The sequence below is a fragment of the Peromyscus eremicus genome, chromosome 1 (genome assembly GCF_949786415.1).
Source record: "Peromyscus eremicus chromosome 1, PerEre_H2_v1, whole genome shotgun sequence".
Lineage (NCBI taxonomy): Eukaryota > Metazoa > Chordata > Mammalia > Rodentia > Cricetidae > Peromyscus > Peromyscus eremicus.
Genome location: NC_081416.1, coordinates 2,638,447 through 2,782,625, shown reverse-complemented (window position 1 = coordinate 2,782,625; position 144,179 = coordinate 2,638,447). Strand labels below are relative to the sequence as shown.

Here is a 144,179-nt window from a genome sequence, read left to right as displayed (position 1 = left end):
CAGAGGGTGCATTGATCCTTTCAGCCCCTCTACAAGAGGCCTGTGCTTGACTCTTGTGAGCTCACGGAGTGAAAAGAGATTGAGGAAAGCTAGTCTTTAAATGAGACAGCCCCTGGGCCAATGAGGAGAAAATTAGGAAACCAAATACTTTTTTAATCGAGTCACCATGCAAACAGCTTCTTCATAGCACCCCACTCCTCTCAAATCACAGGTAACTAAGCTCATCCACATTGTGCAAAGGTTTGAAGGCTGACATTTTGCTATGAAGAGTTAGAGTGGTTTTTTTTTTTTTTTGCTTTGTTTTGTTTTTGAGACAAAGGTCTCCTGTAGACCAGCTAGCCTTGAACTTGCTGTATAGGATGAAGATGACCTTGAAATCGCAGGAATTGGAATTGCAGGCCTGCATCATACCAGGCCAGGCTTATGAAGTGCTGGCCACTCTAACAGCATACCTGAGCCCCCAAAGTGTTGTGGGCTATTTGTACACTGTGTGAAGATGTATTACTGTGATTGGTGTAATAAAAAGCTGAACAGCTATAGCTAGACAGGAGGTATAGGCTGGACTTCTGGGCAGAGAGAGAATTCTGGGAAGAAGAAAGATGGAGTCACCAGCCAATGCCAGGGACACACTGAAGAGGTAAGACATACAATATAGAGCAGAGGTAACTGAACCATGAGACAAAATGTAGATTAATAGAAACAGGTTAATTTAAGTTATAAGAGCTAATTGGGGAAAAGCCTAAGCTAAGGCCAAGCTTTCATAATTAATAATAAGTCTCTGTGTCATTATTTGTGGGCTGCTAGTCCTGAAAAGAAAGTACTACTACACAAAAGTTTCATTATTTTAAAGTAATAACTAAAATGCAGGGCATGACAAGGTGTGTACTTATAGGATTTCCTGAGATCTGGCCCATATGCTGTTGTATGAATTTGGCCAACTTATTTGTACGAAGGGAAAAGTAATCTCTGAATAGTAAACCAATCTCTTCCCCAAGGGAGTGAACAGGCACTGGTGATCATGTAGGGGATTGCCCAGCATACTCTGGGGGACCAATCATGGGAAAAGACAAAAGACCATGATGTGGGGAGGTCAAAAGCAACAGCTTGCTGAAGTTAGCTAACAGCCACCTTCAGGATGGTAGGAGCTCACTAAACAGACTCTGGGTGTTTTGTAGGCCATCTGGTCCTTCCCTTTACCCTACTGGCCCCTCTCAGATATCCACCCAAGTGCCTTTCCCTCCCTCACAATGCCTTTTTGGAGCAAGAAGTGCTGTCTTAGGGAGCTCACTCTCATTTCCCTATCTACCTTTGTCCCTTTATCTCTCCATCTCAGAAGGAAGCATCAAAGATAAATGTGGTGTGGTGCAATAAACTTCTGCAAGTCAAAAATTCCCTCACACTGTAGATGTAACCAACTGTCTTATTAAATAAGATACACAGAGCCGATTCAGAGAAGAAAGCCAAGAGGTCAGAGCTAAGAGCCTCACCCTTCCTGCTTCAGTGATCCTCTTCAGTCAAGAGAGCTCTCCGAAAGGGGCCTACTTCCTGGGTGTATGTCTTTATATAGTCTAGCTGTTCTGCCTTCTCATTGGTTGTAAACCTAAACACGTGACTGCCTTGTCACTGCCAGTATGTACTGCCCTCCAGGTCCTTAAAGGCGTGCACCACCACTGCCACGCACTTGCTATGGCTCTACTAGCTCTGACCCCCAGGGAACTTTATTTATTAACATACAATTAAAATCACATTTCAGTACAAGTAAAATACCACCACATTTCCCCTTTTCTATTTTAATAAAAAGGAAAAAAAAAGAAAAAGGTTATAACTAACAAAAGAAAAACTATATACAAAAGTACAATAACTATATACAATATATACAAATAATAAATGTCTAAACAATGTCTAGTCCATTTGTATTTGACAAATTCAGAGATAATAATTTCATTATCCTATTTTGTTAAGTCCAAAATGTATCTAATTCACTTTCTATCCTAATTAATCTTCAACTATAACTAACTAACCTTCAACTATAACTAACTAATCTTCAACTCCCTCAGAGACCCAAGAAGGAAATAATATTAGCTAACAAAAATAAAAACAGAAAGTGCATGCAAGCAACTTCCAAAAAATTTGTGAGTTGACAGAAACAGCCAGCTGCCTGGACAGTCACCTGAGGTTTCTCCGCAATGCTGGGGCATCATCTTCAGTCTATAGGCTTAGCATATCTGACAGACTCATTTGTGAAGTAGGATGTACACAATGTCAACAGTTCAACCTCACATTGGGTGAGAGCAGTCCATGCACCAGAAACACCTGAATTCCGCTAGTGTCATGTCATGATTCAGGATTTTAAATTCTGGAAATTGTTGATGGTTTTTTAATTCAGCTGTCCATTCTTCTTGGCTGTGTACATATGGCTTCATCTCAGCATCCCGTTCTTCTCCACATCCCTCTATCAAATGCCAGTCTACTATTGAGAGGCATGAGCTTAGTTACTCTTCAAGAATAACTGTTTCAGCTGCTGTTCCATTGCACATCAGAAGCCATCAGCCCACTGCCTGTTCAGCTGCCTTCAAAGAAAAGGGCACTGTACCTTTTCCGAGTTGCGAAGGCCACGTCAGGGATGGTGCCATATTGTCCTGGCCTCAGAAGATGCCTTTTGATAAAGCCATAACCACGCTTGTTTAGGCAAGAATCAGTAGTCCTTTGTTTCATGTCCTGTCTGTCCATTTTGTCAGCAGTTGATTCGAGGATACTTTGTTGTCCAGTGGCTAACTTTTGCCGCAATGAAAGCTAACTCCATACGCAGTTTCTTCAATGCCCATATTTTCTCTGAAGTAGATTGGTACTGCCAGGAGCCGACATGTCTCATAGTCATAACAAAAAAGAAAAATTTTCTAAGTTATTAAAACATTTTAAATGCCATATTCTGTAGTTCTCTGAAGGGTTTGAAGATGACCTATCTAAAATATATCTGCTCAATTTTTAAAACATATCTAATATGACTACAAGTTCTATTGTAATGTCTAACTACTAACTATCATTTCTTTATATTCTAATAGTTGGTAATAATAACATTCAAGGATAAGAAAATTGCATTGTTAAATGAACGGTATAAGTACAATTAGAAATATACATATAGCATTTTCTAACAATATCAATTTCAATATATATAATTTGTATACAATATAAAACAATCCAATCCAATGTAAAGTATTTAAAACTAGTAATTGTCTTTTTCTTCTTCTTTCTTTCTCTTTTTTTTTAAACAAGAACCTTAAATCCAATCTGCTTAGCCTTTTTCCTAACCCTTGACAACAACTTGTAACCAACCCCCCTAAACAATGAAAATTATCCTAGACCCCAAACCCATTAAAAAGACCAAAAAACCACCCGCCCCATACCACCTCTTTGGGAATGTGGGCGTCGTATTCTTAAAATTGCTTCCTGCTGGGTATGGGCGAAGTTATCTTTATCCTGAAAGAAAAATTTTAGGTCTCATAGCAGAAGATGGCTCTTTTATTCTGGCATGATACAGGGAGTTTGCATTTTCCTTTTAACAACATGCTTGAGTTTAAAGAAGGAGAGAGCCAGTCTCCAACTCCAAAGTCAGCTTTAAATTTTAATTGGACTAGGACTATTGGAAGACCAATAGTGGCACTCGGGAGGCAGAGCCAGGCGGATCTCTGTGAGTTCGAGGCCAGCCTGGGCTACCAAGTGAGTTCCAGGAAAGGCGCAAAGCTACACAGAGAAACCCTGTCTTGAAAAACCAAAAAAAAAAAAAAAAAAAAGAAGACCAATAGTGTTAAATCTTTAGAGAAAAGCAGAAACAAACATTTAGGAAGACATAAAATTTTTTAGATAATATATACCCATACGCCGTTTCACGCTTCCTGGGAGAGATGATTTGTCCCTTTTCTTCAGTTGTCTCATTTGTCCAGTGTTCTTCAGATTCCTTAACCTTCATTCTCCTAAAAGACAAAAACAAAAACCTTTCCCCAAGACTAATTTTGGGGATGTTCCTTTTTGGCAAGTTATTATCTGATTAAATGAAAAGACATGTGTTACTGGTATAAGTTAGTTTAAATTGGATGTTCATGTTGGTTGATGAGCTATCACCTCCTCTAATTAAGAGGTTTCTCTTGTTCAAATCGAACCTTTATCAATTTTGATGGTACCCACAGCTTATCTTCTCCTGTAGAAACAAAAGCAAAACCTCATCCCCAATGTAACACATACCCTGGTTTCCATTCTGAGGTCAGCACATCCTTAAAGTATATAGGCTGATTTAATTCTGTAGTTTTTTCTATTATCCAATGTCTCTCTGCAGCTGTTGTTCCTTTCTCATTGGCATTAAGAAAATTCAAAGTTAATAGAGCATTATGCAGTCTATTTCTGGGGGTTTTTGTTACCCCTTTCTGTTTATTTAGCATATCCTTTAGAGTTCTGTTTGATCTTTCTATAACTGCTTGACCTGTAGGATTATGTGGTATGCCTGTAATATGCTTTATATTGTAATAAGCAAAAAACTGTTTCATTTTAACAGAGACATATGATGGAGCATTGTCAGTTTTGATTTGTGCAGGTATACCCATGATGGCCATAACTTCTAGCAAATGAGTGATTAGAGAATCAGCTTTTTCAGAACTCAAAGCAGTTGCCCACTGAAATCCTGAATAAGTATCGATAGTGTGGTGTACATATTTCAGTTTTCCAAATTCTGCAAGTGAAACACGTCCATCTGCCAGATTTCATTCCTTTGAGTACCCTTTGGGATACATCCTGCTGGTAATGGCTTTTGATTGTAGAAGGAACAAGTAGGACATTTCTTTACTATTTCTTTGGCTTGTTGCCAGGTTATGGAAAAATCCTTTTTTAAACCTTTACTATTGACATGATGTTTTTTATGAAATTCTGAGGCCTCCAGCACATTTCCTATCAATAATTTATCAATCTCATCATTGCTTTGTGCTAGAGGGCCTGGCAGACCAGTATGGGATCGGATATGAGTTATATATAAAGGATGACTCCTTTTCCTGATTGTATCTTGTAATTGAATAAATAGTGAAGTTAATTCTGAAGCATCAGGGATAAATTCTGCAGTCTCAATATGTAATACTACTCTTTCACCATACTGAGAGTCAGTTACTATGTTGAGAGGTTCTGAAAAATCCATTAATACCAACAGAATAGCACACAATTCTGATTTTTGAATTGAATTATAAGGACTTTGAACCACTTTACTTAAATTTTCTGATTTGTAACTTGCCTTTCCTTGTTTGTTGGCATCTGTATAAAATGTACGAACTCCAGATATGGGTTTTTCCCATACAATTCGAGGCAAAATCCAATCAGCTCTCTTTATAAGATCAATTCTATCGCTTTTGGGATATTTGCTGTTAATTTCTCCCAAAAAATTACTGCAAACTCTTTGCCAAGGTTCACTTTCTGTCCATAATTTTTCAATGTCCTCCTTAGTTAAAGGTACGACAATTTCTGCTGGGTTATTCCTGCTAATTGACGAAGTCTCAATTTTCCTTTCCAAATCAAGTCAGAGATTTTTTCCACATAAGTTTTTAATTTTTTATTTGGTTTATTTGGTAAAAATATCCATTCTAATATAATATCTTCCCTCTGCATTAATATTCCTGTAGGAGAATGCCTAGAAGGTAAAATAACCAAAATGCAATCCAGCTTTGGATCAAAACGATCCACGTGCCCTTCATGTACTTTCTTTTCTACCAAGGCCAATTCTTTCTCAGCTTCAGGTGATAATTCTCTTGGGCTATTTAAGTCCTTGTCACCTTCTAAGGTTTTGAACAAATTATGCAGTTCATCATTTTTTACCCCAACAATAGTTTGTAGATGAGAAATATCTCCAAATAATCTTTGAAAGTCATTAAGAGTCTGTAGTCTATCTCTCCCAATTTGCACCTTTTGGGGTCTAATTTTTTGTAGCTCTATTTTATATCCTGAATAATTAATAGAATCTCCTCTTTGTATCTTTTCAGGAGCAATTTGTAATCCCCAGCAAGGCAAAATTTTCCTGCCTGGCCCACAGTCAGGACAAATTTCTCTCACCTGCCAGTCCCACAGACGCTCAGACCCGACCAAGTAAACACAGAGACTTATATTGGTTACAAACTGTATGGCCGTGGCAGGCTTCTTGCTAACTGTTCTTATAGCTTAAATTAATCCATTTCTATAAATCTATACCTTGCCATGTGGCTAGTGGCTTATCGGCATCTTCACATGCTATTTGTCATCGTGGTGGCTGGCAGTGTCTCCCTCACCCAGCTTCCTGTTTTCTCAATTCTCCTCTCTATTAGTCCTGCCTATACTTCCTGCCTGGCCACTGGCCAATCAGTGATTTATTTATTGACCAATCAGCAACACATTTGACATACAGACCATCCCACAGCACTTTCCCTTTTCTTTTCTTAAAAAGGAAGGTTTTAACCTTTACGCATCTCCAAAGTCAGCTTGGTATATTTGGGAATTTGGGCGTAGCTTCTCTTACTACTTCCTGCTGGAGGGGGGCACTGTATCTTATGGGGACACAAAGAAAATTTTAGGATTATGGAATAGTCCATGAGGCTGTATTGTCTGAGCCAGTTGCCTTCAAACCATTCTGGATGTTGGATCATCTGGGCCATGGTGTCATCAGAGACCTTTCAGGGGATCTTGGCTGGTCAAACCTGATGTATCTTAATCTGTAACAAATCCATAGCCTCTGGCTTTCTGTGGGAACAAAAGCAGAGTCTCCTTTCCAAAATAACATATCCTTACATCCAAATTTTGAAGTCAAGGTACCTTTAAAATATACGTATTGGTTTAACTCAACAGCTTTTACAATCAAATGTTTTTCTGCAGTTAAAAATCCCAAAGACAACACAATCCAGATTCTCTGTGTAATATTCATCTTTACGTGGCTTATTTTTTTATATTAGCTTGAACCTATTGCTTTAAACTGCAGTCTTCTAAGCCTGAAACAGCGCTGGCGCTATGGCTGCTGGCCCCGCCCACTTCAGCTTCCCAACATGGCGGTGGTACGTTTTCTGCCAGCTCTGGGAGCCATCAACTCTCAGAAATAGTGGGTCTATGCTTCTATCAAAGCAGCGTGTAGCCCAGAAACCTCTTTTTTTTTTTTTATACTAGCAAAGGCTAAATCCACCACACAGCTTAATGTGCTACTTGCAGAGGCCTCATTCCCGCCATACTGCAGGTCGAGCATGCACGCCAGGAACCCGCCATAGTAGCTCAAACACGCAGGCTGCCACTAGCTTGAAAGAGACAAATAGGAGCTGTTTTTAGCTCCATTTTAGAATCTTTTTACTCAGGTTTTAGGTGGAAACTCTTGCCCCACGTTGGGCGCCAAATGTAGATGTAACCAACCGTCTTATTAAATAAAATACACAGAGCTGATTCAGAGAAGAAAGCCAAGAGGTCAGAGCTAAGAGCCTCACCCTTCCTGCTTCAGTGATCCTCTTCAGTCAAGAGAGCTCCCCGAAAGGGGCCTACTTCCTGGGTGTATGTCTTTATATAGTCTAGCTGTTCTGCCTTCTCATTGGTTGTAAACCTAAACACGTGACTGCCTTGTCACTGCCTGTATGTACCGCCCTCCAGGTCCTTAAAGGCATGCACCACCACCGCCATGCACTTGCTATGGCTCTAATAGCTCTGACCCCCAGGCAACTTTATTTATTAACATACAATTAAAATCACATTTCAGTACAAGTAAAATACCACCACATCACACAGTCCCAAGGGGGATGCGGGCATCAGTCTGGTACTTCCTGTGCCTGCAGTTTTAGTCCAGATTAACACACACCCAGCTGTTGACTGGTTTTGATTTACTAGAAATGAAAGCACCCAGGATGCAATCTTTGGGATGAGTTGATCTAACACCAATTAGGCACTGTTTCTACTCTGTCCAGGTGTGTTAGAGAAAATCAGTCAAATCTACGTACTGTAATTAACCCTTTCTCTTCTGTAAGATGCCTATGACTTCAAACAAACAAACTTTGGATACCAGAGTCCAAGTATTCTGCTAGTGACTATACGCTTTTGTAAAACTTCTCACAATTATTCTGATATACTACTTGAGATTGGTATACCAAATTGAAGAAATGTACACAAATACCTTCTTCTCCCTATTCTACTTTGTGACGTTCTAGCAGCTTTAATGATGTTCAGAAGCTTGAGTCCCTGAAGCTTGTCAGACTGCCACTTGGAGGCTTTCATGGGGCCTCTCTGATTGTAGCTGTTCTCATGATAAGAATAAATAAGGCTTTTGTACTAAATTCCCTCTCCAATATAGTTTTTTTTTTTCCTTGATGTCAAACCGGACTAGTCAGTGTTTGAGGCCCCCGTGGGACCTGACAGAGTTGGAATGAAGAGGCATCTGGATTTGTTTAGATAGATGACAGTTAACATTTCTATGTGGACTGCATTGTTTAGCAGGAAAGTGCTTCAGAAACTCTGAATAAAATCGATTTTATTTCCTACCTCAGCAAATCCCACTTCTGGTTTTTGCTGTCTTGGTAGGAATGCTATAATCAGAATACAGGGGAGAGCTCAGTGGTCCAACGCTCCACTTGAAAGCCATGAGGGTTTGGACCCAGCCTTACCAAGTTCCTTGACCTGTTGGTGTTTACCCCGTTAGGTCCTACCACGGTGGCCAGCCTGTCTTGGCCACCGACCGTCAGGTGCCTTTCCACCATCAGCTATGTGACGCGTACATTCCTTAGAAGTGTCCCTCAGCCACAGTCCTGTCCTTGTTCTCTTGCCTCTTGTTTCTCTCTGTCTGTCTGTCTGTCGCCTGCCTCTTCCATGTCCCCACTCTGAGATGGCCTGTCACTCGCCCCCCCCCAGGAAACCTCTTATACTAACTCTTGTGCATGGTGTTCTCTTAGCAGCACGCCTTGCCTGCTGTCTGACACAGACTCAGCATTGAAGGTGAGGAGGGAGCAGATAGTGACCTGAGCATCCCTGACCTGAGTTCTAACACCTACCTCACAGTGTTATGGAGCCAAAGGAGTTACTCTGAAGAGTGCTTAGAATAGTGCCCAGCACATAGTAGGCATGTTAGTGTTATAGTAACTGCAGAGATAATGAGGCCTTTGATCTTCAGTTTTCCTAGTGTAAGAAGCATTAAATATGTTTATTTCCTACCCAACACTATACAACTTGTGGTTACCATAAGGAATTCAAATGTTTCTATCCCCCTACCCTGTATGCAGGTACTTTAATCTTCCCAACACAAAGGCCCTGATATTTTCTTGGGTTAAAGTGGCTGACCCCTTCCCCCTTAGTTTCCTTTAGTGGATTATTTTAACAATAGCCAACTGCAAAGATAGGACTCCAGCCAATGAGGCACAGAGACCATCTGAGTTGGAATAAAAACCAGCTGTCCTCCTGCCTGGGTGTGCTTGTTCTTCCTAACACACAGTCTTGATCAAAAGTAAAGTTTTGCTTCGCTGAGACACTTCTGTTGGAGTGGTTGTTATTTATTTGTGGCACTATTTACCATGTGAGAGAAGCCAGGAGGTACAATGAAACACACTGCGTAAGTTTTATTAGGGGAGGGTAAAGAGAGGGTGTGTGATAGGCCTACTGGAAGCAAATGGTGTGGAAGAAAGGGGGACAGGGAAACAGGTGGAATCTGCTTTTAATATGGGTTTTTACATAGCTACGCTACACATGCACATAGATTACGTGATCACGCGGCTCACAGATTACTTGAATGTATGGTGCATGTATTATGTAGGATGTAAGGCCCTGGAATGACTAATTGTTCCTCATGACTGATGGACAGCTTATGCATGACCATGTAGTTAGGGAGTGGCTAGGGATTCTAACAGTGACTCTGGGAACATTAGAAAGGTAAACACATCTTTGCCACTTGTTGAAATTTAAATTACCACATGAAAAGGTGTAGGGATCTATGTTTTGTTGGATCTCATTAAGGCAAAGCTACTTCCTCATGGTCAAAAGAGTTAAATTTAAGTTCTACCTCTAGCCTTGGGTAGAGTTCCAAAAATTGCATATTATTGTCCCCTAATTTTAAGAGTTAATCCAGATATGGCCTGACCATAACCTGGACAGGATTCTATCCCCCAAGATGCCCAAGTCACCTCAAGACATGCTGCTAATCCCACAGATGTAAGGAGAAAGACTGCTGACCCAAATCATGGCCAAAGTAATTAAAGGGTTTTTTTGTTTTTTTAAATAGGGGCACACATGTTGTTTTCCCACAAGGCAGAGTTCAAGAGATCAGCACTGGATATGGGGAAAATAAGGGTTTTTATAGCTCAGGAGTAGGTAGCTTCAAATGGGGGCATTTGGCAGGTAAATAGGCCAAGCCACAGAAGCAGAACATAAGCCTAACAAAATGGCCCTAAGAACCTTTTGAAACAAAGACATAATTGCAAGGTGGGTCATAACAAGGTAGTCATAACAACAGTGGTCAAATAACATTTTGAAGCAAAGGCATGGTTGCCGTTTCCTGGAATAGGCAGTACAGAACCATCTGTAGTTAAGGTTACAGGTGGGACATAGCCCAATCCTTGAGAAACAGATTTCATCATAAACAGGAACGAACCTAGATTGTCTTGACTGTAAGATGGTTTTCAAGTTCAAGATGGCGGCAGGCTGATTAATCAATGCTACAGAGAGAAGGTCAATTATCACAATACGCATGCTTTCCAGAAGCCCTTCCCTTAGTGCAGCCACCGCAGAGCCTCCGTTAGTCAGCATGTAACACCCACACCTGTTTTTCTGAGATAAGCATTTCCCCCCTTCTTTTCCATCTTTTTCTTGCAGACACTGGCCCTTGCCCGGGCATGCATTCTCTCACATTCTGATCCTTGTTCATCGTTCACTGATGCTCTGCCCACCCTACTCCCTTGTGCTTTGCCACTGCTTGCCAGCCTCCATTGCTGCCCAGAAGTCACAGCCCCTCTTCTCTACCTTGGCCATGTCTCCATAGTTTCTTGCCCTATTGTTTTCTTCACTAACACAAGGAAATTCTTCTTGAGGTTTCTTCCAAGTATGTTTCTAATTTCTTTTAATAACAACACTAAGAATGCAGTTAAGCAGTTGATCAACTGCTTAATACTATTAGCATAGGTTGCACAACCCAAACCAGGCTATCAGGCACACTGGGGTAGGGAGCAAGCACAACAGGGTGGTGGTAAGCAAATCCATGAGAGTCTCTTAAAGGGTATCAAGGATTTATTAAGATATAAAATGGGGACAAATACACTCACAGATACAGAACAAAGTAAACAGCCATCACCCTCCATTCTACCTGGGGGAATGAATGGAATCAGCCATCTGGTGTGCAACCACCCTGAGAGAGCGAGCATGGGTGCCCCCTCCTCAGTTTTAAGCAGTCATGTACCCAGGAAAACCATGCCTCCATCAGGCCAGATACCCCAAGGTCTTCGGCAAAGCAAATTCCTACAACATGTCTGTGAGTTTACTCTGTTTTTTTTTGTTTTTGTTTTTGTTTTGGGGGGGGGTTAAGACAGGGTTTCTCTGTGTAGCTTTGTGCCTTTCCTGGAACTAGCTCTGTAGACCAGGCTGGCCTTGAACTCACAGAGATCTGCCTGGCTCTGCCTCCCAAGTGCTGGGATTAAAGGCGTGCTCTGGTGGCGCCGCCGCCGCCGCCGCCCAGTTGAGTTTACTCTGCTTTTATCTACCTTAAGTGGTGACTCTCTTCTCTCCTTTGGGGCCCAACTTCACAGTCTTTTGCAATTGACCACTTTTAAAAGAGTCAGCTCATGGAAAATAAAGGGCAGGATGAGGTGAAGAGGCCAGCAAGTTCCTGGGAATGCAGTTGGCCTTTGTGGAAACAAAAGTTTTATCAGACAGGGAGATTAAAAGATCTGAATTTGCTAGGGGATGTCTTTCTGTATGCTGTGAATATATGTTGTTCCCATTGGTTAATAAATAAGCTGCTTTGGCCCATGACAAGGCAGCTTAGAGGCAGGTGGGAAATCCAAGGAGAGAGACAGGAAAGAGAAAGACAGAGTCTAGAGAGACCTGAGCCAGCTACAGAAGGAGCAACATGTAATGGGATACAGGTAGAGCCACAGAACACATGGTGATACATAGATTAATAGTTATGGGTTAAGTTATAAGAGCTAGCTAGCAAGAAGCCTGCCATAGGCCATACAGTTGATAATTAATTTTAGCCTCTGAATGATTATTTTATAAGTGGCTGTGGGACCAGAGAAACCATCGGACTACATGAATTCCTTTGCATAAAAGTTTCCAAGGTTGGGGAGACTTATGGAATATTGGCCACAGAAGCTAGCCACTTTTGGTAGAAAATAATATCCCACATTAAAAGGCTTTTTGAATTTCCTCAGAATTTAAATGTGTCCTTCCTTAACTTTTGGAATTTACTGTTGTTCAAATTATTTGTTGATAATTTTTCCCCAATAGAAATGCCTATATTTGCACATTTTACTTTTTGTTTTAACAACAAAACCTACAGTCTATAGGAGCACATGCCTGTGATCTTGGAGCTCTGGAGGCTGAGGCAGGAATTGTGAGTTTGAAGACAGTCTGGGCTAATAAAAGAACCCCCCCACCACACATACACACATCACACACATACACACACACACTCCATAGTCTTCTGGAGGTTTTGAGTTTGGTTATAAAAACAACTCAATAAAACATAAGAGGTACAAAATAATACTTGATATAATTAATAAGGCAGAAAAAAGTTCCTCTCAAGAGACTAGAACTTCTGGCCTGAGAGGAGATCAGATGTCTCAGTTGAGCTGGGTCAATCACTTAGGCTAAGACAACCTGTAAGAAGGTGAGCTAATCTTAAAACAGGATGATTAATTAGTACTTTAATGAGATATTGTACATAATCGATACCTTTATTGCAGTAGCTTCTGAGGCCTCAGGGCTGTGACCCCACAGTTGTGTAGCTTGGAAGTCTCCTCACTATTTGAATTATTCAGAAAAGTAACTTTTTCTCTTTCTTTCATATCTTTTCTAAGCATGCCTTCAGGCTTCCCTAACATTTTAGGCTTTCTAATTTTTTACCTAAACAAAGCCTCTCTCTCTACCATGGGCAGCTTGTCATCCAAATGTCTGACCTCCATGCTAGCTTAAACAGCGTAACATTTTTTCCTTCTCTCCTCCAGGCAATTGTTGAGGATTTCAGCTTGCCTGCCCTGGAGTTCTTCTCTTAACCTCTGGTAGAAATGTACTAGAGCTCCATTTGAGTCCATTATTAATTATCTTATTAATGAGACTGAGAACCCCAAGAGGGACCCCAGCTCCCCCGTATAATAATCTTATAAAATTACCCTTAGCGTGGTATTACACTTTATGTCATGAGATTCCAACCTCTATTTTTCACTCCTAAAGCAAGTTGCAGACACTATTTATGCCATTTTTGTAACATGTGTCTAAGCCTCAGATAATTTTAATGAATCTCATTGACAAAAGAACTCCGTAAGATTTACTGAAACTGATTTGACCTTCCTAGCACTGACTTGTACATATTACTTAGAAAAAAACCAAAACTTTCTCCCCAGTTTTAAAAAGATATTTACATAATACATTTTACAGCACATTAATAAATTTGGTACTTTTATGATATGTAGCAGTAACTATTTTAGTATAACATATATATTAGGAAGGTTTAAAAAAATCAAATCAAGGAAAAAGAATTTTGAGCAGCCCCATATTTAATAAGGAAATTAAGCCAAGCAATTTTGAGGAGTTTTGGGATAATTCTATTGAATGTTAAATTGTTTTCATTTATGATTTATACCTACACCTCTTCCCTTTGGAAATAGATCAGAGTAGTTACTCATTCAGTAAGCAGCTCTCCCCTTTTATAGTAGGCAAACTCAACTATGTCAAAATCCTGGGTAAAAACAACAAACAGCAGAGACAGTTCTGTGCAGGCTTTGACTGTACAGCTATAGCACTTTATGTTTACCTTGAATGTATGCTGGCAAGTATCATACACAGGGCTGGTGAGAGGGCCCAACTAGTAAAGGTGCTTGCCACCAAGCCTGTGGTATGGTTTAAATGAGAAATGCTTCCGCGCCCCCAGGCTCAGATATTTGAACAGTTGTTTCCTGGTTGGTGGTACTGTTTGGGGACATTATGGAAACTTAGGGAGGGGGAGACTTGATGGAGGAACTGTATCACTTGTGGGGGGAGCAGGCTTTGAGGATTTATAGCTGTTGCAGAGAATTGTTCACACTACAACTCTGCTGTGCCAATAAAGCCACCTTGAATCAAAGGATGGAATCAGCGATTGGCTGACTGGAATTAGTCATAGAGATGTTGGAGGACTGAGGAAGTCAGATGGAAAGGGACAGGAAGAGAGAAGGAGGGGTTTGGGTAGATTTCTTGGGCTTTTTAGATTGGGAAAACGTGGAGAGTAGGGTCAGCTGGTCATCCCTCTGCTGTTCCTTGGATTTATGAGATTTTTATCTCAGTTTCTAACTACCAAATTTTTATTAATATCACAACAATTAAGGTAAATGCTTTTGGCATCCAATGCATGGTGAGGTCACATGGCAGCTTTTAAAGCTGCCACTTTCCTGCCACCGCGGGTCACCAGCATGGGCTTTTCATCTCTCTTCAACAGCATCTCTGCCCCCAAACATGCAACTGCAGCTGCCTGCCACCTCTGCAGCTGACTGAGTCAGCCGCTCATCACTGGCTCTGTCATTCAGGCCAGGTGCCCTCCCATGCTGCATTCTAGCCCTGCCTGCCTCTCCTCCTGTTTTCTCCTTGTGTCTGCTTCTCGGGCCCCTCCCTCCCCTTCCAGGAGTAGCTGTCACAAGCACCTGGGCTCAGCAGAGCAAGCCTGCCACTCCCCTCCCAGGGCCATCCTACATGGCCCAGCACAAGAGCCTAGACCAAGTGGAGCTAATCCAGCTACCTGGAAACCCCCCCCACACACACACACACCAAAAATTGACCACAGCACCACAGCTGGCTACCATCTCATAGCTTTGCCTTTACCATAGTCATCAGCAGATCTGGTGAGACACCAGGGAATTCTTAAGGTAGAAATTAGGTTTACATTTAAAACAAATAAAAAACAAACCAAAATCCATATATGTATATATATATATAAAGTTTCATCTTAAGAATGATGGATATTATGATGCAGGGAGTTAGGTCTCTGTATGATTCTACAATAGATGGTTTGAAAATGGAAAAATAAATGAGGATAATCAACTTAGCTGGGATTGACATGTCAATTGTAATCATTATCAGTTTGATAATTCATGTTTTATCCTTTAAAAAGCAGTTTGATATTGGTGTCAAATATGAAAAGTTGACTGATAAGATACAATCCTTAGAAAGACATACTCATGAAACTAAGAAAAATATTGACACATAGAGTTTAGAGCAGAACCTACCACACCATTGCATTATGAAACAAAAGAGGTGCAGGCCAAAGTTATTAGAAAACCAACTTTAATTTACCCAATTACCATTCAAGAATGACCACCAGATGATAGAAACCCCCAAGACTATGCAGAAATTAACTGGGATCCTATAGAAATGTTAGATTTGAAGAGATATAAGGAAGCAGTTGTTTCACATGGTATGCATTCATTTTTTGTGAAACAGATGTTAAATTCATGGGCAACTCAGAACAGAGTTATTCCATGAGACTGGAAAGATTTACTTACAGCAGTATTGGAAGCTGCTCCTCAGTTACAATGGAGAACATGGTGGAGAGAGGAAGCTAGGGTCATAGAACAACAAAATAGGGCTAGAGGCATGGAAATTTCCCAAGACCAGCCTCTCAGTGAAGGTCAGTATGCTGGTTTGCAAAGACAGTTTAGATTTGATGATCACACCTTGGCCCTATGCTGTATAGCAGCTTTGAATGCTTGGGATAGGGTTAAAAAATCAGGAAAGAGGACTGAGTCATTTACTAAAATTATACAAGGCCCAAAAGAAGCCTTCACTGGTTTTTGAGTAAGATTCACTTCAGCTGTAACAGAATGACATCAGATTCAGAAGTTCGAAAAATATTAATTGAATCTTTGGTCTTTGAAAATGTTAATTCAGAATGAAAAGGGGTAATTAGGCCTGTAAAGGCAAGATCAGCACTGATACATGACTGGATCCGAAATACAGCTGATACTGGATCTCACACTTATAATGATACTTGGATAGGAGAAGTGATTTCTAAAAATTAAAAAAAAAAATCAACAGATCAGATGTTTTAATTGTAGTAAACAAGTTCATCTGAAAAGGGATTGTAGGCAAGGCATTCCTAGGAACAATGTTTTTTCTTGAGATAATCCAAACAGAAGAACCAGCCTTCTGGAATATGGAGAAGGTGTCACAAACTCTAGCATTGAAGTAATGAACACAGATCAACAAGGGACAGGCAAGATGACCCTTTGACATCAGGAAACACCTTTGGGTGCCTCTCACAGGCCCCAGTGTCAAATTCATTCAATCATTCCCTGTTAGCATTGGAAAAACTCTTCCATAGATCAAATGCAAGACTTAATACCTGTTGTTAAAAAACCACACTGCTCTGGATGACATAACAGCTTCATTAGATAAAACAAAAATATCAGGAGAGACCATAAAACAAGTATTTTGGCAAACTTCTATAAATGATCAAAAACCAAAGCTAAAAATACAAATAAATGACATTGTAATTGAAGGTATACTAGACATAGGCACAGATGTAACAAAAATTTCACCACAATCTTGACATTCAGATTGACCTCCATGGGAGGTAAATATTTAGCTTCTAGGGATTGGAACTTTTTCTCAGATGAAACAAAGCACAAGGTAGATGAAGTGTAGAGGGCCAGAAGAACAGGTAGGGAATTAAAGTTGTATGTGGCAAACATAGCAATGAATTTATGGGTACATGATTTGTTACAGCAATGAAAAACCCAGATTAACAACCCTCCAGTCTCAGAAACAAACTATAAACTAAATAAGGACTTAAATAGTGCAAGAAAATTATCAGCTGAGGCTGATAGAGAATTGGCTTTGGTAGAAAAGAAATTACAGGATACACATGTGGATCATTTGGTCCTGAGCTTGATTGTATTCTGGTTGTTTTACCTTCTACATATTTTCCTACATGAATTGTTATGCATTTAGAAGATAATATTTTAGAATGGATATTTTTGGTACACAAACAGAATAAAAAATTAAAGACCTATGTAGAAAATGTTTCTGAATTGATTATAAAAGGAAAATTAACACTTTGTCAATTAGCAGGAATAGACCCAACAGAAATTGTGGTACCTTTTACTAATGCTCAAGTTGCCTCATTGTGGACAGAATGAGCATTGGAAAGAAGCTTGCAGTCACTTTTTAGGAGAGATTAGCAACAAATATCCCTAAAGCAAGTGACTTCAGTTTGTAAAAAGAACTAATTGGACTCTTCTTTACGTTGTACAAGAAACACCAATTTCTGGAGCCCCTACATTCTATACTGTTGCAAAAAAATCAGTAAATGCAGGTTATAAGTCAGGAGATTTAAGTAAAATGGCTCAAAGCTCTATGATTCTGTTCGAAAGTCAGACTTATATGCTATTCTCATGGTATTAGATTTTCCCTAACCCCTTAATATAGTTACTGGCTCTCAATATGCAGAAAGAGTTATTTTACAAATTGAAACTGCTGAACTTATTCCAGATGATTCAGAATTAACTTTGTTATTTATTCAATTACAAGAAATAATCAGAAATATAAATCATCCCTTGTATATAACACATATCAGATCCCATACGGTCTACCAGGCCCGCTAGCACAAAGTAATGACAAACTTGATCAGCTATTGGTAGGGAACATGCTAGAAGCCTCAGAGTTTCATAGAAACACCATGTTAATAGCAAATATTTGAAGAAAGGTTTTTCTAACACTTGTCAACAAGACAAGGAAATTATAAGAAAATGCCCTACTTGTTCTTTGTTATAACCAAATTCTATTACCTGCAAGAAACAACCCAAAAGGTATTCAAAGAAATTAAATTTGGCAAATGGATATGTTTTATTTTGCAGTTTGTAAAATTAAAGTATATGTACCATACCATAGATACATATTCAGGATTTCAATGGGAAACTGCTTTGAATTCTGAAAAGGCTGATTCTGGAATCACACATTTATTAGAACTTATGGCCATTATGTTAATGCCTGAAAAAATTAAGACTGACAATACTTCAGCATATGTCTCTAGTAAAATGAAATAATTTTTTGCATATGACAACATAAAACATATAACAGGTGTACCACACAATTCTACAGGACAAGCAGTTATAGAAAAAAATCTAATCATCCTTTAAAAAGATATGCTTAATAAGCAGAAAGGGTTAGTAAAGACCTCCAGAGATAGATTACACAATGCTTTGTTAACTTTAAAATTTTAAAATGCTAATGAAAAAGGAGTAACAGCTTTGGAGAGACATTGGGTAGTAGAAAAAAACTGCTGAATTAAATCAGCCTGTATACTTTAAGGATGCATTAACCTCAGAGTGGAAACCAGGATATGTGTTACATTGGGGAAGAGGTTTTGCTTTTGTTTACACAAGAGAACAACAGTTATGGATACAATAAAATTGATAAAAATTAGATTCAAACAGGACAGACCTCTTGATTAGGAAAGGTAATAGTTCATCAAATAGTGTGGCCCTTCAATCTAAACTAACATAATACTAGCAAATAATTTTCATTTGATCAGATATAACCTGCCAAAAAGGAAAATTCCCCCAAAGTTTGGGTTTTGTTTTTATTTTTCCAGGAGAATAAAATCACCCAAACTAAGAAATCTAAAGATCACTGATAAATGAGACATCTAAAGAAGAAGGGAGAATCATCCAGAGAAAATGTCCCAAGAAAAGGAATAAATTGGTTTAAGTGTATGCACACTTCCAATAGGATAAAATCTCATAAATCTTCCTAGATGTTTGTATCTGATGTTCTTTACAGACATATAAGGCAAATGGTCTTCTGTAGTCCTAATTCAACTAAAAATTAAAGCTGGCTTTGGAGTTGGAGTGTGGCTCTCTCCTTCTCTAAACCCAAGCATTCTTGTTGAAGAAAAAAATCCAAAATCTCTGTCTCATGTCATAAGAGCCACCTAGTATGGGACAGAAGTAAACCAAAATTGAGGGACTTTTCTATTGCCACTAATCTCATAATCCTTTGGTTTTATTTTGACTCTTTAAAACTTTTCCTAATGTATAAATATTATCTCAAAATTTATGATACATATTTACACTTTCTGTTGTGATATTAATGGTCATATAGAGTACTAACCACTTCTAGAAATAGGCTTCATCTAGTTTCCTGTACATGATTTTTGAGCTTGAGTCTGAAGCAGATAACTAGGAACTAAATTTGTGTACCCTGGATGTACTTAATAGATTGTGGTCCTTTAACCTCTCTGAGTTCTGCTGCATATGACATTTAAAATGTTTAAGTTTTCTTCAGGGAACCATGATCATTCCTAATACCAATCTTTGAAGTTTCCAAAAAGATGATGGGGCCATCTGGATTATGGTAATGCAACTAAACTGAAAAACACCACCCAAAGATCAGCTTTGGACTACAAACTTCTCAGGACAATTTCAAGGCAGTTAGTTAAGATGTTCCAGGCTCATAGACTACCTTAGCCAGGACTTCAGGTAAGTCCTGCACTTTCCCATCACACCAAGAGTGGACAACAGCTAGCTCTCCCAGGACTTGACAACTAACTCAATTTTCTCAGGGTCCCCCAAAGGTGCTGTTGTCCCCAGACAACAGGAAGTAATTTTAAGAACATGGTGCCTAAATTTCCAAAAGATGTGTGTGTGTGTGTGTGTGTGTGTGTGTGTGTGTGTGTGTGTGTGTGTAGGGGGGGTTCTGGTTGTTTAGTGGATGTTTATCATTGTTTAGGGTGTTTGGTTACAAGTTGTTGTTGTTCATGGTCAGGGAGGAAACCAAGCAAAAGAAAGTATATTCAGGCATCTTGTTTTGAAAAGAAAAAAGGGATATAGAAATGCTGTGGGTGTTGTTCTGTATGCTGTGAATGTGTGTGCCTCTAATTGGTTGATAAATAAAATGCTGTTTGGCCAGTAGCCAGACAGGAAGTATAGACAGGACAAGCAGACAAGAAGAATTCTGGGAAGAGGAAGGCTGACTCAAGAGTTGCGAGCCAGACACAGAGGAATCAAGATGACAAGGCAGAACTGAGAAAAGGTACCAATCCACATGGCTAAATATAGATAAGAATTATGGGTTAAATTAAGTATAAGAGTGTAGCTAGAGTTTTCCTGCCTGGCCCACAGTCAGGACAAATCTCCCTCACCTGCCAGTCCCACAGCCTCAGACCCAACCAAGTAAACACAGAGAGTTATATTGGTTACAAACTGTATGGCCGTGGCAGGCTTCTTGCTAACTGTTCTTACAGCTTAAATTAATCCATTTCTATTAATCTATACCTTGCCACATGGCTCGTGGCTTACCGGCATCTTCACATGCTGTTTGTCATCAAGGCGGCTGGCAGTGTCTCTCTGACTCAGCCTTCCACTTCCCAGCTTTATTCTCCTCCTTGTCCCGCCTACACTTCCTCCTGCCTGACTACTGGCCAATCAGTGTTTTATTTACCAACCAATCAGAGCAACACATTTGCCATACAGAATATCCCACAGCACTTCCCCCCCCCTTTTTTTTTTCAAAAAGGAAGGTTTTAACCTTAACAAAGTAAAATTACATATAATTTGGGAATTTGGGCGTAGCTTCTCTTACTACTTCCTGCTGGAGGAGGGCGCTGTATTTTATGGAGACACAAAGAAAATTTTAGGATTATGGAATAGTCCATGAGGCTGTATTGTCTGAGCCAGTTGCCTTCAAACCATTCTGGATGTTGGATCATCTGGGCCATGGTGTCATCAGAGACCTTTCAGGGGGTCTTGGCTGGTCAAACCTGATGTATCTTAATCTGGAACAAATCCATAGCCTTTGGCTTTCTGTGGGAACAAAAGCAGAGTCTCCTTTCCAAAGCAACATATCCTTATATCCAAATTTTGAAGTCAAGGTACCTTTAAAATGTACATTTTGGCATAACTCAACAGCTTTTACAATCAAATGTTTGTCTGCAGTTAAAAATCCCAAAGACAACACAATCCAGATTCTCTGTGTAATATTCATCTTTATGTGGCTTATTTTTTTATATTAATTTTACTGTCTCTTTAAAGACTTTATTTTTTTAAACTATGTATTTATTTATATAACTGTATATATCACCTTTTTTTGTCTCTTTCAAGCCTACGTATATTTTACACACATTGCAAACTATTACATCTGGATCTGTCTTATTGTGAATCTATTGCTTTAAACTGCAGCAGCTGTGGCTGCTGGCTCCGCCCACCTCAGCTTCCCAACATGGCGGTGGTATGCTTACCGCCAGCTATGGGAGCTATCGTGGGTCTCTATGCTTTTATCCAAGCAGCGTGTAGCCCAGAAACCTCTTTTTTTGTTTTGTACTAGCAAAGGCTAAATCCACCATGCAGCTTAATGTGCCACTTGCAGAGGCCTCATTCCCACCATACTGCAGGTCGAGCATGCATGCCAGGAACGTACCAGTAGCTCAAACCAGCAGCTGCCACTCATTTGAGAGAGACAATTAGGAAGCTGTTTTTAGCTCCATTTTAGAATCTTTTCTCTTATTAAATAAGAGACACAGAACCAATGCAAAGAGAAAGCCAAGAGGTCAGAGCTAAGAGCTAAAACCTTACCTTCCTCCTGCAGTGGTCCTACCTCTCCAAACCAGCACTACCCCTGTGTTAAAGTCTTTATAGAGTGTCCCTGTTCTGCCTTCTCATTGGTTGTAAACCCAACCACATGACTGCCTCGTCATGGCCTGTCTGTATAGGCCTCCAGGTTTTCCATGCTTGGTATTGAGATTAAAGGCATGTGTATCCAATAATGGCTGTATCCCTGAACACACAGAGACTTACAAAGCTCTGCCTATCAAGTGCTGGGATTACAAGTGTACGCCACCACTGCCCTGCTTTCCTATGGCTTGCTAATAGCTCTGACCCCCGGGCAACTTTATTTATTAACATACAAATAACATTTTAATACAAATAAAATATCACCATATAAGAGCTAGTCAGTAATAAGCCTGAGCTAATGGCCAAGCAGTTAAAATTAATATAAGCCTCTGTGTGTTTATTTGGGTCTGAGCAACTGTGGAACTGGGAGGGACACAGGAAAACTTCCAACTACATAGAAATGACAGGATAAAAGGGTAGATTATGGTATCCATTTTCAAACTAAAAGAGCAACTACTCATCTCTAATATTTTACATTGATATGGGTTTTTGTATATTGATACAAATTTAAGCTTATTTTGTTATACTGTATATGTTTCTATTCTTGTTTAAGATATTGTACTTTGCAGATCATTTGAAAATTTAATGTAAAGTTCTAGTCCTTGAAAGCTATTTAGAATAATAAAGAAATACAGGTTAGTAATTTAGTCTTCTATAACAATCAAACTTATAGTCATATTAGGTATGTTTTCAAGGTCAAATAGAGATATATTTCAAATAGATGATCTTTAAACACTTTAGAGACCTACAGAATATTTAAGATGTTTCAATAACATAAGGCTTTTCATGACAGTGAGACATGTCTCCTCCTGGTAGGACCAATTTACTTCGAAAGAAGAAGATGATGGGCATTGAAGAATGTCCATATGGAATTTGTTTCTTTGTGGCAAATTTTTCCACTGGGCAAGAAACTGCCCTTGCAGTGTGCTGACTAAATTGGAGAAGCAGGACACAAAAGAAAGTGATTGTTGACTGTTTGCCAAAAAAAAATCCTGCTTCACAAAAATTCTGTCAGATATTCATAGGCCTGTAGACCAAAGGTGGATAACCCAATGATGCATAGGAACCTTGGGGTGGGGTGTCCAGGCAGCCAGGTGTGACTGTTGTTTCTATAATTTTGGAATTTGCTTGCTCTGCACTTCCTGTTTACTCAGGTAATATTTCCTTCTTGGGTCTCTAACAGAGTTGAAGATTAGATAGTCAGTTATAGTTTTCCTTCATTATGACCAAAAGTGCTATGAAGAAAAGGTCAGGTGGTACAGGAAGAATGCCAAGGGCCTTGGAGGGTGTTTCGGCACCACTCACATGGGGCAGTCTGGCATCTGGGAACCACATTCTCAAAGATGTGCCTGCACCTCATCTACTCTGCCTGCTCTGCCAGGGGAGGCTGAGGTGCAAGGAGGTCTTGGTGGAAGATGGCTGCAATGAGGTCTCTTACTTGAAGAAAAATATGGCTGTCAGTTTCTCCATTGATCCTAGGGTCTGGGCAGTGAGACCTAAGACAGGTAAAGAAGTGCTAAACTTTTTGTTGCCTAGAACAGCTTACAGGCCCAAGATGAAGAGTGAGAGAAAGATTGGAGTAAAAGGAGGAGACAGTTTGTAGTAAAGCAGACCTGGAGCTCCCTGGGAATTCAATTGCCTCCATTTTCCTACAATGTCATGATTCTATTGTGTTGTGAATTGGGTTTTCTTTACCCCTGTGGCTGGTTCTGTATCTGGAATTATAGTCCTTAAAGTATACACTGAGGAGTGGTATAGCAACATAAATTGAGAGTCCGTTGACCCCAGCCAAGGGCTATCATCAAGGAAACAAGCAACAACAAATACTGGTAAGGAGGTGGGAAAGAAGAGCCTTCATACACTGTTGGTGAGAATATTACCTGCTTCAACCACTGTGGGAATTACTATGGAATTCAGAGGTTCCACAAAAAGCTAAAGTAGAATTACAACATGGCCCAGCTCCAGCACTTCTAGGTATATACTTAGAGGACTCTAATGCAGCATACTTCAGGTACTTGCATGTCAATGTTTATTGCTGCAGTATCCACAAAGGCCAAAATATGGAACTAATGTATTTTGTCCATCAATAGGTGAGTGAAGGGAGAAACTGTGTCTATTGTGTATATAAGTACAGCAATACAATATACCATATATATATATGTATACTACTGTACATATATACATATATATGCACAATAGAATTATATTCACCTGTAAAGAAGAAAAAATGATATCATTCACAAGAAAATGGATGGGATGGAACTAGAAGTTATTATGTTAAGTGAAATAAGCCAGAGCCAGAAAGACAGATATGATGTTTTCTCTCCTTTGTGGAATATATATATATATTACACATGTGTGCATGTGTGGACATGAAAGCTGAAAGGAGGCTATAGGAGGAGAGGGAGAGGTACAAAGAAAGGTAAAGGGGGAACAAGAAAGGATAATGGAATATATACGTGTGTGTGTGTGTGTGTGTGTGTGTGTGTATGTGTGTGTGTATGCCATGAAAATAGAAGGGACTACTTGAGAGGAGGAGGGACCAGCAATGGCAGGAGAGGAGAGAGAAGTACAGTAATGGTAGTGACACATACATACATATGTATTTAATGCAACTATATGCATATATATATATATATATATGTGTGAAACTGTAACAGTGAAACCAATTTTGTATGATAGCACAAATTTAATAGATGCTTTGTTTGATCTCCACTTGACCCCATATGGGGACTGCACTCTTCCCCATGATTCTTGGCCACTGCTGGTGACTTTTATGGCAGGACTAGAACAGCTTCCCAACCCATCATGGTGTTTTCATTTCCTGAAGTCCCACCAATGTTTCATAGATCTTTTGTAAATCATCACTTATCCATAACATTCTTTTTTATTGTGGTAAAATGTCTTTCAAATTAAATCAGCCTGCAACAGCTGTAAGTGTTAGGTTCAGTCAGTGGATACGTTTATGATGTTATGCAGCTGTCAATCTTCAGAGCTTCACTATTGTTCCACACTGAAACTCTGTCCCCATTGAGCACTGACTCCTTCCTTATCTGCCCTCTTCCCTGAGGAGGCTCCCTTCCTACTCTCTCTGAATTTTTATACTTAGGAGTCTTTTATAAGTGGAATTATACAGTTATTGTCTGTGCCTGGCTTATTTCACTTATCATAATGTCCTCAGAGTTCATCTATGTTTTAGCAGTATGTTAGAAATTGTCCTTTTGCTCAATCCCAGTGGACTTCCACCACTCAGGAGCAGGCCACATCAGCCAGAACCAGTGATGACCTGCTTGCCAGGGGGAACCAAATCCTTCCCTAGATTCTGTCCCCTGGGTCCCTTCCTGAGGCCCATGTAGTCCCAGCTTATGGCCCCAGTACTGGGCCCTGGCCCTAACCCCAGCAGACTTCTACAACTCAGGAGCAGGCTACACTAGACAGAACTGATATAAGCCTCATCCATCAGAACAGGAGCAAGCCACACCAGCTTGAACAGACTTCAGCTGCTCAGATGCAGATCAGACCAATCAGAAGAACAGAGACCCCCTGCTGCTCCAAAGGCCAAAGGCCAAGCTAACCACCAGAAAGCCAACTCCCAACTTGGACAGAGGATATACATCAGCTGCCAGAAATCCAGGCCACAAAGACTAGAAAATCAAAGAGGCTAATAGAATGGATATGAAACAGGATCCATCCTTCTGCTGCATCAAAGACACACACTTCAACATCAAAGATAGACATTACCTCAGAGTAAATGGTTAGAAAAATATTTTCCAATCAAAGCAGACAAAGAAATAAGCTGGTGCAGCTATCCTAATATCTAACAAAATATATTTCAAGCTAAAATTACTCAAAAAAGATAGTGAAAGACATTTCATATTCATTACAGAAAAAAAATCCATCAAGGTGAAGTCCCAATTCTGAACATTTATGCCCAAATACAAGGGCACCACATTTGTAAAAGAAACATTACTAAAGCTTAAATCACAATTAAACCCCACACACTAATAGTGAAAGACTTCAGCACCCCCCTCTCACCAATGAACAGCTCGTCCAGACAGAAACTAAACAGAGAAATAATAGAACTAACAGATGTTATGACTCAAATGGACTTAACAGATATCTATAGAACATTTCACCCAAACACAAAAGAATATACCTTGTTCTTGTCACCTTATGGAACCTTCTCCAAAATTGACCATATACTTGGCAACAAAGCAAATCTCAACAGATACAAGAAAACTGAAATAGCACCTGTATCCTGTCAGACCACCATGGGTTAAGCTCTAGAAATAAAAAGAAGCAGACACACCTAGGAGGAGTAGATTGCAGGAAATAAACTCAGGGCTAAAATCAATAAAATAGAAACAAAGAGAACGATACAAAAAATCAATGAAACAAAGAGTTGGTTCTTTGAGAAAATCAACATGATAGACAAACCCTTATCCAAATTTACTAAAAGGCAGAGGGAGAGAGAGAGAGAGAGAGAGAGAGAGAGAGAGAGAGAGAGAGAATCTAAATTAACAAAATCAGAAATTAAAAAGGGGACATAACAATAGACACCAAGGATATCTGAAGAATCATTAGGTCATTCTTCAAAAACATGTACTCCACAAAATTGGAAAATCTAAAATAATGGACAATTTTCTTGACAGATACCACTTATGAAAGTTAAATCAAGATCAGATAAATAATTTAAATTGGCTCATAACCCCCAAGGAAATAGAAGCAGTCATTAAGTCTCCCAAACAAAAAAGTCCAGGGCCAGATGGTTTTAGTGCAGAATTCTACCAGATCTCCAAAGAAGAGCTAATTCCAATACTCCTCAAATTATTCAACAAAGTAGAAACACAAGGAACATTACCAAATTTATTTTATGAGGCCATGTCACCCTGATACCCAAACCACACAAAGACCCAACAAAGAAAGAGAATTACAGACCAATTTCCCCCATGAACATAGTTGCAAAAATACTCAATAAAATACTCACAAACTGAATCCAAGAACACATCAAACAGATCATCCACCATGATCAAATGAGTTTCATCATAAAGATGCAAGGATGGTTCAACATAAGAAAATCTATCAATGTAATCCACCCTATGAACAAACTGAAAGAAAAAATGCATGATAACTCATTAAACATCAAAAGAGACTTTGACAAAATCCAGCATCCCTTCATGATAAAAGTCTTAGAAAGATCAGGGATACAAAGGACATATCTAAACGTAATAAAGGCAATTTTCAGTAAGCTGGCAGCCAACATCAAATTAAATGGAAACAAACTCAAAACAATTCCACTAAAATCAGGAACAAGACAAGACTGTCCACTCTCTCCATATCTATTCAATATAGTACTTGAAGTTCTAGCTAGATCAATAAGACAACTAAAGAAGATCAGGGGATACAAATTGGAAAGGAAGAAGTTAAAGTATTTTATTTGCAGATGATATAATAGTATACATAAGCAGCCCCAAAAATTCTACTAGAGAATTCCTACAGCTGATAAACACTTTCAGTGAAGTGGCTGGATACAAGATTAACTCAAAAATATTCCTACTATATACAAATGATAAACTGGCTAAGAAAGAAATCAGGGAAACCACCCTTCACAATAACTACAAATAATATAAAATATCTTGGGGTAACTCTAACAAAGCAAGTAAAAGACTTGTATAACAAGAACTTCAAGTCTTTGAAGAAAGAAATTGGAGAAGTTGTCAGAAGATAGATCTCCTGTTAACAGTAAAAATGGCCATCCTACCAAAAGCAATTTATAGATTCAACACAATCTCCATCTTTACAGATCTCAAAAGGACAATACTCAACTTCATATGGAAAAACAAAAACCCAGGAAAGTTAAAACAATCTTGAACAATAAAAGAACTTCCAGGGTTAACACCATCCCTGATATCAAACTGTACTACAGAGCTAAAGTTATAAAAACCCCATGTTGGCATAAAAACAGACATGTTGATCAATGGAATTCAATTGAAGACCCTGACATAAATCCACACAACTATGGACACCTGATTTTTGATAAAGAAGCCAGGAATACACAGTGGGAAAAAATAAAGCATCTTCAACAAATGGTGCTGGTCTAACTGGATACCTGCATATAGAAGAATGCAAATAGGTATGTATTTATCACCCTGCACAAAACTCAAGTCCGAGTGGATCGAAGACTTTAACATAAAACCAGATACACTGACCCTGAAAGAAGAGAAAGTAGGGAATAGCCTTGAACACATTGGCACAGGAAACAACATCCTAAGCAGAACACCAAAAGGCACTAAGGTTGACAATAAATAAGACCTCAAGAAACTGAAAAGCTTCCGTAAGGCAAATGACACTGTCAATAGGACAAAAAGGCAGCCCAAAGAATGGGAAAAGATTTTCATCAACTCCACATCTGTTAGAGGGCTAATCTCCAAAATATATAAAACCCAAGATTCTAGACACCAACAAACTAAATAATATAATTTAAAAAATGAGGTTCAGATCTAAACAGAGAATTTTCACCAGAAGAATCTTAAATGGCCAAGAAACAAAGAAATGTTCAACTTCCTTAGCCATCAAGGAAATGCAAATCAAAACTACTTTGAGATTCCATCTTACACCTGTCAGAATAACTAAGATCAAAAACACAAATGAGAGCTCATGATGGAGAGGATGTGGAACACGGGGAACACTCCTCTATTGCTAGTGGGAGTGCAAACTTGTATAGCCACTTTGGAAATCAATATGGTGGTATCTCAGAAAATTGGGAATTGATCTACCTCAAGACACAGCTATAACTCTCTTGGGCATATACCCAAAGGATACTCTATCATACCACAAGGGCACTTGCTCAACTATATTCATAGCAGCTTTATTTGTAATAGCCAGAACCTAGAAACAACCTGCATATCCCTCAACTGAAGAATGGATAAAGAAAATGTGGTACATTTACACAATGGAGTATTACTTAACTGTTAAAAACAATGACATCAGGAAATTTGCTGGCAAATGGATAGAACTAGAAAAGATAGTCCCAAGTGAGGTGACCCAGACACAGAAAGACAAACATGGTATGTGCTCACTCACAAGTGCATATTATATGTAAAGTAAAAGAGGGCCACTGTTGCTTGGTCTTTATGGCTCTGGGTGTGGGAGTGGGGTGGGGAGAAGGTGCAGCATCAACAACACAGACACAGGGAGTCAGTTGAAGGCAAACAGCAGACTCATTTATTCAATAATGGGGAAGGCCTTATACACCCTCCTCCCAGCACCCAAGCTGTGTCCCAATCTGGTGGCATTGCATGGTCATCCTTCATTGGCTGGGCATGATCAAGAACTCTGACAGTGCCTGTTGCTAGGCCCTCAGGCAAACTCCAGGTTGGCTCTTAAGAAAATATGTTATGTGCATGCCTTGGCAACTGGTTTGAGCCAATTTCCTCAACTCTGTGTGCCTGTCCTACTACAGACTATGTTACAACCCATAGACCCAGAGTGACTAAGTAACAAGGAGGATGTGCAAATCTCACTGTGAAGCAGAAATAGAATGGACATTGCCAGTGGACAGAGGAGAGGCCTGGAAGGGGGAATTGGGATGGGAACAGGAGGGACCAAGTGTGGGGAGAATGAGGGGAGAGAGTAATGGGAGATACAACTGGAATCTGAGGGCATCTCTGGGATGAGCTAGAAACCTAGAGCAATGGAAACTCCCAGGAATCTATGAGGGTTACACTAGCTAAGACTCCTAGAAATTGGGGATATGGATACTGAACTAGCCATCTCCCATAACCAGCAAGACTTCCAGTGGAGGGACTGGGACATCAACCCAGCCACAAATTCTTCAACCTACAATTTCTCCAGCCTACAAGATGTGCTGGGGTAAAGATGGCACAGAAATTGTGGAAGTGGCCAACTGGTGACTGGCATAGCTGGAGACCCATACCCTGAGAGGGAGCTCCCCAATGAAGGCCAGGACACAGAGGTGGGATGCCCCAGAGACCTCGAATAGAACCAAACATGAACGGCAAAAAAATGTCAATGAAATGACTTCTAATGATATTCTGCTATATTCATAGATTGGTGCCTAGCCCAATTGTCATCAGAGAGCCTTCACCCAGCAACTGATGGAAACAGATACAGAGACCTACAGCCAAACATTAGAAAGAGCTCAGGGAATCCTGCAGAAGAGAAGGAGAAATGATTGTAGGACTCAGTAGTGTCAACACCACCATAAGAAAACCCACAGAACCAACTAACCTGGGCTCACAGAAACTGAACCAACAACCAGGTGCTGTGAGATGTTCTGTATGGCAAATGTGTTGCTCTGATTGGTCAATAAATAAAACACTGTTTGGCCATTGGCTAGGCAGGAAGTATAGGCGGGACAAGGAGGAGAATAAAGCTGGGAAGTGGAAGGCTGAGTCAGAGAGACACTGCCAGCTGCCATGATGACAAACAGCATGTGAAGATGCCGGTAAGCCACGAGCTATGTGGCAAGGTATAGATTTATAGAAATGGATTAATTTAAGCTGTAAGAACAGTTAGCAAGAAGCCTGCCACGGCCATACAGTTTGTAACCAATATAAGTCTCTGTGTTTACTTTGTTGGGTCTGAGTGGCTGTGGGACTGGCAGGTGAGAGAGATTTGTCCTGACTTTGGGCCAGGCAGGAAAACTCTAGCAACAACCAGGAATCCTGAATGGGACTGACTTAGGCACTGTGTATATACATTATAGTTGTGTAGCTTGGTCTTCATGTGGGACTCCTAGCAGTGAGAGTGGGGAATGTCTCTGACTCTGTTGCCTGATTTTGTGACCCATTCCTCCTGCCAGATTGCCTCATTCATCCTTGGTGGAGGAGGGGGTGCCTGGTCTCACTATAGCTTGATATAGCTTGATATATCATGGGTGGTTGATATCTACGGGATACCTGCCTGTATCTGAAGAGAAATGGTGGAAGAGGAGTGGATGTGGGGCAGTCCGGGCTGGGGGTGGGGCTGGGGAGAGGTGAGGTGGGGGAAGCTTCGGTTAGGATGTAAAAACAAGGGAAAAAAGAAATTGTCCTTCTTTAATGGTGAATATTATTCCATTTTGTATATCCATTCTTCTGGTGATGGACTTTTGGGGTGTTTCCAGATTTTTTAAAATTTATAATGATGCTGTGAACGTGGATATATAAATATTTCTTCAAGTTTTTAATTTGAATTCTCTTGTGTATACCCTTTGATAAGTTTGCTGAATCAAATGATAATTCTATTTTTTTGAAGACTTGCATGTTTTCCAAAATGATTGTGCTATTTCCATGCCTACCAATAATACATAGGAGTTCAAATTCCCCATCTTTGCCAATATTTGTTGCTTTAAAAGACAAAACAAAGTGAAAACAAATAAAAAAATGGTCTAATGAAAAAATATTGACAAATAAATAAAAACTCAGATGGAGACTCTGCAGGTACTCAAATGAAAACAAAAGACATTTCTATTGTCAACTTGACACAAACCTAGAGTCACCTGGGAAGCTGGAACCCCCAGTAAGATTGGCCTGTGGGCATGTTTGTGGGGCATTTTTTTTGATCACTTGTTGATGTGGGAGGAGCCATTCCCCTGTGGGTGGTGCCATCCATAGGAAGGTGGGCCTGTGCTATATAGGAAAGTTAGCTGAGCAAACCCCAGGGAACAGACCAGTAAACAGCACTCCTCCTCCGTGGTCTCTGCTTCAGTTCCTGCCTTGAACTCCTGTCATAGCTTCCCTCAGTGACTGCTGTGAGCTAGAAGAAAACTAAACCTTTCCTCCCCAACTTGGTTCTGGTCAGTGTTTTATCACAGCAACAAAAGGCATAACTAGAATGTGCAAAAATAGCTTACTATAAAACATTTTTTCATGTGTTTTCATATTGTGGCTTAAACCCCTTTCAGTTAGGGTCAAATATCAAGCATAAGACTTCTCTACATAATTATGTTAAGAAGTAGACACAGATATTTAAAGTTCTGTAAACGATTAATTCAAGTAACACATTTATCATGAGCTATCCTTAGATGTTACAGGATTTCCTGCTTCACCAGATTAAAAGCATGTCAGTCATTCACACCTAGTCTTCAGGCAAGTTTTAAGACTTCAGGATATTCTGTTTTACATATTCATTACTAAGAAATCACTGCTTTACAAAATGAACAGTTCACTATATGGTACCAAATCATCCCGTCAAGTCACATATATACACATGCCTAATATAAGAGAAATCCCTGGCGAGATGGCTCAGTGGTCAGGAGTACTTTGCTCCTCTTCCAGAGGACCTGAGTTTGGATCCACACACCCATGTCAGGTGGCTCACAACATACAGTCTAGGAGATCTGACGCCTGCTTCTGACCTTTACTAGCACCTATACTCACATGGTATATACGTATATACACACAAATAAAATAAAATAATGAATATTAAATATAGAGAAATCCATAGTTAAGAAAAGAACATACCAGTTAGTGTGTGTGTGTGTGTTTTACCACATTGCATTTCTGAACCATACTGCCCCACTTGTGTATTGATTGTTGGCTTAAAACAATTGATTTAATGCCTGTGGTTCTGTATTCAACATTCTGGCCGACTTAGATCCGTTGGAGTCATTTATGTGGTTCAGAAATTTGGGAGCTAGTGTGTGGGTGGGAGGGGCCAAGATGGTTGTCCATCTGGATCCTGGGCTGATCTCTTAGGTAATCTATTCGCTCTCATTTCTCTCACTGTATAGTACAGATTGGCATTGAACTCACAGTAATCCTGCCTCAGCTTCCCAAGTGCTGGTATTATAGGTATAAGTCACCACTACTGGCTAATCTGGATTTCTTTACATGGTGGCAACTGCTTCTTTTTAAATTATTTTTATTTATGTGTGTGTACATGTGCATGTGTGTGTACGTGTGCGTGTGCGTGTGCGTGTGTGTGTGTGTGTGTGTGTGTGTGTGAATTTTTGCTACTTGTGACCCTAGGTCATAAGAGGGTCCCAAACCCCTTGGAGCTGGAGTTACAGGCAGTTGTAAGCCACCTGATATGGGTACTGGGAACCAAACTCTACTCTTAACCTCTGAGCCATCTCTCCAGTCAGTAACAACTGGATGAGAGAAAGAAAGAGAGGGAGAGAGGAAGAGGGAGAGAATGGATGTACAAAGCCTGGGATCAGGGAGATGGCAAAGTAGGTAAAGTGTTTGCCCTACCAGTATAAGGAATTGAATTAAAATTCCAGAGCTCATATAAAAGAAAAAAAAAGGTAGTGCATGACGGATGCATGCAGAGGAGGCGGATCTCAGAGGCTGCAGGACATCCAGTCCAGCTTACTTTGTAAACTCCAAGTCAGTGAGAAATCCTGTCTCCAAACACTCAAAGTTGCCTTCTGACTTCCACATGAATGCACACTAAACAGGCACCAACACACACACACACACACACACACACACACACACACACATGCACACACACCAACACACACACAAAGGCATATGCACACTCCTCTCACTCATACACTCAGTCACACATGCACACACACACATGTGCACACACATTCATACACACAGGCACATGTACACACACTCACATTCACATGCACCCTCACACACACTCACACATACACACACATATGCACATATACATTCACCTACACACACAGGCACATGTACACACACACATTCACATGTACATTCATACACACTCACATATGCACATACACACACACACATTCACATGTACATTCATACACACTCACATATGCACATACACACACACACACTCACATGTACATTCATACACACTCACATATGCACATACACACACACACACACACACACACACACACACACACACCTTAGAACTTGCACAGTGCTGTCCCTTCTAGTACCTTTGATTAAAGCAAGTCACACGATCAGGCTTTCATCCAGGAGGGTACAAAGCAGGTCCCTCCTCTTGTCAGGGGAACATGGTAATATGATGTTGCAGAAGAGTGAGGACCAAAGGAAGGATTCACTGCTGGCCCTTATTAAACAATAATGTCCTCCTACATAAACTAAACCTAAATCTGGCTTCTCAAAGCTCCTCAGCCACCTGATGAAGTCCACATCACTCAGTAAAATGTTGCTATGTACAATAAAGTGGGCTTGAATGTGTAGAATACTAGGCTAACCTTAGCTTGCACAGATGTCATTAGGTCCATCATATCATCAATTTCAACTATTGGTCCTGCTTGATAATGTCAAACTAATTTGCCTTCAGCATTCATACATTGTAATACTGGAATATACTCAACACTTGTTCATGTTTTGTGACTGAGTGGCCAGGGAGGTGGGGTGGAGTGAACAGAGACATGGGGCACTAATGGTATGTGTGCACAGGAAGTGCTGTGTGCACAGGAGTGCATGTGTCAGACACTCCAGGAAGCGTTTGGGGACACAAATGCCAAAGCACAAAGTCATCTGCATGTGGTTTTGTTTATTTATCTGGCATAAAAATCTCAGAGTCTTGGGACTGAGAAACTGACATGTATTATTGATTAATGTGCAGTATCCAAGCCTAGACACAGAGGTCTGGCCCCAAGTCAAAAACTACAATTTAAGGTTGTGCAGTGGTTTAGTACTTGGTGTTCTTGCAGAGGCCAGAGCTTGGTTCTCAGCATCCACGCCATGTGTTCACAACTACCTGTGACTCCAGCTCCAGGGGATCTGACATCCTCTTCTGGCCTCTGTGGGTATTCATATACATATGCACATACATAAATACAAATAAAATATTTTTTAAAAAATTTTTATTTATTTTTGTATGTGTGTGAATGTGCATGAATATATGTGTACCATGTGTGTGGAGGAGCCTGCAGAAGCCGGAGATGGAGTTGGACCCCCTGGAGCTGGCACTGCAAGCAGTTCTGAGCTGCCCTGTGGGGGCAGGGAATTGAACCAGGGTTTTCTGCAAAAGTAGTAAGTGCTCCTAACCATGGAGTCATCTCTACAGGCCCCAAAAGAAAATCTTTCAAAATAAATAAACAAATAAATAAATAAATATGTTTCTAAGAAAAGGCTGGTACTCTCAGTAAACAGTTAATTTCTAATAATTACTTGGCAATTACTGTCACAGAAATGACTTCGTCCTTGAATGGAAGTGTGTCAAGAAATCATTGGTTCTGTGCAGAAGGCATCTCCCATCTGATGATGCTTCTACTGCTCCTGTTTGTGGGTCCTACAAATGTTAAAGCAGCGCAGAAGCATTTTTTCTGGGGAATTTAATCAGAAAGTAATTTCTTTGAAACATGATCAGCCAGTTAAAAATCAGGGCCATGAGCATTTGGCAAAAAAAAAAAAAAAAAAAAAGCAAGCACCTGCCATTCTGGGAAATTATAGATTATTTCTGTTTTGAGCCCTGAACAGTAGCTAGGATTGCTGAAGGGCTACAACAACTAAACCAGCTCTTTGTATTCCATTGTTTCAGCTCTTTTGAACATTATATCCAAATTTGCTTTTTGGTAGAATTTGTTATGCAGTAATTAGATGCTATTGTGTAGCAGGCATAAGTCCAGGGGAAATTTTTTTTGTTTAGTATTTTAAATGCCATCCTCAAAAAGGCCTTGAGAAGGCTGAACCAATCAATAAGCTGCAACCAAACATATTACTATGTACTTGGGACATGAAAATTATTTTATTAAAATTTAATTATTTATATGGAGCAGAACGAAGTCACAGGTAGCTCATGAGATTTTCATAGAGATCAATATGTGACAGAATACTAAATCTGATTTTGTTGGATTCATAAAGCACTTGGTGTCAGATCTGAGCTAAATGCATTTTTCATTTGGTTATCACTATGAAAAGGAGAAAGAAAATCTATTTTATAGTAGAGAGTGAGAAAGGTTTTCATTTTTGAGCTGCAGGGACTTAATCCTGTTTGGTAAGGTAGAAAACACAGGCTTTGCCACTGACGTGGGCTGTAATAGTGCTTTGAGGTTCATGTAAAGGTGCATGGGAAAACTTTCCTGTCCCAGACTGTGGCAAGTCCTTGCTCTAGGGCTGTTTTCTGTCCTGGTAAACCGCCAAAAACCCAACACCAGCATTTCTTCCCACATAGCCTCCCCTTCCATCGCTCCCTTTCTCTGCCACAGACACTGCCTCGCGTGGCTCAGGGAGGCTAGTATTTACCATCCTGAAGGTGTGTGGAAGGAAACAAGGTCTCAGAGTAAGAGGGCTAGCCCACTGAACCAGTGTTCCGGCTTGTTTATGAAACGTGTTTGACCATCTCCATCTTATAGTACTGTTTTTTGGAAGGTTGTGGGACCTTTGGGAGATGTTGTTTCACTAGAGAAAGTGGATCTGGGGCCGGGAGTGGGGGTGGAGCTTGAGTTTTCTACCCCCACTTCCTCTCCTTTCTGTGTTTCCTGGTCTAGAGAGATGAGAACAAGTAGACTCATGTTCCTGTCGCCATGTCCTGGCTACTATAACGGACTGTACTCACAAACTCTGAGCCAAATCAGTTCTTATTCCTTCAGAAGCTTGGTGTAAGGTTTTGGGTCACAGCTCCATGAACAGTTTCTTGACCATCTCTCCAGACCCATATTTTAAATCCCGTTAACAGTATTTAAATCTTTATGTAGTTTGGTATTTTCAACAAGCATAAAAATGAACACTCTTTGAGGAAAATTATTCAAGAAATCAACATTGTTATTCACAAAAGCATTTAGGAAATCATAGCTTATTAAATTAGAAGGTCTACTGCTGTGACCCTCAAGTTGACTTCCTCTCCTTTCCCCTTACGATGTTCAGATCAACCCTCTATACTCAGGACACTGTGGACCAGTCCTGCCCAGATGCTGAGATGGTGCTGATCCCAGATACAATCATGTTCACTTAGCAGCAGCTGTGGGAAAAGAACCCCCATCTTCTCAGATCAGCTGCGGCCCTTATAAAAATGGAACAGAAAAGTCACAGTTGGTTGTTGTTTCTGTATAGAATGTCTTTCTCATCAATAAACTTCTATATGTACCTCAGAAGCAGACCATGACCCGGGACTCAGTCCAGGCCTGTGATGAATGGGAGTTGAGATATCAGGGACAGGACAGAGCTGTGCAGGAATTTCCCTGAAGAAGAGGCAGTGATTTAGAAGAATGGGGATGGAAACCCACTGAGCCAAAGGGGCCCTTCCGTCTGGCTGGGGTTTGAAGCACATTTAGAGTATTTCCTGGTTGAAAAATGTCATTGTTCTAAAATGACTTAAGCATATTTATTATGTTATTAAATATTGAGAGATGATTTATGGCCACAGTTAGTGACAGGTTATGCTTTATGGGTTGACGTGTCTACCTGTTAATAATGGCAATCAATGAGAGTATACTTGTGTTTCCCAGGGAATTGTCAGCCATCAGGGTGTGCCTGAAGCAGATTTGGACCTTATGATCACCCTACAGTGTGAATCTCTGCAACCTCCTCTAACACAGATCCTAACGTCTGCATAGCAAGGGACCCTACCCACTAAGCCATCTCCCCAGGAAGCTTACAAGTACATGCTGATGTACACATGGTAAGAATAGCATTTGATCCCTAGTGTGGGGAACCAGGACAGTAGGGCAGCTGAGCTTGCTGGTCCCCTGCCTAACTCCACGTTCAGTGAGAGGCCCTGATCAGTAAGCAGGGGGTGATACGGCATGATGGCTGGCCTGGAATCCTCCAAAGACCTCTGCATAAGCACACTGAAGCAGATACCATACACACACATAAATAAATAATAAGCTTAAGAGCATCTCAAATTTTAACAACTTATTCTTTATTGTTTTATATTCAGATTTTATTTCAAGCAAGAAAGCCTTTTGGCAGTTAGTTTATTTAAGTTCAGATCTAGGCTAAGTCTACACAAGGCACTTGATTGTCCTGGCCTAGGTCACAGTTAACTTGTGATAGTTAACTCTCCCTCTTCCACATCTGTTGTTAAATAAACCTTCTCGCTTGCCCTGTGAAAGCATTCACATCCAGCAGATGGATTCCTCCATTAGGTCGAAAGACTTGAGACCCTCTTCCCACAGTGTGGCAGTGGCCATACTTTGCTTAACAACTGTCAAGTTAGCTGTTGTGTTTTTCTTTAAGGGATTATGTTTGTGTCCCTCTTAGGGTCCTTCTTGTTAGCTACCTTCTCTGGAGCTGTGGGTTGCAGTCTGGTTATCCTTTGCTTTACTTCTAGTATCCACTTATGAGTAGGTACATACCATGTTTGTTCTTCCGAGTCTGGTTACTTCACTCAGGATGATATTTTCTAGTTCTATCCATTTGCCTGCAAATTTCATATTATTGTTTTTCACTGCTGAGTAGTACTCCATTGTGTATATGTACCACATTTTCTTTATCCATTCTTCAGTTGAGGGGCATCTAGGTTGTTTCCAGGTTCTGGCTACTATGAATAATGCTGCTATGAACATAATTAAGCATGAGTCCTTGTGGTATGATTGAGCATTCCTTGGGTATATGCCCAAGAGTGGTACAGCTGTGTCTTGAGGTAGATTGATTCCCAATTTTCTGAGAAACTGCCGTACTGATTTCCAAAGTGGCTGTACCAGTTTGCACTCCCACCAACAGTGGAGGAGTGCCCAGCGAAGGAGATATAGATGAGATCCACATGAGCAAACTGGGGGTAAGGAGGGGTAATGGAGGGCAAGGGGTGGGGGATGAGAACATAAGGGAATGGGAAGTTCAGGCTGGAACAGGGACAGAGTGGAAGAGCAAGGAAAGAGATACCATGATAAATGAAGACATCATGGGAACAGGGAGAAACAGGGTGTTAGGGAAGTTCCCAGGAATCCACAAGGATGACTGTAGCTAGAGTTTTCCTGCCTGGCCCACAGTCAGGGCAAATCTCTGTCACCCGCCAGTCCCACAGCCACTCAGACCCAACCAAGTAAACACAGAGACTTATATTAGTTACAAACTGTATGGCTGTGGCAGGCTTCTTACTAACTGTTCTTACAGCTTAAATTAATCCATTTCCATTAATCTATACCTTGCCACATGGCTCGTGGCTTACTGGCATCTTCATATGCTGTTTCTCATTGTGGCGGCTGGCAGTGTCTCTCTGACTCAGCCTTCTACTTCCCAGCTTTATTCTCCTCCTTGCCCCGCCTATACTTCCTGCCTAGCCAACGGCCAATCAGTGTTTTATTGATTAATCAGCAACACATTTGCCATACATCCCACAGCACTTTCCCCCCTTTTTTTTTTTTCAAAAAGGAAGGTTTTAACCTTAACAAAGTAAAATTACATATAATTTGGGAATTTGGGCGTAGCTTCTCTTACTACTTCCTGCTGGAGGGGGGCGCTGTATCTTATGGGGAAACAAAGAAAATTTTAGAATTATGGAATAGTCCATGAGGCTGTATCATCTGAGCCAGATGCCTTCAAACCATTCTGGATGTTAGATCATCTGGGCCATGGTGTCATCGGAGACCTTTCAGGGGGTCTTGGCTGGTCAAACCTGATGTATCTTAATCTTGAACAAATCCATAGCCTCTGGCTTTCTGTGGGAACAAAAACAGAGTCTCCTTTCCAAAGTAACATATCCTTACATCCAAATTTTGAAGTCAAGGTATCTTTAAAATATACATTTTGGCATAACTCAACAGCTTTTACAATCAAATGTTTTTCTGCAGTTAAAAATCCCAAAGACAACACAATCCAGATTCTCTGTGTAATATTCATCTTCACGTGGCTTATTTTTTATATTAATTTTACTGTCTCTTTAAAGACTTTATTTTTTAAAACTATGTATTTGTTTCTATAACTGTATATATCACCTTTTTTGTCTCTTTCAAGCCTATGTATCTTTTACACACATTGTAAACTATTACATCTGAATCTGTCTTATTGTGAATCTATTGCCTTAAACTGCAGCAGCTGTGGCTGCTGGCTCCGCCCACCTCAGCTTCCCAACATGGCTATGTTTACCGCCAGCTCTGGGAGCTATCATGGGTCTATGCTTTTATCCAAGCAGCGTGTAGCCCCAAAACCTCTTTTTTTGTTTTGTACCTGCAAAGGCTAAATCCACCACGCAGCTTAATGTGCCACTTGCAGAGGCCTGATTCCCGCCATACTGCAGGTTGAGCACGCACGCCAGTAACCCACCAGTAGCTGAAACCAGCAGCTGCCGCTCATTTGAGAGAGACAATTAGGAACTGTTTTTAGCTCCGTTTTAGAATCTTTTTTCTCAGTTTTTAGGTGGAAACTCTTGCCACCATGTTGGACGCCATTTGTAGCTAGAGTTTTCCTGCCTGGCCCACAGTCAGGGCAAATCTCTGTCACCCACCAGTCCCACAGCCACTCAGACCCAACCAAGTAAACACAGAGACTTATATTAGTTACAAACTGTATGGCTGTGGCAGGCTTCTTACTAACTGTTCTTACAGCTTAAATTAATCCATTTCCATTAATCTATACCTTGCCACATGGCTCGTGGCTTACCGGCATCTTCATATGCTGTTTCTCATTGTGGTGGCTGGCAGTGTCTCTCTGACTCAGCCTTCTACTTCCCAGCTTTATTCTCCTCCTTGCCCTGCCTATACTTCCTGCCTAGCCAACGGCCAATCAGTGTTTTATTGATTAATCAGCAACACATTTGCCATACATCCCACAGCAGATGACCCCACCTTAGACTCCTAGCCATAGTGGAGAGGGTGCCTGAACTGGCTTAGTCCAGTAATCAGATTAGTGAATACCCTAACAGTCATCATAGAGCCTTCATCCAGTAACTGATAGAAACAGATGCAGAGATCCACGGCCAGGCACCAGGCTGAGCTCCAGGAGTCCAATCGATGAGAGAGAGGAGGGATTCTGTAATCAAGGGACATCGAGAGCATGATGGGAAAATGTACAGAGATGGCCAGCCAAACTAGTGGAAACTCATGAACTGTGGACCAATAGCTGTGGAGCCCCCATGGGACTAGACTAGGCCCTCTGGATGGGGGGGGGCAGTTGTTTAGCTTGAACTATTTAGGGGGACCCCAGGCAGTGGGATCTGTCCCTGGTGCATGAGTGGGCTCTTTGGAGCCCATTACCTGTGGTGTGACACCTTGCACAGCCTTGGTGCAGTGGGGAGGGGCTTGGACACCTCTCAACTGAATGTACCGGGCTCTATTGACTCCCCATGGGAGACTTTGCCTTGGAGGAGGTGGGAATGGGGGATGGGTTGGGAGGGGAGAATGGAGGGTGGGAAGAGGGAGGATTGTGATTGGTATGTAAAATGAACAGAAAATTTCTTAATAGTAAAAATAAAGGATTATGTATATAATAATATCTTATGAGTTTTTAAGGGCTATCCCACTTAGAATCACAGATAAAATAGAATATTGGCTAGTGTGAAATCTGCCTGCTAAAATGGCAGATTAGGAGGAGCACTCCTGGAAGGAGGTTCACGAGCCTCTGCTCTGGGAGGACTTCAGCAGCTAGTATGGAGATCCAGTTATGGGGGAAGCATCAATTCCTGCACTGCTCTCCCGGCGGCGGAGGGAATATAGAGCAGCCTCCCTGTGCAAAGGAAAGGAAGAGCCACTCCAGACACAGCTGGGGCTTCATAGTCCTTCCCCAGGCTCCTCAGGGTGGAGTGAATAATAGATCCCTTAGCGAAGAGGAGTCCCAGGTTTGTGGAATCTGCAACCCTCCCAGAAGAAGGCGGGGGGCAGAAACAGAAAACGAATTTATGCCAAGTTATTGTTTTACAGATTTTTAAAACATGGGCTCATGTTAGATCAAGGTTAAAAACAAAATCTCCCATCCCATTTGAGAGCTTCATTTGTTGACTTGGGAGAAATTCACTTCTTTCTCAGAGACCCTCTGGCCAAGAGATTTTGTAAATCTTTCCTTCCTGGAGATTGTGTAATAAAAATGACAGGTATGGTTTTTGTCATGCCATATTGTGTCTTTCTCCCCAAATTCATGCTTATATTAAAATCCCAGATGGGTTCTTTATTTTATGCATGCTTTTCATGTTACACTCTTGAGGGTATATTCAGCATTCACTTCTAGATTTTATTCCAATAAAGGATGATCAAAGTCTGTACAGACTGAGCCAAACACTTTAGGCAATTTTTTTCTTTACGTAGTTGGAGTTTTGCATTTCGCCTTCACATAGTGATCTATTTGTCTTTTCTTTTGCAAGCTTTAATACATCTATTCATCTAATAAGCAGTGCCAAGCATGCTAAGTAATGAGGTTATATGAAAACAAGATACAGGCCCTATGCTTGAGATGGAAACAAGATGGAAACAAAAGGGATCCTCTCAGTGGATGAGAGCTGGAATGGAGGCAGACATAGGGTAAGGGTAGCATCAAGAAAAACTGACTATTTCACTATTCTTAAGACCTTCATCCCTAGCTCATTGATCTCCTGAGGATGCTATGAATGAAGACAGGGAAACAAATATGTTTTCATTTACCAGTTCTTGGCTGCCACACATATCTTGTCATGAGCAATTGCATTTTAGAATTCAGCTTTTTGTTTTGCCAGTAAGCTCAGTCCTAGAGGAATAGAATCAGCATTTCATTCAGCCATACACAGGAGTGTCTATCCATCAAGGTTGCATTGACTGTCATCATGGCTGGAGAGGCAGTCATTTCTTGAGAGTCTTAGACCAATGGAGCGAAGACCATGCTCAATAGATTGAGGGGGAAGCTAACCAAAGCATGACCTTGGGCTCCTCTCTGGCGTTCCAATGGCTCCTACTGAACCACCTGCAGAGCGATGAGCATGAGTATAGATGCAATTGCCAAACTTTAATTCTTCGTTTAGGAACAAGCACAGCAAACTTAGCATTGCATAGGAAGGCTAGAGAGGTGAGTGTGTAGAGAAAAATAATGTCACTTAAATAGTCTAGAAAACATTTTTCTTTCCTGATTCACTCAAAAAATGTGTGGGCAGCAGATTGTGCCTCTGGACATTGTTCATCCGTGCAAGGTGAGATGCTCAAGTTCTTTGTTTCCTTTTTCTAGTTTCATAGGTGCATATTGTATGTACATGTGTGTATGCACATTTTTGCATATGTGTGGGCACACATGTGTAGGAGTATGTTTGCATATGTGTGTGCATGCATGTAAAGGCACAAGGCCAATGTTGGGAACACTCTTTTATCACTCTTCCACCTCATTCATTTCTCAGCCAAATCCAGAACCTGTCTCGCCAGCCAGCTTGCTTTGGGCATCTCCTCTTTGCCCTCTGAGGCTGGAGCTACAGGGGGATCCCCACATTCACCTGGCATCTTTGTGGGGTTTGAGGATTTGAACTCTAGTCCTCAAGCTTGTGAGGCAAGTGCTTTGACCACTGAGCCACCTCCCCAGCATCAGCACTTTGTTTAATTAAGAATTATATCTGAGTAACCCCACCTCACCTAAGTGTGAGATGAGGAGTCAGGCTGGCAGCCTCTGGCTTAATGCAGACTGTGACATCGATGTCTCAAGTCCAGGTGTTCTAGTCTCTAGAAGCAGCTTTTACAGCACTGTTTTTTTGTGCATGGTGCCATCTTGCTTTTACCCCAAAGCTGCAGCGGGGGAAGTACAACCTTTTTTCTGTGTTATTTATAGAAATTTCGCTCACCAGCAATTATAAAGGCCTGTGGATATTCAAGGCCAAGAACTAAAATTCTATTTTTTGTCACAGCGAGAAGCTGCAAACATGAGGCTCGATACATAGACTCTAGATAAAGAAAAGTATAAAATAATAGTAATAATAATAATTAATAATAGGACACGAGGAATGTACACAATTGTGTAAAACAATGCAAATGATGGTCTTTGAACTCTCAGAAGCTGGGGTTTCTTTCTTCATTTCCACAGTATCTTAAAATGCAGTGCAGTGAGTTGGAACCTGAGATGTCATCAGGGATCTGGGGTCTGGTTCTTACTCCAGCACTGTTAGTGAAGTGGGCTTGGGAAATCCAATTTCCTCCCAGTGTCAGTGTCCGTAGCGAAACCAAGGTAGTATTCACGTTTCACTCTGAAGCCCGTTGCTGGAATTAAGGGCATGTGTAGGGCTCTGTCAATCAATCAATACAAAATGAGCATCATGTTTATTCTTTGGTCCCAAACAAGACATGGCTCTAGTGATATGAGTTTTTTTTAAAAAAATCTTTATTATTTTATTTATGTTTTCCACAAGTTTATCTTTTTACTGTAGACAGCATTAAGTTTGACGTGTTAGGGAGCCCTCTAGTGCACAAATAGGTTCATTGCGCTGCCCAGTGACTAAGACCTCAAACACTATACTTCATGCACTGAAGTGCTGGTTAGGCATAAATGTAAAATTAGCATCCAAAATAATTTCTGTTTGTTTGTGTATGTGTGGGGATGAGGGATTGACACTCGGTATTGTCCTACATTGCTCTCCACTTTATTCCTTGACTGGGTCTCTCACTGCGCATGGACTGCGTCAGTTCAGCTAGACTAGCCAGCCAGTGAGTTTCTGAGATCCTCCTGTCCCTGTCCCTCGATACTGGGATTACAAACTGACCTCCACATCTGTCCTCCATGTGGGTGTTGAGAATCTGAACTCAGGTCCTCATGTTTTCCGGGAAAGCACTCTTCCAACCGAGTAATCGCCCCAGCCCTGATGGTGGCTCCTGATCATCACTCTTGGAACAATTTGAATTGAGAGGCACAAAACACAGAAGATGTTTTACTGTGTTCACTAAGCACACAGATTGCTTTTGGCAAGGAAAGGATGGCTCTGGGGTTCAGAATCCTTTCCTGCTTTCTGTGTATGTTCCCAGTACATGCTCAGGACGGGCAGTACCTGTATGACGGAGAAGGGGAACACTGGACTCTAGCAGAGTTACACTTTTCTCACAAAGTGAGCAGGTATGGGGGCAGAGAAGGTACAACTGGAGATCGGTCACCAGTTATGTGGGACATGCCATCACACTCAAATGTTTCCCCAGGCTTTCTGCTGGCATGGCAATCAATAAAGATATTTCTCTACAGACTGATCATTACCCTCGAATGAATAGAAACTAAAGGCATATGAGGACGGCACTCAGGTTACATCTTCAAGCCAATTTAACAGTATTAACTGGTCAATTTTATTTTAAAAAGGCAACAAAAACATCTTAGTTAAACAACAATGCTGACTTTTGGAAACAAAATCTCACCCATAATTGATTGCAATTTTAACACATCAATACACTAATCTATCAAATACATCACATCAGTGTGCACACAAAACATGTTATGGAATGAACAGGGAACTGGAAAGGGATGTTGGCAACTCAAATCCCTTAGGGTGACTAACGACTCTGATTAATACTTTATAGGACAGCATGGAAACAGCAGGTTTTTTTAAGGTTTATTTTTGTTTATATGTGTGCATGTATATGCCACATGGGTGCAGAGGTGGAGTGAAAGCCTGTAAAGCTAGAGTTATAGGTGGTGGCAAGCTGCCCAGTGGGACCTGGGAACTGAACTCAGGTCCTCTCAGAGAGCAGCAAATGTTCTTAACACTGAGCCACCACTCTAATTCCCTAATGGAGTAAGTTTCTGTAACTCTTCAAAATAAATTAGGCCACCTCTCATAGCAAAAGTGCCATGGAAAGTTCTAGGACAACTGTGTTAATAGATTTTTTTTCATTTTAATTTTACTTCTAATTGACATGTAGTTGGGCATATTTATGGGTTACATGTGACATTTTAGTATATATTTATGCTGTACAATGATTAATTCAGGTTAGTTAGCAGACCTCATCATCTCAAATATTTATCATTTCTTTGTTTTGAGACTATTCAAAATTTTCTCTGCTGGCTATCGGGTATTTTAATCCCAGCATTCAGGAAGCAGAGGCAGGTGGGTTTCTGCTAGTTTGAGACCAACCTGGTCTACATAGCAAGCTTCAGGCCAACCAGGGCTTTATAACAAGACCCTGTCTCAAACAAAATAAACACATTTTTAAAAAGAGTAATTATTTCTCCTATCCAGGTGTACCCCGAGCCCATTAGCTACCATCTATCCATTCCTAGTATCTTTCCCAGCCTCAGGTAACTGGGAACTGTTTCCTACTCTTTACTAGGAAGTCAACTTTTGGGGCTGAGGATGTAGTTCTGTGGTAGAGTCCTCGTAGGTTCAAGGTCTAAAGCACTGGGTTCAATCTGCACCTGAACCATACCTTTCAAAAGCTTGCCATGAAAGTGAGAACATGCACAGTTGTTTCACTGTGCCTGACTTACTTAACATGATTTCCTCTAGGCTCATCTATGCTGCCATAGATCAGGTGTGATTCATTGTTCAGATTTTTTTGCTCTTTTAATTGTGTGTATGCATATGTGTGTTGTATGTGTGCATGCAGCATATGCGTGTGTGTGTGTGTGTGTGTGTGTGTGTGTGTGTGTGTGTGTGTAGGGGGTTCTGCATGTACCCTTGGAGGCCAAAAGAAGTTGTTGGATCCATTGGAGCTACAATATCAGTAATGCCTGATATGGTGCTGGGAACTGAACCTGGGTCCTCTGGAAGAGCAATACATGCTCTGAACCACTGAGCCAGCTCTCTAGCTCCATGATTCATGATTTATTCTTTTTATGGCTAAATAATCACCTCTCAATCTCATATCTCTCTTAGCTATTCAACTATCTCTGAATACTTACTATTCAGTTGTGTCTATATAACACACGTTCTTTATAGTTATCAGTTGATGGATTCTTGGATTGTTTCCACACCTTGGCATTTGTGGGTAAGGCTGCAATAATTATGGGAGTGTGGATGTCTTTTAGACATGTTGATTTCAGTTTTTTTGGCAATATACCTTATGGTGGAATTGTTGGATCATATGGTTGCTCTATTTCTAGTTCTTTGAGAAGCTTCCATATTGTCTCCATAATGGTTATATGTAGCAGGAATCTTAAAAGTTCTTATTAATAAAATCAAACCTGAGGCCAGTTATTGGGGTGAATGCTGGAAGATCAGAGAGACAGAACAAGCCACAGCTAACCTCACCTGGCCAACTTCTCAGCTGATCTTGTTTCCTCAGATGGGAAGCCTCTGTGTCCTCATCCCAATGGCTCTCAGCTGAACTGCTGCTAGAAGCCTGAACGCTTAACCAGCCAAATGCTTAACCAGCCAAATGCTTCTAGTTTCTGCCTCACGCCTTATATACCTTTCTGCTATCTGCCATCACTCCCTGGTATTAAAGGCTCTGTTTCTGAGATTAAAGGCGTGAGTCACCATGCTTGGCTGTATCCTTGAACAGATGGATTTCTGCCTCTGGAATGCTAGGATTAAAGGCATGTGCTACCTTAAGTATCTAGTGGCTTTTCTGTTCTCTGACCTCAGATAAGTTTATTAGGGTACACAATATTTTGGAAAACACAATATCACCACAGTTATAGTAATTTAGATTCTCTCCAACAGTGGAAGAGTGGATTCCCCTCTCCTTTCATCCATGACAGTATTTGTCATTTTTTTTTAATTATAACCACTTAACTGGGTTGATTTATAATTTCTTGACTACTGATGGTCAGCTTTCTTTTTTCCTTTATCTTGACTCTTTTCATATACTCACTACTCATTTGTGTATCTTTGAGAATTATATAATTACATCATTTGCCCATTTAATTAATTGCTTTTTGCCACACACACATGTACACACACATACACATGGGAAAGAGGCTGTTGTTATGTCTCATGCCATTTACAACTTTTCCTATCATCCAGCTTTCATCCACCCTGCCTTATAGTAGGATGCTTTTTTCCCACCTGTCTTCCAGTTCACTAATCTTTTATCCTGTTTCTGATAGGCTGTTGAACCTGTCAATCTGCCCCATAATTTCAGTTATTGTAGTTTCTATACTTGACTTTTTTGCTTGGTTCTTTATAAATTCCAAATTTCTCCCTTCTTAAAAGCCATAATTATAATTACTTTAAATACTAATTTTATAATTATCTCAATTACATTGTTGCTTACTAATCACCCAGTACAGTTGAAATATGTTTTTATATGACTGTCTAGAAAAAGCCTATTTTAAGAAAGCTTCTCTTTTAAACAGAACCAGCTTGAAAATTTCCCTTGTTTGGAATCCTGTGTCTGAATTTGCACAGAAGTAAAAATTGTTATTTATATAAATAATAAACATAATTAACTTACATTTAGTATAGAATTATTTCATATCATATCAAAATGAAGTATTAACTGTGTGACTTTTAAAAATAATTTAAAACTGAAGCTTTGCAATATTTTAATTTAATCAGTCAACTGCTGGGTTATTTGTTGAATTGGTGGTATTGATCAGATCAGTTGCATCAGAGTTACTGATTTTAGTCAGTAGAAGTAAAATGGATTTCTTTAGGAAATTTAAGAAAGGTAAAATAGGCTGACACTACCTCACACAGAAGTAATTTTAATCAGAAGTTAGCAGAATAGTAGGGAAAAATAAAAATATATCAAGTTCACATTATATGCCAGTTAATTCCAGAAAGATTTATAGACTTCCTGGTCCAGTTTTCATGACAGGCTTAGACAGCCTTACATACTATTATAGTAGTCTTGGAGGCCAGTGGAACTTTGGATCCCACCCCTGTTTCTCTGGTAATACTAGAAACAAATAATACACCAGACCCTGGGTGGAGACATCACAATCTGACCTGCTTCAAATATCAGAACATTTCATTCTGTTGTCTCCTCCCTCAGGAGTTAATTGCATTTATCATCAGCCTTCTGGCCAGAAGACACACCTCAGGGAGCCTGTGGAGGAGATGGGAGAATAATTATCCCTAACAAGAGAATTGTATATTTCCCCAGGCCTGGCCCCTAACGCTGTAGAGCCACAGCCCCGCAGTCCTGCAATGTCTGCTTGCTCTCTTTCTTTCCAGTTCCTTCATAACCACACTTTTCCTAACACTTGTTTTTCCTGACTCTTGCTGTGCTGGCTCTCCACCTCCTGCTTTTCACCATATCACTGCTTACAAAAGGACGTAGCTCCTCTCTTCAAGATCTGCAGCTTGTCTGTCATGCTGTTTTTCTCTGTATCTGTCTCCCTCCTGCTCTTCTCTGTGTTTGGTTTGTTTTTGAGACAGGGTCTCACTATGTAGACCAGGCTGGCCTTGAACTCACAGAAATCTACCTGTCTCTGCCTCCAGAGTGCTGGGATTGAAGGCATGTGCCACCACACTCAATGTTCTTTTTCTTTTAAATGCTAAGGAAAATATCTTTGAGCTTCTTTTTAAATAGGATTTAAATTCCTTCATTGAGGAGACTAAGACTGCAAAGAGGGGACCCTAATTTCCCCTGTAACAGGACACGTGCAAATGAGGCACAGAGAGGGGCCAACAATCAGTCCATGGCGGAAACAAGACCCTGAGCTCAGCAATCTAGCTCAAATTAGCAGCAACAAAGAAAATATTTTCCCAATTTTGGACCAAAGGAGTGATGGGAACCAAGAAAATCCATGGAACTGGATCAGATAAGGCTCAAGGTTTGAGCTAGAAATGAAAGCTTACCCTTTTCAGTAGCCCCAGCAATGACTCACACCAACAACAATAAAGCCCAAATCGGGGAGGGGTGATGTAAATGAAATCAGTGCTGAAGAAGCAGAGATCAGAGAAGAAAACAACCCCTGAGAGGATGTATGGAAAAATGTGCAACCTACTCAGCCCGGCATACCAAGCTGCATGGGGGTCCATGCAGCTAAATACTTCAGCTAAAATGCACTGCCATGCTCCAAAGTCCACAGCTCTTAGTTAATCTTAATAGTCCAGTCATCAGAAATCTATAAATCCAAGAATAATCCCCACCGGCATCTCTTCTTTTTCTACCTGCCAGCATGTGCATCTTCAGGGATGGCCACAGAGCTCATTCTAAAGGTGCCCTGTGCAGGCTGGCTTACATGGGTGAGGAGCTCAGTATGTATGTCTTCAGGGATGGCCACAGAGCTCATTCTAAAGGGGCCCTGTGCAGGCTGGCTTACATGGGTGAGGAATTGCTCTTGGATAGCTCTCTCTGCAGTGCTCTGTACTCTTGCTTACAAACAACAGTATATGATGAGGGGACGGACACACACACACACCTACCTTTTGTATTGATTACTATATCTAACACCTTATTAACAAGAGAATGGCATAAAAATGTATTTAACTATGTAACTATACTTAGAAAAAAGTATACATTTTAATTTTTAATTGATTGCCAATGATGAAGAGGGAAATAGAGAGAGGGGAAAAGAGACAAAACATTTCCCTTCCCAAATGTACTTTTTTCTTATAAATTTAGCTTTGAAAAATGGATATTTTACACTCTTACCTTTTATCATTTTTGCATTATAAAAACTTTTAAAACTTCAGATATTTACTTTTATTACTTTAAATTATGTGTGGTGTATGTGTATGTCTGCATCTGGGTGTGTGAACTTGAGTGCAGGTGTTTGGGGAGACCAAAAGCCTTGGGTTTCCTGGAGCTGGAGTCACAGACAGCGGTGGCACTTCTGAAATGAGTGCTGGGAACTCAACTCGGAACTTCTGGGAGAACAGCAGCTCTTAACTGCAGAGCCATCACTCCAGTCCCTTTAAAAGCACTTTTAAAAGTCCTAGAAACAATGACTGGCTCAGTAGCATTGAGTTCCCAAATACTCAGACATGTTGCATCCAGGGAAAAGAGGATGAAAACCTTGTCATACCTGCAAACAAGTGTGGTGGTATTGTGTTCCCCAAAATATTGTGCACCCTAATAAACTTATCTGGGGTCAGAGACAGAACAGCCACAATATTAAAACAATATTAAACATAGAGGTTAGGCAGTGATAGCACACGCCTTTAATCCTAGCATTCCAGAGGCAGAAATCCATCTGTTCAAGGATATAGCCAAGCATGGTGACTCACACCTTTAATCCCAGGGAATGATGATAGAAAGCAGAAAGGTATATAAGGCATGAGGACCAGAAACTAGAAGCATTTGGCTGGTTAAGCTTTTTAGCTGGTTAAGCTTTGAAGCTTCGAGCAGCCGTTCAGCTGAGATTCATTCCAGATGAGGACTCTGAGGCTTCCAGTCTGAGGAAACAGGATCAGCTGAGGAACTGATGAGGTGAGGTAGCTGTGGCTTGTTCTGCTTCTCTGATCTTCCAGCATTCACCCCAATACCTGGCTCCAGGTTTGTTTTATTAATAAGACCTTTAAGATTCATGCAACAAACAAGATGACTACTGAGGTTTCCAAGGGCCAAGTTTCAGGGTGTAGACACTAACACCTGTTGCATTTGGACATGTGAACAGCAGTGCATGATAGCTAAGCAGCAATGCATTGAAACAGTGTCAATATGTTCTTATCTGTGAGTTCAAAATGATTCTAAGAAACAGAACCAAAACTTCATTGATCGCTTCTGAGGGATGTGAAACTACTTTGGAAGTTGACAAATAAATGGAAAATCAATCATTGATCTCATATTTCTAATACAAATTATAACAGAGTCGTCAGTTATTAGAGAGGGAAATTTCCTTTACAGAAACACCTCAGCCAACAGAGGAGGAAGAGATGAGATGGTTAGAATGCCATTATCTTTAAACACTGAGGAAGTAAAGTGTCTGGCCAATGATTATTGATGGCTCATAACATCACAACAGAGAAATCAGCTAGCAAGCTTCACCTGAGTGGAATCACTAAGAAGCAACTGTGACCCCCAGCTTCACAGTCATCTGCATGGGAAGATTCAAGTTTCAGCTCCCGTGCCCCAGCCCCCTTAGATTTTTATCACTGTTCTCTATCTTGTGTGCATCCAAATCAGCAAAGGACATACAGTTTTTAAAAACACCAAACTCCAAAACCCTAACCTTGAGCCTATAATTCAATAGGTATTCAATGAGGACTTGGTTTTATAAAAGTCCAAATACCTATGATGCATCATCAGGAATGGGAGCCATTAACTCCCCTGTCATTGTCCCCAAAGCCTCATTATGAGTGCTCTGTGTGGAGTTACAGCCAGGCGAATCCTTGGGATACTTTGGAGAAATCCATCAAGAGGTTGAGATCCTCAGTCACTCCTTCGCCTTAGACCTGGCACCTTCAATTTCACCATTCAATAAAAAGCAGTTAGTTTTTTATTGTCAAAAATAGCTAACTAAAGATGGGAGGGAAAATGCATAGTCAACATGAGGCCATTTCTCATTCCCTCCCTGTAGCCACACTACTAATTGATCACCATCTTCTTTTCCACTGAGATCAAATGTGACCTCAGAATCCTTCTCACTCCAGTGCTCCAGGCTCTCAGTACTAGTTAATTATTGTTGACACACAAATCAAAAGCAATTTGTCATCCTTGGCCCTGGCATTGCCATTACCCCTGTGTGCTTCAAGTAGGCAGAAAAATATGATGTGTTTGCATCTGCTGCTTAACACACACCAGAAGTCTGTGGGTGAGAGGTGATGAAAAAGTGAGAGAGATCGCAAGCCTTTCTGCCATGGAGGTCGACAGTAGAGGCATTTATTTAACAAGTATTTCATGTGTATGTGTGTTCCTGTGTGTGTGTGTGTGTGTGTGTGCGCGCGCGCGTGCGCGCACATACACGTGCACGCCTTGGGCATCTTCAATCATGTTCCCTCTTGTTTTTGTTTTTATTTATTTATTTTCTTAAAAGGTTATTTTATTAAGAAATTTTTTATTCATTTTACATACCAACCACAGATTCCCCTCTCTTCCCTCCTCCTGCCCCCCAATCTTACCCCCCAGCCCACCCCCCATTCCCTCCTCCAAAAAGGTAAGACCTTCCATGGGGAGTCAGCAAAGCCTGGTACATTCAGTTGAGGCAGGTCCAAGCCCTTCCCCTGCATCAAAGCTCTGCAAGGTGTCCCCCCCCATAGGTAGTGGGCTCCAAAAAGCCAGCTCATGCACCAAGAATGGATCCTGATCCTACTTCTAGGGGGCCCCTTAAGCAGACCAAGCTACACAACTGTCTCATTTATGCAGAGGGCCTAGTCTAGTCCCGTGGAGGCTCCACAGCAGTTGGTCTAAAGTTTATGAGTTCCCACTAGCTTGGTTTGGTTGTCTCTGTATGTATCCCCATCATGATCTTGGTGCCCCCTTGCTCATATAGTCCCTCTTCCCTCTCTTTGACTGGACTCCTGGAGCTCAACCTGGTGCTTGGCTGTGGATCTCTGCATCTGCTTCCATCAGTTACTGGATGAAGGCTCTATGATGACAGTTAGGGTATTCACTGATCTGATTACTGGGGTAGGCCAGTTCAGGCACCCTCTCCACTATTGCTAGGAGTCTACTGTGGGGTCATCTTTGTGGATACCTGGGAACTTCCCTACTACTAAGTTTCTCCCTATTCCCATGATGTCTCCGTCTATCAAGGTATCTCTTTCATTGTTCTTGCACTCTATCCCTGTTCCAGCTCAACCATCCTGTTCCTTTATGTTCTCATCCCCTATCCCCTCTATTGCCTTCCCTCACCCCCAGCTTACTCATGGAGATCTCATTTATTTCCCGTTCTTAGGTTGATCCATGTGTCCTTCTTAGGGTCATCCTCAGCCTACAGAACGGGAAAAGATCTTCACCAACCCCACATCTGACAGAGGGCCAATCTCCAAAATATATGAAGAACTCAAGAAACTAGACATCAAAATACCAAACAATCCAATTAAAAAATGGGCTACAGAGAATTCTCAACAGAAGAATCTCAAATGACAGAAAGACATTTAAGGAATTGCTCAACATCCTTAGTCACCAGGGAAATGCACATCAAAATGACTCTGAGATACCATCTTACACCTGTCAGAATGGCTCAGATCAAAAACACTGAAGACAGCTTATGATGGAGAGGATGTGGGGTAAGGAGAACACTCCTCCACTCTTGGTGGGAGTGTAAACTTGTTCAGCCACCTTGGAAATCCCTCTCGTTTTTCATTCAGGGTTTCTTACTGAACCTGGCTCCTGCTGATTCAGTCAACTAGCTGAGCAGTGAACCCAGGAAATCTCTTGTCTCCTCTCCCTAGCACAGGATTTATAGGCGAACCCACCATGCCCAACCTTTCCACATGGATTCTGGAGCTTTAACTTGGATCTTCATGCTTGCACAGAAGACACTTTACCCACTTCCTCCCCAACCCTTCAACAAGTATCTCTAGAATTTACCCATGTCCCAGAGGGCCCAGACAGTGGCCCAGAGAAAGTGGGTGAGAACAATCCCTAGCTTCATGAAGCTCTCCGTTTCACACTCTCGGAGGGGTCTCTGTAATGGGTCAGTATAGTGTCCTAGTCAGGGTTACTATTGCTGTAATGAAACACCACAAGCAAAAAGCAACTTAGGGAGGAAAGGGTGTATTTGGCTTATACTTCCGCATCACTGTTCATCACTGAAGGAACTCAGCACAGGAAGTCAAGCAGAGCAGGAAGCTGGAGACAGGAGCTGATGCAGAGGCCATGGAGGGGTGCTATTACTTCCTTGCTCATCATGGCTTCACTGTTTTCCAAGGAACCTTCTTTCCCTTCTTACGAGCAAGGAGTAGCCTGTGCTGTAAGCTCAGAAGCCACCCATCACCCTTAGTAGCAATTTGTTTCATGGCAACAAACTTTCCTTACTAATATATTCTCACATCATTTGTGCATTGATTCTTCAACTGAGCTTGTTAATTTGCACAATTTGGTTGTTATTCTCCTGTTTGTTACATCTCCAATTCCACTAAAAAGGATCAATGATCCCAGCATTGTTCACTGAGCTGGGAAATCAGAGCTGACAATAGCAGTGTGAATATCACAGCTCAGAATGATAGGACAAACCTGAGACCAGCCCAGGGGTCAAGTGCGTCTGGATGGACAAGTGAAAAAAATTGAACAGCAAATCTTCCCTCATCTTCTGTCAGGTCCCTGGTATGTGAACATTTCTCCAGAAGTGGAATCAAGTTTTTGATATTCTCATGACATTTTTAGGAAAAATGTGATGACTTAAAGTATATAGGTTTTTTCTTTTGTAAAAAGTGCATGCACGTGTGTGTGTGTGTGTGTGTGTGTGTGTGTGTGTGTGTGTACAGATGTGTGGGTGCATGTATATGTGAGTGCACATGTAGGCCAGGGGTCAACCTAAGGTGTGGTTCTCCAGGAGCTGTCCACATTATTTTTTTGAGCCAGCTCTCATTGGAACCTCAGACTTAAGCACTTGGCTAGGCTGGGTGACTAGTGAGCTCCAGGGATCTTTCTGTCTTCCACCATTGCAGTTCCACGATTACAAGTGTGCCCAGCCTTTTACATCGTTGCTGGCAATCAAACTTGGGTCCACATGCTTACATGAAGCTGTCTCCCCATCCCCTGGTAAATCAGTACTTTCTGAAATGAAGGTCAGGAGGTGAGCTGGAGCACACACTCCCTATGTGGAGCTTTGTAAGTACAGAGGAGCAGGGACAGTCAGTCTACAGTCATGACAAATGATTTTGAGGATGCCTAGAATAAGTTACAGGTTAAGTTCCTGTGTCAGGAAGTTGTTGGATGTTGCATCATATTAGAAGTATGCTATCACTGTGCTCACTTGTGAGTTTCCACAGCTGTATGAAACCATGCACACTGAAAATGCTACAAAGGAGGCATGCTGATGGCTTCTCTGCCTCTTTATTTTCAAACGTATTTGAGCAAAGATTGGCATCAGCTAAATGATTGATCCATGTGTCACTGGAGAACTAGTAACCCTGGGTAGGAATGGGTGCCACTGCCACCAGATGTGTTTGCCAAGAAGATGCTGGGAGGACTCAGGGGACAATGTAGCAAGGGTGTCAGTGAATGCAGGGCTGGATCTCTAAAGAACAGTGGTCTACAGCAACATCTCTGATCCTGACAGTGCTCAGAGAAACTGTGGCACTTTTCATGTGATAGTTTGGTGGCCACAGAATGTGTGTCCCACATACTGAATGAAGAAACAAATCTGTTTTCTGAGGAAAGCATGACTTTGGTGAAAGCATTTCAACATCCATTTCTAGTAGGTGACGTTTACTCCATGACTTCAAGTGATACCCATCAATAAATTTAGCTTTGAGAATAGCTTGAATTTCTTCTTATGAGAGAAAAAAGTCACAATTTTTAAATTTTAGAAATTATATCAAGGGGGCTGGATGCACCTCAGTTGGTAGAATGCTTGCCTAGTATGATAGAAGTCCTGGGTTTAATTGCCAGCACACACAAACTAGGCATGCTGCTACAAGCCCATAATCTCAGCAACAAGGAAGTGGATGCAGGAGGACCAGAAGTTGAAGGTCATCTTCATCTACAGAGAGAATTCAAGGGAAGCCTAGGGTACATCTGAAACCCCATCTCATAAACAAGCAAATGTCTTTTAAAAATTAAAAGAGTAATTAGGCCATGTGGGGAGAGTACTAAAGAGGAGAATAGCAAGATAGAGGTGGTATAAGGGAGAAATGGTAAAAATGGGGGAAGGGCTTTAATTGGGGAGAGAGCAAGGAAGTTAATACAAAAGGAGATGGAAGGAGAGGATAAATCACACTAGGGTGTTTGAAAACCCCATAAGAGATCATACTATTTTATATTTATCTATAATTATATATAATGCAAATAAGTACATGTGCAAATATCTACATATATAGTTTAAATTTAGTTATGCCATTTGGGTAGTAATGTTCCCCTCCTCTCCAAGAGCCATAGACTATCTAACAAAAACAGTGTCAGGAATGAAAAAATCTTTCAAGTTGTTGGTCAGGAGAGTTCAGACACTCCCAAAACAATAGAGGCTATTACTGTTGCTTTTGGTTGCCTCCCAGAACTTGAAGGCAAGACCCTATTGCTGAAGACACCATGAACTTTGAACACAGAACTTTGAGGAATAGAGCTGTATCTAACCCAAAAAACTTCTCCCTAAGGACTAGCTTTAATAGTACAGGAAGGTACTATGCAAGGAGCCAAAGGAGAGAAGCAATTAATAGTTCTACTCAGCTGGGATTCCTACAAAACACAACAGTGACCAGCAGGGCAAGATAAAGGTGCAATAGTGGCTCTCATAACTTGGTGGACTAAAGGCCCATTAAACTGGAGGGGAATCATGCTTGGAACTAGAAACAGCCTACTACCCATGGCTAGTGAGGTCATGGATCTCAGAGTAGAATTTGTTACTGCCACTTTACAAAACAAGTATAATTCTTAACTGTATTCTAAATTCTTATCCTTATACCCACAGACACATGTAGTTCTCACCCTCATTAAAGAACCTTCTCTTGGCAGCTGACAGAGAACAACAGATTCTGGGGTGCCCAACCCCAGTTGAAAGATCTACAGTGCAATCCCCAAACTTTAGGCTGAGGGAACATCATGGAAGTGCCTGATAGTAAAAGACAGAGGAATAAGAAGTCTGCTTTGAGATTGTGTCTCCTAAAAATGACAAAGAAGTTACACCTGTGAAACCTCAAAAATATGAAGATCTAAATGTGGGAGGCCAGCTGCCACCTTTTAAAAGGGTTCCTATGAAGAGGAGATAGAAAGATAGCAAAGATAAGAAAGACAGAAACACAAGGTAGCTTTGGGAAGACCTGAATCAAAACCCAATGGTCCCTTCTGCCTCTTCAAAAGGGCCTTTTATAACAATGCTAAGGGGTGGGGTAAAAGACCTCCCCCTTGCTAGATTAAAGCACACCACACAGCCAAGTGCAGACCCTTCCAAACACCTGGTAACCACACCCATGGTAAAATCATCTCCTCATGCAGCCCTGTTAGGTAAAGCAGGCTCAGATTCTTGAATCCTGAGTAAATTCTCACTAGGAAACCTCTGTGGATCTCTATAGCTCCCCCTTCTCAATATATTAAAGGGCCCCTCAGACCCCTCAGATAGACTATGCCTGTCTTAGGTTGTTCTTCTTCCCTAATCAGCTTTACCTGTCCTGGAGATATACTTTCTGTCAAATGTACTCTGTCTTATGTTGGCAGCTAGAAAGAAGAACATTACCCATCCCTGACTACCAGCCTCTGTCAGGAGGGTATACAGAGCTTAACTCAGCTCTGACTCAGGTCCCTATTAAGAGCTTGTAAGTAGTTGGAACAACCACAGCAATCCCTATGGCTGCCACACACACCAGTAAAGGAGTAGAGGATGACCAAGATGGAATGTCCTTTTTGAATGGGTCTAAGATGTCTATAACAGCCTTAGCTGTGTCAAGCCCTTTTTTAAATCAATAAACTTGATACAAATGCATCAAATAAATCAATAAACTTTAGATACAACTGCATCAAACTTAAAGACTCCCTTAGCTTCACCAAACCATGATTCATCAATATCAACAGATTAACATAATTCTAATATGAATAATAATATACATATTTACAACTAGTGTGAATATTAATATATACTTACAATTCTTACAAACTTACATTCAAAAGCAAACTCTATAGAACTATTTACACTTTACAAATTTCAGCAAATATTCAAAAAAGATCTCATAACAGAATTGTTTACATTTTCTTCCAACAAGACAGAAGGTACATGAATCATGAATCACCACAGTTAAAATTGTAGGTGAACTCAAAACTGTTCCATTTGTGAGATTTGCAAAAGCTTGAAAAAGACAGTTCAAATAACAGTCTTAAAGTTCCACTGACAGCCTAAGATCAGGTCCTGGCTCACCAGCTGACCAGGTGGCTCCCACCACCACCCCAGGAGGAGGTGGTGTCATGTGGTCTGGGAGTCTCAGTGCAATCCCTTCGAAGCCTAAGGGACTTGATGTTAGTTTGCTGAGCCCCCATCAGGGGCCTGCTGCTACCACTTGACATGGGCAGGCCAGTGGGCACTGAACTTGTGCAGTCTCAGCGAGCACATTTTTGGTCCTTTCCCTTCTGGGTCCTAGGCCCACAGCTCTTCTGACCTGGGAGGTTTCAGGGCCACTGGGCTGCAGCTCCCATCATTGCAGGCTGCTGACTAGTGAATTTCCCAAGCCTGCCCCCATGGCCATTTTCATTTGGCTTACCTCAGCTATCCTCCACATCCTCTGCCTCCTCCAGGGCAGCTGACTTGCCAAACTCAGGGCCTGGTGAGTACAAGGCCTCCAGCACTCAGCACACTGGGTCCCAGAAACCCCTATGTGCTGTCCTGCTTTCATGGCCAAACACCACTCTTCACTCTCAGGGTAGCTGCATGGCTCTGCCTCATTCTGTTGCTGGGAGCTCAGGCTGGCCCAATGCTCTGTCAGCCAGCAGTTTCCCCTGGGTCTGCAGTACTATCTCTGCCACTGTTTCACCCTGGGGAGATGCTACCCTGCTCAGCTCTCTGCCTGTGCTCTCCTGGGCATCTCTTGCTCAACTCCAGCCACTGGGGTCTGAAGTCTCTGCTATGCTCTGTAAGCTGCTGTCTGCCATTCACCTCTCTTATGGCTTGATGTCTCTGCTGCTTGGCTTGTCAAGGTTGAGTATAGCCTCAAGCTATTTCACAAGTACCCTGACTGACTTCATTCTCCTAACAGTGAGTCCTCATGGCAGAAAGCTTACAGAACCCCACTGCCTGCCCTAGCTCTTGGCATCTGCTGCTTGGGAAACTATGATACCCATGGGTCTCAGCCACTGATACCTGGCTGAGGTAGCCACTCATGCTCTGCTTTTGTGGCTTTCTGAAGCTTCTGAAGCTGCCCAGACTGCTAAATTTGCAGTGGCTATTTGTTCCTGAATATTGTTTTCCAGTCTGGCACTAGGGAAATTCTACTCTTACTCTAAGTTTCTTCCTACATAATATTCCTATACCTAAACCATATATTTTTCCTAATTTAATAGACAGAAATTGATAGACAGAGAAAGAGGGAAACTTAGACAAAAAGAGATACCTGCTGCAGCCTAAATTTTCTATACATAGTTTTTGTTCCTGAAGAATAAAATACCAACCACCATCTTAACCTGAATACAAAACTGGACATGTCCAACTGCTTCCATGGTGCTTCCTCCTCCAGTTGCTTCCCCTACACCCAAGTAAGTCCCTGTTCAGGTGCCACCTGTGAGAGGCCAGCTCCCACCTTTTAAAAGGGTTCCTATGGGGAGGAGAGAGAGATAAGAAACTTTTAGATAGATAGATAGCAAAGATGAGAAAGACAGAAACACAGAATAGCTTTGGGAAGACCTGGATCAAAACCCAATGGTCCCTTCTGCCTCTTCAAAAGGGCCTTTTATAACAAAGGGGAAGCAAAAGACCTCCCCCTTGTTAGATTAAAGCACACCACACAGCCAAGTGAAGACCCTTCCAAACACCTAGTAACCATGCCTGTGATCAAATCATCCTCTTATGCAGCCCTGCTTGGTAAAGCAAGCTCAGATTCTTGGACCCTGAGTAAGTTCTCACTAGGAAACCTCTGTGGGTCTCTAAATCTAAACAAGACCCAAACAATGACAACACAATAGACATGTTGATGTGGAAAGGCAAAATCTCACAAGGTTCCAATCCTAAATGAAGAACTATAGGCAATTAATGATTGCTGAAAGAAAGAGAAAATTAGTTTTCCCCAGAGATAAGCCCTGTGATGGCTTGACTGAATAAGATTGAGTAAGAATGGCCCTCATAGACTCATATTTGAATGTGTAGGAAGTGTCATTAGGAGGTGTGTCCTTTTTGGAATAGGTATGGCCTTCTTGGAGAAAGGGTGTCACTAGGGGTGGCTTTGGGGTTTCGAATGCCCAAGCTATGCCCAGTGGCTCTCTCTCTTCCTGCTGCCTACTTATCCAAATGTAGAACTCTCAGCTACCTCTCCAGCTCCATATCTGTCCCCAGGCTGCCCTGCTTCCCACCATGACAATAATGAACTAAACCTCTGAACAATAACAATTAAACAGTCTCAATTAAATGTTTTCATTTATAAAAGTTGCCATTGTCATGGTGTGGTTGTAGGGAAAAGGAGCTGGCTAAAGAAACCCACCCTGACCCTGGAGCCCAGAATTAGGGAAGGATGGCTCAGATAAGGCCAGTGAGAGAAACACAGTTTAGCTCAAATCAGAGCCATCTCTGCCTTGTCCAACTGACTTGTGAAACCAACTAATAACAGAGCAGGATAGTAGAACCCTGGGCCCGTGGTTGACTCACCCCCTAGACTTCCTGTAAAAACCACCCTGCCTAGTCAGTTAGAAAGGAAAGCTGTTCTTTCCACCGTGGTAGATGCAGCTACTCTCCTAGATTCCCTCCTTCCCAAATAAACCTCTTCCTCAAAAGAGTTTTTTGAGTGTGAAGATCTTCATTTACTGGTGTAGAGAAGATCCTTGCTGAGACGTCCCCCAGTGGACAAAACAAGAGAGAGAGCTGAAAGAGCAGGGCAAGGAGGAGCTGATCTTTGCTAAGATGTCCCTTAGTGGACAGAGAGAACTATAAGTAACACTTTTCTCTGGAACAGGAGGAGATTGCTACATTTCTGCAGGGGTTTCCCCTTTTGCAGAGTGAAGCAAAGAAGCAACATCTTAGGCTGGAGAAGCAGAACTCTGCTAGGAAGCCCTAAGTGGAGGCTGAGCAAAGCTCAGCTATAGTGGATCTCCAGGAGAGGAGCAGGATTGCTATATCCTGCAGGGAGACCATCCCCCATCACACCAGGTATACCTTGCCTTTCCCGAAGAGTCAGGATACCCTTCCCTGCTGAAGCAGTTCCAGGCTTGACTCTCCCGAGAAGTCAGAGAAATTTGCTTCCATGTTTGGGCTGTTTCTTTGCAGTCCCAGCTGTCAGAGCTGTGCTAAACAGCTCTAGGTGTCTGGGACACTTTCAGGGCAGAGCTTTTGTTCTGAGCAGCTTGAGGTGTCTGGGATACCTTGCCCTTCAGGGTTGAATTGTCTCCAGTTCAGCCATCAGAGCTGTGCTACACAGCTCCAGGTGTCTGGGATACCTTCAGGGTAGAGCTGTTGTTCTGAGCAGCTCAAGGTGTCCAGGATTCCTCACCCTCCAGGGCTGAACTGTCTCCTTGCAGTTTCAGCCATCAATTTACTAACATTTTGGTGCCAAAACCCAGGACACCAAACCCACAGAGTTGCAAAACGTGCAATTTACTAACAGTAGTCATGGCTCTTCACAGCAGTAGAAACCCTAAGACAAGTCCCCAATAGGTTAATCAATACTAAGTGGTGATCCCTGAAACATACACATACATGCAACAATAAACAGACTCAGCAGGCTGTATGTTGTTCAAATCTTAGATGATGTTATAATAAAAAATCCAGAGCCAGATATTGGGATGAAAGCTGAAAGATCAGAGAAGCAGAGCAAGCCACAGCCACTACCTATTACCTTACCAACTCCATGAATCCTCTGACTGAAATCCTCTGAGTCCTTACCTGAAAGGATCTCAGCTGAACTGCTTTAGTTTGTTCCCTCACGCCTTATATACCTTTCTTCACCCTACTGTCACTTCCTGGATTAAAGGCATGTGTGCTTCTCAGTACTGGGATTAAAGGTGTGTGCCACCACTGCCTGGCTATTTCCAATGTGGCCTTGACTCACAGAGATCCAAATGGATCTCTACCTCCCGAGTGTAGGATAAAGGGTGTGTGCCACCACTGTCTGGCCTCTATGTCTAATCTAGTGGGTGGCTCTGTACTCTGATCCCCAGGCAAGTTTATTAGGGTACACAATAGATCACTACAGTTGAATTTATATGTTTATGCATTTACAAACATATATAATAACAATAATTAAAGAAAAAGAGGAAAGGAGGCCATGAATTAAGGAGAGTAATGAGTGTGTATGTGTGTGAATGGGGAGGATTAGAGGGAGAATAGGGAAGGGAAAATGATGTAATTATATTTTAATTTTAAAAAAATGTAAGAGGGGTACATATTGGTGGAAAATGGTTTGATATCCAATATTTCATTCTCCACTCATGAGATAATTCTCTCTATATCCCTGCACCTTTGCAACTGCCACCAAATAGTTCCATCTTAAGAATAAAAGGGAAACTCCCTAAATGGCCTCATTTTAGGATGTTCAGAATGGCCAGATTCTCTGAAAGTCTTGGTAAAACACCAACTGGCGGTGACCCAGTTATGATTCAGCATGGCTACTGGGTTCCCAAACATCTTTACTGATTGTCCTTGTCAATACAGGTATTCAACTTAATCAGAATCAAACATTACATCAGTTGACAAGAAGGAGATGTGCCAGGATCTATTAGGATGCCCTAAGAGTGCAGATGCCCAGGCTACTCTCTAGCCTGGCTCCATGCCCCCTCCCTAAGGGTGGGTCCTGGCATCAGCAGGTTCTTTTAAAAGTTGCTCTGCAAGATTGAGAAGGAGGCATCACAGAACTCTTTTTGGTATGCAAACAAAACAAATAGCTTAGCATAAATTATTTACTTGATTTTTTAAAAAAAATCCTAACTCACAGCTACCAAGCTGATGATGTAGGAGAAGCAGCACCATGTTAGGGCTTTAGCACTCTGGCCTCAGATAACAGCAGCTGATTCTTTCTCTTATGAGTCTATGAAAGAAAACCCTTCCCTTGCCCACCCACATACCCATGAAGTCTTGCATATGCAGGCACATTATATGAAATCATAGCCCATTCAACACAATCTACTGAAGAGAAAGTAGAGGAGAAGCGAGGGGCACTGGGAGCTGCACTTGGGAACACCACCATGCAGGAGATTGCAGGTTCAGGACAGAGCTGTTGGGAGTAGGCAGGAGCAGCTGAAAGGATCCCGCCTCCACCCCGGTTGGACAGAGCTGGAAGCACATGGTGGCCTGCAAAGATGCTGTGGCCACAAGAGCAGACAAAAACATTTTATCAATTTCCCTACCTCTAGAGAAACAGGAATGCCAGAGGACCTGATTGTGAAATTTTATCAACTTTTCGCAAGTTCAGGGTTCTTCTACTCAGACACTGAGTTTGACAGCTCTTCCCTGATTGGTCCTATTATTCACCTTATTTTCATACCCCTTTCCACCAATCAGGGCTCAGCTGGCAACCCATAATTCAGATACCCTAGGCTGCAAAGCCAGCTGCTGCAGGAGCTGATGGAGAAGGAAAAGAAAGAAGACTTGCCTTCAAGATTCACAGGGGATAGACTCTGGGAAAGGTCTGATGTACTCAAGGCTTCTCCCTAGAGCTTGCTGGAGCAGCCTCTAGGACTTGGCTAGTGGGTGCAGGCAGAGGGCTCCTTCCTACCTCAGTCTCCAAGACTTCCTGCTCAGCTGGACTGTAGAAGGGAATTCCTTCCTGCAGCTGCTTCCAGCCTTTGAGACCAGCTGCTTTGGAGACGTGCAAGGGCCATAAGGTGTCTAGAGCTATATTGCTTCTCAGGGTTGTAATGGCTCTTAACTAGCATCCTGCTAAATGTTCAAACCTTTTTCTTTACCCCTCTTGGAAACTGATTTAAAGTTTTACCCCATTTAAATTTGCTAATCTGGAGTTGACAACAAGATACCTTCCTTTGCACTCTTCTCTGCCTGCTCACTGCATTCTTGGAGGAGAGTGGGACAAGAACTGGTTCAGAGACAGTCTCCAAATTGCCAAGTTACTAACCAGATAGATAACCTCTAACTGCTGGAACTTCCCAGAGTGTCAGGGCAGGCAGGAAATACTAATTTTGAGTTTAAGCAAAAGTGGGGGGAAAGGAGATCCCACTGGACCCAGGGCACAGGGAACCTCCCTGCTCTACTGAGCATGGCCCTCGGACCCACATCATTGGGTCCTCTCCTGTGCACACGGGAAGACTTAGGGACTGCTCTCTGGAGTCTTTGTTTCTCCGACTTTCAAACTTACGGTCATTCATTTATTCAGAAAATATTTGCCCAAAGCAAGAGCCTGCTGTTTTTGTCTGAAGAATAGCCAGTGTGGTTGAAGCTGATGTCTGATACACAAAGTGAGAGGAAATACTAGCAGAGAGCAAAGAGACAGCCTTGTAAGGTATAGTAAGGAACTTAGAATAGTTCCAAGGAGCGTGGGAAAGAGCCAGTGATGTTAACTTCTGAAGAGGAACAGCTCAACTCTTCACTCACAGAGCTCCTGGCTCATGACGTATCCCCATTCATGTGAATGTGACCACCACTGAAAGGCTACTGTAAACTGGTGGCCTTGGTGATGTGTGATTTCTCCTGCAAATTTCTGTGGAGTCTTTTATCTAGACAAGTAGTCCCCAAGAATGACTTTCTTGTAACTTTGGAACTTCCTAGCAAGGAAATTTTTTTTTTCTTTCCTGAATGCTTAAAGTACATTTTGCATGTGTTTCTATGTGTGGGCTCACGTGTGTGTGCACATGTGTGCCTGTGGAGGCCTGGAGTTGATGTCAGATGTCATCTTTAAGCAAAGATCTCTTGACTTTGTTTATTGAGTTGGTCTCCTAACCGAACCCAGAGTGTGTCCATCAGCTAGCTAGCAGCTTGTCCCAGGGTCCCTGTCACTGCCTCTTTAGTGGTGATATTATAGATGACTACCATGCCTATCCAGATTTTACCTGGGATTCCCGGAGAGTGCTCCGGCTGACTGAGATACTTCTCTATCTGCCTCATTGCTCGCAAAGTTGCAGGCTCACGGGGAGCTCGCTGAGCCCTGCCTCCTGTCCTGATGACACCCACCACTAGAGGGGCCCCGGATGGGCCCAGGGTGTAACAGTTGGCTTATCTTGAGATCTGATGTGCTATGAAGATGGATGGGAACAGGTTTTTGAGTTACAGTGGCAAGTACGTGCAGCACTTGAGGTCCGTGAGAGCCTGCTGCGTACAGCCCACTGGGCATCCTCCTCCTCAGTAGAGGCTGTCTGGGACCCATGCCACACGGCCTACATTATGATTCTGACCTCGAGTTGCCTGGGAACCTGCAGATCCCATAGATAAGATGAACATTAACAGTTTTATTCAAGTACTCTGCTGAAGCAAGAATCTGGGGTAATTTAGAAGTAGAAATGGAAGGAGATTGCTTTTTCCCCCTCCTAGTAAAGCAAGGCTCTTTTTAGGAAGTTAGTATTATGCACAAAAACTATTTCTTTAAAAATATTCATGAGCACAACCCAGGCCATCAGGATGTTTGCAGGCCAGTAGAAGGGTTGTTTTCTTTTTCTTTTTCTTTTTTTTAAACCTGAACTTTTAATAGACTTTAGGGGGAAATTGGTGAATAATGAAATACTGAAATATTCTAAACTGTTTTTCTACCGGGAAATAAATGGCACTCAAGAGAGCTGGATAAATCATTATGGCTAATAAAATTCCCTGGTACTGCCTCTAGTGAATTTGTTCCAAGAAGATTGGATTTGTATAGATTTACACAAACAAGGTCAGTCTGTAGGAAGGGGGGCTGTTTCATCAGCATTTGGGCAACATGAGTGTAGACTATTCATTACAGAGCCACACCTGTGCGTGCCCTCTGCAGCTTTCCCGTGAGATGAGAGAATGGATAGCCCACATGCACAGCAGTATTTATGACTGCTGGTGGGATGGTACCGCAGGACTCATCCCTGGGCCCTTGACTCGGCAGCCTGTGCCTCGGTCATTGTAGAGCCTTGGCTTCATTTCTTACTGAAAGGTGAGAAATTTATCTAATTTTAATTCTTCATTCCTGTATTGACTTATTTATATGTAATTTTAACTGTTGCTATATGTATCTTTCTTTATGGAATTTCTATCTCTGTCTTCACCTGTTTCATCCAGATGGCTTTTGTTTTCTTTATTGAATTTTAAAACTCTTTGCATATCAAGAATATTGTTTTTTTTCCCTCTGATACTATGTATTGTTCCTAGGTTGTGGTTTACATTTTGTTTTTGTTTTTAATGCTGTTTTCTGTTTTCATTTTTATGAATTTGTAGGTGTGAGAAATGAAGTTAGGATTATCTTTTATTTCCTTTTCAAATGGCTTGATTATATGAAATCTCTAACATACCAGTGGTTAAATGATGAGTTTACATAAGATTATATTATATCAATACTTGGGTCTGATGCAGATATCTGTTCTGTTCATTGTCTTATATCATAAGAAGTTTCTCAACTTTGACATCATTGACATTTAGGGACGTGATAAATTTTTATTGCCAGGCTGGGCATTGGGGTACATTCCAGTGAACTACTGTAGAGTGTTTGCATCATGTCTGACCTCCATCCCCTGGTGGCAGTGGTACCAAGTCCCTCGGAGGTAACTATCCAAAATGCCTCTAGACATCTCCAAGTGTCTTTGAGGCCCAAAATGACACCACTTGAAAACCCTGGTCTATTTCCCAATATGTCATTATTTCAATGACTGTGGTTTTCTAGTATATTTTAACGTCAGTCAAGAAAATTCCTCTTCTGAATTTCCATCTGTAGACTTCCAGACTTTGGAATCATTTGACTAATTAAAAAACAAATCCCTGGTGCAAAGTATACATCAATAAAGTGTGTACATATCCTGCTGGAATTTTTATCCAGTTTGCATGCGATTCTAATAAAACTGAATAAGAATGGACATGCTTTGTGATACTCAGCCTTCATCTTCCAGAAGACAGCCACTGAGTCTGAGGTTTTCTTGGTGAGTGGAGAGTGGCAGTCTCCAGTGATGAAGAACATATGCTTTGATTCAGACACTGACTCTGCTGTGTTCTGTGCATGATGCTGGTCATCTGTGGAGCATTTCTGAAGCTCAGTTTTGTCCGTTACAAACTGACTGAATACTAATATCCCAATGATTGGTCTGAATCTGAAATGTACCCCACAGGCTCACAGTTACCATGGTGCTCCCCAGCTGGTGGCTCTGGTGAGGGGGTGGGGACAAGCTGGTGGAAGGGGGTCTCTGGGAGCACATTATCTCTGCCCATTCCCTGTATTGCTCTCTGCTTCTTGGTCCCCCATACAGTGAACAGTCACCGCCAAAGGCTCCCACTGCCATGAACTTGAAAGATCCTCCATGATGGGCTGAAACCATGAACCCAATATTTTCTTTCTTAAATTGCTTCTGTCAAGTATTATGGTGACAGAAATTCAAATGTAATACAGAAATGCAAACTAATACAGATAGAAAAAAAACAAAATATTTCAGCTTCAGCATGTAAACACTATTAGCCATTATTTCAGCTCTCAGATATTTTATGTTTTATCTGGTTTTGTAAATTATCTTCTTTTACTAGATAAAGTATTTATTTAGAATGGAATCTGTTAATTTTCACATATAAATTCAACAAGTAACTACCTCATAGGATTCCCACATTGTCTTTTGTGTTTTTTTATTTACTAGAATAGTTACAGCGTGTGAAGACATAGGAAATATTGTCTTCTCCCCAGCACTGGTACACTGCTTACTATTACAAAAAGTTATTAAAGAATAATTTTAAAAGGTAAAAATATGTATCATTAAGGAACAGTAATACATTCAATTACACTACATCATCAACTTCTTTTTTCCTAAGATTTTATTTTATCTGTATGAATGCTTTGCTTTCATGTGTGTCTGTTCACCACGAGCATGTCTGGTATCCAGAGGCCACAAGAAGGCATTGGATCCCCCAAAACTGGAGTTGCAGACAGTTGTGAGCCACTTGATGTAGATATTGGGAATCGAACTCCAATCCTCTGCAAGAACAGCAAGTGCTCTTAACCACTAAGCCATCTCTCCAGCCCCACCATCAACTTCTATTCCAGGGTAGAAAACACACATGTGATGATCCAACCCCATAGCTGGGAGAATATATCATAACATTTGTAATTTACCATACACAACTTACCAATCGCTAACAGCTGACATAAAGGGGGATTACAGTTGAAACAGAAAGGAAAAAAGAGGTACCAACTGAAAGTAGTCAAAGAAATTTACAGAAAAGAAATCCAAACAGATAAAGCAAAGAACGTAATATGATTGCCTATCAGGTAAGGATGACCCGAACTACTGGGTGGTTTTACTACCAGAGATTGGTGGTAGGGAAGTCCTTTTAAATGTCAGGTAACATTAAGTTACTGTGCAATGTAGATGAACTGGAACAGACATGCAGTACTGACACCAACGGAGACTGGAAGCATCTTTGGAAATCAGCAGATGCTATCTATCTAAGAGACTAAGCTCAAGCTGTCAAGACCTTACAATTTATGAAGTCTACTCCTAGATACATGATGTGAAGAACTTACACAGTTGCACCAGATCATGAACATACACAGCAACAGTTTTTGTAATACTGACCACCATAAATAATCCAAATGACTTTTTATGTCAAACCAGCAAAAAAAGCTAAATTAACAATGATATGACCCTACGATAAAATCTCATATTGAAACAAACCAAGAATCAAAGTTACATATAATGTGGGTGAGTTTTAGAAATACAACATTGAGTCAAAAAGCCAAACCACAAAGAACATATATGTGTGTGTGTGTGTGTGTGTGTGCGCGCGCGCGCGCGCACACACACACACACACACACACACACATACACAAATCTATTTACAATCAAAACTAGGTGGCTAGGAGATGGCTCAGCTGATCAAGGACTTGCCAGAAAGGCAAGCATGAGTTTGATCCCTGGCACCCATGTAAAATCTAGGTGTGATGGCAAGCCCCTACAGCCCAGTGCTGGGGAGACAGAGACAGACAAGATAATCCCTGGGACTCACTGACCAGCCAATCTAGCCAAACTGGAGAGCTCCAGACTCTGTGAGAGACTCTGCCTCAAAAAACTAATTAACAAGTAAGGCAGATGGCTGCAGAGATGGCTCAGTGTGTGCAAGGATGAGGACCTCAGCTCAAGTCTCTAGAACCCATGTAAAAAAGGTGGGTATCACACACACACACACACACACACACACATGTGCCATGCACACACACATGCCATGCACACACACGGGCATGCACACACACGGGCATGCACACACACGCATGTGCACACACATACGTAATCTAAGTACTGAGGAGAAGTGATGAAGTAGAGCTTGCTAGTTGTCAGCCTAGTTCCATGTTCAGTAGACATTCAAGAGAGTAAAGGTGGGGGTTGTGATAGAACATGACACTTGATGTTCTCCTGTGGCCTCTGTATGTGTTCATATCTGTCCACATACATACATACACACAAAAAAATAAAATAAAATAAAAATAATAAGGTGAAACGTGACAGAAAGGCATCTGACAATGACCCCTGGCTTCCACATGCCACACTCAGACACATGTGCACATACATGAAGACATATACACAAATATACAGTTATACAAAACTATTTTTAGAGGTGCAAATACATATTGTGTATCAAAGTATAAAGAAAGTATAGGAGCAAGGACATGCTGAGCCACCTCCAGTTGAGAGAGAAGAGGATCAAAAGGAATAGGGTGAACTAGGGGCTTCACCCTGTTCCTCTAGCTGTGGGGGGATCTGTAGGTCCTTGTCCATGAATGCATTCAGTAGATATTTGCAGAGCCCCACTCTGTGTGGAAAGACAACACACATTCTGCCCACTAGAGCTGACCTCTGATGTAGAGATTTAAACAAGAAATGTGACTAGTTAATAGTAAACACTTTTATTAAAGGACATGCAGAAGGAGAGAGGAAGTTTAACACAGGGTGGTCAAGGGAGGGCTCACTATGGGGGTAGACTTTTGGGGGAATCCTCGGGGAAGGGAGGCTCAAGCCAGTTGGTGTAAAAAGCTGCAGGTCGGGGAAGGTCAGGGCAAAGGCAAGAAGCAGGAGCTGAATGGCGTCTACTTTAGGAAGCGAGTGAGCTGGTGAGATGGCAAGCATCCTTCACAGTGAAGGAGCAGGGAGTGGATCCCAACGAAGGCTTTTCTCTGAGGAGAAGGTGGCAGCTGGGAGGTTCTGAGCAAAAGCCTTACAGTTGCTGCTTATGAATCTTTATGCTTTACACAAATATTTGCTACAGTTTGAATGTTTGTGTTTCCCCAAAGTCAAATTGTAGCATGAATCTTAAAGGTTCTTATTAATAAAATCAAACCTGAGGCCAGGTATTGGGGTGAATGCTGGAAGGTCAGAGAAGCAGAACAAGCCACAGCCACCTCACCTCGCCAGTTCCTCAGCTGATCCTGTTTCTTCAGACAGGAAGCCTCTGAGTCCTCATCCAAATGAATCTCAGCTGAACTGCTGCTCAAAAGCCTGAAAGCTTAACCAGCCAAAAGCTTCTAGTTCCTGGTCTTCATGCCTTATATACCTTTCTACTGTCTGTCATCACTCCCTGGGATTAAAGGCATGAATCACCATGCCTGGCTGTTTCCAATGTGGCCTTGAACTCACAGAGATCCAGAGGGATTTCTGCCTCTGGAATGCTAGGATTAAAGGTGTGAGTGTCACCATTTTCTAGCCTCTGTATCTAGTGGCTGTTCTGTTCTTTGACCCCAGATAAGTTTATTAGGGTGCACAATATTTTGGGGAACACACTACCACCACATCAAATGGTAAAATCCTAACACCCAAGGTAATGATATTAGGAGTCGGAGCCTTTGGTGATTGGCAGAGCCCTCAATGATGAGATTAGTGTCCTTGCAGAGAGGTCCCAGAGAGACCATGAATCTTTTTTCGACGTGAAGGCACAGCAAGAAAAGTTGATGCACAGAAGCAAAACCTGCCAGTATCTTCCCACTTCCATGACCAGGATGTATTTCTGTTTTTATCAGCCACCTGATCAATGATATTTTGTTATATTATCCTAAGACTGAGTCCTCTTTCTTGATAATACTGCATTTTTGAAAAACAATTTAGAGATTAAAATAGGTTTTCCTCTGTCCTCCTCTCTGCTTTATTCCCACAGGTTTATGGGAGAAGTGAGTACTGTTTGATGTGATTAAACTGTAGTTATTCAGGTTTTGGTATTATTGGTAGGAGCTAATGTGAAGACTTGGTCTGTCTTTGTGACCCAAGGGTTGACCTGAAACCTACAGAACCAAATGATTCCAAGATGTCCTTCTGTTCTCTGATGTAGCTCTACCCCAGATAAACAGAGCTCATTAAGATCCAAACATAAGCTTTTATACTCAGATGATGTCCAACACCCATTGGACAAGGAAATTCACACCTTTCTATCCATAACTAAGTGGACTCTGTCAGAAGTAGCTCATTTCTCCATGTTTTATCTTACATGGCACATCACTCAGCCGACCTCATGATCTGCTGGGTGCACTGGCCTCTGCCCTCTCTGTCTCACTTGCTATTACTTGCATCTGTTGTCTGGATGATGCATGACTCTTCTAGAGACACAGGCAGGCTTTAATGGTACTGATCTTTTCTTTATAATGTACCCTGATGCCATGCTCCTACACTTCTGCTGCTGCTGAACTGATGGGCATGATAGACGTCATCCACATAGATGCCTGTTCCCTCAAGGGGACACTTCCTAACTCGTTCCTAGTTGGAATTTCCCAGGTTGAATCCTAGCTTCCTGTTTTTGTCCCCTTTCATTTGGTGACCTAAAACTAACTCTTCCTTGATGCTTTGCCCCAGGTCTTAGCTCCCTTTCTTTTCTACATTACTGTGAAGAAAGACACATGGACCAACCAGACTTTATTTGAAGCCAGATCAGACCCATATGAATGGTCTTGTTGGATTAGGAGTGAAGAATTAACATTTGTTTTCTGAGTTTCATTTTCCTGTAGGTTAGAAAAGCTATTTATAGAAAAAGTATGTAGGCGGGTAATTATTTTATGTATTTCTTTGCCAAACTCCCCCAATAAACTCTGTGGTAACAAAGCCCATTCAACCATAAGCACATACATACTCAGAACTGTGGCATCAAAAAGAATCACAATGAAAAAGCAACCTGTGGACACAGATGATGAGATTCACAGGTAAACCATATGTGCATGCAAGACTCCCTTTGATGGTTACTGCTGCAAGCCTTTCAGTGTTTAAAATTGGAACCATGTTTTTGGAATCATCTTTCTTTTCTTGTCCCCTTTCTTTGGAATTATAGCAAAAAGAAATAACAGTGCATTTATATTCTGGCATGACACACAGAGCCTTCTGGAAATGCCTCAGATGCAGGTCGAAATAGAAAGGTCCAGACACGCCTGGAAAGGGGAAAAAATTGGCTGTGATGAGAACTTTAAGTTCAACATAAAAATGAATTAAATTAATAAATGGTCAGGGGACCTGCCTGGAGCAGGGGAAATAAGTTTCATAATGGCCAGCTGACCCGAGAAATGGCAGGAAAGACATCTTGCTTCCCTAAGAGGGGCATTCCTGCCACATGCAGGGAGATCTTGAGGAAGCGTTTGTTTGGGGGGTTTGAATGTAAGTCTTGGGAGAGAATGCCCAGGGAGAAGTAATACCTGACATGACTTTTACTTTAGCTTACCACCTAATCATTTAACAAAGACAAATTCTCAGCTCATATTGTGGATAAACTATTACACCCTTGAGTTTTGGGAGGATTCCAACTTTTTTTCCACAGTGATTCTCCTGTGAAAAGACAATAACATATGCTTGTGTCATGATAACAAAGGCAAATTTTAAGCAAGACTAGTTATTAAAGCTGTAATTTATCTGATCAAAAAAATTGAAAATATGATATTTGTCTTGAATATGACCCTGAAATTCTGGACTTCATATATACCTGCCAGGAAGCATGTCTCAAAAGTGTTCATAGCAGAGGCAGGGCGACAGCTCATCAGTTAGATAGCTGCTGTGGAAGAGAACCTGAGGTCAGATCCTCAGAATCCAAGTGAAATGCCAGGTGGGCGTGGTGACTCACCTGCAGCTCTAGCCTTGGAGTGGGGAGATGAGGGATTCCCACAGCAAGCTAGCTAGCAAGGCTTAGTCAGATTGATAAACTCTAGGTTTGATTGAGAGATCTTGCTTCTTTGAATTAGGTGAAAGAGCAATTGAAGATGGTTCCTGATATCAACCTCAGACCTTTACATGCATGTGCACACACATACAAGTGTACCCACACACATTTATGCCAGCACACATGCATACACACACATTCCCGCACATGCCTACATATGCCCATATACATACACAGCACACACACACACACACACACACACACACACACACACACACAGAGGGAATTTCAAGTTAGCCTTAAACAGCAACATTTATATATTCTCAAATCTTTGGAATCAGTAATCTCAAGGAACATTACATAATTTGATTTCAATTTACACATCATGTTGACATTATTCTTGTCCTCCCAATTAATAGCTATTTCCTCTATAGATTGGGAATTTTAATGCATCCGCCTCCTCGGTGTTGTTATGTATATGAGTGCTTGCCTGCAGGTGTGTATATGCATCCCTGGTACCCACAGAGATGAGGAGGGGCCGTCAGATCTTGAACTGGAGTTACAGACAGTTACAAGCTATAGTGTGGGTGCTGGGAACTGAACCTGGGTCCTCTGCAAGAGCAGCAAGTGCTTTTAACCTCCAGACCATCTTTCCAGATCATCTTTCCAGACTCTACTTTTTAAATTTGCACTTGTGGAAATTATACAATCTTCTAAGTTTTGACAGATGTATACACTTCTGGAAACACTGCCATCATCGAGGTATCCTTCCCCCACCTAGACCTTTCCTCTCCACATTGTCCTTTTCTCCTCCTTGAACCTTAACTTTTCACAGCCATGAATCCATGTTTCCTCTTGCCTCAAGCCCCAAGAAACCACATATTTCCTTTTTGTGCATCTCCTTGATAAATTGAATCAGTCTGAAATGTTCGTGTATCTGGCTTCCTTGATTCAATGAAATGATTTTGAGATTTCTCCATATTACTTACTGCATTTATCAGTAAAAATAGATTTTTAGATAAATTAGCAATGTGTTGTTGTATGGTATGGTTACTAATCCATTCACCTTCTGAAGGACGTTTGAAGAAGCCTGGGGCATAATTTGAAGCTAAAGGTGTGTGGTGGTGAACCTAACAAGGAAGGCAGCAGCTCAGCAATTTGCCCTAAAACTTAACTCAAATTCCAGGTGTATTAGGGGCTTTCCCCGGGATTCAGAATTAGAGATACAATTGTCTACAGAGATAGAAGAATAGAGCAGAATAAAATTGAGTTAAGTTAGATGGTAGATAGAGAGTAGATGAATGGATGGATAGGTGGATGGATGGATGGGCAGATGGATGGATGCATGCATGCATGCATGGATGCATGGATGGATGATATAGAGAACATTGTCACATTAGGGATCAAAGCATGGGACTGAGTTTGGGGAACCTGGCTGTGGTAAGCCTCAGTTTCTCCATCTATGATGTAAAGAATGCTTAAGATTATTTCCAAAATTACTATCTTTAAAAAGGAATACTAGCCAGTGAAGCTGTTTTAAAGTTAATCTTCTTGTTATTCTTTCCAAAATTTCTATGAGTCGCTAACATAGATGATTCTGTCTTCATTGTTTTCCTGGCTTTTCCGATGATTACAGAAAGTCCACCTTTAAAAGCTTTGACTGGATACTGCATGCTTTCCTGTGAAATGACTTTTGCTGATAAACAAGAGACTCAAAGTCTTTTGATTCGGAAAACATTGATGATTTCATCCTGAGAAAATCTTTTTGACTTTCCTTTCATATACTTAGTTGAGGGGCCCTCTAGTGGAAAAATCTGCACACAGCGTAACAACTGCTTGCAGACTGAATAGTCACCAAGTCTACATTCTACTCATTAAACAATAAAGACCCTTTTCCATATTACAATAAAAAATTCAAAATTCAGGTTCTCACTCAGGTTAAATTGTAATTTGCATGTAATACTAAAGTGTATGAGGGACTACTTATGTAAGATTATAACATTTAGATTTCTTTCTGTAGTCTGCTTGCTGTCCTCTGGTAGCAACGCCAGCTTCGTAGATTTAAATCACACAGATGCCACTCTCACAGCTCCCTCCTCCCCATCCCCTGCTTCCACCAAAGTTTCCCATTCTTTAGGGACTTTGGTTGTGTCCAGGCATCCTAGAAAAGAAAAATCTTTGCCATTTGATATTTCTCGGCTTATGGCGTGGACAGGAGCTGCCCATCACAGGTAAGTTGTGTTATGGAAGCAGCCCTGCTCAGCCCTGGCAGGATCCTGGTCATTCCCCTAGGAGCTCCTAACCCTCACAGTCAGACAGACTCCCATATTTGCAGCCGCTGCCACTTGGGTGCAGACTGGCAGGGGCTGTGCTGAACCTCTGGCAGTAGTTCCTACATTCCCCCAACAACTCTGAAGGCTTTTTAGCATGACTGCTCCCATTTTACAAAGAAAAACGGTAGAGGCCCAGTTAAGATAAATGGTAATGTTGAAGATTTTGCTTCAGAAGATTGTAGGAGATTCTCGTCCCCCACACAGGGGACTTGGGATTTAGAGCTGTGTGTATGGGCGTGTTCCCATTGTAAAGGTAACATGCCAACATATTTGCACTTAGTCTGTAAACATGACGTTTATAAGCAGCAGGAGAAAACAGCTGTCAACCCAAATAAGGACATTGAAGATGACAGCAATGTCAGCTACTAGGAGTGACAGCCCACGGGTTTGGGTACTTCCTTCTCTGTGGGTTTGGGGACACCAAGGCAGAGCCAACAGGCAAGGCACTGACTGGTACAACCCTGTACTTACAGGAAGGAGAGGTCCGTATGCTGTCTGTCCTGCAGGGCATAGTGGAAAGTCCTTCCCAGAAGCCCATGTAGGGCTGTGAATTGCATGCATCCCCTTGTACTGCTCATGAAGACTGTCATTTCCTTGGGAGGGTAAAAGTGAAGACTATGCTGACAGATCAAGCCAGGTGCTGTTTGTCACACACACTTAAGCAGTTCAAGGAAGTTCACTGCATACCCAGAATGTGGAGTTTTGTCTTAATAAGGGAGAGACATCCAACTGCCATATAGAGGAATGTTCTATGTCCAGGACTCTGAATGACTAGCTCACAGGGGGCAGCTAGTCTTACAACGGATGCTTTTCTAGTAGCACAAGTAATCATTTTGGTGTTGTTTCTGTTCAGCTTGGAGAAGCAACAAAGTGCCATCAATGCACTTGGGTAGTTGCAAGTCAAAGAAGATCACCAGTGACCCCTGAACAGAAGGACTCTTCCATCTCCATTTCCAAGGCCACTTGGCTCTTTTTATTTGGATAGCAATTTTATTAACTTTATCTTCTTGCTTTTAAATATCTATCAGTAAGTAGCCAGGCATAGTGGTGTACACTTTTAATCCTAGAACTTGGGAGGCAGAGGCAGGTGGATCTCTATGATTCTGAGGCCATCCTGGGTTACATAGCAAGCTCCAGGGCCACCAGGGCTATATAGAGTGACCCTGTCTAAAAAAAATAAATAAATAAAAATTAAAAAAAATAAAAAATAAATACCTATCAGAGTTGGCCTGAGTCAAATTGCAGACATATAGATGGGCATCTCTCAAACGTCCACGGCCTGCAAGGCTCTCTTGGAGATCATGTTGAGTAGCAGGCCCTAGTTTAGCAGGTACAAATGATTCTCACACTCTGACTGGCTGGCTCCCAGATGATACTGGAGCTACTGGTTCATGGACCAACCACACACTGAGGAGCAGAAATATAGGATTCTTTATAAGAAGATGTAAAGAAATGTGAAAAGAATTTTTTGATTCTGAGTTGGAGTTAGCTATAAAACCACTAGGTGTGTAGAGAGATTTCCCCAGGAAAACGTTATGTTTTGTCAAATTCACTGAATATTTGATATGATTCATTCTTATTTTTATTATAAATGGATTTTAATGGGTGAGGACTAGACTAGGGTGACAGAAGAAACAGAGGACTTCTGGAGAGAGTTCTTTTTTATTAAATATCTTAAAATTTTATTTTACATACCAACCACAGTTTCCCCTCCCTCTTCTCCTCCCGTTCCTTCTCCCAACCTTCTTTCTACTCCCCCTGTCCATTCCTCAGAAAGGGGCAGGCCTCCCCTGTGTGTCAACAAAGCATGGCATATCAAGTTGAGGCAGGACCAAGCTCCTCCCCTCTGCATCAAGTCTGAACTAGGCATCCCACCATAGGGAACAGGTTCCAAAAAGCCAGCTCCTGTGCCCGGGGACAGATCCTGGTCTCACTGCTAGGGGCCCCACAAACAGACCAAGATACACAACTGTCATTCACATGCAGAAGGCCTAGGTTGGTCCCAGGCAGGCTCCCTAGCTGTCAATCTAGAGTCCAAGAGCTCCCATGAGCTTGGGTCAGCTGTCTAGTGGGTTTCTCTGTCATAATCTTGACCACTCCCCTTGCTCATATAATCCTTTCTCCCTCTCTTCAGCTGGACTCCCAGAGCTTGGCTCAGTGCTTGGCTGTGGATCTCTGCATCTGCTTCCATCAGTTACTGGATGAAGGTTCTATGATGACAATTAGGGTAGTTACCAATCTGATTAAGGAGAAGGCCAGTTCAGGCACCCTCTCCAGTATTGCTAGGAGTCTTAGCTGGGGACATCCTTGTGGATTCCTGGGAATTCCCTGCCATCAGATTTCTCCCTAAGCCCATAATGGCTCCCTGTATTAAGATATCTCTCGTTGCTCTCCCTCTCCATTCCTCTTGATCCCTCATGTTACCTTCCCCCATCTCTTCCCCTCTATTCCCCCCCACCCCAGTTTACCCAGGACATCTCATCTATTTCCCCTTTCCAGGGCAATCCATGTGTCCCTTCTTGTTACTTAGTTTCTCTAGGGCTGAGGATTGTAGCCTTGTTATCCTTTGCTTTACATCTACTATCCACTTATGAAAGAGTACATACCATGTTTGTCTTTCTGGGTCTGGGTTACCTCACTCAGGATGATTTTTTCTAGTTCCATCCATTTGCCTGCAAATTTCATGATATCATTGCTTTTTTTTAAACTGCTGAGTAATATTCCATTGTGTAAACGTACCACATTTTCTTATCCACTCTTTGGTTGAGGGGCATCTAGGTTGGTTCCAGGTTCTGGTTATTATGAATAATGCTGCTCTGAACATAGTTGAGCAAGTGTCCTTGTGTTATGATTGAGCATCCTTTATGTATATGCCCAGGAGTGGTATTACTGGGACTTGAGGTAGATTGATTCCCAATTTTCTGAGAAAACGTCATACTGATTTCCAAAGTGACTGTACAAGTTTGCACTCCCACCAACAGTGAAGAAGTGTTCCTCTTACCCCACATCCTCTCCAACATAAGCTGTCATCAGTGTTTTTGATCTTAGCCCTTCTGACAGGTGTAAGATGGTTTCTTGGAGTCATTTTGATTTGCATTTCCCTGATGACTAAGGATGTTGAGCAATTCCTTAAATGTCTTTTGGCCATTTGAGATTTTTCTGTTGAGAATTCCCTGTTTAGATCTGTACCTCATTTTTTAAATTGAATTATTTGATATTTTGATGCATATTTTCTTGAATTCTTTATATATTTTGGAGATCAGCCCTCTGTCAGATGTGAGGTTGGTGAAGATCTTTTCCCATTCTGTAGGCTGTCGTTTTTGTCTTATTAACAGTGTTCTTTGCCTTACAGAAACTTTTCAGTTTCAAGAGGTTCCATTTATTAATTTTTGATCTCAGTGTCTGTGCAACTGGTGTCATATTCAGGAGGTGGTCGGTCTCCTGTGCCCTTGCATTCAAGACTACTTTCCACTTTCCCTTCTGTGAGGTTCAGTGTGACTGGATTTATGTTGAGGTCTTTGATCCACTTGGACTTGAGTTTTGTTCACTGTGACAGTTATGGGTCTATTTACAATCTTCTACTTGTTGACTTTCAGTTATGCCAGCACCATTTGTTGAAGATGCTTTTTTTTTCCATTGTACAATTTTGTACTATATTGAATATGTATGGAGAAAGTGGACAGGATTGTCTTGTTCCTGATTTTAGTGGAATCACTTTGAGTTTCTCTGTATTTAATTTGATGTTGGGTGTTGGCTTTCTGTATATTGCTTTTATTACGTTTAGGTATATTTCTTGTATCCCTGTTCTCTTCAAGACTTTTATCATGAAAGGGTGTTGGATTTTGTCAAAGGCTTTGTCAGCATCTACGGAGATGATCATGTGGGTTTTTTTCCTCTCAGTTTGTTTATATGATGGATTACATTGACAAATTTTTTAATGTTGAGCCAATCCCTGCATCTCTTGGATGAAGCCTACTTGATTACAGTGGATGATTTTTTGATGTGTTCTTGGATTTGGTATTTTATTGAGTATTTTTGCATCAATGTTCATGAGGAAGATTGGTCTGTAATTCTCTTTCTTTGTTGCATCTTTGTATGGATTGAGTATCAGGGTGATGTAGCCTCATAGAGTTTGGCAATGTTCCTTCTGTTTCTATTGTATGGAACAATTTGAGGAGTATTGGTATTAGCTCTTCTTTCTAGGCTGAAACCATCTAGCCTTTGGCTTTTTTTTTTTTTTTTGGTTGAGAGTCTTTTAATGACTGCTTTTATTACCTTAGGGGTTATAGGTCTATTTAAGTTGTTTATCTGGTCTTGATTTAATTTTGGTAAGTGGTACCTATCCAGAAAATTGTCCATTTCTTTTAGACTTTCCAGCTTTGCAGAGTACAGGTTTTTGAAGTATGACCTGATGATTCTCTGGATTTCCTTAGTGTCTGTTGTTATGTCCCCCTTTTCATTTCTGATTTTGACAATTTGGATATTCTCTCTCTGCCTTTTGGTTAGTTTGAATTTGTCTGTCTTGCTGATTTTCTCAAAGAACCAACTCTTTGTTTCATTGATTTTTGTATTGTTCTCTTTGTTTCTATTTTATTGATTTCAGCCCTCAGTTTGATTATTTCCTGTCATCTACTCCTGAGTGAGTTTGCTTCTTTTTTTTCTAGCGCTTTCAGGTGTGCTGTTAAGTTGCTGGTGTGAGCTTTCTCCAAACTCTTAATGTAGGCACTTGGTGCTATGAACTTTCCTCTTTGCATGGCTTTAATAGTGTCCCATAAGTTTGTGCATGTTGTGCATTCATTTTCATTGAATTCTAGGAAGTCTTTAATTTCTTTCTTTATTTCTTCCTTGACCCAGTGGTGATTCAGTTGAGTGTTGTTCAGTTCTCATGAGTTTGTAGGCCTTCTGTACTTTGTGTTGCTGTTGATTTCTAACTTTAAGCCATGGTGATCTGATAAGATATAGGAGGTTATTCCACTTTTTTGTATCTGTTGAGATTTGCTTGTGGCTGAGTATGTGGTCAGTTTTAGAGAGGGTTCCATGAGGTGCTGAGAAGAAGGTATATTCTTTTGTGTTTGGGTAAAATGTTCTATAGATGTCTATTAAGTTCATTTGAGTCATAACATCTGTTGGTTTCCTTATTTCTCTGTTAAGTTTCTGTCTAGCATGCCTGTCCATTGGTGAGAGTGGAGTGTTGAAATCTCCCACTATTAGTGTGTGGGGTTTGATGTATGGTTTAAGCTTTAGTAATATTTCTTTTACAAATGTGGGTGTCCTAGTATTTGGGGCATAAATGTTCAGAATTGAGACTTCATCTTAATGGATTTTTGCTGTGATGAATATGAAATGTCCTCCGTCTCTTTTCACTAATTTTAGTTTGAAGTCTATTTTGTTAGAGATTAGGATACCTACACCAGCTTGTTTCTTAGGCCCATTTGATTGGAAAGTCTTTTCCCAACCCTTTACTCTGAGATAATGTCTGTTTTTGAAGTTGAGGTGTTTTTCTTGTATGCAGGAGAAGGATGGATCCTGTTTTTTTTTTAAATTCATTTCGTTATCTGTGTCTTTTTATAGTCAAATTGAGTCCATTGATATTAAGAGATGTTAATGACAAATGATTGTTAATTCTTGTTTTTTTTTTTGGTTTTGTTGGTGGTGTTGGTAGTGTGTGTGTGTTTCCCTTCTTTGGGATTTGTTGGTGTGAGATTATCTATTGCCTGTGTTTTCATGGGTGTAGTTAACTTCCTTGCACTGGAGTTTTCCTTCTAGTACTTTCTGTAGGACTGGATTTGTAGATAGGTATTGTTTAAATCTGGCTTTGTCATGGAGTGTCTTGTTTTCTCTGTCTATGGTGATTGAAAGTTTTGCTGGGTATAGTAGTCTGGGCTGGCATCCGTGGGCTCTTAGTGTCTGCAAAATGTCTGTCCAGGACCTTTTGGCTTCCAGGGTCTCCACTGAGAAGTCAAGTGTAATTCTGATAGATTTGCTTTTATATGTTACTTGCCCTTTTTCCTTTGCAGCTCTTAATAGTCTCTCTTTATTCTGTATGTTTAGTGTTTGATTGTTATGTGACAAGGGGACTTTTTTTTGTCCAGTCTATTTGGTGTTCTGTAAGCTTCTTATATCTTCATAGGCATGCCCTTCTTTAGATTGGGAAAGTTTTCTTCTATAATTTTGTTGAATATATTTTCTGTGCCTTTGAGATGGCATTCTCCTTCCAGCTCTATTATTCTTAGGTTTGTTTTTTTTTTTTCATGGTGTTCCCAGTTTCCTGCATGTTTTGTGGTAAGAATTTGTTGGATTTAACACTTTCTTTGACTGATAAATCTATTTCCTCTATCATATCTTCAATGCCTGAGATTCTCTCTTCTATCTCTTATATTCTGTTGGTTATGCTTGCAGCTGTAGTTTCTGTTCATTTACCCAGATTTTCCATTTCCAGAATTCCCTCAGTTTGCTGCTGTGGAACAATCCTTTTCTACACTATGAATGCATATTACTCTCATTGGTTAATAAAAAGCTGACAGGCTGATAGCTCAGCAGGAAGTTAGGTGGAAAAGCCAAACTGAGAATGATGAGAAGAAAGAGGGTGGAGTCAGAAGAGACACCAGCCAGATGCTGAACAAGCAGGATGTGCAAAAAATGAGTCAACAAGCCATGAGCCATATGGCAAAGCATACATAGAAATATGGATTAACTTAAGTGTAAGAGCTAGCTAGTAACAAGCCTGAGCTACTACTGGCTGATCATTTATAAGTAATATTCAGCCTCTGAGTGATTATTTGGGAGCAGGTGGATAGGACAAAAAAAAGACTGTTTACAGTTTGTGTTTTCTTTATTGCCTCTATTTCAATTTTCAAATCTTGAAGTGTTTTCTTCACCTGTTTTATTGTTTTTTTTTCTTGACTTTCTTTAAGGGATTTGTTGATTTCTTCCAATTTTTTGTTTGTCTTTTCCTTGATTTCTATAAGGGAATTTTTCATTTCCTCCTTAAGGTCCTCTATCATCTCCATAAAGTTATTTTTAAGGTCATTTTCTTCTGCATCATCTGCATTGGGATGTTCAGGTCTTGCTGTTGTAGAATCACTAGGTTCTGGTGGTGCCATATTCTCCTTTGTGTTGTTGAATATATTCTTACACTGCTGTTTTTTTCCATCTGGGTTTTGGATAATTTTAGAACAGATGTTGATTCTTGTGATGACTTTGTTGGATGGGTCTTTTGTTCTTTTATTTTCTGTTTCCTTTATTGTCTTTTGGCCTGAATGACCAAGGGTTCTGGTGACTGGCTGGTTGTCAGGTTGAGTAGGGTTGTCTCAACTGAGGTTTGTGGGGGTTCGAGTGCCTAGATCCAGCTTATTGTCCAGTTCTTCTAGCTGGTGTGGGTTTTACTTGTGCCTATGGGATCTGTTCTTTCAACTGGTGTGGGTTGCGCCTGTGCCTGATCTTCTGCTACACCTGCGACGGTGTCGCCCGTGTGACAAATGCTGATCTGGTGGTCTCACGAGGAAGGGGGGCACGTGTCTCTCGAGGCTAGGCCCCTGGCGGTCCCCTGGTAATCAGCCCGAGCAATGGTTCCTGGATACATTGTTCCCTAAAGACCAGCCTTCCGTGGATGGTTGGCAAGACTCCTGCTTCTTTCTTCTTTCCTGACAATAACAACCTCTCTGTGCCTGGACTCCCGCAGAGGCTCGCTTGACGTACCTGATAACTCCTCAACTGTTACACCGGCACCACCCCCAGTGATTCAAGCCCAGTCCCTGGCTCTTATGCCTGTTTGACAAGAGATTTATCCTACAAGCCATATACCCAGCCCTTGAATAGGGCTTTAACCAGAAAAGAACACCATTCATCAATATGCTACCAAATCTGATTTCATCAGAAAATTTATGACATGTCAATCCTTGAGAGGCAGCATTTCCAGTAGTTTCTAACTCCCCTGACTCTGCAGGATAGTCTTGCCTGTCCTGAAATGTTTAATGGAGAAAATATTTGCCATGTCATGGCAGTAGCTAGGGAGTCACATCACCCATAAAGGAACAGAAAAAAAAAAATAAAAGGAAACTGAAACATTTCCAGTAATTTTATGACTCATACAACTTTCTGCACATTATATATTTAAGAAATACTTTACCAGACTACTTATCCAAGAAATGGTAATTTAGAGGAAATTAAATTTAACTTTAAACTAAATTTAATTTAACCCCAATCATCTTAATGGCTGCTTCATCTGAAGTATTTGCCTTTTGCCCATATGTTTGGTGCTGTCTAGACAAAGCTGTGTTCATCATATAGAAGAAAGGGAATAACTGGCTTCGTTATCTTGTGTTAATTGTGATTTTCATTGTGTGCTTATATTAATTTTAATTACTTGTCAGTTATTTCTTAGTAATTGAGATTTTCAAGTATGTATTTATTTAACCTAGACTTGGTGATGGGCATCATTTCACAACTGAAATATGATAGTGGCTGGAGAGATGCTCAGTGGCCAAGATCACTTGCTGCTCTTGCAGAGGACCTGAGTTCAGTTCCCAGCGCACACACCTGAGAACTCAAGCTCTGGGGTAACTGACACCCTTTTCTGGTCTTCACAGGCACCCAACACATGTAGCATGCACTGACACAGACACACATATATAAAAATAAAAAGAAAGTTTTAAAAAGCATTTTTTGTGTTCAGTGTGTGTTGTTATGTTGTTAACCAGAGGTATTATCTATTATCTTAGATGGGGGCAGATAGTAATATTAACTAGAGGAAATAAATTGGACTAAGTTAGCAAATTGTGGCAAGGCTTTCTAGAAATGGAAATATGGCAGAGAACATTAATCTAAATAATAACAGTATCAAGTGCCTACTGTGTGCTGGACCCTATTCTATACACAGCTTTCTAGCTGCTCATCCATCCTCAATGACTCAATCTGAATGGAGTCCTCCCTAGTTTCCATATTCCAACTCAAAGCTCATTAGAGTTAACACAAGAAGGTTCTGGGCCTTAAGTATCCCAAGGACCAAGCATGGTAATTAGGAGACGGAAAGAATTAGTGCACACGAGAAATGGCCACCCAACTGGAAGAACGCATGAATGAAGACAGAGTGGGACCACAGCCTTGAGAGTGAGCTGATCTGCAGAACCAGCCACTTGACAGGCACCTGTAAGTATGTTTCACCAAAATTTCAAGCATCCCTCAATCCAGTCAAGTTGACAGATAAAATTAGCAATCTTGAAGAAACAACTCACTGGGCAAACCATCTCATCTCACGGCTTCCTTTTCCCTTCCCTTCTCCTCTTACAGCACATCTCCCAGGGTGCATGCTGGGATACATTACATTTCACATCACTATCTGTTTTCTCTCTTCATCAGTTTAATCTAGGAGCTTCTGATACCATTTAAGTTCCCTGCAGTTAACTCCCATTCAGAACCCTCCTCCTCCATCTCCTTGCCCACTAACGCATTTCAGGTTCTGAGAGTTGAGAACCGGGAAATTGAACAAATATGTACACAACTGATTTGATCATGTTGTAAACCTAACAGACTACAAAGCCCTATTTGTGATGCTGCAAAGAATAAACTTTACCGAGAGTTGTGTTTTCCAGCACAGGAACTACCAGCCACAGGTGAGAGCTGATCATCTGAACTGTGACAAGTTGGTGCCACAAAAGGAAAGTATAATATTTCAGGCTTACTGGATTATATTATCTATAAATGCAAACTTAAATCTTTCTTATGACACTTTAAAAGTGTGGATGGAATTAAATTCCTACTGGGCAATGCTTAGCAAGAAAGTACAGACAGGGAGGGGGGTGAGGGCTTTAGGAAGAACAGTAGCAAATCCAGTCTGCATTTAGAACTGAGGGCTGGCGGTGCACAGAAGGCCGACATGGGCGTGGGGGAGGAGGTCAGCCTGTGGACAAGGAAGGCAGTTACAAAGTTACTGTAGTGACCAGAAAAAAAGTGGTTATCATGTAATAGCACAGAGTTTATGTTTTTATCTTATAAAATTTACATTTGCAGCATTAGTGATAGAGAAGAAAGTATGGCTGAAAGAAAACACATTAAGTTATCGAAACTATGTGCATGTGCAGAAGTTGGTCATAGAAAGCAAATACTCAGCCTTGAACAGGTGTGTTCATTCCCACCATACTATTGCTTCCATACTTACGCTTGAGGTCAATTCTAGACTAACACAGCCTGGGAGAACACAGCTTTCCATGTGCCCATATAAAAACAGGTCAGAGTTTAGTGGGAAGAATTTGAGCCTCTAGACAAAGACTCTGCAACCTCCACACTCTATCCTGGAAAGATTCTTTAAACTCTCTGAGCTCCATGATCTTTACCAAAACAAAACAAAACCGGAAAACCAGTTTGGCCTCCCACAGGTTTGGAGTTGAATTAGAAGCAGCTCTGACAACCTGGGGAACCTAATGCTGTAAAATTTGGGTGCTCCTCTGTGTAACAGCAGGGGGTTGGCTGTTTCCTCACAGTGTCCAGGCAGCTAGAACCTTCACATTTGGCAAGAGGGTTGTTGTGTAAGGTACGAAATACTAACTACCCCTATGTGGTGGTATTGTGTTCCCCAAAATATTGTGTACCTTAATAAACTTATCTGGGGTCAGAGAACAGAAAAGCCACAAGATACTTAGGCTAGAAAATGTTAGCACATGCCTTTAATCCTAGCATTCCAGAGACAGAAATCCCTCTGGATCTCTGTGAGTTCAAGGCCGCATTGGAAATAGCCAGGCATGGTGACTCATCCCTTTAATCCCAGAAAGCAGCCTTTAATCCCAGGGAGTGGTGGTAGAAAGCAGAAAGGTTTATAAGGCGTGAGGACCAGAAACTAGAAGCATTTGGCTAGCAGCATTTGGCTGGTTAAGCATTTGGCCTGGTTAAGCATTTGCCTCCTTAAGCATTCAGGCTTCTAGCAGCAGTTCAGCTGAGAGCCATTGGGATGAGGACGCAGAAGCTTCCAGTCTGAGGAAACAGGACCAACTGAGGAATTGGCAAGGTGAGATAGCTGTGGCTTGTTCTGATTCTCTGACCTTCCAGCGTTCATCCCAATAACTGGCTCAGGTTTGATTTTATTAATAAGACTCTTTAAGATTCCTGCTACACCCTATAGCCACAGAATTTTCCTTGTAATCCTAGGCCAACATGCCTTCCTTCCCATGGACAGCCTTGGCCATGGCAGGGCTAGATAAGGGGGGTTCAGGACAGGCTTTCTAGAGGCTGGGTCAATGAGACCCAGGTTGGCTCCTGTGTTGGTTATCTGGCCACACAGGTGTCTCAAGGCTTTTCTCTCCCTCACCTGAAGTTTGGTATCACAAAGCTGCCAGAACCAGGGTGTTGCGTAAGGGAAGCCTTACCTCCTCTGCAAACAGAGCTATTTGATTAGAAACCTCCAGTCTTGTATTTTTACATTAGACCATCCAAGGTTTCTGGGTCAAAGTTGAGACTGTGTTAGATGTGCTCCGAGTGCTGAGACCTGGAAGTGTTTTCAGTGGGAGCCCACAGCAGCTTCCATGTCTGTACTGCTCAAGGCTGACCTCTAACCCTGTGATGAGGAGACGTGAGAAAGAACATCAGAGGCTGGTGCATAGTGACGCCTTTGTGGTAGCACTGACCGCCACTCACATGGGAGAGTGTCCTCCACATGCAGAGCACTGCATTCTCTCAACTTCACATTAGTTGCGCCTAGGGGACCAGGCAAAAGGGGCTGATTTTCACTAAACCTTGAAGTATACATAGCCCCAGGTTGTCTATGAAGCAACGATTCCCATCAGGAACTGAAATGAAAAATAAGTATTAAACTCCACCATATCGGGGGTCAAGACTTAAACAAATATATTTTTGTAATTTAGGGGTTTGTAGGAAAGTGATAAAACAAGTGTGGAGGAAGGCAAATGCCCAAGTGTGGCCATTCAAACCCCATGCTCACTCACTCACTCCAGGATCAGATGTTTCCCCTGAACAGGTCATGGAAGTTAGAGAAAGTGAATGCATTAAAGCAGTCTTTAATCTTGGGGGCTGGGGTGTATCTCAGTTGGCAGAGTGCTTGTCTAGCATGAGTGAAGCCCTTAGTTTGATCTCCAGCAGTATAAACTGGTGTGATGCCACATGTCTGCAGACTCGGAATTTGGGAGGTGGAAACATAAGGACCAGAACTTCAAGGTCACAATTGGCTACATAGTGAGATCAAGGCTGGCCTGGGGTATATGAGGCTCAGTGGTTACAAACACTTGTTCCTCTGTTACCATCACCCACATGGCAGCTTACTACTGCAACTGCATGTGACTCCAGTTCCAGGGAATCCACTGCCACGGAGGACCTGCAGGAGCATGGTGTACACACATTGGGAGAGGTTGGGGAATAAAACCGAGTTCTAGCCCTTGGGGGGAAGATGCTGGCAGGCTCTGCCACATAAGCAGAAGCAGAGCCCCAGGAAGCATGTGAGTGGGCTGAATACAACAACCACACATTTCATCACTCAGCTGAAGAGTACAGCAGGACTGGAACTTGGGGAAATCACTCTGGCAGGGCTGACAGGGTACACAATGGATCAGGCCCCACCCGCTGTCAGCATTCCTAGATTTGGGAAACTGATTTTTTTTTTTCTAGAGCATTCTAAAATCTTAAACTATTTCACTTTATAAAATAGTTCCCCATTAACTCTGTATTTCAAAATTAGGTGACTTTGAATTCTAATTCAGTAGGCTGAACAAAATTATGGTCCCCAAATAATGAGACACACAGCTTGGATGCCATTTCAGAAATGTGTGAATTACTTGATAAGCAGAACATAAATGGCTTGATAATGCAGGATGAATGCTGGGTTATGTGGAATATTGCTGCAGCATGAATACAGCATGGCCAGGAGTAAATAATGTGGGAATACAAAATTTCAGCTCTCTTCCCCTCTTTCTCTCTCTATTCTCCCTCCCCCCTCCCCCCTCCCCCTTCCACCGTCTCCCCTCCCTCTCCTTCCTTCTCTCTCAGATCTCCCTCTGTCTCTTTTGTGGTACTGTAAATTGAACTCAGGGCCTCAAGCATGCCAGTCAGCATTCTACATAGAGCTGTGTCCCTCACCCAAGAGTTCAGTTCTTGGTGGCTCTTAGGGAATCTTTTGGTTCTATCCTGTTTTTGTTGGATTCTTCACTTATTTATTACCTGACTCTTCTTGATCTATATATGTACCAATTTTGTATTATTCTAAGGTAGTGACTCCCAGTCAAATGGTTCTAGTCCTTAAAATAATCTTCCCCCCTATAACTTTATGAAATCTGCCACACTAACCCACCCCAGTTGTCTGTCATATAACACTGTGCTTTTAAAACAATTTCACAGACTATTTGTGCAAACTGAATTATTTTTTTCTATTTTATTCAAATTTTGTCTGATGGTAGAGACTCCTACACCGCTCCCTCCTCCTTGTTTTCTTCTTCATCTTTTTCCTCCTCTTTTTAATTTTATTACTAATATTACTGTGGGAGACCGCAATATACATGGGGAGGTCAGAGGACAGCTTTTGGTAGCTGCTTCTCTCTTTCTGCCATACGACTTCTGGGGATCCAGTTCACGCAAGTTTGAGAAACAGCACCTTTATCCCCTGAGCTGTTCTTGTTTCGTTTTGAAATAGGGTATACACACACTTAAGGGTGTGTGTGGGTGTGAGTGTGTGTATCAGGCTAGCCTGAAACTCACAATCCTCTTCAATCAGTACCCCCTGTGTTGGGTCCCAGGTGTGCACACAATATGTGCCCTCCTGTTAATTCCCCCGGGGTTATTCTTGAATAATAAGTCAGCAGTGTGGACTTGTAACATAAAGCATTCCCCACTTTTATTTCATCTACATGCTCTTGAAGACTTTTTTCTGTGTCACTGTGTTCAAGGGGAAGCCAGGGTCACTCAGAGGCTGCATGAGCTGTGTGGCCAGCAAAGTTGGTCTTCAAGACAGCTGTTGTCAAAGAGTTCACAGTCCACAGATCTGGAGAGAATGGTGAGCGAAGGAGAGAGGGAGGAACAGGAGCCGTTCACAGGAGTATGAACAGACGGTGGTTCTGGGCAGTACATAAGCACACCGGTCGAGAACATTCCATATCTAGCACTTTCTCATCTTCCCACGAACACCTTGGAACACAACCTACTCTACCAACCTGGGCTTATCTGTGATTAAAATTAGAAATATGTACTTGGAGCCTCTCCATTCTCGTGCCTCTTTTCCATGACACTGCTTGGAAAGATACGGCTCTCCTATAAAAGGACATCTTAGTGTTCCCTCGTTGTCCGTGAAACCTGACGGATCTGCCACGGTGAGTCAGAAACACGATTTTGAGACAATTTGTTAGATTGCACTGAATGAACCGGATTATGTCAGTCTTTCAAAACCTGAGTTCCTCAGACTCAGCCATGCTTTCCCTTCTGTGCAGATGCTGCCGCTGTGGACATTTGCAGTACTGCTGGGAGCCGTAGCTGGTAAGAAAGGATGTGTGTGGAGATGGGAGAGGCTTGTGTGGTTCTTCCCAGAAGACAATGACAGCTGGGCTCAAACCTTGATGAGGATGAGGACTTAGTTAATGGAAATGTAGGGTTAATCAACAAATGGAGTTTATCATGGGGTTAAGAGCACAGAGCTTGGAGTATTGTGAGGTACAATTCCCAATGCTCATTTCAATTTATTTTCAGACAAGTAATAGTGCAGACAAATCACACACGACATTGCGCTAAAAACGCAATGTTAATCTGATCTTCCAGTTTAACTGGAGTATTTATTTTCTGCACCTGGCCCCTCTGAGGCCAAGGGAGGCATCTGAACCTAACTATCACCGACAACTCTATAATACTGAGCAAAGTCCCGAAGCCCTCCGAATTTGAGGATATTTGTGCCTGAAATAGGTGTGACGATATCCTTCTTGTGGATGACTGTGAGGCTTCAGCTGGAGTGAATCGTCGTGTTCAGCATCCAGCACATAGTAACATTTAGAGAAGTGCAGCCCTCACAGCACTGCTACACTTACTCTCCCATTAACCTCGGCTTCGCGCTGCTCCAGAACTCTTCTTTAAGTTGTCCCTTCATGGAGTAGCATGCCAGATGACAGCCGTCAGAGCACTGACATTTTCTGTGTTTGTGCATACCTTCCACATCACAGAAATCCAGGACGGTCCTCAGACACAAGTCAGACATCCACGTCATCAGCCACGATGAAGACACAAAGTTTGGCCCTTGTATAAAACTTAAAATTCTTCACCTAGAGCATAAAGATAAAAGGTAGCTAGCTACTTGGAGTTGAGAGCCTCCACAAAAATGCCTACCACCACAGTAAGGCCAACCACCAGTTCCTGGGACAAAGGGCCAACACAAATCTAGGCACCAATGACCGAAGATAACACCTGGGTCAAATAGCTAAAATAAGTCCTTGACTGATACTGAGCAGAAATCTGAGGGAAGTGACCTGGTCTAGAGGCAGAGGTGTTGTCTCCGACAGCTGCTTTGTGAGTGTGAGCTAGAGGATGTTTGAGAAAGCAGGGGAAGAAAATCTGCCACAAGATGCAATTCAACTTGCATTGGTCAATTGAACATTGAAAAGGTTTAAGAAACATCTTTGAAATGTTTGTGGGTGATTTCAGGAGAAGAAGTCTGCTACGACAAACTTGGCTGCTTCAGCAATGATGCTCCATGGTCAGGAACTATAGACAGACCCCTGAAAGCACTGCCCTGGAGTCCATCCAAGATCAACACCCGCTTTCTCCTGTACACCAATGAGAATCCAAACAACTACCAGGTAGGAATAGCTATTGTTTTCAGGACTAAGTTTCACATGCTTTATGCAATTAATATGAATATCCAAGCTTTCTAATGAAAATACAGGAGACAGTGGAATTTGTGTCTTTTCCAACTTTTAGAGCAGTTAGATTAAGTACTCTTAAAAAACTTAATTTATAAATGGCCATTCAATTCTTATTATTCATGTCCTATCTCCAGTATATCATCTAAAATATACAGGGATAGATTCTACATGTTTATGCAATATGCATACTGATGCATATTGCATATAATAAAGAATATGCTATATTGTATTTGTGTACTTTAAATAAGATTCCCTAATATAGTACAGACACACAAGGAATCCACTTAAGATGGTTCACAGGATTTGGTTGGAAAATGGTAGTCTTCAGCAGAAGCTTCTGGACTAGCAATATGCTGAACTGTAGCCACAGGAAGGAGCAGCAATGACCCATGGCTTCCAGCTTTGCACCCATCGTGAAGGCAAATGGCTGATAGCTCTGTTTGTGGTGAGGTGAGATAGAAGCTAGGTTAGGTATTTACGATACATCTCCAAAGTATAATACTTTCCAGCCAAGTATGGTAGTGCCTTTAATCCTAGCACTTAAAGGTAGAACCTAGTTCAGGAGTTCAAAGCCACCCTCAGTCACTTAGTGAGTTGAAGCCACTTGGTCTATATGAGACCCTGCCAAAAACAAAACAAAACACACTTATAGTATTTTCGACTTACACTGGATTTATTGAGCTGTTACTCCACCATACCTGAAGGAATATTATAAACATACATAGACAGGCATATGTACAAAGACTCCCATTAACGATCTTAATGGCAAACACCGTGGGGGCATATTGTCTGAGTCAAATAGCATAAGCGGGCAATAGCAACTTGGGGGTGACTGTGAATGGCTAGCCTATGTGGACTTTCTAGAATCCTACCTACCATTTCCATCTGCATATAAATGATCCTAGAAGCTACTAGAAAAAAAAAAACTTGACCCAAAACACTTTCTTATCCCAAACAGCAAATCACTGCAGATGCATCAAGTATCAGGAACTCCAGTTTCAAAACAAACAGAAAAACCCGCTTTATTATCCATGGATTCATCGACAAGGGAGAAGAAAACTGGCTAGCCAACATGTGCAGGGTGAGCCGTGATACTTTCCTGAGGAAGTGTGTTAGAGACCAGCAGGACACTGGCCCCAACTAAGGACAAATGCTGGTCACCACCACACTGGAGTCTGACACTGCCTGAGCCTGGAGCTGGGGGAAGGGGATGGGGATGGAGGAGGTAGTGGTGGGTACAAGGGTACAAGGACACTTGGGATATGGGGTATAGAGGTATGTAGTGGCTCCAGGACATGTTACTTAGTAACTAATGCAGAGCTATTTCAGACTTGTAACAAGAGAAGCTGCCATATGGGAGCATTCCAGTTAAGTATGGACCCTTTAATGTCTAATATTTTTCTCCATACCAAATGTTCATGAATCTGCTGCAGTAGAAATCCCAAGAATCCAGTTCCCACGTGGGGCTACACCTGGTCTGGAGCCAGTGCTGGATTTGAGGAAGAACTCCCTACTCCTTAGAGACTGAGATTTTGGTCATAGCATTGGGGTTAATGTTGTAGCTATGGTGCAGGTTAAGACAAGAATTTACCAAATCTTCAAATATGTTACTCAGCAGTGAATGAAGAACCTGGATTGTTTAACTACTACTTGTGTCTTTTCCATCAGAACATGTTCCAAGTGGAGAGTGTGAACTGCATCTGTGTGGACTGGAAAGGTGGCTCCCGAACCACATATACCCAGGCCACCCAGAACGTCCGGGTTGTTGGAGCAGAAGTGGCATATTTGGCTAACTTTCTTCAGGTAACTGGCCCCGGGTCATGTAAAACCCCTTAGACACTGCTGTGTGGATTTTCCTTCCATGACAAAATCAGTAGGTATGATAATTGATAAAGACAAATTTAAATAAGACAATACTCCCTCTTTGATTAAAGATGATACCCCATCTTGATTCAGGCTTCATTAATAACCTATTTAATTCAATAACTGGTTTTTATTTTTAATTAAATGAACTTAAGCAACTAGGTAGGCGATATCTCTTGAATTTTGTTAGTATTTTCAGTTTAGTTTAGTTCTGGGCATGAACCCTGGACTGCTCATATTAAGGAACCACTCATCGGATGAATTAGAGCACCAAACTGCCAGGATTTGTTTTAATTTTGCCCTTCATTATAAAATTTGATATGCTGAGATCAGCCACACACTTATGTTTATTTTTTATTTATTTATTCATTTATTATTTGTGTGTGTGTGTGTGTGTGTGTGTGTGTGTGTGTCTGTGTGGTGTATATGCTCATGTGGGTGTGTGTACATGCTTGTGTGTATGTGTGAGGAGTGTCTTCCTGGATTGCCATACACCCTATTTTTTGACACAGTCTCCCCCGAACATGGAACCCATCAGTTCTGCTACACCAGAAGGATTGAGTTCTGAGGACCTGCCTGTCTTGGCCTCTCTAGCACGGAGATGGCAGGCGTGCATTTTCACATGGGTGTTGGGGATCCTAACTCGGGTTCTTGTGCTGCACTGGCTGAGTTATCTCCCTGATTTTCATTTATTTTATTGAACAGGAGCCAACAGCAACAAGATGGTCTGACTGGGTCATAGGAAAGTCTTAAAAAATGTCAAACTCAAATGTGCCTGAGTAATTGCCTCATGGATTTCTGATCCGAATACTTGCTTCATCATCTCTGATAATGACTCATATGTCCTTCAAGGGGTCTCAGCAGTGGGAGAACATGCTAACATTTCCATTCCTTCATAGTGATGGTGGGGATGCTCTGAGGGGAGGTGGCGTCTTCTTAGAAACCTGAGTTTGGAGGCACTCCTTTTGACCATCTGGCATTTTGTATTACTTGAAAACATTTTAATGAGGCTATCCTTTCTACAGTCTGAACTTGGCTACTCACTTAACAACGTCCACCTCATTGGCCACAGCCTGGGTTCCCACATTGCTGGGGAGGCCGGCAAGAGGACATTCGGTGCCATCGGGAGAATTACAGGTTAGTCCAACAACCAATGCTAGATGATTAGACCGTCTGTACTCTCTGTGGGGACCGCAGGGAGGCACAGGAGAGAACTTTGGTGGGTCTGCTCTGAACTTTTCACCCTTTTTGAATTGTGCCAGATGATCAGATCTCAGTCCCCCATGACATGGTGAGCTGTTTTCTCACTTTCAATCTTTGCTCATCATTGCATTGTTTAATATTTAAATATATTACATATAACTAAACATGAATTAAGAACACCCAGAAGCATTATGCCTATTTCCCCATTTTCAGATATTCAAAAAATCAGTTTCTATAATAAATACCATAAATAACAGTAGACTTCGATCCATAGAGTTTGTGTACAGTCAATTGAACTCTGTTTTAATACTAGTAGATAACAAGCCCTCAGCCTTGGCAGCTACAGTCCCATTGCTGGGGGAGGAGACAGATGGTCAGGCTGTCTGGACTTCCAGTTCTGGGTCCTGCTAATTGGATTCCAAATGCCATTTGCAACTGAAGACTGGCTGGCTGCATTGTGCAGTGGTCCACAGGCTCAGGCAACCTGACAAGGAAGACATTGCTGCCCCAATCTGAGACATGGCTGCTCTGTCTCCACCTTTCTGTGCGGACCTGGCAATGGTCTTGTTCTGTGTTCTGGAAAAGTTGGTTATGGGCGGAAGCTTCTTTCTTGCCTGCCTGTTCTCAAACACCTCGCAGTGCTTCCCAAAAATTGACTCAGAGACTTAATATTACATATAAACCCTCAGCTGGTAGCTCAGGCTTATTACTAACTAGCTCTTACACTTAAATTAACTCATAATTCTTATCTATGTTTAGCCACATGGCTTGGTACCTTTTCTCAGTTAGACATTCTCATCTTGCTTCCTCTGTGTATCTAGGGGGCGGGAAATCCAAAAGAGATAGGGGGAGAAGAAAGGCAGAGTCAGGGATATGCCTTCCAGCTGTCCAAGGAACAAGATGCCAGCAGACCAGTAATGCCACAGCAACGTGGCAAAATATAGATGAATAGAAATGGATTAATTTAAGATGTCATAGCTAGGTAGCAATAAACCTCAGCCATAGACCAAACAATTTGTAAATAATATTAAGCCTCTGACTGGTTTTTCGGGAATAGGCAGGCGGGAGAGATTCATCCATTTACAGCTGGTTGCATTTGGATCAATGGGCACATCTAGAATCTTCCTTGGCTTATTTAAAAAGCATTCTTCCAGAACATTCTTTCCCATAGTTTACAATTAGTTACCACGGCCTGTTCTGCCAGGTGCTGTACCATGACAGACCATGGACTGAATCTCAGAAAGCCTCTGCCTTCCTGGAAGATTAGAATCTGGTGAAAATCTTTAGCCTGAAGAACCTTTAGTTCAGTGATTGCTAGGGTCAGCCATTTGATGGGAACTGCTGCTGGTGAGCAGGGTTCTTGAGGGAGCTGAACATCCACGAGCACAGGCAAATCCTGGTACCTCTCTCCACACACACCTCAGCATAGTAACCAATTCTTGGTGGAGAAGGTGACTTCGCACATTAACGTAACTGATAACACATCCTCTTTGCTCCAGGGTTGGACCCAGCTGAACCTTACTTCCAGGGCACACCTGAAGAAGTCCGACTGGACCCCAGTGATGCTCAGTTTGTGGATGCAATTCACACAGATGCTGCCCCCATTGTCCCCAACTTAGGTGAGCTCCTCCAGTTTGTCTCCTGGAGGATTTTAATCTTGTTATTAGAATGATTGGCAGTGCCTTGATCACACAGTAATAGAAACTTTCCATTATTTTTAAAAATCTTCAGGATTTGGAATGAGCCAAACTGTGGGTCACCTAGATTTCTTTCCAAATGGAGGAGTAGAAATGCCAGGATGTCAGAAGAATATTCTTTCCCAAATTGTTGACATCGATGGAATCTGGGAAGGTAAAAACCATTGTGCGCACAGAGATTTCCACTGTGAAAGTTCATGTTTCTCATTGTTAAACTTGCTAGCCACTTTGGAATTGTACAGATCCCATATGCTTTATACCAAAGGACCTTCTGTTGTGTCCCTGAGATGTGAGTTCCACTGTGACAAGTGAGCATGGGAAACTCAGGCAGAGATTGTATTTGCAACCCAACTTTTTTCTTTCTTTTAAAAAAAGAACTTATTTTTGTAGGTATTTGGTCTGTATGTATTTAAGGGCATCACATATGTGCCTCCCTGGTGCATGTGGGAGCCATAAAAATTCAGATACTCTGGGACTGGAGTTATAGGTGGTTGTGAGCCACCATGTGGGTGCTGGTTCCTGAACCTGGGTCCTCTGTAGAAGCAGCACATGTTCTTTACAGCTGAGCTGGCTCTCCAGGCCTTGCAATTCAGTTCTCAGGGACCCAGTTCAGAGAACGTATTACATATCTATATGTCTATATGGACCAGACTTTCCCTTCCTAAGTTGCTTTTCCATTTTGCTTAATAACTATTATGATTCTAAAGTGTGTTTTAATTTCTGTGTCACATCCTACATATACTTCACAAACTGTTCTGTGTTGTGACCTCCATGAGTTTGCCCTGACTAGATCACCCATTTATTAGCTCTCTGTTCTCCTCATAACGTAAAATCTGACACTGACGTTACACCTGACTCCACAGGAAGTCGTAACTTTGCTGCCTGTAACCACCTGAGAAGCTACAAGTATTACTCAGACAGCATTGTCAACCCGACTGGCTTCGCCGGATTCTCCTGTACCTCCTACAGTGTTTTTGCTGCGGTAAGAAGCTTCCCTCTTCCCTGTGGATTTCATTTGATGTGTTATTTTGTCACCCCTCATTGCTGGAGATCCAGTCAGGAGTATGCCAAGAGCTCTGTCTCTGGACCCCTGTTTGAATTTGTGACTGATTCTCTTTATAGGTATGACTCACTGTTATGATATCATTCACTGACCGTTTGTAATTGTGTATTTGTTATATTAACTCATGCATATGCATTTTAGTAGCAAAAAAAGCAGGGATTTAGAACAATGGGCTTGTAAGTGGAAATGTCTTACTTAATATATCTCTAATATTTTTCTGCCTCAGGTAAATGTTCAGTCTTATTGGGGGATGGAGAATCCTAAAGAAACACATAAAGTGCTAGTTTGTAACTATCTGAGAGCCACGTCTAGAGGATGCTGATGAGCACGGAAGATTTTATTTAAAGCTGATCTTTGTTGTTGTTGTTGTTTTGTTTTGTTTTTTTGAGACAGGGTTTCTCTGTGTAGCTTTGCGCCTTTCCTGGAACACACTCTGTAGCCCAGGCTGGCCTCGAACTCACAGAGATCCGCCTGCCTCTGCCTCCCGAGTGCTGGGATTAAAGGCGTGCGCCACCACTGCCTAGAGCTTAAAGCTGATCTTTACACTACTTAATTATGGACATATGGATACATCGTTGCAATCATATATTCATCAGTAGTTTTTAAGTTTTGTCATGCTTTGTATCCAGGCTGACTTCTTCAGTGTAATCTTGAACATGACATTTCTATTGACTTTGGTTTTGGAAAGTTGACTTTTCACTATAGCTTTTTTTTTTTAAATAAACAAAATTAACTACTTCCATCCAACAAAGAAAATTTCAAGTAGTCAGTATTCCATGTAAGTCACAAGTACTAGAGAGATATACCTTAGTTATTAAGAACGAGGACTTAAATGACATTGGGCAAAGTATTGCATTTCCCTAAGACTTTTTCTTCATCTAGAAATGTGATGAGGTCATACTCAATGCCCTTGGTAAAGCAATTAGTTACATGTTAAGTGCTTGGCCCAGAACAAGAACAACAAAAACATAATAATCACAGTATGGGAGAAGGGTATGTATCTTGTTCACATATAAGTTTTCTATATAGTAAAAGCTGAGCACCTCCCCCTGGTTTGATTTTTAACTTTGTCTTCCTGTAAACAAATGATCCAAAAAATGTTTAGGTTCCATGCAACAAAATGGAATGCTTCCATTCGACTGGGTATGGGCCCAGGTCAACCTATTGATGACCCAATTAAGTGAGTCCTTGGCAGATGGATGGCTGTGGTCCCTGGGTGCACGGTCTCCTGGTTCCTTCAGAATCCAGGCCACACCCCTGTCTGTCTTATTGATAAACACACTTGGAGATGAAGTCTGGGACTTTGGTACTCTTCTTGGGAGATGTCCTAGAAAGCCTAGCACATCTCTCCCTGGCTTTCCTAGTCTCTCATTAGTTTGATGGTATCCAGACCTGAGACTCCTCCAGGCCTGTCATCTAGTCTTCTGATTAAGAAGTCCTCCACGACCCCTCCTGTGGAGCAGTCCCCCCTCCAGAGTGGGAATTGTGCTACCAGTCCTTCAATTCTGCTGTTTATGTTCCTCTTTACCATAATCTCTGATTGAGGAGAGCATTTTCTTGTACCTGTCTTCTTTAGATGCCAGCTTCCTGGCTAACAGACAGCTGGATCATTTTATTTCCACACTGGGAGACTCAGATTCTGAGAATGTGAACATGCCGAGGGAAGCGAAGGGAATGGAGACGGGCCTGAGTTTTGAGCCTGTTACCCTCTGAATGGACCCTGTTGTGCCTGGCAGACACTATCATTTCTTGTTCTTTCTAAAATAAATTCACCTAGCAAGAGAGTGAATGTCTTAGAACAAATGAAGTTCCAGAGGCAAAGGGAGAGACATAAATACTTAAATACCAATTATCCTATGGTGTGGTTTTTTATATTTTTATGTAATCTAACAAAGAAATCGAAGGCTTAACCTGTGGATAATGAGGTGCACTATTACCTTTCACTGAGACACATAACTTTTTACTGCCCCACCATGATCATCAGGGACAGAATTAGATTTGACTTGATTATAAACATGTAGAAAAAATATGGTGCCCTATTAAAAGTCAGAACACTTCCAGTCATCATGTCCTGGAATTTACAGGACAAGTGCTTCCCATGCCCGAGTGGAGGGTGCCCACAGATGGGTCACTACGCCGACAAATATCCTGGGAAAACAAAAGAACTATTCCAGAAATTTTATCTGAACACTGGTGATAAGAGCAACTTTGCACGTAAGTTTCTATTTTTATTAATTTTTGGTTTTGTTTTCCTTTTGGGGAGGTGAGGATAGTTCTGGGTGCAGATAGTTCTGAGTATGAAACTCAGAGTCTGATAAATGCTAGTAAAGCATTCTACCACGGAGCTGCACTCCTAGCCAAAAATGTGAACAAGATGAACTTCTTAGACTCTTGGCTTGAAAAACAAAACAAAACAAAACAAGAAGCCCTCGTTCATCAGCTCTGGAAATGTTCTCTACATCTGCACTTCCAATGCTGACCCTGAACACTGAGGAAAACACCTGGGACATTCTACCAGAAGAACTGCCAACAACTCAACAGATTATTCACATTCTGAGTTGTTGGGTGTGTGAGAGCCTGTCCTCAGCACCACTCCTCCCCAAGCTGACAGTGTGCAAATGTTACCTCCTATGCAGGTTGGCGGTATCAGGTGTCTGTCACCCTGTCTGGACAGAAGGTCACCGGACACATTTTAGTTTCTTTGTTTGGAAGTGGAGGAAACTCTAAACAGTATGAAATTTTCAAGTGAGTAAAATGTCTAAAATATCACTTGGTGCTTCTTAAGTTTTGGAATTTTATGAATGTCTTGTGTACATTGTTGATTTTTTCTCTATTATATGTATGTAGCATATAATCACATATAACAAAAAGAGAGCTGTCTTGTAGCCTACACATTAATAAATTTCAAAATTATATTTTTAATTTTTTTCTAATATTTTCTGAGGAAAGCACTCACGTTTATTTTGTTGCCTGACATTTGACTGACAGTGAGTAAATAATTACTCTCTACACAATAGTAAAGAAAAGATTTTTTATAAATAGCATCATTTATTAAACTATGAGAATTGTGACAAAGACACATTTGAGTCCATGTTAAAGATTACTAAAATAAATCTGAGTTATTGATAGAAAAATCTACCACTGGGCTCAAATACTTGTGTGAATTTACTTCAGACATTGGAATTGACAAATGTTTAATCAAACAACTTAGATTAAAATGGAATGTGAACTGGTTTTGGAAACATATGCATATATTATTATGCATATGTGTATTTATATGTATGGTTAATTCTGTGCATGTTTATGCATGTTCATACAATTTTTTGTTGGCATCTTAACTTCTCAGGGGCTCTCTGCAACCAGGCACTGCTCATGTCAGTGAATTCGATGCTGATGTGGATGTCGGAGATTTGCAAAAGGTTAAATTTATTTGGTACAACAACGTGATCAACCCAACTCTACCCAGAGTGGGAGCATCAAAGATCACAGTGGAAAGAAACGATGGCAAAGTGTGAGTAATCAGAACCAAAAAGATAAGAAGAACTGAATGTGTCTATTCACACTAAAATAGTTCACATCTCTCATAGGGGATCACACATGTCCCAACCACTTCTGCTTCCTAAGACCTCCTGTGTTTTTAGGAGACAGTGTTGAATGTTAGGAATGTCACTTGGATAGATTCATAGACAAGGGAGAAGAATGTTTCCTTTGGCAGACATGTTAATACTATGTGTGTGACTCACGTGCACATCATCCCCCAAACTTCATGGGTTCACCAGATTGCCACTTAGGTTGCCGGGAACGTGTTAATACAAGACAGATATATACTGTTCTGTATCATGGTCTCCTTGGTGAAGCCTGGGGTCCAGAGATCAGTTCTCCATTTTTACTGAGACTAACTTGCCCTGAGCAAAGGGATGCCAGGAGGGGAGAACAGACACACTGATCACACCAGTGGCAGCCACATTCTGCTGCAGAATGCTGTTTCTTCTGGTGACAAGTGCTTGGTCATCCTTCTGAAAGCAGTGAGACTACTTCTCTTGCCAGAAGTGGAGTCCAAGGCCCCTCAGATACCGAAGGAAATGACCAAAACTTCACACAAATCACATGAACATCAGCTTTCAAAGAAACTGAACTTTAAGTAACAGTAGACAGTGAAGCCCGAAAGACAAAAACCAAGCCAGGTAGAGCCTTAAAATTGCCTCAGCTGACAGCCCCGAGAGACTTCTGAGATGTGGTAGAGCAGGGTTGGGTGGGCTCTCAGCGTTTAGGAGATGGAGCTGAGAATTGAGGTTTTGAGCAGCTAGATTTTATGGCACAGCCCACCAGAGAAGATAGGGCTACAGAGAGACATGGTAGAGTTCTAGGCAGTCCCTTGGATATTTGACACGGTCTGATGATGTCACAGATGTGAATAAGCCAGCCATGGCCAGGGAACAAGTCACTCAGGAGAACTAGAGTGGAGCCCATTTCTCTCCAGGATGAGACTAGAGCATGTTTCTATGAGGCAGACTGAAGAAGCCTGCCATTTTATTGATACCAGGTGGAGTATTTAGTAAAGTCCTGTTTTTTGCTAGATTCAGCAAGACCTGAAATGGCTTGAAATAACTACATCCCACAACACACTTCAATAAGATGTAAAATTGTATAGCAGTAACAAGATAAAAATCCAATACCTGACATTTTTAACTCAAACATTCCAAGCTACACAAACAGTAGGACAGTACAACCTATAGTGAGGAAAGTAATCAATGAATTAACATCCAACTGAGTTGGCATGAACATTAGAATGACAGATAAGGATATTTTTTATACTTATCAACACCCATTCAGTTTGTTCAAAAAAGTTCAGGAGAAGATAACACATATTGATAGCAGTAGGTGGGTGATGGGAGGTATATGTACAAGTCTATCATATGATAATGGAGGGGAGGGCATGGTATATGTATAAGTCTATCATATGATAATGGAGGGGAGGGCATGGTATATGTATAAATCTATCATATGATAACAGAGGGGGAAGGCATGACATATGTACAAGTCTATCATATGATAACAGAGGAGGAAGGCATGGTATAAGTACAGCATTTAATGATGGAGTGCAAGAGAATACAGTATGAATAAGTACAGCATATGATAACAATATCATAAAGGAGAGGAGAGAACTGGAAAGATACTGTTGCAAGGCCCTGTGCCTGTGAATTGGTATACTTTCATTGGCAAGTTTAATGTAATAAGTTAGGTCTGTGTGTTACCAATTCTAAAGGAAATACTGTAAAAATAAAGAAGTATAGCAAACAAATTAACAAAAGATTATCAAATAAAAAAAAATTTTTTTTTTTTGGTTTTTCAAGACAGGGTTTCTCTGTGCAGCTTTGCGCCTTTCCTGGAACTCACTTGGTAGTCCAGGCTGGCCTCGAACTCACAGAGATCCACCTGGCTCTGCCTCCCGAGTGCTGGGATTAAAGGCGTGCGCCACCACCGCCCGGCTTCAAATGAAAATTTTAAAAATCTCCAAGTGAGCATAAAAAGGCAGAGAGAACAAAAAATAAAACAACAACAACAACAAAAAAAAAAAAACCCGACAAAGAACAGTGATGGATTACACACGACCAGAGCAGTAATTATATTAAATGAAAGTGGTTGAAACACTGAGATTGGGAGACAGAGGTCATTGGGTTTTTAGTATCAATACACAATTGAATTATGCTTATCCAAAATGTATTTTAAATATAAATCAAAAGTCAGACAAAGGAAAAGTTGTGCTATTACTCATTAGAAAGTACAAACTGGTGAATGCCACCATGAATGTATTTAAATAGTTAATTTTTAAAAATTGATAATACCAAGCATGTTTGAAGACAAGGAGAGTCTTGGCTCTCAGGCACTGTTCATGGCATATAAAATGATGCAACTATTCTAGAAAGTAGTTTGATGACAATTCCTTAAAAGCCAAGCATACAACCATAACACTGTTAGAGTTCCTAGCATCATGGCTTCACTTCCCACAGTTTCTGTTAAACACTGTCAACAGTGGTCGGGAATAATATGAAAAATGAGCACTTCTTGTTCTTTGGGGGTAACTGACAGCCCTTCTGTAGACCAAGTTTACAATCACATTGTAAGTTTGGGAGGTGATTCAGTCTCCTTCAATACCCTAATGTCTGTGCCCTTCTCAGACTGCTGGAGCAGTGGTGTGGAGATGTGTGAAGGGACAGGCATGGCTGTCCTCATGCCCAGATCTCTGCTTGTGTGAGGAAGAGGTGACCTTTTTGTGTTTTCTTTCCTCAGGTACAACTTCTGTAGTCAAGAAACCGTGAGGGAGGATGTCCTGCTCACACTCTCTTTGTGTTAGGAGGTTGCTGACATGTGACCACTGAGTACCACTGTAATAAAATCTAATATTAAGGCAATACATTCTGTCATCAGTGTTGATTATTTCTAGGGAAACTTCTGGATGAGATAATAAAGCCTTAAGTTCTCAGTTATCGTGAAGAGCCATAAAAGATTGTAAACTTTTGCTGTAGCATTTGGGTTTAGGAATATCACTTAAATAATACCACCATCATGCCCTCTGTTACTATTATTAATGCAGTTCTATTCATTTAAGACAAAGCTTCAGACTCAAAGGATCTCCCTCTTGGTAGCCCTGTGATGACAGTGATAGATTTAGTCACTTTCTCCATCACTCTCTGGTCAGGTGTCTCAGGATGATGGAAGAGCAGGAGTCAAGGATGGGACTCTCAGACATGTCTGCTCTTTTCTGTGGTCTTACTTCTCTGGCTGTGGTTCTCCCAGAACCTCTGCCTCTCAACAACCTATTTTCTTCCAGAAGCACAGAGACCCAGGACAGAATTCCTATTACATAGTCTTGCTGGGTCCTTCTCAACCTGGCTTTCACCTAGAACGCCAATCTCACCTCTTAGCACATTCCTTCTGAAACTCCATATTTGGGACTTATCCCCAGGGACAAATTCTTCGTTGTCTTGCAAAGTTTTTTTCACTTATACCTGATCTCAAGTTACACTATATAACCATGGAAACAAAAACAGTACGGTACTGTCACAAAACATTCAGGTAGACCAACAGACTTCTATGGCCACCTAATTTTTGATCAAGATGTAAAAAAGCATGCATTAAGGAAAAAAGAGACTCTTCATGTGGTGCTAGGGAAACTGGATATCTGCATGTCCAAGATGGAAACCAGATTCCCATCCCTCACCCTGCAAAAAAGTCAATTCAAAGTGAAGCGAAGACCAGAAATTGCTGTGTGAAAACACTTCTATATACAGGCGTAGACAAAGACTTGCTGAAGGTGACTTCAGTGGCTCAGAAAGTAATTGCAATACTGAATACACGTGGTTACATGAAATCAAAACTCTGTGGTATGGTGAAGGAAGCAATCAGCAGAGTGAAGAGAGAGCCTACACAGGGAGAAACTGATCTTTTATGCTACAACAGGGAGTTTTCCACAGCTTTCTCTTGGTTTGTTATATTACCCAGCAGTGTTTGGTCAGCTTCACCATTCCTGTTTTATATACTAGTACCCAAACTCCGGGACTCTAGAGGAGTATTTCTACCCCAGTTCTTCTAGCACTATAGATAGATAGATGTCAGATAGATAGACGCTGGGTAGATAAATAGATAGATAGACATGTGTACATACATACATACATACATACATACATACACACATTCACAAAAAAGACAATGAGAGAGAGAGAGAGAGAGAGAGAGAGAGAGAGAGAGAGAGAGAACACCTAAAGGAAAACTGTAAGAAATAAACATGGACTTCTCAAATTCTACCAAGTAAGGAATTAATATATGTTACCTACTATATGTATGTGACGGTTATTCTTGGTTGCCAACTTGACTACATCTGGAATTAACTAAAACCCAAATGACTGGGCACACCTGTGAGGGATTTTTTTTTATTTAAATCATTTGAAGTGGGAAGACCCACTTCTAATCCAGATCTTATAGGTGAGAAGATAAACCTTTAATCTGAATCTTTTGAGGTGTGAAAATCCACCTTCAATCTAGACTGCTGGCAGTATATACAGAGGACATGGCAAAAGGAAGCTCTCTCTTTTGCCTGCTTGTTCTTATCCTCACTAGTAAGTCCATTCCTTCATTGGCATTAGACCATACTTTTTTAGGATTCTAGCATATACTGAAGACCAGCTGAGACATCCAGCCTTGTGGACTGAACAAATGGATTCTTAAACCTTCCATTCATAGGCAGTCATTATTGAGTTAGCTGGACCAAAGCCTGTATGTCATTCTAATAAACCCTGACTAATACAGATTTTGGTGCCAGAAGTTGTTCTAGAGCAACAGAAGTATAAGGATGAATACTTTAGCTATCTAAATAGGTTTTTCAATTTGCCAATAACTACAGTTACCAAAGCCTCTCCAATTACCAAAGCCTCTCCTGGGAGCTCGGAGAATACTGAAAGGTCATGGTGTGAACTGTTTTATAACTTAAGGAGACAAATGCATGTGATTATCCTCACTCACTAATTGTGAGAGGCAACAGATTTGGTAACTCTCAACATAAAACTTTTGACAATTTGTGGGAAAACAAGGAAAATGATGATGCTGGTTGGATGCTCTTAGCATCTCTGGATAAACTGACAAAGAAAAACAATGAGCTTTGTGATAAAATTAACTAACTTCTAGCATATCAGAATATGGTGAAGGACAATAGTGAACTCAGTGATTAAATTGACTGACTCCAGATGCACATAAACAGTCCAAAGGTTTCTAAGTGTATCCTGGAAGAGAATCTTCTCTCCAGCAGCCACAGTGCTCAAGTTGCAGGAAATCAAGCCAAAGCCCTCATGATAAGGTTGGCCAAATTACAGCGACACTTCATGTCACAACCTTGAAGGGTGTCAGCAGTTAAAGTAAGGGCATTACTTCATAAAGAATGGAATCCTGTAATTTGGGTTGGGGATATGTGGGAGGACCCTATTGAAGCTGAGAACTTTGAACCCTCCGATACTCAAGGCTTTATCTCACCTGAGGAAACAGTCTCTCTAATCTCAGCAGAATTTATACTCCACCTCATCCCCTGAAATATTGCCCTTTTTGCCATTGATTGAGAAAATTAATCCTTCATTGTTGGCAAGACAATACTGATGTCACTCAGGGCCCTCCAATCTTTGGCTCTAGACCTATAGCCAGACTTAAGACAAAGTGGGCTCCTGGAGGGGAGGTAGAAAGTGTAGTTCATATGGAGGTGCACTATACTACTATGGAGCTTAATAAGTTTTTTAATTCATCCAAACAGAAGTCTGGGGAATATGTGTGGAAATGTATTTTAAGGGTGTGGGATACTGGTGAAGGAACATAAAACTGGATCAGGCTGAGTTTATTGATAAGGGCCCCCTGATTGGAGATTCTAGGTTTAATATGGAAGCCCTTACAGTTAAAAAAATATCTCAAAAGTTTGAATGGTTGGCTGAAGCATTTATCAAAAGATGACCTACTGAAAAGGAGTTTGAGATGCCTGCTAGTCCTTGGCTTAGTGTTGATGAAGGGATTTTAAGGCTCAGGGAAATTGCAATGTTAGGGTTGGGATACTGTGTAAAATCCAATCCTTCACAGTGGAAAGGCCCAGAAAACATGCCCTTCCCTCATCCTATAAGACACAAAATAGTGAGAGGGGGCACCAGTACATTTGAAGAGCTTTGTTACTGCCCTTTTCCTTGTACCAGACCTTAGGGTTGGAGATGCTGCTGCTCGGTGGACAATTTAAATGCAATGGGTTAAATTGGGACCCGAGGTAGCAAGGGCCAGCTGCAGCACTGAGTCACCAAAGGCAAGGTGATCGAAGTTATCATAATGGGAAGCATAGGCAAAGCAATGTCCATAATAGCCTGACCAGTAATGGTCAGCACAGGCAAAGTGAATTTTATGGTGGCATGACTTGTATGGACCTTTGGTACTGGTTAATTCATCATGGTGTTTCCAGGCAGGAAATAGTAATGCAGCACCTGGAAGAACCAGCTTCTGGGCTGCAGATAGCGCTCAAAGGAAAAGTCCATAGCACTGAGAAGCTAAGACTTCTTTATCTGAGGGAGTTTTAGGGAAAGGAAAAAACTCACCCTCTCTAGATGGTCCCTTTTCTCTTTATTCTTTCATGTTGACTCTGCATCTCTTTGTTCTTGACAGCTATATATACCCAACAGAATCTTTCATGTTGAATATAGGAATTACATTTGAAGGTCACATTCCAGTAAATGGTAAGAAGTAGAGTCATTCAGACAACTACATGCAATAAATCTCAACTCCCTAATTGGTGGGCTGCAGCTGCAAAGAAAGAACCAGTCACTTTTACCTAACTAGAGAGATAGTCTTATAAAGAATTTTAAAGGAGTTGTAAAACTAAACTATTGAGGAGGATAAGAAAAATAAGGAAATCATATACTACATCTTATATATCTGAGTGTAATAACATTTTAAACTAACATTTTGTGATTAATAGTCTCATAAAATATTGGGCTCTCTCAGACTTGGAGTGTTTAGGGAGAGAGAGTTGTGTCACAAATACTTTGGTTGGAACTCAGGTTTACCTTAATTCTCTTAATATGAGCTCACTTAGGCACTTCCCAAGGTACAGTGACACTAAAAGCATTTTAAATCTTAAAGTGTATTTTTCTGTCCTGTGTATAACTTTAGACCACAAAAAAAAGGAAACTTGCAACTCTTTCTCAGAGCTGCAAAGTCAGATTATTTTCTATAGCCCTGGACAGTTGGAAAATCTTTTTCCTTTGATGTAGTTGAACAAAAGCCATTTGTTCCTAAACCTCAGTAAATTACTCTCTGTCACTCACACAATTTCAAGACCCAACATAAAAACAGTTAGTTGGCTGAACTTTGTGTCTTCAAGTTACATACCAATATCATAAAACAGAGAATTTGTTAGGAATTTGTGCAGAGGGTTTAGTCACTGTCCTATGTTATCAACCAGACCTAACAAGAGAAACTGCCATGGCAAGTAGGTTGCTTTGCACCTTTAACCTTGGTTCAACAAATCAGATAGCTTGCTGTTGTGTCCTTGTAAACTGGACTGCTTTTCCCAGGAATAGTCTATCTTAAAAATCATCAGCAAAGCACTTGGTCTAATCTAAAGCTACTTTGAAGTTTTATCTCACCTAATAGTGTACAACTGTCTTGGCAGCTAGGGAAATTCAACTATTTTCCTATGTCAACCTGAGCTGTGATATAAAACAGTTCCCTGACTTGTGTATCATTACTTTGTATTTGTACTTATTCATCAAAAACTCTGTGTAAGCTAACATTATTGATATCAAATGGACAGTACAGCTAAAGGAGGAGTCATCTTTTAGACATTCTACAGATAGAGATCCCAATAGATTGAGATGTGCTCATGAGAAAAACACACTACAATACAGGCAGTAAGGGATTTCCCACAGCTGTCAGGGAAAATTGCAATAGCACATGTGTAATTACAGACAGAAGCAAACAATATTCCAGAGTCTATAGCCTCATGGCCTTGCCTAAAATTAAATTTCTCATCAGAGAATTTTTCTTCTGGTGGGCTGTTCTTATGTCATGGCTCTTAGCAAAATAGATAAGAAGCCTACTGCATTTCTGTTTGATCTATATAAGTGGAAAAAATCTCAAACAAATGAAAGAAAGACTACCTTACATCATGGCAAAAGGGAATCTTGGCCTGTGAACCAATTTCCAGACCTGAGCCAGTTTGTAGACCCAGAACCCCTTGAATGAAGGAATGGCCTGGTTCTCTGAGGAAGGCCCATGATAAATACTTAAAAGTTTTACTGTTAACTTTTCTCCAGTCTCTCCCCAGAGGAATCTACAACCCTTTACAAGGGTAACTGTACACTGGGGGAAAGACAACAATCAGACTTCCTGGGTTATATTGAAAACTGGTTCTGAATTGGTGCTGATTACAGGAGACTCCTCAAAAAAACCAAAACAAACAAACAAAAAAAACAAAAACAAAAACAAAAAAACCACTGTGGACCTCCAGCCTTCAGTTAAAGTTGGGTTTATGGAGATCAGATAATTAATTCAGTTTTAACTGAAGTTTGACTCACAGTACGTCCAGTGAGTCCCTAAACTCATCCTGTGATTATTTTCCCAGTCCTAGAATGTCTAACTGGGATGGATAGACTTAGAAGTTGGAAGAATTCTCAAAATGGTTCCCTGATCTGTGGAGTGAGGGATATTATGGTTGGAAAGGCTAAATGGAATACTTTAGCATTTCCTTTCTTAAGGAAAAATAGTACATAAAAACCAATATCTCATCGATGCCACATTAATGCCGCAAAGGCCTTGAAAGATGCAGAGGTGGCGATTCCCACCACATTGTCCTTTATTTCTTCCATCTGGCCAGTGCAGAAGACAGATGAGTCATGGAGAATGATAGTTGACTATCAAAAACTCAGTTAAGTAGTGACTCTGATTGCAGCTGCTGTACCAGGTGTGGTGTCCTTGTGTGAACAGATCGACACATCTTCTGGTACATGGTATGCAGCTATTGAACTAGCAAATGCCTTTTTCTCAATACCTGTCCACAAGGACCATCAGAAGCAATTTGCTTTCAGTATGTACCTTTGCAAATTTATCTCAAGGATATATTATCTCTCCAGCCCTGTGTCATAATTTATTTGGAAGGGATCTTGATCATCTGTCTCTTCCACAAAATATCTCATTTGTTCCCTATATTGATGACATTTTGCTGATTGGAACAAGGAAGCAGAAGGTAGCAACAACTTTAAATTTGTTAATAACACATATGCACATCAGAGGATGAGAAATAAATTCAACCAAAATTCAAGGGCCTTCTACCTCAGTTAAATTCTTAGAAGTCTCTTGTAGAATATTATTTTAACTATGTAAAGATGTGTTACATTTGTTTATGTTGTATTTGTTTAACAATGTAAGGATGTGTTACATTTGTTTATGCTGCATTTATTTAATTATGAAAAGATGTGTTGAATTTGTTTCAACTTGCCTGCCTAAAGCACCTGATTGGTCTAATAAAGAGCTGAACAATAGCTAGGCAGGAAAAAGGATAGGTAGGGCTGGCAGGCAGAGACAATAAACAGGAGGAAAAATCTAGGCTCAAGAGGAGAATGAGAGGAGGAGGAGGAGAGAACAAGGGAGACACCTGGGGCCAGGAGCCAGGCAGCCAACAGACAGACAGGAGAAGCAGAGAAAGTATACAGATATATGGAAGGAAAGAAAAGTAAAAAGCCCCAAGGCAAAAGGTAGATAGAGAGAAATAGGTTGGTTTAAGTTAAAAGAGCTAGACAAAAATGAACCCAAGCTAGGCTGAGCATTCAAAACTAATAAAAAGTTTCCATGTCATGATTTGGGAGCCACTATAGGATTCCAGTGGTATGGAGCATGTAGAGTTATTCCTAATAAGATGAAGGATAAGTTATTGTACCTTGCCCCTCCCACCACCAAGAAAGTAGCACAACTTTTAGTGGGCCTATCTGGATTCTGGAGAAAACACATTCCTCACTTGGGTGTGTTACTCTGGCCCACATACCAAATGACCTGGAACAGGAGAAGGCTCTTCAACAGGACCAGGCTGCTGTGCAGGCTGCCCTAGCACTTGGTCCACATCATCCAGTAGATCCGATGGTACCTGAAGTGTCAGTGGCAGACAGGATGCTGTTTGGAGCCTTTGGCAGGCCCCTATAGGTGTATCACAAAAGAGACCATTGGGATTTTGAAGCAAGGCTCTACCATCATCTGCAGACAACTATTCTCCCTTTGAAAGATAGCTCTTGGCCTGATATTCAGCCTTAATGGAAACTGAACATTTGACAACGGGCTATCAAGTTACCATGTGACCTTAACTGCTAATCATAAGCTGGCTGTTATCAGACCCACCAAGTCATAAAGTAGGACATGCACATCACCAGTCTATTATCAAATGGAAGTGGTATATACATGATTGGGCCCAAGCATGTCTTTTATTTTATTTTGCAATACAGTTCAGTTCTACATATCAGCCACAGATTCCCTTGTTCTCCCCCCTCCCGCCCCCCTCACTTTCCCCCCAGCCCATCCCCTATTCCCACCTCCTCCAGGGCAAAGCCTTCCCCAAGGACTGAGATCAACCTGGTAGACTTAGTCCAGGCAGGTCCAGTCCCCTCCTCCCAGGCCGAGCCAAGCAACCCTGCCTAGGCCCCAGGTTTCAAACAGCCAACTCATGCAATGAGCACAGGACCCGGTCCCACTGCCTGGATGCCTCCCAAACAGATCAAGCCAATCAACTGTCTCACCCATTCAGAGGGCCTAATCCAGAACATGGAAACAACCTAGATACCCTTCAACTGAAGAATGGATAAACAAAATGTGGTACATATACACAATGGAATACTACTCAGCAGAGAAAAACAATGACATCATGAGGTTTGCAGGCAAATGGATGGATCTAGAAGAAATCATCCTGAGTAAGGTAACCCAGACTCAGAAAGACAAACATGGTATGTACTCACTCATAGGAGGATACTAGATGTGGAACAAGGATGACTGGACTGCTACTCACATCACCAGGGAGGCTACCTGGAAAACAGGACCCAAAGAAAGACACGGGGATCGCCCAATGACGGAGAAATGGAAGAGATCTACATGAACAGCCTGGACATGAGTGGGGGTAATGAAGGGCGAGGGTCGAGGGAAAGAGAGCTTGGGGGACCAAGCATGTCTTGAAGGCACACCCAACCTACATGAAAAAGTTGCCCAAATACCTATGGTTTCTACTCCTGTTACAATACCATCTGCTGCCAAGAATGAACCTATAACCTCATGGGGAGTGACCTATAACTGGTTACCTGAGGAAGAGAAGACTAGGGCCTGGTTTACTGATGGTTCTGCATGTTATGTAGGCACCACCCAGAAATGGACAGCTGAAACATTAAACCCCTTTCTAGGACAACCTTGAAAAGACAATGGTGAAGGGAAATCTGCACAGTGGGCAGAACTTTGGGCAGTACACACGATCATACATTTTGTTTGGAAGGAGAAATGGCCAGATGTGAGATTGCTCAATGATTCATGGACTGTAGCCAATGGATTGAGTGAGTAGTTGGGGACTTGGAAAGATCATGATTGAAAAATTGATGAGAAACACATCTGGGGAAGAAGTATGTAGATAGATTTCTCCAAATGGGCAAAGGATGTGAAGATACTTGTGTCCCATGTAAATTCTCATCAAAAGGTGACTTCAGCTGAGGAGGAGTTCAATAATCAAGTATATAGGATGGCCTGTTCTGTGGACAGTCAGCCTCTTTTCCCAGCCATCCCTGTCATTGCCTAAGGAGCCCATGAACAACATGACCATGGTGGCAGAGACGGGGGTTATGCTTGATAGCATGCACCTACACTCACTAAGGCTGACCTGGCTACAGCTGCTGCTGAGTGCCAGATTTGCCAACAGCAGAGACCAACACTGAGCTACAGATATGGCACCATTCCTCAGGGTGACCAGACAGCAGCCTGGTGGCAGATTGACTAAACTGGACCACTTTCTTCATGGGAAGGACAATGATTTGTCCTAAATAGAGTAAATATTTATTCTGGTTAGATATTTGTCTTGTCTGCACATAATACTTCTGCCAAAACCACTATGTGAACTTACAAAATGACATATCTACCACTATGATATGCCACACAGTATTGCTTCTGACCAAGGAACTCACTTGACAGCCAAAGGAGTATGACAGTGGGCCCATGATCATGGAATCTACTGTTCTTACCATGTTCCCCACCATCCTGAAATAGCTGGCCTGATAGAAAGATGGGATGTCCTTTTGAAGACATTGTTATAGTGGCATTTAGGTGTCAGCAGCTTCGAAGACTGGAACAGGGTTCTCCAGAAGGTGGAATATGCTTTGAATCAGCATCTAATATATGGCATGTTTTCTCCACTAGCCAGGACCCATGGGTCCAGGAATCAAGGAGTGAAAAAGGATAGTTCCAATATAACCCCTAGTGACCCACTAGAAACATTTTTGCTTCCTGTCCCATCACCTTATTAAGCTCTCCTGGCCTAGAAGTTCTGGTTCCAGACTTGGGAGCACTGTTGCCAGGAGCCACAATAAACATTCCATTGAACTGGAAGCTCAGATATCCCTCTGGCTACTTTGGGCTTCTGACGCCCTTAAGGCAACAGGCTAAGAAAGGAATAACAATTTTCCAAGGGGTGATTGATCCAGATTACCAAAGAGAAATTAGATTGTTTCTCCACTATGGAGGTAAGAAAGAGTATGTCTGGAGTGCAGGAGATCCTTTAGTGCATTTCTTGGTGCTACCATGTCTTGAGATTAATGTCAATGGGAAACTACAATAACCTAATTCATGCAGGATAATAGGCCAGTCAGGAATGAAGATGTAGGTCACTCCCCCAGGAAAAGAACCAAGATATGCTGAGGTGCTTGCTGAGGGTGGAGGAAATACAGAATGGGTAGTAGAGGAAGGTTGGCCAGCTAAGGCCTTGTGACCAGTTGCAGAAATGAGGACTATAATTAACATTAGTGCTTTTAATGTATTTTGTTAAGAATGTGTTTGTACAAACATTTGTGTTTTGTTTCTTTGTTTATCATGTTATGTAACATAATTAAGAGTCATCATCATGTTGGGTTTTCATTCCCAACTTATCATTTATTGTTTACAGGGTCCATCATTCCAGCTGCATAGATAGCTCATTTAATCTTTCCAGCACATGGCTACATGTAGACTTTGAGATTTGTTGAAAGAAAACACACTCTAGAGAGACTACTACTCTGCCTCTGAGGAGAAGAGGATGCCAAGAGTTTGAAGTAAATCTCCATGATCAAATCAGCTAAAATCAAATCCACCAAAGAATAAGCCAGGCAAGGAATCTATACATTTTAACCAAGCAGAAATTTTGGTCCATTTTCCCACATACAAGCGTCTTAGCAACTGTGTAGATCCCAGTTCATCCAGTAGGTGGCAGTTTATTATCCAGTATCAAATGACTATTATAAATTAAGGCAAAGCAAAAACAAAAGTTTGTAGAGGCAATACTGTATAAAGGGATCCGTGGCACAATTTGAACAGTAGCATTAGGACATAATTAACATCAGCCACCAGGTGTCCTAAGGATCCTTTAAGTCATGTAAAGACCTAGGCTTTGCACAACTGATACATGCCACAAAAGCTTACTGGGTTTCTGTGGTATAGCAATTGCTTTCTATTTTCTTTCATTGTTTTCTATATTTATTAACCACCATGTAGGCTTAGTTTTTATTTTCATCAGCATAATATTTATTGTATATAGTGACAAGTTTTATAACGAAACCTTTGTTCGGCGAATTTGAATACAGTGGGTCCAAAACCAAAATAATCTTGGGTTATCTTAATGTTGTTCTTAATACCCAGTCTATTGCTTTGCTCTGTACACAAATGAATATTCTTGTTATCAAAACTATATAACAGGATTGCCTTCAAGAAGATCTACAGGTATCCTGCTTCAACCTCCTGGGTGCTGAGATTAAAAAAGTATGATTGCACACAGCTCTGATGATTTTTTATATCCATTGTGAATAGGATAATTTTCTTAGTTTCCTTTTCAAATAGTTGATTACTAGTGTATAAAATGCTAACATTTAAAATGTTGATTTTTATACTCTGAAGTTTTACTGATTCTTTATTAATTTTAATAGAAACTTTTTGTGCATCACTCAGCATTTTTCTATGTGTAAGACCATGCCATCTATAAACAAGGGCAATCTGGCTTCTCCATTTCTAAACTGGATACATACTATTTCTTTCTATTGGCTGCGAGGTCTGGCCAGGGTGTCTAGTATTATATTGGGTAGAAATGGTGAGAGCAGATAGCTTTCACTCATTACAGACCTTGGGATCAGATCTTTAAACTTTTCCTCGGTCAGTATGGCCACCTGACTGCCATGTTACTTCTCAAGATTGATGAAACAGTCTTCAGATATATCATGTGTTAGGCCACAAAAAGCCTTAAGAAGTTAGGAAGAATGAAATCATTTCATTTACCCTTTCTGACCTCAATGGCATAAAACTATAAATCAGCAGGAAGAAATTTGACAACCCTCTTCATACATAGAAATTAATCAGCATAGTTCACTGAAGAGATTAAAAGGGAATTTTTTTTCAGATAAATGATAATGGAAACATTGCATAATAACATTGCAATTTTTATATTATTATCTTTGAAGCAGTGTTGTTTCTTTCATAGGACACAGAAAAGTAGTTATGAGGATGGTTTATAGTAATAAATGTCTACATTAAACAAGAAGAATCATGGACAACATAATAATGTACCCAAAAAACTAGAAAATCAAGAACATGTCAAACCCCAAATTATTAGAAGGATGGAAAGTGGCTTTTCCTATTTCCCTGATCTCTAAGGCCTTCACCCCTATGTTTGGCTCCATGTTTTTTATTTAATAAGACCATTTAGAAATTTGTCTACAAAAGTGAACAGAGAATAAAGAAATACATGAGATCAATAGCATGAAGAGCTGCTTTATGAAGTAAAAGCAAAACTGATAGAGCTTTGTTTAGAATGAGACACAAAGGGAGAAAAAACAAAGTCAGTTGAAACGGGAGATGTTTCAGCTGATGCCACGGAGACACAAAGCGTTGCAAGCGACTACTATAACAGTGACAGACCGAAAACTGTATATTCTAGGACAAATGGTCAACTTTGGGCACATGCAACATACCAAGATTGAACAATAAAGAAATAGAACATTTGAGCACTAGTGAGCCAGGAAATTGAATTAATAGTAAAAAGAAATGTCCAATCAAAGAAAAGCCTAGGACCACAGAGATTCAGTGCTGAGACATTAAAACTTACAGAACCTTCAAGGAGAAGGGCTGCCTCCTGGGGTGACTGATTATCTTAACTGGTAATTTGATCTGGAATCAACAGAGAAGGCTCTAGGCCAGTGGTTCTCAACCTGTGGGTCGCAACCCCTTGGCAAACTTCTATCTCCAAAATTTTATACATTACCAATTCAGAACGGTAATAAAATTATAGTTGTGAGGCAGCAATAAGAATAATTTTATGGCTGAGGATCACCACAACATTAGGAACTGTATTAAAGGGTCACAGCACCAGGAAGGTTGAGAACCACTGAACCTGTGAGAGCATTTCCAGGAGGACTAACTGACACATTCCCTCAATTAGGGCAGTACCCAAAGCATGGGTCCAAATTATGTCATGGTTTTTGTTGTTGTTGTTTTGGCAGGGCTAGGCATCGGAATATGTGCAGTCCACCACTGAAATATATGACTGACCCACTTTTACATTCCCAAAGTGTCTTGTATTACATTCCTCACAAGCAGTGCTCACCAAGAAAACACAGATCAAGGAAAGGGAACTTGGATTTTAAGTAACAGGACCATCTACATAGCACATCTGACTGTCTGATGGTATATATAGGACAGGCGAGGGAGCAGCTAAAAAAACACTGCCACGTGGTCCAGCAAGATGGCTCAGTGGGGAAAGGTGCTTGTTGCCAAGTCTGGGAAACTGAGTTTGATGCCTAGACTCTACATGGTGAAAGAGAGGACAGTTTGTCCACTGACTTCCATGCATGTGCTGTGCCATGCAAACACTGTCACATGCACACACACAGATGAAACAAATGACAGTTTTTAAAAGTAAATGTGTTTTCAAACATTAGCAACATCTGTGTGCATCTCTGGTAGCATAGTAAGTGATTATGATGTTCCATTTAACCAAATAATATACCTATGCACTCAAAATTATCATTTATAAAGTTTTGGAGAAGAAACATATTTCTTCACAGTGGAAATTACCATAGTGTCTTAAAATATGTAAACATGCCCTAGATATATCAGAGTGGTATTTGTGAAATGTCACACATGTTCCAAGTTTATCCTCATGATTATGCTGTACAGCTTTTAAAATGGAATGACTCTCTGAACACACATACAGATACAGAAAGTCAGGGCTCTGCTCTGAATATGCATGATTCCTTGTTTGGATGATTAAGACACTAATGATTTCAATTCATTATTTTTTCAGAAATAAAACATTCATCTTTTGGTGCTGACAAAAAAAAAAGTGTATTTTTGAAAAACTACCGTGATGGCCTAGAAAAGAAATAATTGCCATATTTAATATTACAGAGATTTTATTTACTAAAATTTGCATTCAAGCAGTAGAGAGGAATATTGGATCGTAACAAACTAGATTCTCAAAAACATGTTTGCAATTTTACTTCCTATTTAAACCACCTCTGTGCTTACTCCTGACCACTCTTCAGATCAGTTCTGTACGAAGGCAACCCAGAGAACACTGGCCTTCTGCATGCTGATACAACAGGTCAGCTGAGGTTAGCCGGAGAAATGTGCACCTCTAGACTGAACTCCACAATCTTCAGAAGAAAGCAGACCTCCCACGGAGATAGACTAGACTAGACGCCAAAGTGCGTATGTGCGGACACTTCAATGAAATTTAGGCTTGCTTATTCTCTCTTACAGATTAGATAGTGAATCACAGTGGAGTGTTGACTGTCATTTCGCTTTCTGGGGCTGACGCGTGTTACTGAGACAATGTTCTGAAGGTACAAAGCACTAACAACCCTTTTTAGACGTAGAATTTTCTTCTCAGGGAACTTTGGAATCTGATGTCAACGTGTCTTTCTTCACACGGACAGCCTTGACCATAGCAGGGCTGGATAAAAGGGGGGCTCAGGGCAGGCTCGCTGGAGGCTGGGTAAATGAGATCCAGGTTGGCGCCTGTGTTATCCAGCTACACAGGTGTCTCAAGGGCCTTTCTTTCCCTCACCTGAAGTTTCGTATCACAAAGCTGCCAGAATCAGGGTGTTGCATAACGGAAGCCTTACCTCCTGTGCAAACAGAGCTATGTGACCAGAAACCTCATGGTATACCAGAACAGACATTGGTTGCTATAGGGCACAACTATACGTTCAACATAAAGTCTCCATGAGTAAATGCTATGGAGATGCAAAGCTTCAGCCCTTAACTGCTTTGGGGAAGGTTTGTTTTCAGTTTGGGCTTTTGTTTAATTGGGCAAATGACGGTAAAGAAAACACTCAGAGTTGTTTGTTGTTGGATGGTGTAAGCAGTTGTTACTGTAGCCAGTGTGCAAATCACGTTGCTTTCTTGGTTTATTCTGTCTTGGTTTGCTCATTTATTCAACAGTGACTTGAGGGCCTGCCATGCAGCAAGCATTCAGCTACATGTTCAAATGTGTCAAAGTGTTCCAGAAAATTCCATCCCTCTGTCTCTGTGGCCTGGGACCCGGTGTGATGTGTCTTAAGTGAGGAACATGCTAAGGGGTGGCCTGTTAAAGGCCTTGGGTGGCAACCTGAGGAAGACTGGAGAAGTCCTGCGCGAGAAGGGCATGGGCTGAGAGGAGGACTGGCCGGGGATGTGCTAAGACTCCATCACGGAATTCTGTCCCTGCATCTTGTTTTCATGTTTCCTTTGCCAAACGTTCTAGCTACACACACACACACACACACACACACACACACACACACACACACACACACAAACACACACAGACATACACAGACACACACAGATACACACAAACACACACACAAATACACACAGACATACACACAGACACACAACACATACAGACACACACACTCACTCACTCACACACACAGATACACATACAAACACACACAGACACACTCACACACTCACACACACAGACACACAACACATACAGACATACACAAATACACACACAAACACACATACAGACACACACAGACATACACAGACACACAAATACACACAGACACACAACACACACAGACATACACCGACACACACAGATACACACACAAACACACAGACACACACACAAAAATACACACATACAGACATACACAGACATAGACACACACACACACACAAAGACACACTCACAAACACACACAGACACACACATGAAGACATACCACATAGATACACAGACACAGAACACACACACACACACACACACACACACACACTAATAAATCTTTAAATTTTTATTATTTTAAAGCCTGGAGAGACGGTTCAGATCTCAAGAGCATTGGCTGCTCTTCTAGGGTACCCAGGTTCAGTTCCAATACCTGTCTGGTGGCTATCAACAGTCTCCAAGTTCCAGGGGATCTGATGCCTTCTTCTGGCCTCCACAGACACTGCATGCATGTGGTGCACAGACATACATGTAGGCAAAACATTCATACACATAAAATAAAAATAAGCAAAGATTAAAAGAAATTAATTTGTTTTAACCAACCTGTCACACTGAAAAATCCCAAATGTGTTCTATCAGATTTCTTCTTAGCATAAGTTCCCAGAACACGTTTCCCAAAGCTTTCTATTTTTTCTCTTTGTCTTAGTCACTCTTCTATTGCTATGAAGAGACACCATGACCATGACAACTTTTTATAAAAGAAAGCATTTAATTAAGGTGGCTTACAGTTTCAGAGGTATAGTCTATTATCATCTTGGCAGAGAGCATGGCAGCATGCAGGAAGACATGGAGCTAGAGAAGTAGCTGAGAGCTACATCCTGATGCAAGAAGAGAGAGAGAGAGAGAGAGAGAGAGAGAGAGAGAGAGAGAGAGAGAGAGAGAGAGAGGAGAGACTGGGCCTGGCAAGGGCTTTTGAAACCTCAAAGCCCACCCCCAGTGATCTGCTTCCTCGAACTAGGCCCAACCTTATAATCCTTTGCAAGTAGTGCTACTCCTGATGATTAAGCATTCAAATATCTGAGCCTGTGGGCATCACCACCACTCTTATTTATAATTTCCTTCAATGATTGGCTCACTGACCACACCTCCATGCTCTCAGCAATCCATATAACTCCTTTCATTTCTTATTTGTTCCTTGTGCATGTTGTTGAGTACTTTAGACTGTTAACAGAAGTCATGGCTTTCTTTTCTAGAGAGAACATGCCCTCTGAAGATGGCCTCTCTTCAGTGTTTGAGAGGAGGAAAAGGTAACAGAAAAGCCACGTGTGCTGGTTCAAGTTGCTATTCAAATGTGTGGCAATTGGCCACACACTCAATCCTGTACATTAAACCGTTAACTAAGAAGGGGGATGAGAGCCTTCCCCACAGTAAAAACACAAATACTGTCCGTTCTTTACCATGGCAGAACCTAAATTCCTGTGGTTAGATCTGTGTGTCCAGAAGGCAGTGATGCAAATGAGACCACAAATCTAGAATGGAGCTTTTGTAAAAGTTAAAGATGTTCTGAGGGTGAGAGGTGGAGAGACAGAAACACACACTAAAGGAGAAGTTGGAAACGGGAGTGAGATGGGGCGCAGGAATGGGAGGCGTGGAAGAGCGGGGGCTGTCAAACCAAAGCTCAAATGTAAATAAAGTAGTAAGCTAATTTTTAAATATAATTAATTCTTTTTTAAAAGACGGTGGTTCTGGGCAGTACATGAGTACACTGTCGAGAACATTCCATATCTAGCACTTTCTTGTCTTCCCACGAACACCTTGGAACACAACCTACTCTACCAACCTAGGCTTATCTGTGATTAAAATTAGAAATATGTACTTGGAACCTGTCTCTTCTCATGCCACGTTTCCATGACACTGCGTGGAAAGATACGGCTCTCCTATAAAAGGACATCTCAGTGTTCCCTCGCTGTCCGTGGAACCTGACGGACCCGCCACGGTGAGTCAGAAACACGATTTTGAGACTAATTAGTCAGATTGCACCCATTTCCCCCCCAAGTCTGAGAGAACGGGATTATGTCAATCCTTCGAAACCCGAGTTCCTCAGACTCAGCCCTGCTTTTCCTTCTGTGCAGATGCTGCTGCTGTGGACATTTGCAGTACTGCTGGGAGCCGTAGCTGGTAAGAAAGGATGAAGAGGCAGGAGGAGGGAAGAGGGGGATCTGTGATTGGTATGTAAAATGGATTTTTAAAAAATTCTCAATTAAAAAAAAGAAAAAAAAGATGTGTGTGGAGATGGGAGAGGCTTGCTGTGTGCTTCTTCCCAGAAGACCGTGACAGTTGGGCTCAAGCCTTGATGAGGATGAGGAGTCAAGTGAGTTTGATGAAGTAAGACAAAACCCCCATGGCCTGTTGAAGTGAATTGTAAGCACACAAATAAATCAGATGAGCATTAATGTGTAATATATTCATTTTTAACTTTTTCTCAAAAATATTTAGATAAACATTTGAATTTTAACATTAATGTTTATGTTCAAAGACCAACACTCCTAACTTGGATTCAAGGCAAGAGTTTCAAACACTCTTTTCATTAACTAACTCTATGACCCTGAGAATAATCCATAATCCTTACCCCTTCTGAGCTTTGGTACCTTGGTCTGTGAAATACAGATAATGAAATCTCTCTCAAGATGACAGTGATGCTTAAAATAAAAGAATCATCTTGTCCAGCATCAGGTACAGAGTAAGATTTAGAGAAATGCATTCCTCACAGCTGCTGTCATGCTTACTCTGTCACTAATCTGGTCCTGATACTGCTCCAGACCCCCTTCTTAGACTAGCAAACCAGCCTACAGCTGTGTTAAATCCCAGATATTCTGTGCTTTCCCCATCACAGGATCCAGGCTAGTCCGCAAACATATTCAGCCGAGATGGAGACACAAAGTTTGGCTCTTGCACGGAACTTCATGTCTCCACCTTAAGTATAAAGCCAAATAGCGGCCTTTGGTAGTTGAGAGCCAACATACAAACAGTGTCCATCAGGAACTGGGACACAAGGCACCCCTGCTTCTGGGCATCAGTGGTCAGACAACTGAGTGGAGAAGTTGAAATGAGTCCCTCACTGGGGCTAGGCAGAGATATGAGGGGAACACCATGGTCTCTGAGGCAGAAGTGAGGACCAGCAGGCTGTCTGCAGCAGAGGCACTGTCCTGTTAGGCTGTTTTTCGAGTGTGAGCAGGAGGATGCTTGGGTCTGCCACAGGATGAAATTTAATTCATATTTTGCCTGATAGCCCATTAACATTCTGACTAAACTAACGCCTTGACACACTGGGTGATTTTAGGACGAGAAGTCTGCTACAATAGACTCGGCTGCTTTAGTGATGATTATCCATATGGAGGAACTCTGGAAAGACCTCTCAAAGTGTTGCCCTGGTCTCCAACTCTTGTCAACACCCGCTTCCTCCTGTACACTAATGAGAACCCCAACAGTTACCAAGTAAGAGAACAGATTTTATTTAGATGTGTTTTATGCTTCCATAAGAGAATCCTACAGTAAATGATTTAGAATTTAATGTTTCCCTGGCTCACAGATGTAGAAGAAGAGGACTCTGGGATCAAAGGTATAGACCCTCAAAGCCCCTGGCTGAGTGCTTTCACATTGCATCACAATATAGTAAAGAGCATCACGTGGTGGGAAAGTGTCTAAGAGATGAGGAGGGCAGACAGAGCACTGTCTCCTGAGGAACCTACACTTGCAGTTACCACTCCACTCTTCTAGTGCTAGCAATAACCTACTCATGGAGGCAGAGTCCTGGTGACCTGACCACCCGTTAACAGCCCTCATTCTCAACATCATGTCAGTGATAACTAAGTTTTAGCTTTTTTAGAGGTAACATTAAAACCATGTCAATAATTCCATCCTAACTTCCCCACATCCACTTCCTTCCACACACGACATGCCCCTTTCTCTGCAGTACCCCATAACACATCCCCTCATTCTCTCCTGTCCCAAAGCTCAAAGCCCCATCAACACCAGATGTAGATAAGACCCAAGCATGATTCATCCTCTGACAAGTCCTTCAGTCCTGAGCCTGTGAGAGTAAAACAAGATGTCTACTTCCAAAATACATTTATGGCACAGGCATAGGACAGACATTTCTGTTCCAAATGGAAGAAAGATTCCCAGAAAAGAGAGATTATCCACCTCCAAACCGAGCAGGGATAGCATTAAACTCAAAAACAACCTCCAGAACATTCTAGGGTAAGGGTTGGGCTCCAAACCATACTCACTGCATAGAGGGCTCAGTCTACACAGCACCTCTCATCGGCCTGAGCCTCATACCTACAGATCTGCTGGGCTGGTGTTAACATGCTGCCAGTTCTGAGGGCTCAGGGGCTCCATCAGGCACTGCCCTAGTCGGGGTTCTCTGTGCGCTTCTACCTCATATCATAGTCTGTCTTTGTCCCCAGGCTATCCACAAATGTCTCTTACATCTAGATAAAAGTTAATGTCTCTCAGCCCTTGCATTCTGCAAGCCTGAGGAGAATATCACATGCACATAAACAAGATTTACTGAGTGTTTCCTCTAGAGGGGTGGCCTGAGTCACACTTGAACCACAAGTGAGCTACTCTTGTGACCTCTGAGACTTAACACAGCTTATATCAGCAAGGCCGTGGACAACGGTCCAAGTCTACCTCTTGCAGAGCTCTTGTCCTCCGAGATCCTGGGAATGTCCTGCTCTTTCTCCTATCATCCTAATGAATGTCACCTGGCCCCCAAGTCGTAACCATCCTTTGGAAAATCTGTCATGGGAACATGCCTGTTCTGCTCTCCTAAAGCCTCCCATTCACTCTTTTAAACGCCCGGGCTGCATATTTTCCCAGTCTGTCTGTTTTGCTTCTCTTCTTGTTATAACTTACACCTTGAAATTACTCTTCTTCCATATGCTTATGCAGTGAAAGTACCCATGTAGAAGCCTGAATACTTTGCTTCCTTGATATTTCATCTGCCAAATAGTCAATTGCTTTTAAGTTCTGTGTTTTATAAAGTCCTAAAACATGAACACAATTCAGCTAAGTTCTTTGTAACTATAAAATGAAGATGGCCTTTTCTCCCATTTACAATGCACTGCTCTCTCTCCATTTCTATTTGATATCTCATGAAAATGACTTTTTTGTCCACACTTCTATCAGCACACTGATCATAACCACTTTAGCAATCTCTAAAAATGTCATATCTCCACCACAGTCATTACCCTCTTTCAGAGTGCTTACCAATATTATCCTGGAGAGTGCTCACTAATACTGCTCCATGTTCCATTCATGATAAAAATTTTGAGTTTGCTTCTCTGTACTAATTACTCTGTACCCTGTACTAGAGCAGCACCCACATTTTTAGGTGTTTATTATGACCACCCCACTCCTGGGTTCAATTTTCTGTCTTAGTCATTTTTGGAGGGGGAAGCAGAGTGGTATAATAATATCATTAATTTGATAAATTATAAAACATATACATTCATTTGGATGAAATCCTGGAGTCTAGGGAGTCCAAAATTCAAGGTGTAATCTAGTGAAAGTCTTTCCATTGCATCACAAAATAGAAGGGAGAGGGAGGAAGGGAAGGAGGGAGGAAAGGGAAGGGGAGGGAGTGAGGAAGAAAGGGATAGAAAGAGAGAGAGAGGTGGGAGGGAGCTGATGTATCCTTTTATCAGGAGCTCATTCCCACAATAACTAAACAAACCTGCAATGATCCCATCAATTCACTTATAAGAGCTATGCAGTTACCTCCTAAAGGCCCAGCCTCATGCTGCCATCACAATAACCAGTGAACATCACATGTTTTGAAAGGGATATTTACACCATAGTAGAAAATACATATTCAAGGCTTCTGGGGATGATCAGTCAGATAGTGAAATCTGCATCTTCACAGACTTCCAAGGAAAAGTCTATTTAACTTAAAAGTTATAAACATTTGCAAATGTTCTACTACCTCTAGTATCTTTCCATATTGTTTCATATTTCCCATTATTATATATAGTACATATATAGTACATATATCCCGAGTATATATATTTATGACATATATGTGTGTGAGTATATACACCACATATACACACATACACACACACACACACACACACACACTTTCATTATGTGCAGCAAAGAGCCTCACCACCAATATTATAGTGGCTACATAATCTCAAAGCTGCACAGTTTTAGTGTCGACTTTTAGGTGGTTCAGTAGTTTAGCTATAATATGAGAATTCTTATTTCCAAGGATCTCAAATCCCAATAGTCCCTGCCTATCTGTAACCTACTAGAAGAACTTGACCTGAAATACTTTGGCAAACAGGTGATCACTGCAGATGCTTCAAGTATCAGGAACTCCCATTTCAAAACAAGCAGAAAAACCCACTTCGTCATTCATGGATTCACAGACAAGGGAGAAGACAGATGGCTGTCCAATATCTGCAAGGTGAGGGCGGGTACTCCCAAAGGAGGCAGTCGCAGAAGATGTGAAATGGACCTGCATCCAAGAAGAGTGCTGGTTACCACAACACAGGGAGAGGGAGGAGGGGGTGGCAAGGGTGGACAATCAGGACAGTGAGGTTGGCCCAGGCAGTGACCATCTGATAATGCATACAGGGACATTTTTGGCTTTAACAGGAGAAGCTGCCACATACATGGTTCCCAGTTGATCACAAAGCCATTTGTTCTCTGTCCTTGAATTTTTGTATGAAGAGCTAAGGGATTCCATTCACACAAACTTTTTCTTTTAATTTTCACTAGGTGCCCTGAGATCCTCTGCTAGCCATGTCTAGGAATACTTTGAGGGCTTTCGTGTCTGCTTTTGATGTTTTTGTGGCTATGATTCTGTTTTCTTTCATTTGTCTTTGGCTCTGTTCCTAGTAATAACGGACACTGAAAAGAGAAAACCAATTGGATAAGTTTCCTTAGCAATGAAGGAATATTGTTTTTGATTCAGTTATTCATAGACCCCAGTAGACATATGGTAGATGGTGCTTTCCTGTGAAATAACTCCAGTGATGTACAATACAATATGCTGATCCAAAACCAGATTTGACTCCCAGTATGGAAAAGCCTGCTCCAATAGCTTTACTGTGTCTTCATATATAAGAGATCCTTTTGATTTTTATTGGGCACTCACTGTGCTCCATGACTTGTAGACACTGAGGACACAGCAATGAGAGAAACAGGCAGTGTCCTTGAGAGCTTTCTAGTAAGACATAGTGAAGTTCTAAGACATGGGGATGCACTAATTAGATAGCTTGCTGTGCAATTTACATTTTTAAAATAAAGAACATCTCTGCATCTGCTGCAGATGAAATATCAAGAATGCAGTTCCCATGGGGCCATGCCTCAGTCTGGAGTCAGCGTTAGACTTGAGGAAGAATTCTATGTCCATTACCAACTATGTGTTCTGGTCATAACTTTTGGATTTAAAAAGTATATGCATGATACTGTTCAGGTCAATGAGAGAATTTACCCAGTCTTTAAATGTGTTAGTAACAAATCCAGGTCCTGGATTATTTATATTCTTGTTTGTTGCCTTTCCTATCAGAACATCTTCCAGGTGGAAAGTGCAAACTGCATCTGTGTGGACTGGAAAGGCGGCTCTCGAACTGGATACACTCAGGCTACACAGAACGTGCAAATCGTAGGTGCAGAAATTGCATATTTGGTTAAGGCCTTTCAGGTGAGTGCTTCCTGATTACTTAAAAACCCACACCCATTGCTTTCTCAGCTCTCCTACCAAAGAAAATTATAGATATGAGCACTTCACATTTCAACATATTTTAGCTGACACATAAAAATTGAACATATTTAATGCGTACCATGCAGTGTTTCCATGCAATGTATGCTTTGTTGTGTTCAAATCAAGATAAATACATGTGTCTAAGGTGAAGTCATCTGTTATCATTTCTAGGTTTTGAGATTTATTTACATGTTGTAGTCTACGCTCACCTCACTGTGCAATACTACCCCAGAGGTTCTTACCTGCTTGCTACTTAGTGCTCATTGATCAACAATTTCCCATTTCTCTCCACTTTTATGCTTCCTAGCCTCTCGTAATCACAGTTCCACCCCTCCGTTTCTACAAGATCAACTTCCTTTTAGTCCACATGTTGGTGAGATCATGTGGTACATTTCTTTCTATGCCTGACTTGACATGGGTCTATCCATGTTCTTGCAAATGACAGTGTCACCCTTGTCATGACCAAGTCCTATTCCATTGTGTATACATGCCATGTTTTGTTTATTTATTTATTTCAATTGATGGACCCTTAGGACGTTTCCATTTCTTGGCTGTTTTGAATAATGCTGCATGAACATTAGGAGTGCAGGTGTCTTTTACCACACTCAACAGTAGGGGTGTTGGGTCATATGATAACTCTGTTTAACTTTTTGAGAACTCTTTGTGGTACTTTCCACAGTGACCATGCAGTCAGTCTCCCTCAGTACACTGCAGGGTTTTGTTTCTCCACACTCTTGACAGCATGTAGTATCTTTGGTCTTCCTCCCACTAGATATTCTTACTAGAATTAGGAGGTAGCTCACTATGGTTTTGATTTGCCTTTTGCTGATGACTGATGGTGTTGAACACTTTTTCACATGACTGTTGGCCGTCTGTATATCTTTTGAGAAATGTCTATTTTGGCATATTTCCCATTCATGAAATCAGATCATTCCCTTTTTGCTATTGAATTATTTGAGCACCTTTTCTGCATTGGATATTATCTTATTGTTGATTTCACAGTTTGCAAATATTTTATCTTATTCTGTGGGTCTCTTCATGGAGAGACTTTTAAAATTGATATAACCCACTTGTCATTTTTGCTTTAGATTTCTGTGATGTGGGGCCATGTCAAAAATAATTCTTGCACAGACCACTACCCTGAAGCAAGTATGACAATTGATGAAGACACCCCTGTACTGAGATTTGGCCTTCCACCTAGTTGAGACAATGATGCAAAGCAATCTAGATTTGGGTTCACCTATAAACCTACTTCTCAGAAAGTTGTTTGTTTGTTTGTTTGATTGTTTTGATTTAAGAGAGTTTACAGAAACAGTGTGGAGGTTGTTTCTAGTGAATTTTAACATATCCTATTTGTTCTAGTTTTGTTGGTTATTAGAAATGAAAGTGTTGTTCTCAAGATTAAGCTAGCTATATTTTTTAAAGAAGCACAAAGATTTGAAGCTAACCTGACTGGGTAACCTGAAACAGAAAATGGTAAACTTGAATTTGATTTGATAGTTGCATTTCTAGTTCAATTCTTCCTTCATCACCTCTGAGTAACACCTCTCATTCACTGGTTCTCTTTTTACCATGATAGAGCAAAAGACAGACCAATTTTTACTAATAGTAGTCTAAATCCATTTCAATTTTTTATTGTGATTGTCTGAAAACTAAAAATAAAAGTCTTTGACAGGGCAGAATGTCTAAAATTCCAGTTTAGAAAGGCTCTCCGTATAGATCTGTCTTTAATTCTGCAATAGCTGAAAATCTGCTGAAGAGACTCTTCTGTAGGGCATCTTTTCTAGACTGAATCTACCCATCTCAGTTCTTATTTGGCTTCTTAGGCTGAGTCTAGCAAATTAAAGTAAGATAGATTAATGGGAGAAACATCTGTAATTTTTATTAGTTTTTGCATGTACTTGGAGTCACAAGAGAAAAGACTGAAATAGATGGCAAAATAATAAAAAACTTTCATGATTTTTAAACAAAGTATGAAAATTTTTGTGAAGAGTGGGATCTTTGGTGTGTAAAATGAATAGAAAAATTTTCTTAATTAAAAAAAAGAAAAGAAACACCAAAAATTAAAAATTAAAAAAAAAGAAGTGTCAGAACAAAAGTCTCTCAGACAGGGGTGGAAAATTCCAGGAGCACCAGTGTGGAGAGGAGGGACGCTGATAGGCGTGGAGTGATCTTAGCCTGTCTACACTTACCCACTGTGGCGTGAATTCCGGTCCCTGGTGATGAGCGCCATCTCACATTAGTACGAAGAAGACATCTTTCTCACAGGAACATCTACACCATCCCCATGAACCAGGACCTCAGTCAGACGTTTATGTCAAAGAGGTTCTGTGGCAGCAGAGCTCAGTTTTGAGCCCTCAATTTGAAGCTTTATTTCCAGAATATTTTGCTACTAAAGGCCAACTTGGCAGCTCTTTGGAGAGTTGAGTTCAAGGTTATGAAAGAGATTGGCAAAGAAGTTGGGGAGGGGGGGCATAGATTGGCACAAGGAGAAAAGAAGGAATTCAAATGTCCTCTCCTACATGTAACTGATCTCTTGGCCCTAAGGTCAGTCAGGTCCATTCAGCAATACAACCCAGCTTCTCTTGGGAGGTGAGGCTACAGGCAGACTCCCATTATTATTGGGTCTCTGTGTGGTGCCAACACAAAGATTGCAAATAAATGGCATTTCCATGGAAACAAAATAAAAATAAAAGTTAATAATAAGAGAAGCATTTAAATTAGTTTCTGAATGTGAAGGGTAGCCAGATGATAAAAATTTTTTTAGGTATTAGTTCAAAATAACTCCAGTTGAAGCAAGGGTGGGTAGTAGAAACCCGACAGATTTGATTTCTAGCTTAAATACCACCCAGCTTCCATTTCCAGGCTTCAAGAAAAACACCTGTTGTTGATTTCCATGATCCCAAGTCAGAAAAGTAGGAGAAAATTGTAACTGTTAGTTTGTAGCTTGCAATCAGATATTAGGAGAAAGTTAGAGAATTCAGGATTTAATCTAGTTTAGCGCTAAATAATAAAATCTAAAAACAAACCAAAACATCACCCAAAACTGGGCTAGAATGTAATATCTGTTACAGGCCTTTCATCTAGGATATATTTCTTTTTCTCGGCAGCCTTTCCCTATCTACCAAAGAATCGTAGTGAGACTCATTTGTTGTCAAAACAAAATTAGTCTCATTGTGCTTGGCTTGATTATTTGACAAATGCACAGAGAACAATGAATGACTCTTTAAACTCTGTTTACTGGAATTTTTTATGTGTGGTTGTATATTTTGCCTGCATTATGTCCATGCACCACTTGCTATGTGGTCTCATCACAGGCCAGAAGTGGGTGTTGGACCCCATGGGACAGGAGGTACAGATGGTTATGGGTTGTCGTGTTTGTCCTGGGTATCTGGAAGGGCAGCCAGTGTTAGCAACCACTGAGCCACCACTTCAGGCCCTTGTAGGAATTTTTTTTATGAGAAATCTTATATTAGACATTAAAAGCCTTTTAAGACTAGGAAGCCAAGTGAAGCATTCAGTGCTAAAGCGTACCTAATGAAGTCTTCTCTTCTCAAGGTCTCCACCATAACTTTAAAGTCCTGGGACGTCCAGGACATGGCCTTTGACTCACTATGAGGCTAGAAATACTATAATGGAAATGTGTATTGAAGATGCCTAGGCAGCTTTTACAGGAAGTAGTGGGTATTCTTGTAGAATCCATAAACCAACCTCAGTCCCTTCAGGTTGTCTGACCACGTCAGCAAATAAGTTTTCTGGTTAAGGCTTTTGTCATATAACTGTTGTTACAAAATGTACCCTGTAACAAAGATAACAGATTCTTAATGAACTTACACAAATAACTATATTACCATAGAAATAAGAATTTACACAAAATAGTTTCTGAACCATGGAGGGATCAGTTAGCAAAAAGAAAATATATTTTAATTGTTGTTCACATAGTATATTTTACCAAAATTGCTATAGGATATAAATAACATTAAAATTTTTCAATTAGAAAAATCAAAACATAAAAAGCATCAGTAATGTTTCCAAAAGAAAGTCATAATTCATCAGTCTCAGCCCATATAAGCCATTTGGTTTCCTGCTTAGTGTGGAAGTATAAGTTCCTAGAGTCCATCCATAGCCTCTTTGGAATTTTGGAAATTCTTAAAAAAAAAAAAAACCAATATAATATTAAGGTTTCTCCATAAGCCTATTTTTAAAAAAACTTGTCAGTTTTTTTCCCATGAATTTCCAAAGTCTTCAGAGAAGAACTGGCATCACACAGCAAATGTCTATAGAAAATGTACTCAGTTCAAAAGTATGACTGCTAAAGAGGCATGGCTTTCCAGGTGTGGGTGTGTGCCTTTTAATTCAGAGGTGTGGGTGTGTGCCTTTTAATTCAGAGGCAGAGACAGGAGAGAGAGACATATACGGAGGGGAAAGACACACACGGGAGAGGGGAGAGACACAGAGAGAGGGAGAGACACAGAGGGGAGAGAGACACAGAGAGAGGGAGAGAGACACAGAGAGAGGGAGAGACACAGAGGAGAGACAGTCACACACAGAGGGGAGAGAGACACAGAGAGAGGGAGAGAGACACAGAGAGGGAGAGAGACACAGAGAAAGGGAGAGACACAGAGGAGAGGGAGAGACACAGAGAGAGGGAGAGACACAGAGAGGGAGAGAGACACAGAGAGAGGGAGAGAGACACAGAGAGAGGGAGAGAGACAGAGAGAGGGAGAGACACACACACAGAGAGGGAGAGACAGACACAAAGGGGAGAGACACACAGAAGGGAGAGACAGACACAGAGGGGAGAGACACACAGAAGGGAGAGAGACAGAGAGAGGGAGAGAGACACACAGAGGAGAGACAGACACACATGGAGGAGACAGACAGACACAGAGGGAGACACACAGAGCGGCAGGCGTTTTGATGACCGTCTGATTGCTTCCCTCCCCCACAGTCTGACTTTGGATACTCCCCCTCCAATGTTCACCTCATCGGCCACAGTCTGGGTTCCCATGTTGCTGGCGAGGCTGGAAAGAGGTTGAATGGGGCCATTGGACGAATCACAGGTTGGTCACAACAATAAAAGCTACAAAATTAGACCACATGTGGTCTCTGTGAGCTCCAAAAGGAAGGTCAGGAGGGAAATCTGGAGCAGAGTCCTACCTAGCTTGTCACACTTGGGTGGTCTGATCAGACCTGAGGACTTGGTACTTGACGTTGACTCTTGGGTTACAGTATTCTCTTTAAAATGTATCGTTACTGCATCTAAAGTGAGACTCAAGGACAAAAGGTGAGGTTCACGCGCAGCAATGGGGTCTAACCCATTGCTAAAACACATGTAGTTGCTGGATTCTGTTTCAATATGGATGCATGATGACCCTGAGCCTTGTCAGCAGCAAAGGCAGGGCTGCAGGGAAGGGAACCACCCTGTCTCCTCTGGGTGCTGCTACCTGTACTCAGAGGGCCTTTTTGCACATGCTGTCTATTCAGGTAACCATATGAGGAAGACATTGTCCTAGATCTGAGGCATGGACACTAAGGGAACAACCAACTTCCTCTCTGCCTTCCTACTCTACGTGTTGACCCAACAATTCTTTCTCTTTTTAAAGCTTGTATGTATGTGTAGTGTGTGTGTGTGTGTGTGTGTGTGAGAGAGAGAGGGGGGGGGGAATCATCCACGTATGTTCAAAGACAAGATACACTTGGTGTCTTCTCTCCCCCACCCCATAAGACAAGGTTTCATTATGCATCCCTGATTGGCCTGGAAATTGCTAAATAGACCAGATTGGCAGTGAATACCCCAAGATCTGCCGGCCTCTGTCACCAGAGTGCTGGGATTAAAGGCATATGCTACCATATTTTTGGAGGGAGGTGATCACCAGTTGGCTATACTGAATGGCCAGTGAGCTCTGAGGATCCTCTTGCCTTCATAGCCCCTGTGCTGGGGTTACAGAGGTGAGGTGCTGCTCCTAGTTTTTATGTGGATATTGGGGAGCCTAACTCATGCTTATATGGCAAGAATTTTATTCATTGAACCATCTCCTGGCCCCTCTCCTTTTTTATACACTTTAAAAAGTTAGTTACATTAGATTGATGGAGGTTATTTCAAATTTCTGTCAATTAATTTGATGAAAACAGACATTCTTCCAGAATATTCTTTCTTATTGCTCAGTGAGGAGCTATGACATTCTGGGGTCTTACTTTTCTGTGAGTTTACTGTCTGTTGGGAACACTGAGCCTCAACAGCTTTATAGTCTACTGTCTCTTGTGGTCAACCTCTTCTCTGCTGCCAGTCACCAGCATTCTCTCAGGGACTAGACATCCTTAAGTAGAAGCAAATTCACTTCCAAACAAATAGAAAACAACCTAGAAGCAGCTTCCTCTTCAGAAAGTGGTGGGTGGAAAATGTGGTCTCTTTCTCCCATGGGTAATTGGGGATTACAGCAAGTGTTTGTACTCAGGTCTGGAACTACTGAAGAAAGCTGGATGCACCTGAACACCAACATAATTTACAACACAGCTTATTTGCTCTAGGGCTGGATCCAGCTGAACCTTACTTTCAGAATACACCTGAAGTTGTCCGATTGGACCCCAGTGATGCCCAGTTTGTGGATGTAATTCACACAGATTCTGCCCCTATGATCCCCAACATGGGTGAGTCCTAAAACCTGCACCCCAGATGTTGGGCACACACTTTACAAGTAAGAATGTCTTAAGGCATCAATAAGTAACATAAGCCTTTCCTTGCTTTTAAAAACTTCTTCAGGATTAGGAATGAGCCAAACTGTGGGTCACTTAGATTTCTTCCCAAATGGAGGAGAGGAAATGCCTGGATGCCAGAAGAATGCTCTCTCTCAGATTGTTGACATGGATGGAATCTGGGAAGGTAACATTATCATGGAGACCAAGATTTTTTTTTTTACCAGGGAACAGACAGCTCTACTCCATGTTGTTAAACTTGCTGATGCCACACAGCCTCTAATTTTATACAACAGAGGTCTCTGACTACATCCCTTATATATAGACTTCCACAGGGACAAAGGGGCATCAGGGACCTTGAGAAATATAGTTTATCAGTGGACATTTCAAGAACCTAATTCAGGGGCCTGGAGTGGCTTAACAGTTAAGGATACATATTGCTCTTGCAGAGGACCTGAGTTCAGTTCCCAGCATCCATGCCACTGACACTCACAACCACCTGTAACTCCAGGTCCAGGGGTATCCATAACTTCTGACCTCCATGCATCTACATACACACACACACACACACACACACACACACACACACATACACACACACACACACAGACACACACACCCACAGACACACACACACACACACACACACACACACACCTACTTTAAAAAGTAATAAATAAAAAATGCAAACATTTTTTAAAGAACCTAATTCAGGGAACATATTACTAAACTACATTTATGTCTATACAGACCAATTTTTCTCTTCTCTAGTTACTTTTCCATTTCACTTAACAACGTTCATTATTTTAATCTTAAGCAGTGCTGAACTTCAGATTACATCACGTTTCATGAATATACTTCATAAATAGTTTTATACTGTGATTGTCAGGAGTTCACACCCATTAGAGAAGTCTATCCCATACCCTATATCCTCATCACAGTGATAGTTTTAGAAAAATAAAATCTGTCATTGATATCATGTCTGACTCTACAGGGAGTCGTGACTTTGTGGCCTGTAATCATTTAAGAAGCTACAAGTATTATGCAGACAGCATTGTCAACCCAACGGGCTTCGCTGGGTTCCCTTGTGCCTCATACAGTGACTTCACTTCAGTAAGTAGCTCATTTCAATGAGACCTGTGTGGTTCACTATACATGACATCATTCAGTGAATGTTTGTGCTTTCATATTATGATAGGGGGATACACCTTAATACGAAGTATTCAAGGGCTTCAGAGAATTCAGTTCAAAGACATAATGACTTGTGTATGTGGCAGGTGTAAGCATTTGTCTTAGAAGTAATCCTAAATGAAGGAAAGAACCTGCAGACATCTGAGCTGTGTTGATAGGACATGATGAGCATGGAAAATTATCTTTGACTCCTGACCTTTTAAATTGTAAAGTGGCCGTGTGGAGATTCTGGGAATTCTCACAATAGCTGATATGACTTTGAGTCTTTTTGCTTCTTATCTTGACACCGAGGTTAGACTCTTCTATGTTCTAGAATGTGCTGTGCCTGGTTTGCCTGGATGTTTCTTACAAGACTGACTTTTCTTCCCACACTATCCTTTTCAAATAAATATCTCTAACCTGTGTAATTTAATAAATAAAGTTTCAAGTGAATACATCAAGGCAGTCAAAATTACCAAGAAGTATGCTCTGGTGGTTGAAGAAGAGATTAAAATTCAGCTCTCACTGTTTAACTGAAAAGCTCTAGAAAAATCAGTCACTCCTTTTTTAAAACATTCCTTCATCTGTATATGCAAATAATAGTGGCAATCTAAACATATTTGAGATGATTTATTTTAATTTCCCTAAAGCGAAAGTGGCAATAATCATTATTTAGTAAATGTTGGTTATTATGAAAAAAAATGAAATCTATTCTAATTCACAAGTATAGTAAGACTATACAGTGACTAGAAATATGCTTCTGATACTCAAGGATGGAGAAGAGAGAACAAAAAAAAGTGAAAGCTTCAGGTGTCACCTGGTTAGTGCAGGGGCAGGTTCAATGGTGCAAAGGTCCCTTCAGAGGGCACTTAGCACTTTTATAAAATAGTGTCTTGGTCTCATGAATATCTCTGCCTTGAACCTACTTCTTTAGCATCTAAGGGGTTGGTACAGGGTCGTATAAGATGAATTGCTAAATAGTCTTATTAATAAAAAAAAAAACCCAGAGCCAGATATTGGGGTGAAAACTGAGAGATCAGAAGAATACGACAAGTCATAGCCAACCTCACCTCACCAATTCCTCAGCCTCCAAAGAGACCTACTTCCTGCATACCCACACCTATATGCCTTTCCAAGCCTGCCCTCTTACTTCCTCTCTCTGCCCAGCTACATCACTTCCTGTCTGTCTGTACAGACCTCGAGACCTTTATGATTAGTGCTGGGATTAAAGGCATGTGTTACCATGCCTGGCCCTGTTCCCAGTGTGGCCTTGGACTCACAGAGATCCAGATGGATCTCTGCCTCCTATATGCTAGGATTAAAGGCGTGTGCTACCATTGCCTGACTTCTATGTTTAATATAGTGGCTGGCTTTTTCCTCTGATCCTCACATGTTGTAGATATCGCTATCCAGCTACACTCACATAAGCTTTATTGGGGTGCACAAAGAAAATATCACCACAGGGTCACATCATCCTAGTGGTGACTTGTAAGTGTGTGTTCTATATAGATAGTGGCTGATAGTACACAGTAGTCCCTTGGTACATGGTCTCTTGGTGACTTTGGGCTCTGAGCCATATCCCTGTCTGTCTTACTGATGTTACACTCTCCGCAGTTTGAGATGAAGTCTAGTGCCTGCCTACTCTTCTGGCTTCATAAATTCCCTCAGGGGCCATCCATAGAGGCTTGGATGATAGAAAGGGGAAAGGGGGTGGAGGGAAAGAAGAGGGGTTATTTGCTGCATATTCAAATAATGATTTGAAGAACATCTGCTCCAGGAGACATCAGAGTGGGTCCATTGGAGCATGATTCCAGGGTCCTCCTGGAACTTGAGTCACAAGGTTGTTTATGATGAGAAGATAAATGGGCTTCTATATCTCACTGTCTTACATGGACCTACTTTGGCCAAACCCTGGGTCTAATCAGGATGCGCTTCTCAGTAAATAACTTTCTTTCAGTGTGTCAGCAAGTTCAAAGCATGGCTCACAGAACACATGATGAAGATGGGGCCACTCCTGTTACCTTTCTTCCAAGTGCATTCAGCCACTTCGCAGTGGTACAGTCTCCCCTTAGCCTCTGTCAGCCCCATCATCTTGTCTTGATTCAATTCCCCATTAGCCTTTCCTGTGGAGATGCCTTCTGTGGCAGTGTGGGGGGGATGGAGCTGCTTGTGTCTCCACAGACTATTCTCCCGTCTCCATCTCTTTTACCACAAACTCTTGTCCTGGGAGGGGAGGACATTGTCTTCTGTCTTCTTCAGTCACCAGACACCTGGTTAAGCTTTAACAATTAACTCTATGATTTTTCTCTACATGTCAGGGGGAGTTCTAAGTTGTGAATTTGCAGTCACATCCTGAGTGAAAGCCATGGGAACTGAGAAAGGACTAAGTTGAGCCTCCCACCCTCTGAAGGGAGTCCAGTGTTCCTATCAGTCACTGATTGTCACCTCCTACTCTTGCTTATGCAGCTTTTTCAAAATAAATTCTACTCTTTGAGGATATAGCTCCTGCTTATCATGCTCCAAATCTTGAGTTCAACAACCAAGGCTGTAGGTTGTATCTTTTGTACAAACATGAATGAGTGAATGAATGAATGAATGAATAAATTCTAACAATTCTTTAGACAAATGGATGTCTTAGGATAAAGAGGCTAAGCTACAGAAGCAAAAGGGAAGATGAATATATGCAAGTCAGAATGCTTCCATTGTAACAAGATGGTTCACTATCAAGGAAAGAACATCCTCATTCATCGTTTGCTTTCCCTAGGACAAGTGCTTCCCATGCCCAAGTGGAGGGTGCCCACAGATGGGTCATTACGCTGACAGATATTCTGGGAAAACAAGTAGAGTGGGCCAGATATTTTACCTAAACACTGGTGATGCCAGTAATTTTGCTCGTAAGTTTATATTTTATTTACCTTATATTCCAAGTATAAGATATTTTCTCATGTTCGTTGATAATGTGTGAAATTGATTTCTGTGTGGAAGATTTAAGCACAGCTCCACACTGTGTAAAATGCCCAGTGCCACACAATGTAATGATGTGGTCTGAGTAGCAGGGTAGGGCATGTCACCTGGGATACTCATGAAATGAAAACAAACTTCTCCACATTTTATCATGGAGCAGGATTCAGCAGACTTCCTCTGCTCCATCCTCTTGTATTCAGTCATAAGTTTTGTTGAACAGAATTTTGAGATTTTGTAACAAAAGAAAGTGATCTCTAAGATGGCTGGGACAGTTGGAATTGACAGAGAAGAGACATATTTAGGACAGTAGACCCATGGGAGCTGGGCAGGGGATGGGGTGTGGAATGGTGAGGTATAAAGACAGGCTGGTTTCTTCTCTGGATGATGGAGGAAGAAAATTACTAGGATGGGTATGAATGGGGTTAACAATCCTAGAAAAACTGAAGACAAAATTTATTCTCCCTCCAGTTTGGCCCAGGCTAGTGTTAAAGGCACAGACTAACAGTTCACAACTGACTACACCAAGGCAACCTTCTTTTGGTTGTCTAACTTGGTTTATTTCCAAGGCTAATGCAAAATGGAATTACAGAATTTGAAAAAATACAGCTTGCTTACACAAAAACATGGCAGGACTCTAAAACTTGGTAATCTATAAAAATAAAGCAAAATGACCCATTCTACTATTTTCTGATGACCTTTTAAGGTAGAGTTCTTAGAACACTGAACACTGAATTGCCACATTACTAAATTGAAAGCAAAATGTATGTCTTAGTCCTTTGACTTGAAAATCAAACTGTATGAATTTTGGAAGTTTCTACACAACTCTCACTCATCAGGGTTAACCTCTAAATAGGACAGGCTTGAGACTATGCCATCAGTAGACTTGTTAACACTGTGTATAAATTTTCCAAAATTCTAATGCAATGGGATCTGAATTAATCCGGTTTCACTCTCCAACTGATATCCTGTGACAATTTTGCTGTTGAAGGCTGGAGGTACCAGGTGACTGTCACCCTGTCTGGACAGAAAGTCACAGGACATGTACTGGTCTCCCTGTTTGGAAATGGAAGGAACTCTAAGCAGTATGAAATTTTCAAGTGAGTAGAATATTATTCTAATCTTCTTCACTGTTATAATATACTACATAAGAGTTTGGCTTTTCCTAACCACATGGAGGTATCATCACATATTGCATGGAGGGACTATTTTTCATATTTACATCTCAACACATTTTAGAATTCTACTCCTGTTTTTTTTTTTATCTTGATAACCTCTTGTGCATACTCTGATGCCTGACACATGAGTTGTAAGCAGTAAATAATTCTTTCCCTTGCAAAAAGCTGGGGGAAAGATGGCACAGTAATGTCGTGAATGCATGATATCTTGAGAGATATTGTGTAAAATCTTGATTCCAGTTTTATTAAAGTTAGAGTTGTCCTTGAAGTAATTAAAATCGTAGACAGCAAAAGCCACCACTTAACATACATGTGGGAATGTATTTAATACAGTAGAAAGACAAATGCCTACCAATGCACTTAACCCAAGAAGCATTGTAAGCTTTTAGAAACTCATACATACACGTGTCATATGTGTATTTATGCACAAATGTGTCACACATGTGTTTATTTATGCATGTGTTTCTGTGTGCTGCATTTTATTGTTGTTACCATCTTCACTCCCCAGGGGCTATCTCCAACCTGGAAAGACTCTTACCAGTGAGATTGATTCTGATGTGGATGTCGGGGATGTACAGAAGGTTAAATTTATTTGGTATAACAACGTGATCAACCCAACTCTACCCAAAGCGGGAGCATCGAGGATCACAGTGGAAAGAAACGATGGCAGAGTGTAAGAAACAGGGGAGGAGAAGGGCTAAGGAGAATTCATCATTCTCTTCTCTCTAGCATTTTCTTTGAGGCTACATCTCCTACAGAGTCACATGCCCCAGCTAGGTCTACCTCCTAAGGCCTCGTGTGTTTTTATGAGATGGTGTCAAATATTAGGAATGTCACTTTGACAGATTCTTAGAGAAGGGAGAAGAATGTTTCCTTTACCATACAGGCTTAGACTATGTGTGTGACTAATGTGTGTGTGTGTGTGTGTGTGTGTGTGTGTGTGTGTGTGTGTGTGCGCGCGCGCGCGCACGTGTGTGTTGTCCCCTAAACTTCATGGGTTTACCAAATTCCCACATAGGTTGTTGGGAACTCATTAATTTATCAAGGAACAGAAATATGCCTCAGGCTTGCTAAGGGTCAGAAGGTACAAGGCAACTAGATGTCAAAGCACAGCCTGATAGAGAGGTGTAGAGGAAGGATGGTCTAGAAAGTTTAGAAAAAGGTCTAGAAAGCTTCCTCATATGTGTGAGCAAGCCAGTCGTGCCCAGGGAACAAGCCACTTGGAAGGGTTAGAGGAGGCAGTGCCCTGTTCTCTCCAGCAGTGGGACCATGGCCTGTTCCCACCAGGCAGAGTGAATGCCTGTCACTCTGCTGACATTGGAGAGAACACTTGCAAAGATCCTGTTTCATGGTGTGGAATGAGTTACGTAGACTGAGCAGGATTTGACATGACCAAATTCTTTCCAAGCAACTGAATTGTATCTCAGAACAAACTTAGATTTATAGAGACATAAAATTACCCATCAGAGAACATCTTAACAGTCACATGTGGAAATGTAACTCAAGGATTGACAACTTTACAAAGAAACCAGGTGATATAATTTAAGATGAAGAGACCAATAAATTGATGTCTAGTCAGAGCTGTCGCTGATGTTAGACAACATATAAGAACTTCAGGAGTTATCCCACTTCCATTTCACTTATTCAACAAAATTAGAAGAAAGCAGATGTGCCAAAAGAGCCAAGTAGAAATTCTACAGATTAAAAATACAGTGTCTCACATTAAAATACAATGAATAGCTTAGAAACTGAATAAGAAATTCATAAAGACAAAATGGGAACTACACAAAATGAGATGTAAAGAAAACCATTTCTAAACTGCAAACAGTATCATGATCTACTAGAAAATCCAAGACAGATGATGTAGCTGTTTTTGAAGACCAGATAGACAAGAGGGACAGAAAAATCTATTTGTAAAAGTAATGTCTCCAAAATTGTGCAAAGTATTGAAAAACTATAAACCAACAGATCCAGAGAACACAGCTAACACTCATCCAAACCAAATCATTCACAACCAGTTATAACGGGGAAGCTCACAAAAGCAGCCAGAGGGAAAGACAGCACACAGAAAAGCTGAGACAAAGGCCACAGCCAGCTCCTCCCAGAAGAAGCCTCTTCACGGTTCTGAAGAGAAGCAACCTCCATTCTGATTTCTTTCCTGTTGCTGTGAAGAAACACTTGGAACCTAAAGCAATTTATGGAAAGAACCAGTTTATTTGCCTCACACTTCCACTCACAGCCCACCACTGAGGGCAGTCTGGGAAGGAATTCAAGCAGGAACATGGAACTACATTTCTTGTACAGCCCAGGACAACTTCCCAAGGAATGGTGTAGCCCATAAGAGCTAGGCCTTCAAATTTCTATTAAGACAGTCAAGACAATCTCTTCCATAGACATGTCCACAGACCAACGTGATAAAGAATTTCTCAAATGAGACTCCTTTTTATCCCCAGGTAATTCTAGGCTGTGCTAAATGGATAGTTAATGCTAAGTAGGACACATACCACTTAACTTAGGCTTTGTACCCACACAAATACATTTCAACAATGAGAAGGAAATGCTTTCCAAACTACCAACACTTAGACAGTTCTTCACCAGCAAGCCACTACTACAGGAAATGATAGAGAACCTTCAATCACATTATTCTGGTAGGAAATGAATCTACAGAAAGGAACCATGAAAACCAAATTAAAAAAAGAAATTATTTTGAAAATGCATGATATTTTAGGCATTCTTTAAACTCCTTTAAAGCAATTGACTATTGAGAAATAATAATATAAGTGAAGTGTATTCTAACAATGCCACATAGGGGAGGAAAAGAGAGATGGAAATATAGTCTTGGAGGGTCATCATCCTGTAGGTAAACTGCTATAATATCATTTGGAGATTTACTATGATAAGTTAAAAAAATATGTGTGCTTTTAATTCTAAAGCAATCAGTAATTCAACAAATTGGGGAGGAAGGGAACAAAAGAATTTTCAAAGTATGACATGGAAACAGGGAAAGAAAAGCAAAGATTATAGAGTAATAGCAAACACTGAATGAAAATGCTACAACTACTTTGGAGGTCAGGTTGCCGACTTCCTAAAAAGCCAAGCGTACATCAACCTGCCATGCAGTCACACTATCTCAGGTCCAACAGAATTTCCTCACTTGAAAGTATTAAATGGAAATTCCAGAGATTAAAAAATCTATAGTTTTAAATTGCATGCTCTCCTGAGTAGTGTAAGGAAAGCTCACACTGCCCCCACTTCATCCCAGCATACAGTCAGCTTCTCTGGTGTACCCATGGCATCCACTGCCCACTCATGCTAGACACTACGCCCCCATGCTCATCAGACTGTCTGCTGTGATACAGGCTTAGGCTCAAGTCTTTATTATCCTTCTTAATGTCTAAAGCTCCAGAACAGGGCTGTTATACTTCCATTACAGCATCATGGATCACTCTAATTACCTACTGTAAATATATATATTTATATGGGGGGAAACGTGTGTGTCATGGTGCACGTGGAGTCCAAAGGATAATATACAGCATCTAGTTCCCTCCTTCTACCATGTAGGTCCCAGAGCTCAAACTCAGGTACTCAGGCTTAGCAGCAAGTGCCTTTACCCACCAAGTCATCTTCTAACCTCTAGATTTCTTTTTTATTATTTTTAAATTTTATTTATGTGTTGCATGTATGTCTGTGCACCATGTGCATGCCTGGACCTGTGTTGGAGCTCTTGAAATGGGGATTGCAGATGGCTGTGAGCTGCCATATGGGTGCTGCAAATCAAACCCTGGTCCCCTGCAAGTTGAGTGCTCTTAACTGCTGAGCCATCTTGGCAGCCCTTTAAAAAATATATTGTTTTTATTTCTAAACCATCCTCCCTGCCCCCTGCACATGGTCTCTTTTCTCCCCCTAAATAATCCCCATTTCTGCTTTTGTAACAGATTCACTGGAGAAACATCTTCATTTAAATGTTCAGAATTTATTCTGGGTCAACCAATGCTCAATAGAGCTATTGTAATAAGTACGTCTGCCTTTGAGGCAATTCCCACAGTTATCCCCATTTTACAAATAACTACATACAAGTTCAATGCCAAAATTCGAGTGAAGTTTAACTGCAGCAAGCCCATTAAATACGACTGAACTACAACACATCAGTATATCTATATTTACTCACGTAGCCTTCATTAATATTAGTTCTTAACCTTTACCCTGACATTTGCAAAGCTGTCAGACCATGGGAAGCAAATGAAGAGAAAAAAAATTGGGGTTTTCTGAACACTTTTTAAAGGCCATGCACTTTATATCTACTAATATATTTTATTAAGTAAATTAAATCCAAAGTGTCACAAGTATTGCTTACAGGGAAATCCAGTTACTGCAGTTCAATGTTGAATTAGAATAAGAATGGCGAGCTGCCCTCGAACCTTGTGGGCTCTGTGCAGGGCTGCGTTGCATGCTGTTCTCTGCTCTTGCTCAGTTGCCTTGGTTGGCAGTAACTGTTTGACAGACCAGACAGAAGAGCTCTTCCTGATCTTTAGGGCACCCAAGGGTAGTGTCTCTTTTTTTCTATTTGTACAACTGTAAAACAAACTTGGAGGGGAGAATTCAGTACTTCAAAAGTCAGTGGCCAGCCTCAATTGAGAGTGTGCACTTCAACCAGACTCAAGGAGAGCGGCAGCGGTCTCCATGCCTGACGCTATGGCCCCAGCTATGTGCCAGGAAGAAGTGACCTTTCGGTGTTTTCTCTCCCCAGGTTCAACTTCTGCAGTTCCAGCACTGTGAGGGAGGATGTCCTGCTCACCCTGACATCATGTTAAGAGCCTGTTGACAAGGGGCCACTACGTGTAGCTGCTAATAAAATCTGGCAGTGAAGCAATCCGTTATGTCTTTTGTTCTCAGTTCCCTTATGCAGGAGGACACTTTTTAACGTGGTAGTTAATATCCCAAATCTTCAGCTGGTGTGACTACAGGTTATGGTTACATTTTTTTACGTATCATGTGGTAGTTGTAATTTATTAAGCGGCACTGTTTACCATGCGAGAAAAGCCATGAGGCACAACGAAACCCACTCTAAGAGTTTATTAATGGAAGGGAACAGACAGGGGTGCTTAGGCCTATGGAATGACCATGTAGGAAGAAGAGGGAAGGAATAAGGGGAACCCACTTTTATAGGTGCGCATATGGGCTTATGTATCTATGCCACGCACGTGCATAGATTACATGATCACGCTGCATGCAAATTATGTGATCACAAAACGCACTGATTGCTGTGGATATCGCTCTGT

The 144,179-nt window shown here is 41.3% G+C and overlaps 2 protein-coding genes and 1 long non-coding RNA gene across 4 annotated transcripts; 2 read left to right on the top strand and 1 right to left on the bottom strand.

The window, feature by feature from the left end:
* Nucleotides 1–88,721: 88,721 nt before the first annotated feature.
* LOC131905002 (uncharacterized) lies at nucleotides 88,722–113,465 on the bottom strand. Its single transcript, XR_009377826.1, has 3 exons — nucleotides 113,180–113,465; nucleotides 111,920–111,986; nucleotides 88,722–90,980 (listed from the first exon to the last, which is right to left on the bottom strand). It is a non-coding gene; the product is annotated as an uncharacterized LOC131905002 (long non-coding RNA).
* Nucleotides 90,147–103,823, top strand: LOC131904991 (pancreatic triacylglycerol lipase). The gene is made up of 12 exons (XM_059255965.1): nucleotides 90,147–90,207; nucleotides 91,360–91,514; nucleotides 92,539–92,661; nucleotides 93,249–93,383; nucleotides 94,469–94,580; nucleotides 96,146–96,265; nucleotides 96,378–96,497; nucleotides 97,207–97,325; nucleotides 99,491–99,620; nucleotides 100,043–100,151; nucleotides 100,753–100,917; nucleotides 103,698–103,823. The coding sequence occupies exons 1-12, from the start codon at nucleotides 90,162–90,164 to the stop codon at nucleotides 103,759–103,761; spliced, it is 1,398 nt and encodes a 465-aa protein (XP_059111948.1). The 5' UTR covers nucleotides 90,147–90,161; the 3' UTR covers nucleotides 103,762–103,823.
* Nucleotides 113,466–120,369: 6,904 nt separating the features above from the next.
* Nucleotides 120,370–143,770, top strand: LOC131904973 (pancreatic triacylglycerol lipase-like). Of its 2 annotated transcripts, none has more exons than XM_059255948.1 (14): nucleotides 120,370–120,425; nucleotides 120,985–121,114; nucleotides 121,251–121,296; nucleotides 122,459–122,613; nucleotides 125,471–125,593; nucleotides 126,701–126,835; nucleotides 131,847–131,958; nucleotides 133,427–133,546; nucleotides 133,659–133,778; nucleotides 134,586–134,704; nucleotides 137,526–137,655; nucleotides 138,714–138,822; nucleotides 139,409–139,573; nucleotides 143,648–143,770. In XM_059255948.1, the coding sequence occupies exons 3-14, from the start codon at nucleotides 121,251–121,253 to the stop codon at nucleotides 143,709–143,711; spliced, it is 1,398 nt and encodes a 465-aa protein (XP_059111931.1). In that variant the 5' UTR covers nucleotides 120,370–120,425; nucleotides 120,985–121,114; the 3' UTR covers nucleotides 143,712–143,770. The 2 variants fall into 2 exon arrangements, with proteins under 2 accessions (XP_059111931.1, XP_059111937.1); XM_059255954.1 differs by having other exon boundaries at nucleotides 120,393–120,425; nucleotides 120,963–121,114.
* Nucleotides 143,771–144,179: the final 409 nt, after the last annotated feature.

What these genes read in the sequence shown, in the direction of transcription:
- LOC131904991 (XM_059255965.1), top strand. Translation starts at nt 90,162, where the DNA reads ATGCTGCCGCTGTGGACATTTGCAGTACTGCTGGGAGCCGTAGCTG. An exon ending in AGAATCCAAACAACTACCAG is followed by an intron (nt 91,515 to 92,538) that starts GTAGGAATAGCT and finishes TATCCCAAACAG; the next exon opens with CAAATCACTGCAGATGCATC. An exon ending in CCCCATTGTCCCCAACTTAG is followed by an intron (nt 96,266 to 96,377) that starts GTGAGCTCCTCC and finishes AAAAATCTTCAG; the next exon opens with GATTTGGAATGAGCCAAACT.
- LOC131904973 (XM_059255948.1), top strand. Translation starts at nt 121,251, where the DNA reads ATGCTGCTGCTGTGGACATTTGCAGTACTGCTGGGAGCCGTAGCTG. An exon ending in AGAACCCCAACAGTTACCAA is followed by an intron (nt 122,614 to 125,470) that starts GTAAGAGAACAG and finishes TTTGGCAAACAG; the next exon opens with GTGATCACTGCAGATGCTTC. An exon ending in GGCCATTGGACGAATCACAG is followed by an intron (nt 131,959 to 133,426) that starts GTTGGTCACAAC and finishes TATTTGCTCTAG; the next exon opens with GGCTGGATCCAGCTGAACCT.